Source organism: Arvicanthis niloticus, chromosome 12, assembly GCF_011762505.2.
Source record: "Arvicanthis niloticus isolate mArvNil1 chromosome 12, mArvNil1.pat.X, whole genome shotgun sequence".
Taxonomy (NCBI): domain Eukaryota; kingdom Metazoa; phylum Chordata; class Mammalia; order Rodentia; family Muridae; genus Arvicanthis; species Arvicanthis niloticus.
In genome coordinates, this window is record NC_047669.1 from 72,070,415 (window position 1) to 72,214,261 (window position 143,847).

Here is a 143,847-nt window from a genome sequence, read left to right on the forward strand (position 1 = left end):
AAAAACTGTCAATGTCAACACTCCAACTGGGGCAAGAGGGAAAAGAAATCAATCTGAAAGGTCATTTTTTAAAAAAACTTCACACCCTTCTACTCTGTTTAATAGGTGCAAAGGGTTAGATAATTCCAGTGAATGGGAAACATTTGCCAAAAAGTACTAATATGGGGACAAATAGAAGTATCTAATCCATACAGATTAAAATTAAAAACCTAGCCAGGCAGTGGTGGTGCACACCTTTAATCCCAGCACTTGGGAGGCAGAGGCAGACGGATTTCTGAGTTTGAGGCCAGCCTGGTCTACAGAGTGAGTTCCAGGACAGCCAGGGCTACACAGGAAAAACCTGTCTCGAAAAACAAAAAACAAAACAAAAAAAACAACAAAAAAATTAAAACCTAGCAACAGTATTAATACATACAGAAAGCAAGATAGAAACGCTACAAAAACAGGGGATAAAAAAATAACATGAAAGACTTAACATGTTATTTCTTTTAAAGCCGTTTAAAAAGTTACTTTAAAAGAATTGTCAACCCAATTTAGGCTGTCCTAATTAATGGTGGCAATGCCTGGGTCAAATTAAACCCTATCAAGGGGCTCACCCAGTGAAGAAATCGCCTAATTCTGTGGCCATATATCGTATACGTAATCGTCCCCGTTATCCCATGTATTATCCCTCATTTTGGAGATGAAACTGAGGCACAAGCGGTTGTACAGACTGCCCAGGGCACTAAGCAAAGTCGGGCAGCGGCAATTCGCCCAAATCAGCTGACGGAGTCCATCAAACGTGAAAACACTCCGCTGAGGGAAGCACCTTGTTAAAACGCTTGGATATTTCTTTTCTGGGTAATGTTCAGGATGATGCTCAAAAGCTGCCCTTCTGGGGATGGGAGACCCCAGAAAAAGACCTGTCACTCGTGAGCCCCCCGCAGGAACGCCTCTCCTACGGTTTGCTGGGACAGCTCACGCCCCCACCCCTGTCCCCGGGAGCACCGAGGAAGCCCCCACGCGGGAAAGCGGCACCAGGGGCCCCGGCCCAAACTGACTGCTCAACAGGATGCAGTTGGTGTCCTCCTGGCTGGCCACCCAGGTAAGCGAGTCGCCCAGCGGCCGGCGACAGCCTGCGCACAGGAACACAAGCGGGTTCTCCACCGCGGCCTCCTTCTCCTCACGCCGTTTCGGCTCCAGCTCCGACGCGTCTCCGCTCCACATGCTCGCCCACTTCTGCAGCCGCACACCGCGGCTCGAGTCTTCCGACAGCCGCTTCTCCAGCAGCGAGAACTCGCTCCCCTTGTCCCGGTGTCTACACGCACAAGCGGAAAAGGAGCAAGTCCGTGAACAGGAATCAGCCATAACACGAATCTGCCGCGCCGCGGAGCCTCACGGGACTGGGCACGGCTGCGCGTGCGCAAGGAGCAAGAGGCGGGGCACCGAACGAGGGGTGGGACCTGAAGGAGAGCCAGACTGCACCTAAGGCGCATGCTCGCCGTTTGGCTGGCGCGAGCTGAGCTCTTTGCGCCTGCGTCCTCGTGTCTTCCTGAGCCAAAGCTTGTGAACTGGAGTGTTGGAGTGCAATCTGCGGGTATTTCAGTTCCTTACCCCGCCGTTGAGGAAAACTGGGGGCTTCGAATTAAATGAGCAATCACTCACCTAGTCCTTCCACACTGTTAGTGGACATGCCCGTGCTGCGTAAGCAGACCTGGTAAGCAGGCTCACCTTCACGGAGCCCAAAGTGAATTCCAAGCGGTGTATTGCTAGCCATATTCCTGATTCTAGTCCGTCCGCTCCCGGAGACCCGCTCTTCTATATCTAGGAAAAGTAAGGATCGATGGCGAGCCAAAGACATCCCTTGCCTCAAGGACCCAGCATTACTCAGGCTAGTACTGCAAAGAAGAAAAAAAAATATGATAAGCTGGAGGGGACAGCATCAGTGTGGCTACAAAGTGGGCCTGTGTCACTCACTCGGTCTGAGTCAGTTCGGTTCAACCCAGCCTCCAGGGTAGGAAGGACGGTCAGTCTTCAGAAAGTCAGCCTTTGACTTCAAAAGATCAGAGGCTAGAGGAAAGGCTGGCGGAGAGCCGAAGGACAGATGCCACTACGGACAGCATTCACGCAAAGACCACCATTTTCTCCCAGTCACACTACCCAGTTCGCTTTGTTAAACTACATCACACTTACTACCTATTTCCGTATCTCTGGCCACTAACAAAAAGTTTCGAATCCTAAATCGTTGGCCTGACCGAGGTGGTAATGGGCCGGAAATTGGAAAGGCTATTTTGCCTTCTCTAAGCATGAATTTGACTTTTTGTTTGTCTTTTGAATCTTTTGTCCAAGCTGCCCTGGAATTCATTATGTAGCCCACTCACAGTGATCCTCCTGCTTCAGCCTCCCACATGCTAGGATTACAGGCCAGCCTTGAGTCTTGATTCTTCACGGATTAAATGGTCAGTAACCTCCTGCACTGTTAACCAAGCAACGGCTATGTGTGAGGATACCGTGCCTACATTAATTAGCTTCCACGTAGAAGAAAATGCATCAAATAATTTAGAATTTGTCTACCCATAGAGTCGTTTCCTTTCTCACTGCTTTTGTAAAGTGCTGCCTTGCCGACACTGTCAGTGTCCCATGCACAGTACAACCCACACGAGTTGTGCAAGTTGCATAATACCTTTGGAATTCAGTGGGCAGTTGTTTGGCTCAGACTTTAAGTCAAAACTTAAAATTCTGTAGTGGGATGGCCCCGGCCAGCAGTCCTTTATCCTCAGAGAATAAATCCCGTTTTGTAAGAAACACAGCTCTCACCTCAGAGTGTCTGGAGCCGAACATGAGTGGCCATGGTCCAAGAACAAACAGATTTAGGTTTCCCCAAATTCCAATGTGGCATCAGTTTTAATTGTGAGGGAGCACAATAAAGAAACCACCAAAATGGCCATTCAATGACTAAAGAAGGTTTTTATAGTAGATAAGAAAGAAAATATCCAGAGGCTTCTGGAAGAATCCAGAGCACAGAGAAAAAGCAGACTGGACATGGCCGGGGCTGTCTGCAAAAGAGGGGAGACTAGTGGGAAAGATGGGATAGAGGAGATGGGGGTTGTGGGGGGTGGGGAGGACCTTGCCGTGGTGTAGAGAACCAGCAGTTATTGGGAGGAGGAACAGGCCTGGGGACTTAGGGTAGAAGAGGAGATGAGAGAGGCCAGGCCTGGAGGGCTGGAGGCCAGCATGGGCTTTGATATGCAACCACAGGTATAAGTCAAGGAGAGCTGTATGTCCTTCTGCCAGAGGCAAGGAAATGGCTCCATTGGCACCTCTTTCACAAGTCCCTGAGGAGTGCAGACCTTTATTTAACCACCAGAAGTCCTGTGGTCCTGCCTGAGGTGGGCCAAGACTGAACAGAGCAAAGCATACCATAAACTTTTCAAATACACTGGGAGGTACATCAGTAGACAGATTGCAGCAGAGCGATGGGAGCCCTCTACTGAAGACCTGATGCTACCTGGCCGTTCTCTTAGCATCTGAGTTAGAAGCTGGGAATTTGTTCATACACATCAAAGTATTTACCTAATAGTCTGAAGGATGTGGCCTCATACAGCGGAGGGGAGAAAATGACCACGAAAGGGAACTGAAGGTAACTTCCAGCCTCTCCACATCACTGAAGCTCTGATCCCTCAATCAGCTGGTGTGGTCTCCACTTCCTTCCAGGAATTCCCCTTCAAAGTTGCAAGGATCCTCAGTGGATGCAGGAAATAGCAGACGTTGCCCAATACTCTAGTGTTTTGCTGAACTAGGTGTGGTGGGAGGGGAAGAGAAAGAAAAGACAGAAGAGAGAACGAGTAAAGAAAGTGGGAGGAGAAATGAACAGATGAGACCTTGAGCATTTGCTGAAGGAATTGTAGATTTATTTTTTAAAAGATTTATTTTATGTATATGAGTACAATGTAGCTGCCTCAGACACACCAGAAGAGGGCATCAGATCCCATTACAGATGGTTGTGAGCCACCATGTGGTTGCTGGGAATTGAACTCAGGACCTCTGGAAGAGCAGCCAGTGCTCTTAACCACTGAACCGTCTCTCCAGCCCCACATAGATTCATTTTTATTTCCATATATTTAAGGGGGCACATGAACATGTTGGAGGTCAGAGGACAACTTGAAGCTTGTTTCTTCCTGGGGATGAACTCAGGCTTGTTGCGAAGCGCCTTCAACATGTGAGCCATCACATCAGAACCCCACAGGCAGCTGAGGAGAACAAGAAGCTAATAACCGCTGATTACACTCACAGGCTGATCCTAATTGCATGTGCTGTCTGTCACTTGACACCACAATGATAGTAAGATGTGATTACAGGTCCCTGAGGCCGGTGGCTTGATTCCCTAGCAGGCAAGTCTGATTGCGGCCACACTCAAAGACCATTTAGATGTGTGTGTGTGTGTGTGTGTGTGTGTGTGTGTGTGTGTGTATGTGTGTGTGTGTGTTGGGAGCCGACTTTAGCAGAAAGCAGCTAGATCAACTTTGCAGCCATCTGGAACCATATACCCTGACGAAAGATTTGGTTTTCAATAGCCTACAACAACTGAAGCACACTCTGATATCCCACATATTTTGTGGTGCTGTTTACTGGCCCCAGCTGCAAGGTGCATGTGGTAGTCACGCCTGCAAGACATGCGGTTCACGTGCTATCTACGCCATACATGCCTGTAAGGCGCACGTGCTATCCAAGCCTGCAAGGCATTGCGGTGCACATGCTGTCCACGCTATAGACGCCTGTAAGGCTTACGTCATATCAACACCTGCAAGGCACGTGGTATCCACGCGCCTACAAGGCACGTGGCAAAAGCCTATAAATAGCTCAGAATTCCTTTCAATAAAGAGACTTGATCAGACACCCTGTCTTGTCTCCATTCTTCGAGTCTCCTGCCCCTGCAGCCCCACTCTCTCTCTTGACCAGAGCACTTAGCCCCAAAAGTGTTGAGGCGAAGCGTTGAGGCAGAGTAAAGGCCTCAACATTAGTGGCGCCCCAACAGGGACTCCAGTAAGCGGGATACAGTGGAAGACACCCTGCGCTGGAGAACCAGTGGACTGACAGAGCCTCAACGTTTGAACTCCAGTAAGCGGGATATAGTGGAAGACACCCTGCGCTGGAGAACCAGTCGACTGACGGAGCTGGCTGAATTCGGAAGTGAAACAAAGGTGATTACATAGTAACAAAAACGGGGCAAGAAATAAGTAAATAGAAACAGATGAAAAAAGTTTTAAAGATGCAAGGAGTAAATTGCAGGCTGCTCTGAGTCAAGAGAGCCAAACAGATAAATAAAGGTTATAGTAACAAAAATGGGGCAAGAAATAAGTGAGTAAAAATAGATGAAAAAGGCTTTAAAGACGCAAGGAATAAATAGAAGGCTGCTCTAGACAGAGAGCTAAGCAGAATGATAATGTTAATTGATTTAACTTTCAAAATGGGTGTGATTCTGAGTTATATAGTTATATTTTTCTGGATAAAAACTCAATGTAAAGGTTTTTCTGGTTACTGGCTTAAGGAAAGGCTAATTTGGAAAAGGTTTTTCTATGTGTTTTCTGATGAGGTCATTAAGGTAGTAGTTATGTCTTCCAGAATTATATGGATCAGACATGACAGAGGTAGGCCTCCAGAACACTAGATTTCAGAGAATCAAAATAATTATCTTGATACTAAACCTTGTTTTGAGATTTGTATATTGCAGAATACACAGCTTTGGAGAATGAATCTTCTTATCACCTGCATGTTCACTGATGCCCTAGACTTCCAGCTGGATGCAGTTAAGACAGACTTCAGATGCTTATCAATTTACCCTTCCCCTCATTCCTCTTCTAAAAGTCAACGCCCATGTTCAGCTTGAAGAAGTTAATGAAGAGTCAGCGCCCCAATTCCCTGGACTTGGGGACTGAGGTGGTTAATATTAGGCTGTCTTTATCTGTATAATTGTTACTAAGCTGATGCAAAATTCAAGGATTTCATTGGTATAAATTTGTGGGTACAAGGCTTAGACCTTTCACTTCTCCAACAGGGGAAGTTGTGTGTTGCCTTAAAGAGTGTTGCTTTTATATCAACAGTTTAGATATTAAGTCTTTTGTCTCTCGGGTTCATGCTGTTCAACAAACTGATGGCTTTGGTACGGCAACAGATAAAAGCGGCTAGATCAACTTTGCAGCCATCTGGAACCATATACCCTGATGAAAGACTTGGTTGTCAAAAGCCTATAACAGCTGAAGCACACTCTGATAAATATATTGTTTATCCCACATAGCTTGTTTTGCTGTTTAGTGACCTCAGCTGTATGGTGCACGTGGTAAAGTGTTTTCACCTGTGTTCTCCTGCTTGTGTATATAAATACCTCCATTCAATATGAATTTAAGGAATGGGTGGAGGTAGGGTTATTTGGCTGCATGATCTTTGGGGGAGTGCTGCTTACCCTCTGGTTGCTCTGCAAATTCAAACAACAACATCAAAAGGATAAGGTGGTGATCACGCAAGCATTGCTTGCCGTGGAGCAGGGAACATCCCCTCAAGCCTGGTTGAATCTGCTTAAACAATGAGACACCATCACTTAATAGGATATCCTGAGGGCTCGTGTTCCCATTGCACCAGGTATCCTAGTGGTGGTCCTCCACACTTCCCGGGGCTCAGGTTCCCATTGCACGGGATAAAAGATGTGGAGGGTCTCGTACTGTTTAACTGCCTTGAACGCCTATCGGTAGAACGGTGGGCTAGATCAGCAACCTAACAGCCCTCGATTGTTGTTGCAGTTTAATAAGGAAGGGGGAGATGTGAGGAGCCACATTTGCCATTAAAAGATGGCGCAGGCTTCTGCTTCCTGGTTCTTCACGGAAGCTTTACTTGAGAATGCGCCTGCGCATGGCGCGAAAACCGAGTATGACAATTGGATGAAAGATTTGAGCCAATGAGGGATCTGCATGTCTCCCAAAGCTCTATTTAAGCAGCGGGCTTTCTGAGCTCGGCGTCCTTCCCCTTTTCACCATCATGAGAGCTGTTCAATAAATGCTGTCAGAAGAATCCTGAGTGTGGCGTTCTCCTTATCGGCGAGGTAGTGCGCAACAAACTGTGGCCTTCTACTCTCTAGGACTTCCCTACTCTCCTACACCAGACTTTGACTCCTGACTACTAAAACCAATTACACTTTTGTTTTCTGCTTGCGTTCATACTGGTTTATGCTGTAATGGTAGTGGGATGTCCCCAGGACAGACAAAAATACAAATACAATATATAATACATATGCATATATGTGGGTTCCTGTTCCAGAGGGCTTCCCACAAAGATCTCAGGCCCGGCCGGGTGCGGGAGTCCAGGCCAAGGGGATAGAGTGCGAACAGGGAGGGGGGAATCGCCTCCGCTGCCTCTGATGCCTCCAATGCTGCCTTTTCCCTGGTCTCTGCTGTTGCCACCTAGTTGATCCCAGGTGCTGCACCTGTCTGTCTGAGCTGAGCTGGTCTAGGCTGAGCCAGTGAGAAGCCTGCTAGCCAGCAAGGAGCACTGGAAGGGTCCTGAAAGCACTTCGGGAGAACAGATTTCTTCCCAAGTGTTGCAGCTCTTGTGACAGAAACTCTCTGACAATGGGATGATTCTCGAACACTTACTTCTCCCGAATAGGGCTCTTATATACAGTTTTGGGGTAGGTCAGGGTCTGGCAGCAGATAACACCTACTGGCTTGGTCTGGGAGCTTGGAGATACCTCATCTGCATGTGGGAGAGTCTGAGGCACAGTTCCTATGTGACTGATGGCCGTAGACCTTTTTGTGGGAGGGGCTGTGGAGGGCTGAAGCTAAGTGAAAGGAACCAGGGGCCCAGGACCAAGGCCAAACACCTACTATCTGATTAGGGTCCAGGATTCGAGGCCTGTGCTCAACCAGGCACCCAGCTGCCTCTCACAGCCCACCACCCCATACACACACACACACATACACACACAATTTCCAATCAAGGATTTAGACAATTTTATTTTTTTAACTATGGAATAACAGACTGGACCTAGAGCCTGGACTATTGCTAAGAAAGTATGCATATGTATATGTATGTATATCATTATGATTATGAATATTCATGTGCACATGCATATGTATAAGTATAATACAATAAATACAAATCTCGCCTGTTCTATTCTTCCTCTCGGTGTTGATCTTCCTTTTGTTTCTTGGCTCTCTGTCCCTCTCCAGAGCCTCTGAATCCCTGCTGTACTATATCTTCTCCATATTTTGCAGCTATTACCTGGATACCCATTAGCAGGATATGTGCTGCTCCACAATTATGTGGCCGGGTGGTGGTGGTGCGCACTGTTCGTCCCAGCTTTCGGGAGGCAAAGACAGTCAGAGCTCTCAGTTCCAGGACAGCCTGGTCTACATAGTGAGTTCCAGGAATGCCAGGGCTACACAGAGAAACACTGTCTTTGTGTGTGTGTGTGTGTGTGTGTGTGTGTGTGTGTGTGCAAACAAACAAATAAAACCAAAAACAATAAACAAAACCCACCCTGTTGGGTCTTAGTTTAACACCTTTACAGGTAAACAACTTTGACTGGTTGATGGTTTTTAATTTTCTGGAACACATTTATTTAGTCTGATTGAGATTTTCAATAAGTTCTGACAATAGGTCAATCATGGTCTTTGTCTCACACATTTTGCAAAACACTTGGGGAAGTTAAGACAAGTATAAAGTGAATTAAACATTCAGCAGAAACTTACTAGGACATGTTAAAGTTGAGGGACTAAAGGACTGAGAACATAAAGAACAGGAAGGACAGGAGCATGGCACTCTACTAGCTGTGCAAGAAAACACCCCAAGGTGACTTACAACAGCAGTCATCTGGCCTGGGGAGGCAGCCCCACTGCTAAAGGGTTTGCCTTGAGAGCATGAGGACCCCAGAACCCATTAAAAAAAAGTAACCAGAGGTAACGGATGGTTCATGCTTGTTATCTCTGCCCTGGGGAGATGGTACAGGCACCCCTTAGGCTCACGGGCCAGCCAGACCAGCATACTGGGTGAGTTTCATGTCAGTGAGAGGGAGAGAGAGAGAGAGAGAGAGAGAGAGAGAGAGAGAGAGAGAGAGAGAGAGAGAGAGAGAGAGACTCAGAAAACAAGGTGCATGGCTCTCAAGAAATGATACAAAAGTGATGTTCAAGATTGTCCTCTGGCCTACACACACACACACACACACACTCTCTCTCTCTCTCACACACACACACACACACACTCTCTCACACACACACAGCAGCGGGCATGCCAACACACACATACACACAGCAGGAGGCATGCCACCACACACACACACACCCCAACTTTCACTTAGCACCAGTTCTCACAACTCTGTGGACTGCCAATGTAAAGCAGGCTGGGAGGGGGTGGGGTGACCTCTGGGTTTAAACTGCTTCCTTCCTCATGGATCTCCGGCCATCCACACACCATGGAGGCAGGCAGTGCTGTGAGGGTTTACCTGGCTGCTGACTGTGCAGTTCTCAGGAGGCCAGCCCTGCTGTTAGTGCTGCCATAGAATGTGAGTGTGTCAAACTCTTGAGACCTTGGCCCAGAACTTACACAACGTCTTTGTGGGATTTGTTTGTTGTTTTCTCAATGCTGAGAGCTGAACCAAGCCAAGGCCTTGTAGATGCTCTGCACTTGCTCGGCCACTGAGTCACATCCTGGGTCAATAGGACCTTTTAGTGGTTGTATCAATTACTCAAAGCCAAAGCGAGTCACAAGGACAACTCCTATCCAAGGGCTCCCTGTTGAAAGAATGCAAATGCTCACCACTTTGGGAGAACGAATTACACAGTGTCCCTATAACACTAGGTAGGAACAAAGCGGACTGATCCCTTCACACGTGTACATATTGACAGAGGAAGCTAGAGAGAGGAGGTGTTGTACTGGGCTGTGTTTTGTGATCACATACATAGGTCTCAGATGGAGTTCCTGAGTAACCAACTCTCTAGATCCATACCTGGGCTTATGCTAATGAGGTGATAGGTAGAGCCTTGGGAGCTGTCAGAGGATCCAGCCATGTTTATAGGAGAACTGGAATTCTTAGCCCACACTTTAGTCTCTGGGGAGGGAAGGGTACATCTCACCTGGAGATTGAGACAAGTCACCAGGACCAGATGATTTCATCCTTCACCTCTGTGCACTAGAACCCTGAGGCCCTGGACAAGGAGTTTAGGGTAGCCACCAGGTGCGGGAGGGGCTGTGGGGAGGAGGGGATGTACCCGGAGAAGGCCAGGAAGCCCCCTACCTCCACCTAATACCTCAAAATGGAGGAAAGTGTTAAGTAAACACCTTAGCTTCCCTGTCTCTTAGTCACGGGCTTTTATGGAGAGCTTTAGTGGTCATACAGCTAAGCAACACCCTCCCATGGCTTTGTGACTCCTTTGACATGTGCTAACAGTTGCCTAAGTTGTTCAGAATTTGGAGATCGCTCTTGTCTGTCTTCAGTGAGAGCTGAGACACTGACCCCCGGCTTGTTCCTGTGCACGATGTCAGAGAGCTGAAAATTACCCAGTAAGCATACTAACGTCACTGTGTTCTCTGAAGAGCCACGAAACTTGATGACACGTGCTCAGGCCACCCATAACTCTTATTCCTTTCCCCCCAATCACCTTCCCCAGAGTCTCAGAGCCGCCTGTTTCTCTACAGTTTTAAGTGTCCCTGCCCCCTGCCCTCAGGGTCACAGAGTTGAGGCTTGAGTCTTCCGTTGCCTCACAAAGACTCTGATGTAAAAACCACTTCCAAAGGTTGGCACGCTCTTTGTTGTGCAAATTGGGCCTGGTTTGGTGCAACAGCTTCTGTCTGAGGATACTGGAGTTGTATCCTTTTAAGATACACTAGGAATCAGTAAGGGGCTGTTCTCCTGAGTCCTGGAACTATTCCAACACAAGACCAGAGGGAGGGGCTTGTGGAACTCTCCACATCCAGCCAGTACCTCAGAACTGGGGGTTTAGGATAAGCAGCTGCTGGAGAGAGGTGTGATACTGTGGGACTGTGCCCATAACCCTAGGGCTCTGCCAGCTTTGGGCAGTTTATGTCAGAAGTGAGCTTGGTTATAAACCAGTGTCTGCAGACAACAGGAACTTGCCTGGTGTGAAAACCTATGCTTCTGGTGAGAGGAACAAAGCAGAAGAGGAAAGAGGAGGTTCCCTGCGCTCTCCCAGGGAATGAGCTGTCTCTTTGGAAATTCTCCCCGCTTCTAGTCTACTGGGGGCCTCAAAGAGCTCCCAGCAGAACACTTGCCTTGGCCTAGCAGGCTGGTCAGAACTGGCAGGGCTCAAGTTGTCTGAGGTGTACCCGTTGGTACCCAGCAGTGGGGACCCGAGTCAACACTTAAATCAAAAGTAGGAAGGAAGGAAAGAACCAGGATCAGTGCATAACTCCCAAAGACAAAATCCCACAGTGCCTCACAAATTAGCCGCTCGTTCCAGTAGTCTTCATATTCTAGGTGTAGTATCTAAGGATTGTGTGAAAGACTGAGTGTGTAACTTAGGAGCAGGTCCCTCAGAAGCCAGGGTTTCTCAGTGTCAGCCAAGAGCTGTGTAGACCCTTGTACTTAGTCCTCTGAGCTGCAAACATGATATACCGCTAAGTACCCAGCTTGTTCTTGGATGCTTGGATAAAAGCTGGGGGACACAGCCAGCTAAGTAGTGAGATTGGGGGTTCTAGTTAACTGCTCGTGCGTTACATGGTACAGGACCTGCCTTCGGAATCCAAGCCAGAGGTCTACTGGTTGCTTAATAATACCGAGAACTGCCTCAGAGTAAGTCAAGGACACTGGCAGGCTTTCCTTGCGATTTCATTAACTATTCATTTATCAGAGGCAAAAAAAAAAAAAAAAGCCGGTTCTGTCCAGTGCTGCTAGTCACTTTCTGCTCTGCTGTCGTCTGATTTCTTGCCCAGTTCCCCATCCTTCCACGCAGAGGCAAGCTAGAGTCGAATGGGAAGCTGCTGCGTCTCTAGCAGCCAGCTTTTCTTGCTTTGGAGTTTTTTTCCAGGAGAGACAGGAACCAGAGGCCCTACAGGGGAACAGCCCCCTGACCTTCCAGCTGAGGAATTCTGATAAGTAGGCAGGCGCCAGGCCTGGAGACCCACAGACAAGCCCGGGTGATTCCGATAGAAATTAGTTAAGCAATCTTGTCCCTGGGGCTCACGGCCCAGCTCTGGGTGTGAGCCTCTGAGAGACACTGGGCTCCACAGTCATGGCCAACAGGACCGACGCCTCTGTTCCATTCACCAGCTATGAGTATTACCTGGACTACATAGACCTCATTCCTGTGGACGAGAAGAAGCTGAAAGTCAACAAGCGTAAGTCGGAACCCAGGAAGGTGGCCAGGCAGAGGCTGGGGCTGAGCCCTAGGCGAGGCCCTCTTGGCTTTGACCCTCCCTTATTAACTCCAGCAGACAGGCTCGGCAATGATGGCTGGTACACACAGATACAAACGAACCAGGCATGGACTCAAATTGTATCTGTGACTTTAAGTAGAAAAGCTCTGAGTTAACTTGTCATAAAATTAAGCAAATGTTCCTATTTAAAATACACATATATTTATTTAGGGGGTGGGGGTACATCTGTGAAGGTCAGAAGACAGCTTGGGAAAGTTGTTCTGTTTCTCCAGCCCATGAGCCCCTGGTATCAAAATGTCAGGCTCAGGAGCCTCTTTCACCCGCCGAGCTTCTCTCTCTCTCTCTCTCTCTCTCTCTCTCTCTCTCTCTCTCTCTTGCACACACACACACTTACTTCTTTATTTTTATATTTATTTTATTTCTACTTATTTTTATTTATTAGTGTATATTAATTGAATAAAATAATGGGTTTCATTATAACATTTCCATAATGTGGATAATATAGATAGTGTGACTATCTGTTTTTGTTTCTTTGAAAAGGGGTCTTATTACATAGCTTTGGCTGGGCTGGTACTCACTATATAGCACAGACTTTGTTCAGACTCACAGCAATCCTCCTGCCTCAGTTATTCAGGTTCTGGGACCACAGGTGTGCATCACCATGGCTCACTATGGACTTTGATTCTCTTCAGCCCATATCAACCTCCCTGGTCCCCGACTCCTTTCTCCCTGGTTTCTCTTTTGCCTCCATTTTCATGCTCTTTTTTCTCTCACCCTGAGATGCAGGGGATGGAACCAAGAACCTCCCAGAGCTTCTCTGTTTCGATTTTGAAGGTACAGTTTTTTGTAAAGTTGCCTTTATTCGAGGCTCCAGTAAGCTGGAGGAGTTTCCTCAAACTGCACAGTTCCGTTTTTCTCACTGCCCATATTTAGGTCTGGGAGATAAATTCGGGCCATCTCTAAGGTGTCTGTTGTAAGCTCTGCTAAGTTGCCACCAGATGTTCAGTGTCCGTGGTCTCAGAGGACAAGCAGGACTTAACATCCCTTTGCTCATTTGCTTTTCTTCATCTCATGGACTTAAGGATGATCTTCCCTAATCCGCTGAGCTATTTAGTCAAGGTCAAAGGTCAGCCCAGGAAATGAGCCTAAAGGCCCAGCCCTGCTATAATGCTGTCAGCCAGGGAACCTGCCTGTGCCTACTCCATAAAAAGTCTTGGTTCTTCGGATATTTCCCTCACAATATCCACATAATGTCTTTATCAGAAAGCAAATGGGATTTCTCAAAGGGATGAAATGGTTTCCACATGGAAGGGAGAGAACTGGTTATATATCAGCTCAAAACAAATAAATGTTAGTGCTTCAGAAAGTAGGCAAAGGCCAGGCAGATGCCCTGGGGACAGCCTTCCAGGGTATCCTATGGGGCAAGGTGCCTGTTTTCCAATGTGCAGTGTTCTAAGGCAGGTGCCTGTCCGTGCTTCTTAAGGACCTCAGTGGAGACAGCAGGTTTGCTGTGTGTTGTCTGATGGAAGGTAGAGAAAGGTCCCCTTCAGGGACAGGTTTTTGTACACGTGACTCACAGTGAGGAAGACATGTAGTGGGAGGAACTGACGGAGTAGGTGGGAAATGTACCTACTTGTAAATACTGCAGTAAGTTCTGAACCCGAGGACACCTGTTGGTCTGGACAAAATGTAGGTTTCCCTTTAGAAAACCCTTTGGACAATGAAGACCATTCAGATGCAAAGCTGAGAGATCTACAGATACTGTAATTTTTTTTTTTTTTTTGAGTGTGAAAGATGTCATGCTTGGTCACCACCTGCTCTGTAAAGCCACTCCACTGTTTTGGGTGGAAGGACTCCTGGCCAGTGGGAGGACTCCTGGCCATCTTAGAGTCCATGAGCTCAGTCTTGCCTGATAGCCCAAGTTCAATTCCTGGGACCCAAGTGGTAGGAGACCGACTCTGCAAGTTGTCTTCTGACCTCCACACATACGTGGGGCTGTGCACACACAATAAATAAGCAGCAAAGACTATATTGATTTGCAAGATGAAGAAACAGCTTAGTGTTTAAAGCAAAAGGATAAGGACCAGAAGTCAGATCCCCTGAATCCACACAAAAACTGGGTATGGTAGCCCAGGTCTGTAACCCCAGAACTATGCAAGATGGGAGACATAAATCGGAAAATCTGTGGGCAGTCATGGGCTAGCTAGCCTTGAGTACACAGGAGTGATGAGACCGTGCATCAAATAAGGTAGGAGACAAGGACCAACACACCCATCTGGCCTCCGCACGTGCACCGTGGCATTTGCATGTGTCCACACACACATACATATCACATACACGTACAATTAATTTGCTTCTGAACCTCCTAGTTTCTTAGGAGGTTAGTTCTATCTGTGTTGCAAAGGATAACAGAAAAGCTTCACCCCAAGTCCCCTCCCCTGCCCCAGAAGAAAGGAAATTGGGACTGAGCTGAAGGCTGAAGCTGCCATATACCAGCGGCAGGTCGGCATCTGGTGTGATTGTGTCACAGGCACTTTACAAGGACATTAGACTTGTAGCTTTCTGTATAGCTCGTGTCTGTTTCATGCAGTGTGTTAACACCGTAGAACAGGCAGTCGGCGGGTTTGCTTTCGTGTCTGTCCCCCTCTTGGGGGCCACGCTAAGAAGAGAACCAATCCTACGTTCCAGTCTTCCAGAGACAAAGCAAATTATCCTAATAAGATGGCTCTCCAGTGACTGGTTAGTGCCCCTGTTCAGAGAGCAGCAAGACAGGTTGATTTCCCTTGAGGAGAACTGGCTTTAATGCTTGGTTACCTATCTCTATGGTCCACATGTCTCCTTCCCTTTAATTGTGGGTTAGGAAGAATCTGTCATCATCCATATTGACCTCTGCTGCTGCCCTGCCTCTGGCAGCTTCAATGATGCCATCGACTCACCTGCTGCTCCAAGGGCTGAGGGAGAGAGCCTTTGAATCCATCTCTTCCAAAACCAACAGGGGCGTCAATGAACACAAGACAAAGGTTGCGTACAGATGCTTTCTCCCATGAGAAACAATGTATGTCAGACATTGCGGGTGACTTCAAAAGGTCCACCTCACGCACACGACCTAAATCCTGAAAGTGATAGTTAAAAAAAGATGTCACAGTGTTTGCTTTGGAATGAACTTTCCTTAAACGGCCTCTCAGGGGGCAACACTTGAGTGACTCTGTCACTGGATCCCTGTGATCTGAAGCTGGCTCTGGGTAACCGCAGCACTCTCTGGAACATCTCTGGAGGGGGGTGACATGCAAGAGTTCAGGGTGACTTGTTTTGAGGAACTAGTTAGAGAAGTGCTCTGAATATTTGGTCAGTAGATAAAGGTGAATACTAACGATGTCAGAACAAAAGCCAGCGTCTCTTTCTCTCTCAGCCATGCTGAAGCACCTGTTCTGAGGAAGGGGCACTCTGAGATGGTTTCATTAACTCCACACTAAGATGATATACTGAAAACTCAGTCGGTGCCTGAGGTGCTGTTGACAAGAGAGAGAGAACACAGGAGGTGGGGCCCAGAGGAAGGAGGTTAGGTCATTGGTCTTATCCCTGGAAGAGGATATTGGGGTCTGGGACTCTGCCTTTGTGTCCCCAGGTCACTTCCATTCTGTCACATGCTCCACACCATGGCCCCGGCCTCCCCAAAGCACCAGAGCAACACATTGAGCAGCCATGAACTGGTCTCTAAAACCGTGAGCCAAATACATCATTCCCCACTTTGAAGTTGTGTTGGGGACTTGGTCACAGTGTTGTGTGGCCAGCTGTAAGAGAAGTCCTCTAACATAAAAGCGAAGCCATCCATGCTTGCTACAAGTTTTCTTTTAAGAGGCAGGGTCTTGTTATGTTGGCCTGGCTGGTCCTGACTCCCAAGCTTCAGAGGTCCTCCTGCCTCAGTCCCCTAAGCAGCTGGGACTACAGTACACAATGCTGTAGGTGACTCAGAATCTTTTCTGGTGACTCCTCCATTGGTATTTGGGAACTGGGAGAGGAAGAAAGGGCAGAAGAGAGGAGGAGGAGAGAGGATGGGGGAAGAAGAGAGACAAGGAGAAAAGAGCTAGCAGGAAGGCTGGGAGAGGAAGCTGGGGTTCTCCATCAATACTGGCTTCATTCTCAGCCCAGCTAGGGGCTCTTTGTGAAAACAAACCTGTGGGTGTGAGAACCTTTCAGATGTTGGGGGGGGGAGGTTGGGGGGAGGAGTGTGGGAGGAGGGCCAGTGGGGGGAGGGGAGGGTGGTGGTTGGGGCTGGGGATTGTGGGGATGATTCTTGCCTTTAGAACAAAATGTTCTCTGTGAGCACTCATGAACTTTCCACAGAAGAGGAAGAAACTATTTTTCTTGGCTTTCTTTTTCAAAGGACCACGGCGGGAGTGGATTTAGCATGGAAATTGACTAGCAGCTACTGATCCTCATCCTCGTTTTGAGTCTGACAGAATTTAATTTCAATTATCTGTAGGTCGTGTGCTCCAGGCGAGAGGTCATCTCATTTCCTGCTCCGTATCAGGGATAATGACTAAGGTTGCACAGACAGTTCTGAGTAAGGAGGCTCTCGGCTGCTAAGTGCTTGAAGCTACTTCCCTGGAGCAGCTGGTGGGTCTTACTGAGGAGCCAGGGACCTCAAAGGCTGAATCATTTTGATGAAGAGGAAAAGAAAGCATTAATGTCCACAGAAATCAGCAGTACCCTCCAGAAGAAAAATCCCAAACTAAATTTTGAGAAAGCATACGCTCCTACCTAGAAGTTATGAAATAGTCTGTAACCCTCGAGGCGTGTGGGCACGTGGCAAGGCACACTGAGAAAGCCAGAGGGGTACTTTCAAAAAGATTTTGTAGAAACTGACCATGGTGTGGTTAAGGGGAAGGTTTTAAATTGTAGATATGAGAAAGAACAGTCAGAGGCATCTGAAAGAGTCCAGAGCAGAGTAGAAACTGAACATGATGGGCAGACAGGACATGGCCAGGACAGACAGGACATAGCAGGCAGACAGGACATGGCCAGGACAGGACATGGCCAGGACAGACAGGACATGGCAGGCAGACAGGACATGGCCAGGGCAGACATGACCAGGGCAGACAGGACATGGCCAGGACAGACAGGACATGGCAGGCAGACAGGACATGGCCAGGACAGACAGGACATGGCAGGCAGACAGGACATGGCCAGGGCAGACATGACCAGGCGGATAGGACATGGCAGGCAGACAGGACATGGCAGGCAGACAGGATATGGCCAGGGCAGACAGGACATGGCCAGGGCAGACAGGACATGGTGGACAGACAAGACATGGCAGGCAGACAGAACATGGCAGGCAGACAGGACACGGCAGGGCAGACAGGACATGACCAGGGCAGACAGGACATGACCAGGGCAGACAGGACACGGCCAGGGCAGACAGGACATGACCAGGGCAGACAGGACATGACCAGGGCAGACAGGACATGGCCAGGGCAGACATGACCAGGGCAGACAGGACATGGCCAGGACAGACAGGACATAGCAGGCAGACAGGACATGGCCAGGACAGGACATGGCCAGGACAGACAGGACATGGCAGGCAGACAGGACATGGCCAGGGCAGACATGACCAGGGCAGACAGGACATGGCCAGGACAGACAGGACATGGCAGGCAGACAGGACATGGCCAGGACAGACAGGACATGGCAGGCAGACAGGACATGGCCAGGGCAGACAGGACATGGCAGGCAGACAGGACATGGCAGGCAGACAGGATATGGCCAGGGCAGACAGGACATGTCCAGGACAGACAGGACATGGCAGGCAGACAGAACATGGCCAGGACAGACAGGACATGGCCAGGGCAGACAGGACATGGCCAGGACAGACAGGACATGGCAGGCAGACAGGACATAGCCAGGACAGACAGGACATGGCCAGGGCAGACAAGACATGGCCAGGGCAGACAAGACATGGCAGGCAGAAAGGACATGACCAGGGCAGACAGGACATGGCCAGGACAGACAGGACATGGCCAGGGCAGACAGGACATGGCCAGGACAGACAGGACATGGCAGGCAGACAGGACATGGCCAGGACAGGACATGGCCAGGGCAGACAGGACATGACCAGGGCAGACAGGACATGACCAGGGCAGACAGGACATGGCCAGGGCAGACATGACCAGGGCAGACAGGACATGGCCAGGACAGACAGGACATAGCAGGCAGACAGGACATGGCCAGGACAGGACATGGCCAGGACAGACAGGACATGGCAGGCAGACAGGACATGGCCAGGGCAGACATGACCAGGGCAGACAGGACATGACCAGGGCAGACAGGACATGACCAGGGCAGACAGGACACGGCCAGGGCAGACAGGACACGGCCAGGGCAGACAGGACATGACCAGGGCAGACAGGACACGGCCAGGGCAGACAGGACAAGGCAGGCAGACAGGACACGGCAGGGCAGACAGGACATGACCAGGGCAGACAGGACATGGCAGGCAGACAGGACATGGCCAGGGCAGACAGGACATGGCCAGGGCAGACAGGACACGGCCAGGGCAGACAGGACATGACCAGGGCAGACAGGACATGGCCAGGGCAGACAGGACAAGGCAGGCAGACAGGACACGGCAGGGCAGACAGGACACGGCAGGGCAGACAGGACATGGCCAGGGCAGACAGGACATGGCAGGCAGACAGGACATGGCCAGGGCAGACAGGACATGGCCAGGGCAGACAGGACACGGCCAGGGCAGACAGGACATGACCAGGGCAGACAGGACACGGCCAGGGCAGACAGGACATGACCAGGGCAGACAGGACACGGCCAGGGCAGACAGGACAAGGCAGGCAGACAGGACACGGCCAGGGCAGACAGGACAAGGCAGGCAGACAGGACATGGCAGGACAGACAGGACACGGCAGGGCAGATAGGACATGACCAGGGCAGACAGGACACGGCAGGGCAGACAGGACATGACCAGGGCAGACAGGACACGGCAGGGCAGACAGGACACAGCCAGGGCAGACAGGACATGGCAGGGCAGACAGGACACAGCCAGGGCAGACAGGACACAGCCAGGGCAGTCTTTGAGGGGATAACAAGAGAGAGAGAATAGAGTAAACAGTGAGAACAGAGCAGAATGAGAACACAGCGGGAAGAGCAAGGTTATAAGGAGAAGGAGAGGCTGAGGGTAGAGAAGCTTGTGAGCTGGAGGGACTCTACATAGGGAGGTTACAGAAGGGCAGGTGAGAAGGGTGAAATGGCTAGGACTTGTGATACTGGGTGAGCTTTGATGTGCTAATAGACACCACAGCTAGACAGGAGTCCCTTCCAGAGGTAAGGGAAACTCCTTTTGGCAGATGAGAACCAGTTTCACAGTCCCAAGGGATGCTGGCTTTTATCTGACTGGCAGAGACACTCGGCTTGAGCTCATTTCCGGATTTTTGGACGGCCTTCTGTGGGTTGGAGAATTGGGTTGCCTTAGGACCTGCATCTTTCAGTTTAGGACATCTTTTATTACCTTCCCCTTCCCCAGAGACCCTCTTGAACTGCTTCATGCTTCTTAGCTTGGGGACAGAAAAGGGAGAAGACACAGAGCCAGCAATGGGTCTTTGTTGTCCTTGCCTCCCTGGCATGTAAATACTGTAAAGGACTAATATATCAAAGGCTTGTGTTTTTCTTTCCAAGTACAGCATCCCTGCCACCTCTCTCTCTCTCTCTCTCTCTCTCTCTCTCTCTCTCTCTCTCTCTCTCTCTGTGTGTGTGTGTGTGTGTGTGTGTGTGTGAGTGTGTGTGTAGTGTAGTATGCAGGTGTACATATGTCAGTGTGACTACAGTTCAGTGTTGGACATCTTTCCTCAATCCCTTGCCATTTAATTTTATTAAGACAGAGCGCCTCATTACACGTGAAGCTCAGCAGTTCATCAGGTGCTGACCGGCCAGTGATCTCTGGGGATCCTTTCACCTTCACCCCCCTAGTTCCCAGCAATAAGGCTACAGATGGGTACCTAACTTTTTCATGCATGCCCGGGATCTGACCTCAGGTCCTCATGTTTTCACAGTAGGCTCTTTTTTTTTTTCAGCTGAATCGCCTCATTTCTGCTCTATGCCTAATTTCTGACATTAACTGTTAGGGTCCAAGGTCCACTTTCACAAATCTTGTTTTTCTACCTGTTTGGGTCACAGGAAGCAGAGATGGCAATTTTCTTTTCTTTTTGTAATTGGATATTTTATTTATAATACAGATGTCATCCCCTTTCCCCATTTTCCCTCCCTAGAACCCCCTATTCCTTCCCCCTCCTCCTTTATGCTTTTATACACTTTTGATGTCTGAAGCCTACTTCCTTGTTCTAGCCTAAAATTTAGATTCCTGTCTGAAATTACTTCTTTTTTCTAGCCTAATGTCAGTTTCCTACCTGAAGCCTACTTCCTTGTCCTTGGCCAATGTCAGATTCTTGCCAAGCAGCCCCCAAAAGGCTCTCCACTTCTCCCCCTTTTTTATTTCATTAACAAGACTGAGCCTGTCTTAGGTCATTCTGACAAGAATGCCTTCCTTACCCGTCATGAAATATGCATTATCAAAAGCAATGCATTTTGGTCTTAGGTTGGTAAGACTCTGTGCAGAATCTTACCCGTCCTTGGCTTGCCAGCCTGTTAATTTAATAACTCTGTCTGGGGGTCCATTTTCAGTTTCAAGCCATATACTTGGCTGCCAACATGTTGATGTTGTTGAAGAAAAGTTTTAACACAATGGGCAGAAATAAAAGTATTCCCAGGACAAAAAGGGCTAGCATGATCAAGCTATATATGCCATTTTTGAAGCTTGACCAAAATAGAAATACTGACCTTAGGCCATGTGTCATTGTATCTCCATTATCTACTGCATCAATACTCAGCAGAGCAGCATTCTTGAAATTCATAAGCTCACTATTAAAACATCCAGAGAGGTGTTAGAATTATGCCAAATACACTGCAAGTGTCATTAAACTTCTTCCTGATTATAATGACTACCACTATAAATTTTAGAACTAACATGAATCCAATGGTATTTGGCATGACACTCAAGATGGCTCCTTACCCTTAAATTCTGAACCTCCTTCCAGTAATTTGAATAGGATAAATAGCATCAATTCATTCTTCCAAATGCCTATTTAAATCCTCTGGTATATTTAACACATTAGTAACATTTTTTGCTAGATGATTAACAAAAGTAGCTGTCTTAACTTCTTGTGTCAAAGCAATTGCAGAAGCAGTGGTGCTAGCAATTAATGTAATTAAAGCTGTTATACCAGCAATAACCAAGCCCACTACCCTCTTGCTTCTGCTTAAAGCCTGGCTCATTTCTTCCAGTACTTGCAAGCTATTTTTAGAATACCAAGATTCTGAGATACTCAGGGCACTAAAACAAAAGCTGGTTGATAGACCTCCATAACTGGCATGCTGGATTTCAAAGCACAAACACAATTAGAAGGTGTACAGTCAATGCTACTTACATTAAATACTGTAGAAGAAACAAAAGTATTTTAACTTGACAATTAAAAGAGCCTTAACACATGTGCTAACACCTGTTTGAAATCCAGATCCTGCCCCAACTTTATCCCTTGCTAACATAACATCATAGAGAACTACAGCTAATTTCTGTACATGTCTCCGAACCAGACTTCCAAATGAAGACTGTTATTTCCAATATTGGATTGATTTCTAGACCAGTCCATGATTGAGTCTGAATAGCTGGTCACATTTAAGAACAATACAAGAGGCATTATAACTTCTCTTTTTGATTCTCTGTTCCACAAGGTCTAAGAACTTGAGGCAAGGCAGCTTCTCCTATCAGGGGTATAGGTAAGCAATGGTGGGTCGGAAACTTATGTCCAATACAGCTTCCCAGTCACCATTGTCAGGGCACTCAGCAAGTTCACAGGTCAGCATCATTCTTTGTCCTGGCATCAGCATATCTCACCCATCGCTCTGGCAACCACCATGCTCCTTCAGCATCCTATACTCCTGGGTGTGTTAGAAGTCGTGGGAGTCCAGCCTCCTCTGAGTTTTGGGGGATTGGGTACAGAGCTGAAGCCTTAGGGCTGCTCCAGGTGCAGAAGCAGACAGGAGATGACATTTTCTTTCCAAATATGGCCAGCGCTATATATCCACAGACTGAAATTACTTGGAAAAAAATTAGATATGTGCTAAAAACAGACAGACTCTTCTCTCACCTTTATTCCCTACAGAACACGGCAGCTGTTTGTATGCACCCATGGTAAACTGGGTATCGAGAATCATCTGGAGATGACTGGAAGTTGTGGCAGCATTGTGCAGGCTCTATGGGCATACAATAGGCTTCCATAATGGACTTAAGCATCTGAGGATGCTGGTACCCACTCCCTAGTACTCCCAGCCTGGGAATGGCCAGGGATTCCTAAAAGCAGGGATGCCATTACTTGTGCCCAGAGTCCCATTTTCATGCACTTCAATAACTCACACACCTCTCACACAATAATTTCTTTGGATGGTTGCTCATTGCTTGTGTAGTATTCACAAACAACCTTTTATTTTGATGTAACGTGAGACCCTCTTGTGCTAGCTCTCGACGTCTGGGTAGCGATTTGTACTAACAGAAGGTTGCACTGCAGAGTTCCGTGCTTAGTAACTACTTGCTGGGTCACAGTCCTTCAACAGTCTCTTTCTGTCACACATTGAGGGGTGTCTAGACTCTCACAGCTTGGACATGTTGTCCTGAGGCCACTGTCAGCCACAGGTAACCACTCCCAAACCCCCATAATGTGAAAGTCCCCCAGCTACCTGCCGAATGATCCTGACCTGGAGCCTTCTGACCTGCCCGGTTCTCCACAGGGATGGAAGAGACTAAACATATTTTTTGGTTTCCTCTGGCCCAGAGCCACACATATGGCTATGGTGTTGGGTACAACAGTGCTTGTTGCTTCTCTACCTAAGTCACTAGCCAGTTCCACTCCATGGTACCAGGCGCCAGCCCACTTCTCCACTGGGGTAAGGGCCTTGACCTCTAACAGGCCCTGGGAAGTTCTTCTAGGTTTTGGGAATGGGGCCCCTGACATTGTTCCTCCTTGGGGCCTGTCACTAAAGCTCAGCAAGCATCTTGTTACACAACAAGAAAAGGAAGACATAAGTCACCACTCAGGACTCTTCCTCGCAGTAGCAGTGGCAGTTGGAGAAAGTTTGTGGGGAGCCCCAGATAAAGTTTAGTTTGCCATCAACTGAGGAGAAGCTGCGTGCAGACTTCCCTTTCTTCCCAAGGCTGTTACTGGAAACCTTTCCAGTCATAACAGCTAGCAGAGACACCATCAAGTCGCTGGCCCTGTGATGCACTGTCTGCTGACTTCTGGCTGACTCGGTTGATTCTGTTCGGTCCTACAGATTCCATCGCCATTGCCTTGTGGTTGAGCCTGGCTACTTTCGTGGTGCTCCTCTTCCTCATTCTGCTGTACATGTCCTGGTCAGGCTCCCCACAGATGAGGTGAGTAGGAAGGCAGGCCTTGGGACAAATGAAGATGCTGACCGGTTGTATTGTAGTGCTTCCACACGACCTGCACTCACTCATGCTAACATGAGTGAGCAGGCGATGGTCTCACAACGACATCAGTACATACAGAAGGGGTTCCACAAGTTTGTGTGAGTACAGCCTGTGATGTCTGCACAGAGACCACCTAGTAACCCACTTCTCGGCACATGTCATCAGCCATTCATGACGGTCCCTCGGAAACACCCCGCTGAGTGCAAGAAGCCAAACATAAAACAATATTGTCTCATTCTCTTTATGTGAAATATCTAGGAACAGGCAAAGCCAGAGTCAGAGGGGAGACTGGTAGTCACCTAGGGCTTGGGGGAAGGGAGACGAAAGGAAGGAATTGATAGTGGGGTCTACTTGGGAATGATGTCATTATTTTAAAGTTAGCATGGTGACAGATGTATACTGATACATATATGAAGGAGCCCTGGAGCCCTGGGTAACATCTTCCAGGTATGAACTTTGTAACATAAAACTGTTAAAATAAAGCCCAAACAACCCCAGGTGCCAGTTAAATGCTGTTGATGAGCTGACTAGAAATATGGGGCCCTAGCTTAGGTGTCTCTGGTCACTCCCTGCTGGTTAAATTAGAGGTGAACTTTGGGAGCCCCAAGCAATAAGTAAGGCTAGTTCACTGGAGAGTCTCTGGTGCAGGGTAATTGACCTTCTAGATTATTCTACCCTGTAACTGCTGCCCCGGTTTTTAAAACACAGAAGTGGGGAGATCTTTATAAGCTTGAGGTATACACAGAGCTTTAGTCCAGTTAAGAGTGTGTGTGTGTGTGTGTGTGTGTGTGTGTGTGTGCATTTGAGTGTCTGTATTTGTAGTGAGGGAGTACACACACACACACACACACACACAGAGCTAAAGAGATGGCTCAGCAATTAAGGACACTTGCTGATTCTCCAGAGGACCCAAATTTACAACTGCCTGCTATCCAACTCCAGGGGATCTCATATCCTCTGCTGGACTCTTTGGGTGGTATACAATTACACTGACACACATACGTCCGATTTACTTTAGAAATCTAAAAAGAGAGCAAAGGATTCTGAGGCACTGTGTGAGGACCCCCCCCACACACACCCAGATAAGACAGACTTGTATAGATAGTGGCTTTGGCCCCACAGCTTCCCTTCTGTGGCTTTGTGTTAGCATTGCAATCACATGGAGGATGGTTCTCCAGCTCAGCCTATCTCCGGCCCCTGCTTCCCCTGCCACCACTTATGAGGCAGTATCATCCCATTTTGTGAATAAAATCCAAGGCAGGTGCAGGTGGGAAGTAGTGGCTGAGGAGGTTAATGCCAGGCAGCCATGTTCACTGTCTCTAGCACCTCCAGGGCCAGGAAATCCAGAGAAGACAGATTTCTTAGCTAAAGTCCATTAGTGTAACCATGAAACGAGCTGACTTAGGTGTGTGGCTGGATGCCTGAGGAGAGGTGAACACGGAAGCAAGAGTTGGCACTGAAGGAAGGACTCGGGGCTTTGTTCCCAACAAGATACCCATGTCTCTAGCTCCCTGGCTTCCCCACAGGCTCAGGACAGGAAGGGACAGATAAGCCCTCTAGCTAAGAGCTATTCTCTAGCCAATTCCTTGATGTTTGCCTCTTGTTTGCTCTGTCCACAGGCACAGTCCCCAACCCCACCAAATATGTCCATGGACTCAGGGCTTCAGGCTCCCCCTGTGCCTCCGGAGGGCCTCCCTGCAGACAGCAGAGGAGCCAGGAAGAAGAGCTGGCACTGACCAATGGTCACAGCAGCAGAGTCCTTCTGCCTCACCCCCTGGGTCCCTGGCTCTCCCCTAGGACCAGGTTCAGGATGGGGGTCCCAGGGTATCAGCTGACCTCATGTACAAGCAGTGGCGAGCCTGGAGACATAACTTCTCAACTGTAGAACTGATGATGCCAGAGTGCCTGCTCAAGCAAATGGGTGAACTCAAACCAACCTGGCCAGCTATGTCTTTTTAAGGCCATCTTAAATATAGCGAGAAACTGACCAGGACAAAACCAAGTTTACAACGAGAACCATCACACATATTAATAGTCCGGCTAGGATGGAGACGCTGCCCTAGACACAGCTGAGTCTGTTGAGCATGCTTAACCTGCTTGCTGCTTACACTTGCTTTGGGATGCATAGGAAAATAAAACATGGATTAGAATAAGGAAACCTTTGCTTTCCTCTGTCACTCTTCTGAGCACACATGGCACAGCTGCTTCATGAGAGTACCAGGGAAGCCTGCAGACCTCCCATGTGCCCTCTACTGACAACTGTGTGCACCCTCCGGGGCCAGCTCCCCTGCCACACAGCCTTTCATGACAGAGCCCCTGGAGCTTCTCAGAAGCAGGGCCTGAATCTGAGGCCTTCAGCACTGGCCCAGAATGTTGAGTTCTCAAAGCTAGCAAGCAGCTCCTCATCTCAGCTACTGCTCTGTGGGATTGGCTCTGAGAGCTGAAACAACTAGATCTGTAGCACTGAAGGCCTGGCTGCAGAGACACACAAGGCCCCCCAAAACCTGCAGGTGCGCCTCTGGGCTGAAGTCAGGGAGTTGGTAGGTTTTATTTTTAAATAATGGTTGCCCCTTTTCACCAATATTTACACTAAGGCAGCCTCTTGGTACTGATGGGGTGAGGTAATGCCAAAACCTGGATGAGCAAATCCCTTCTGTAAAATGGCAGGATTTTTACCCACAACCACCTCTCTAGACTGCCCAATCCAGCGCAGTGGTAAGGTGGGGAATGCGGTGACTGCACTGCTTATAGAATGACAAGAGAAGCCTCCACGTCAGTCCAGAGGTGATCCCTTCAGTCTCACAGATGTGGACTGTAGGTCTGGAAGGCCAGCTGTATAACACAATGCCGTGCGCAGGAGAAGTGTGCCACCCACGGGGTGAGGGCCAGGCGTGTCCGCACCAGACTTGGGATGGTGAAGTTAAACAGAGGATGAAAAGCAGCTCCTGAGCTTGCATCTGCATCCGCTCTGCAGTCACTGCCACCCCCTGCCGCGGTGTCCCTGTGATCTTGCCAGACTGCCAGGAAAGGGAAGGGGGGATGGGGGGGACAAGACCTGTGACTTCTGATCATAACCTACACAGACCCAGGGTCAAGACAAGAGACGCTGGTGCCAGCAGACTTCAGGTGAGCTCACCTCACAGGACTGAAGTCCTTGAACTTAGGGGAGGCTGAGGAAACTTGCTGGGGTCTGGTGGCCCACTCCTTTGTTTTCAGAGGCCTGGGCTTTAGGGACACAAGCCTGACTGATCCTGTCTTTTCAGCCAGTGTCCCTTCGTATGCTAGTCAGAAGTACCCATAGAGCAGGGCAGTCTCGATAAACTGCAAACTAAAGGCGCTTTCCACCTTGGTGTCCTCAAGCTCCCTCTGTGTTCTCTGCAGAAAAAGGTAAATGACCCTTGTCTTCACATAAGCTTGTCATGTAACAAGATGACACACAGATGCACATAAAAGTATAAACAAAACCAAGCCATTCTTAGGACTACATATACTCCACACAGACAAACTACATCACATCAAACAAGGGACCAGCATATACAAGTATTTTATCTGTAAAATTTCATATTGATCTTTACCAGGGACAACACCTAGTAGCAGTGAACCGTTAAAGTTAAATTCTGAACTAAAATGCAGGTCTTTGGGATAAAAATAGTTTATAAAATAAAACAAAGAACAAAAGCAACTCACAAAAATAGTTATTTATTATCAAAACATTATAAAACTCAAAAAATTCTCTTTGAAATATAATTTTAAAAAATAGGCTATCTTCCCAAAGTAGAGGTTTATACCTTAGGGACTTTAATACAACATTCTTGAATAAAACAGCAAAGAGAACTTTACACATGTGTTGTGTACAACTGAAGACACAAGAGTTTTCACATTTCAGCTTTAATATCAACCCATAAGCAGCACCTAGCTCCTCTGCCAGGGGCTTCAGGAGAGGGCACGGCAGCCATCTGAGTCCTCCATGGGCCTCATGGCCTGGCAGTGGCCCAGTCACTAGATGTGACTATAAGGCCAACACATGGGCTCACTTGTTGGTATGTTGAATAAAGTCCTCTTAGCTTTTCCTCCTGGAAAATAGTTGCACACATCAGTTTATGTCTCAGAACCAGCTTAAGCTTCCTGGAACCCACTGGGGCTCCATTGAGCAGGAGCGAGTCAAGCATGAGTGGCCGAGGAGCTCACGTTCCTGCAGAGCACAACAATGGCCTCCGGCTCACCAAGTGGCATGTCCTTTGCAGCCTCACAGACCGTTTGGATGTGAGCAAGGAAGGTGTCTGGCTGCTGGGCCCCCAGCCAGATGTCCTTAATATACAGAGAGACCAGGAACACTGTGGGAGCTGGGGAGTTAGACAGAGCCATCAGGATGTGCACTTGCTCAGATGTAAAGCCAACCACCCACCCACAAAGCACCAGGGCTTTGCACAACTACCAGATGCATTATGCCAAAACCCATGAAAGCACAGGTGAGCACATGGGTAAAAAAGAATTTCCACTTTGTGCAAACCTTTCAGATCATTTTTAAGCTTACTTTCTTCTGCTGATTGGGTACACAACTTAAAAAGAAGTTACTCTAAGTCTCATCTTGGTCTGAGGTCTCATGCCTAGGGCCATCCCTGACTTGGCATTAACCACCTCAAAGAGCACATTTTGGAAAAGGTGAGGCTTCCAGGCAGAAGGCCTCTGTTCCTGCTGCAGCTAGCTGAGAAAAACTGATGGGCTCCTTCTGCAATCAGGGGAGATCACAGCCCAGCCTACTAGCCTTTCCTTCCCTGTGACAGAGTCCCTCAGTCTCCCAGACTGAAGACACACTTGCTACTCCATCTCGTGCACCAAAGACAGAGCAGGTCACCCACTCAGTCCTGCTTCCAAGCCTCTGAGGTCAGCTGAAGGCCAAGCCTGTGTGGGTGTGGTCACGTGGGCACCCAGGCATGCTCACTAAGGGCAGCAGTCCTTTGTTTAGGTTACCATCAAAACCCTTTCTGCTCTGTAGGGTGGCGTGTCCCATGAAGGAATGTCTTATTAAGTTAAGGTTTTACAGCTGTGAACAGACACCTTGACCAAGGCAGCTCTTATAAGGACAACGTTTAATTGGGACTGGCTCACAGGTTCAGAGATTCAGTCCATTATCATCAAGGCAGGAACATGGCAGCATCCAGGCAGGCATGGTGCAGGAGGAGCTGAGAGTTCTACATCTTCACCTGAAGGCTGCTAGTGGAAGTCTGGCTTCCAGGCAGCTAGGGTGAGGGTCTTAAAGCCCATGCCCACAGTGACACATCTACTCCATCAGGACCACACCTTCTAACAGTGCCAGTGCCTGGGCTGAGCACATACACACCATCAGAGGGAACCTAAGGGTCTAAGGGTGCTTACCTCACAAACACCATTGTCATTAAGGAGAGACACCTCCTCTTGCTTTACATTCACTCTTTGTCCCTCCCAGCCTTGGTCAGAGTCCTAAGCTGAAGACCTTCCTATCCCACCCTGTCCCACCCCATGTCTCTAGTCATAATTAAAGAGCCCACATTACCTCGTTTGGCTTCATCCTTTTCATTCAGAGAATCAAGGCACAGGGCCTCTGCCACGGAGTGGAAAGGGCTATCCATCCGGCCCTGGGCCACCAACAACTGCAGCATGACCATGCTGAACTTGCAGGCCACATCCTGAGCAGGGCCCATGAGGTTCTGGGCACTGCAGTGACGACTATACAGCCTAAAGATGCCAGTCTTCACAGCACTGTCCCTGAGAAGGTCAGCTACTACCATTGGCTGTGGCAAAATGTAGCTCTTGAGCCAGTCAAGGAGTCTTGTAACCTCTGCCTTGCTGAGGGGCTGATCAGTCAATGACCGAAGCACCCAGTTAGCCACCAAAGAAAGAGCAGCATGTGCAGAGCCCAGTGTTTCACTCTTGGGGATAGCCTGGCCCACAGACGCCTGTGGAGGTCCAGGCAAGGGGACACCGGGCCCCCAGTGGGTCAGTATGACCCTCAGGAGGTCCTTGCATTTCCTCAAAGTAAATGCTTCCAGCTCGGGCTCAGTAGTCTCCTCCAGCTCTCCATGCCTCTTCTTTCGGCCTCGTGGGCCTTTGGCACGGGCAGCTACCACAGGCCTGTTCTTGTCCTTGAGCATTTCTGTTAAACACAGAGAGAAAAGGTGGTAAGGCTAAGGTTGCTGTGTCTACACAGCTCCTCCTGGGTAAGCATTGGGTTGGGCACGCATGCTCGCCCGAGGGCGTATTCTGGCCCTCTGATAGAGCGTTACACTCTTTACTCTGTGCTGTGGGAGGAGACCTGGCTTACTCATCTGGCTAGACCATGAGCCACCACTTACCCAGCACAGGGATCAAAAACATGCCTCCACGTCCAGCGCTGTGAGCTCTGGAGCCCCAACTCAGTGCTCTGCATGTGGGACAACACTGCACACGCTGTGCTTTCTCCTAGGCCTCCCCATTCTGTCCTTCTGACTTCAGAGCAGAGGACTTGGTAAGAACAAGTCCTCTATAGGTGAGACCTCAACACTCTCATGGTTTGGATCTTATACACCCAAAGCCTTTGTGTTTTAGGTTTGCTCCCAATGCAGCAGTGTTGAAGTGAATGGATCAGGAGTGGGGGAAGGGGGGGGAGGGATTAAAATATTTACACACTCATAGCTTAACAGGTGTGGAACCTCTGGAAGTAGGTCACAGGCAGTGTCCCCTTAAAGGCTGTATCTGATCTTGGGCTCCCTTTTTTTTTCCTCCCTTTTTCTACTTGCTAGCCACTGTGAGTGAAGTGTGCAACTCTGTTCTCCCAGAGGCTTCCCACCTTTCACATTCCACATTGACACAGGCCCGGATCACCACAAAAGATAAATGTATCTTCTTAGGTACTTTGTCACAGTGCCAGAAAGCCAACACACTTGGGTACTGACTTATCCAAAGGCAAAAAAGGTCCCTAGGCAGCAGGGCTGGAATCCAAACCTAGGTCCCCATTTCCATGCCTGTGCCCTGTCAGCCCTGGAACTGTAGCTAAGGGAGAGGCATGCTGGCTGCTGCAGGTGGAACCAGGCGGCTGGGGCAGCAAGGAGGTGGAGGGGCAGCAAGGGGTGGACTTACTCATTAGGTCCTTGGCTTGGTGCTGCTCAATGATTGCTTTCAGCTCTCCCTGGAGCTTTGTGTCTCTGTCAATGAGGCTCCACTTGTGTAGGAGGAGCAGGACATCTTTGGTAGAAAGTGCCACCTTGTTCACAGTAAGTCGGCCCATGTCCTTGAAGATCTTTAAGATGGTGGCCCGATAACTCAGCACAGACTCAAGCGTCCAAAAGAAGCTGATCAGTTGGTCGGAAGCCAAGGTGGGCCTGTTTGGAAGTGAATGTTAAGAGACTTAAGCAGAAGCTAATCCTGTCCTGACCAGCCCGGGGCAGTCAGGGGCACACAAACCACACTTCTTCTAACAAACAAGTGAGGGCTCAGCACACAGAAGAGGAAAAGTGAGGTAGGTACTCTGGAGAGACCTGGAGTCTGAACTCTGTGCTGGAAGAAGAGAACCCTCCTTGGAAAGCTAGGCTCAAGGGGAAGATGACAGGTAGGAAGACTGCGTGGGTCGGGGCCATGGCAGTGACAGGTACTCTACCCTAGGATGCCAACTCCTCTCCAGCTCAGGCAGGCCCTGTTCAATACCACCTTACAAGCAAAGCCCTAGATGCTCAGTGGAGGAGAGACAGCTTCAGATCTTTAATATCACGAGCTACATTAAAGGGGAAACACTAAACTGTCATTTCCAAAGGACATAGTTGTTGGACGGCGATGTGCCAGACAACCCCGAAGCAAGAGGTATGGCTGCATAGCAGAATTTTTAACTTGGGACAGCAAGAAACAAATTGCTTTTTCTTATCAAAAATACCTCCATTCTGAGCCTCATTTTTTGAAGTCAAACTTTTGCCCTGTTGACACAAGTCAACTCCTGACACAGGAAATTTAAATACACAGTGTTTTCTCCAACAATGAACCTGAGGAGAATTTAGCTCCCCAGAGGAAACCTAGAGCCTGATTCCAAGATCAGCTGAGAGGACTGAAATGTTTGAGGAACCGATGGGCATGCACATCTCTGGAGGCTGGAGAGGTATGAGGACAGCTTGTAGCACCCTGCCTGAGGCTAAGGTCACAGAAAACATGCTTTTCTGTGTCTTCATTTTGTTCAAGCATAGGGAGGTTGAGGTGGGGTGCAACCCAGATGTTAAAACTGCCCTAGCATGATGCATTGTGGGTTTTAACAGTCTGCTAAGTTTTCAGGGCCTCCATGAGAACCCTGGAGTCTGAAATGACAATCACAATGATGCTATAACAGATGTCCTGAGGCTGACAAGGACCCTCTGGCTCGATCCACACCACACCTTGGCTCAGGTGACAGAAAGGAATAAGCAGTCACAACCCCCCTCAGCCTTGGATTGCACAGTAGGGCATCTCATGGCAGGGGTGGGCTCACCTCAGGTGCTTAGTAAGTACAACGAGGACATACAGAAACTCATTGACCATGTGCAAAGCAAGCATCTTCTCAGACTCATGGGAGCCAGTCTGGCAAGGTGGCTGGCTTCTCTCCTCCGGCGCTTTGTTGCCCAGGTTGGTCACCCACAGAGTGTGCAGCAAGGAGATCACGTTGGAGAGCAGCTGAGTCTCTACAAATCTGAAAGCAAACATGGCAGCACCCTAGATCACTGTGACGGTGAGACAAGGACCACAAAGGAGACAGAACCCTGGTGACAATCCTGCTCATCCCTCACACAGAGCACGCCCAGGAGGTAAAGACATGGTGCCTGATGCAGAAACGCAGCCTCAAGCCAGGATGAGGCTGCCAGACCACTGTCTATCAGAGAACTACCCCAGCCCCCACAGTACAGTAGGCACAGCATTGTGGTTATGGGAGCAGTTGGAGCTATAAACAAAGTCACTACGGGACAGGCAGCTAGCTAATTATTTCTTCTTAAAAAATCTGCAATAGTCTTGAAATAGTTGTCCATGTTGGAAGACAAGGTTTAAGCTGCTATTTTCTCTTAGAAAGAGATCTTACTCTATTTGTTTTTTTTGAAACAAATGCCCAGACTGGCCTTTTTTTTGAAACAATAGCCCAGACTGGCCTCGAACTCCCTGAAATACTCTGGCACAGCCTCCTGAGTGATTATAAGAACCAACCACTAAGTCTGCAAGAGAAATTTTAGAAAAATACCCTTTTAAATGCCAATCTCCAATGGTGTTTATTTCCAGGTATAAACAGCTAGTTTTTGTATTAGGAAAAAAGATCATTTAATTCCTTTGGCTAAAGATAATGAGAAACCATGTTCTGCAACACCAGGTTTATGAAATAGCAGTGTCACAGACTTCTTGAGATGAGGTCCAGGCACCCTTAAGAAGTTATCTAGAGTTGTAGAAAATGTGATTGTTAAATATGCAGAGTTCCTGGGGCTAGGGCTCACACACCTGCATTTGGGTTAGCTTCTCAGAGTTGAAAATGACTTTCGAAAAATGAACAAGAAGACCCAGTGACTCTTGGGCATTCACTTGCCCTGTCACAGGCAGAGCCTTACAGTAGTGCTGCTGACAGGAACCACAGCCTTCTCACAGACCCACAGTGACGGGGACTATCAGGAATGGCAAGGACTCTTCTGCTCTAATCCCTCCACTGCAGCATGCACTTATCCCTGCCCAAGCCCTCCCAGTGCTTGAGAATTCATCTACCGTCACTGGGCATTTCACTAAGCTATCTAGAACTGGAGGCTCGGATGACGGTGCTTGGTTAAAGCCTGTGTGAGGCTGGCCCCACTGGAGGGTGTGACATAACACACAGGAAGGCCGGTGGGATTCTGCCAGTATGGATGCAGTGGTGCTTTGATCTGAGGCAGACAAGACACTGAATATCATGAATTAATCAAAGAAGGCCCTTTGTCCTTTACCAAAAGCTGGACTGCAAGCTCACAAGGGCATCAGGGGCCACGACTGCACACAGTCTATCTAGTCATCCTTAAACTGTTAGAGGTATCATGAGCAGACAGCTCATCGAGAAGGTACTTACCTGCTCTCAAGGATGTGTAAAACCCACGTTAAAAGGCTATAGTCACGTATGACTTCATAGGCGGGTCTGGCGATGTGCGCAACATTCTGCAGGATTTCTAGAATCCAATTCTGAAAAGCCAACAAGTCACTTCTTAGTGGAAAAACAACTTACTTGACCAAACTGATTTTCCCTCCCACTGTATTTTAACTTTAATATCTTTTAGACAGGGACTCCCAATGGTCCTAGACTCTTGAGGTCTGGGAGCATTAGCCACAAACATTAGCCACCAGGCTCAGCTCCAAAAGAGTGATTTCAAAGATGTACCAGCATGCAAATGACATCCAGTAGTCAGGAAGCCTCACTTCTGATAATCCATCATGGAACTGACCCACAGCAGACACACACCATGGAAACCACGCAGCTCAGATACATGATGGTCCGGCTGGGACATGGCACAGAGCCTAGAATTTCCAGCCCTGTTGTGAGCTACTGGTAGCCCATTTTGTCCTATCCACTCAGAAGGGAAACCATCAACACAGAACTATTCTTAACTGCTTCCAGGCATCTCAAAATCCTACTACTATAAAAACAAAAAGCCACATTCAAATTCCACTTACTCCACCAATGTGTTTCTTAATCCAGTTATACCCTGCCACATTTTACATAAACAGCTTGCCAGGCTAAGAATTAATCCAGGCACCTAAGGCACCTAAGCCTCTTCTTCCAATGTCCCACTCTTATTTACTATGATTTACAAAACCAAAGGGAAACTAAGAAGTTCTTAGTAAAACTTCAGAGTGCCTTTGACTTTTAAAGCTTTAGTGAAACTGTAACTGTCATTCACTTAGATGACGCTGACAATAATCAACCAAAAAAGATGGGAATTCAGCCTACAATGCCACGCTGAAGCTTGTAAATCAGTAGATAGTGATAGGGGAAAGGACACAGTACGCCGTGATCTGACAGAAACAAAAGAGTGTGTCCAGTGCTTCTTACTTTAGGGACTACATATAATATAAACCTTTTAAGAGTCAACTGCAAGTCTGGCCATGCCTACAAATGTGAGAGGCAGGAGGAATGTTGCAAGTTCAAAGCCAGCAACATGAAAAGCAGGTTTCAGGCCAGCCAGGGCTACAAAGTGAGATCTTATTTCAAAAACAAAAAGAATAAATTGCAGAAAAATAACAGGTATTAACCAATAAAACTGAACACACAGTGTGACTGTTCATAGGCTGATGTTTATTTAGTCGAAACATGGTTCTTGCTATGCATCCCAAGCTGGCCCTGAACTTGCAATCCTGCTGCCTCAGTCTGAGGGCTAGGATTCTTCTGCAAAGGTCTTACATCTCCAGACACTACATAGAAAGCTAGGGGCTAGAGGGCTCTTGTCATAAATGTGGGGTAATTTGCATCTTGGCTTTTTGGCCATGTCTATAGGTTTGTGACCATTAATTAGCTCCCTTCTCTTGATAAAGATGCAGCGGACTTTCTTCCTATCACCAGGATATGGTAAGAAGGCTGCAAAGAAAACCATCTATCAGGGAACAAGCAAATCAGACATCACCCACTAAGCCTGAGAATGAATCAACTGGAATGACAACAGAGAACACAGTCATCTGTGTGGGGAACCCAGGGCACACGCTCACCTGAGCCACTTCGTCACACAAGGGGCTACTGAAGAAGGACAGGATGGTGTGGAACACTCCTCTTCTAGAGCACAGCTCATAGCAGTGCTTGTCTTTAATCCCCTGCCGCAGAATTTCCAACACCCATTCTTGTTCAGTTTTTTGCTAGGCCAGACAAACAAGAAAGCACTGATAACTAAGGTACATCTTTTTTATGGGACAATCAAACACCATTGATTTCAGGTGATGGTTCAAAGCTCCAGCCTTATATCTTAGCAACCCGGAAATCAAAGCCCGAGTCAAGGAAAACACTAAGCTGTTTCAGTGGGTGGGACTTTTACAGAAGAGTATGTAATACTTAGTTCAAGGGATTCAGCAAGGAAATACAAGAGGGATGCTGTGTGTCTCAGGACTCAGATAGACTTTCTAAAGCAAAGCCCAAGAAGAGCCAGGACACAGGAGTGTGTCTGCCTGAACGGGGCAGCAAGCTGCATTACCAAGAGAGCAGGAGACGTAGAGGCTGAGCACTCCTGCTCGGGCGTCTCTGGGGACATTACCTGGAAGTCAGAGCTGTAGAAGAACTGGTAGAAGCCTGGCAGTTTGTCCATGTTCAAGTTTTCGTGTGACAGCAGGAACTTGCTAATCTTCCAGTACATGTGCTCCTCTGAGAATACAGGCACATAGTCAAGGACAGCCTCATGGGACAGCCTGGCAGTGTATGAACTGGGGGATGGAGTCACTCAGCAAACTGGACATAAATCCCTACCCAGCAGAGGTTCTGCATCCTTCTCCTGATCACTTATTCCTGAGAAGCAGGATTTGACTGGATACCTGAGACCACTCCCGAATGAGGCATTTCCTACATGGGATTTCCTCCCATTCCTGGACTGGGCCACAGAGACAAGAGCACAGGGCTCACATTGCCTACTTCTAGCCTCTCCTAGAAAGGAGCTGACCCAGGAGGAAGGCTTAGACAACTGGCTCTAGAACACTAGGCCTCTTGCTGCTACAGTCTCAAAGTTCAGCTAGGATGCCACCGGTCCCCAATACAGACCTTCCGTGGCATAAGGACTTACGTGGACATCTAAAGCGAGGCATCATAGACTCAATGGTGACTATAGCCACAATCATCTCCTCTCCGTAGCATTTTCTCCTAACAGGCTTTTTAAAGTCAGCAAGGTAAGAATTATTTTGCTTCTTCCACAAATTTCCAAGGCAGGGAAAGTTGTGTTCTACCCCACACAGTAACTGATACACTTTTCACAAGTGAACTTGGAACCACACACACCGCAATCCCTGCTAAGCATGGATCAGTGAGCCAGGGTTAGACAAGCAGCTGCCATCTCAACCGGGCGCATGCAGTGCCAGGCAACATTCAGGGCTTTGAAGTGCATGATTCCTCTGCCTCTCACAGCAGTCTTAGAGGCAGGGGGTACTGTATAGTCAAGAACCCGAGGGACTGACTTCCAGAGTGGACTCACACAGCATTTGTCTGTTCTTTCTCACCCAGAATCTGTCAGGTACCTGGTTTCAGGATCTGCACTGCTGCCTTGGCAATGAAAAGAGCCACGAGAAAAGGGAGCCTCAGGTTTGGAGTTCTAATCCCACTGCGCACAACATCCAGCAGGTATAGAACCTGAGCAGACGGGAAAGAGAAGCATTTTCACAAGGGAGTGCCTGCTCCTTCCACCCTGGGGACAAACAGGAAGCCACAGCAGGAAGGACATGTGTCTTCCTGTCAGAGATCCTTTCTGTCTTTTCTTTTAGGAGCAGGTCAGCACCATGGGCCGAGAGACACCTAACACCATGCCCTGAAAGTTCTGCCCCTCCCCTTCACCACTGTGGGATATGGGTTCCTGGGGTTGGGCAGTGTGGACTGACAGCTTCCTTCACCTCTGAGTTTAGACCAAAGACTTTCAACAGAAGGAAGCCATTCTGTCTAGCCACAAGAAAATAGTGTTCAGGAGAAGCCTTCCCCACACCCCTCTGGGCCTTGGGGTCGGAGGGCAGCCTCCCACTGTGAAGGGCTGTGCCTCAGTAGCACCCCTTCGAAGACTTTGTAGTAAGCCCTCCCACCCAAGGTGAGAGCCGACTCCCCCAAGCCGCACCATCATCTCCACACCCAATTCCTACTCACCTGGGACTGTTCCCGGAAGCGAGCTCCCTCCAGGTGTGAGTAGTAGGCTGCTAGGACATAGTAGGCCGCAGCTCGCATCTGGGGGTCATAGCTGCTGAGGGCTGCCACAGTTAGACCCAGAGCGTTGGAGTCCAAAAACTTGCGACAATCCACCACAAACTCTACAGAAAGTAAGTGATAGCATTAAACACGAGATCCAAGTTTCATGATTCTTGTACACCCTACAGGATTTACTTTCTTTTCCATCTTACCAATGCCAGCTGCCCAGGCTGGACACAAGAAGCAAGTGTCTCCTCAGCTGCTGAGACTGGACAAGAGTATCTTGTCGGGGCTGGTGAGACGGCTCAGCGGTTAAGAGCACTGACTGCTCTTCCAGAGGTTCTGAGTTCAATTCCCAGCAACCACATGGTGGCTCACAACCATCTGTAATGAGATCTGGTGCCCTCTTCTGGTGTGTCTGAAGACAGCTACAGTGTACTCATATACATAAAATAAATCTTTAAAAAAAAAAAAGAGTATCTTCTTTTCTGTGGCAAACATTACCTTGCTTCTAAGATACTGGTCAGTCCTAACCACACAAATGCCCCCAAAACTGAGAGAAGTGAGGGTAACACCAAGGTCCACCAAGGTAGAACTCTCAGAACATAGGCAGAATGGGACAAAGCAAGGGACCTGGTTCTACCTTCTTCAGTCCTGTGCCTCCCATGTACAAGCATTAGAAGGAACAGAAAGTTGAGAAACCCAGTCAGAGCAAACCAGTGGGGCCTGGGCCCATCCTGTTTACAAAGGATTTCCCCAACTCTACTCTGGCAACCCTCCCTCCCTCCCTCCCTCCCTCCCTCCCTCCCTCCCTCCCTTCTTTCTTTCTTTTAAAAAGATTTATTTATTTCATTTATATGAGTACACTCTAGCTGTCTTTAGACACACCAGAAGAGGGCATCAGATCCCATTACAGATGGTTGTGAGCCACCATGTGGTTGCTGGGAATTGAACTCAGGACGTCTGGAAGAGCAAACAGCCAGTGATCTTAACCTCTGAGCCATCTCTCCAGCCCTCTCCTTTATTCTTTAAATATAAACAAACCTCCATCTGTAGAGTGGTTTGCCAAGCTTGAACAAAAGCAGCAGTCGAAAATGTCTGCTGAGGCTGGGGCTGAAACAGAGCTAAGTAGAGGAAAACTTGCCTGCTCCACACAAGGCCATGATGATAATGGACTAAACCTCTGAAACTGTAAACCAGCCCCAAATAAATGTTTGCCTTTGTATGACTTGCCATAGTCATGGTGTCTCTTCCCAGCAATGAAACCCTAACTAAGGCAGCTGTCACACACAGGAAGATCAACCCCAGCCAGCTCACAGGCTTGACTCTCACCAACACACCTGCATCTTGTCAGCTTCACTTTAATGGGAACTCAGGGTTTTCCCCAGGAGTAATTCTATTCAAGAACCTCAGAAGAGAGCTATGTTTCTCTTGCTGAAAAAAATGAGTAACCTGGTGATGATTCCCCATAAAGATGCTTTTCAGATTGAATGGCCAGTGACCCAATCAGGAACTAATAGATGCAAAATGAAATGAGTGCCCTATATGAGCACTCTTGGATATACTGTCAGTGTAATACATTAAAACTGAAGGAAAGATGGTGCATGCTGAGACAAAAATGGAGAGGATGAGGACCCCAGTAGCTTCTGGGGGTGGTAGCTGGGATGCTGGACAGGACTGGGACTAAGATCAGATGCCAAAGGATAGGTCAGTGATTCAGAAGACTTTAAGAGAAAGTATTTGAACTCACATACAGAGGGAGACACCATGGAAAAGCCACGATGACTTGTGAGCAGCAGGGGAACTTGCAGGAGGCCAAGGAGAGACTGAGGCCTAAAAAGAAGCTGCAGAAAAGAGGCCCTGCTTCTCTCAGGCTGACCAGGCTGCTCTCTACACAGCCAAGGAGCCCCAGCAGCACGGGTGCACAAGCAAAGGACACCATGAAAAACTGAGGTAAAAATAACAATCATGAAGTTTATAGGTAATAAACCATCACCACAAAAGCCATGTGTGCTGGATAGTTGTGTCAACTTGACAAGAGCTACAGTCATCTGAGAGGAAGGAGGAAACTTCAGTTAAGAAATGTCTTCATAAGATCAGGCTGTAGGCAAGCCTATACTTTCGGCAGTTTCTTAATTAGTGATCAGTGTGGGAGGGCCCAGCCCATGGTAGGTGGTGCTTCTCTGGACTGGTGGTCCTGGGTTGTAGAAGAAAGCAGGTTGAGCAAGCCAGAGAGCAGCACCCCTCCATGGCCTCTGTCTGCATCAGCTTCTGCCTCCAGGTTCCTGCCCTGTGTGAATTCTTGTCCTGACTTCCTTCCTTTAATAAGACCTGTGACATGGAAGAGTAAGGCAAATCCTTCCTTCCTCAAGTTGTCTTTGGTTGTAGTGTTTCACTGCAGTAACAGATACCTTAAGACACTGAGAAAGGAGAAATGTTCTATAATATGGTTAGCCTTTTATACAAGGCATGAAACAAAATCAGCTAGAAGGTTAGCTGTGACAAACAGTAACTCAGGAACCCTGAAGCACCCGCACCCACCGACACCCCTTAGCAAAGATGGGGCTGAATCACAGCTATGGTCGCATTTAGTAAACATGGCATACACTCCAGCTAAAACCAGAGCTCAAGGTAAGGGCACACCGCTTATCACAACCCGACTGAGGTTAAAGCGAAGACTGGAAGCAAAGTCTGGGAAAAGATCAATCAGGTTATTGTTCCAGTACCTTACGGACTCAACTGCCCAATTTCTAACAATTGATGAATTCTGATGCAGAAAGAGAACTAAAAAACTTTTGAAAACCATCAAACTGCAGATAAAGCTAATATTGCTTTGAAGAACAAATGTGCTTAAGAGATAAAACCTAACAAATATTTACAAATGGAATTGTTGAGAGAACAGTCTCAACATTTAATTTACACTCAATGAGAAGTGCTAGAACTGATGGCTTGGATAATCTTAGTAACTAGTGACGTTCTAAGACAAATGCATTTTCCACATGACCGTGAGGAAAATCAACTTCCTATTCTGTGACTTTCTCTGTTGCTCTATGGTCTTGGCTTTGTACTTATAAAAAAGGGTTGCCCTTGGGTGCTGAAAATATAACAGGCTATTTAAAAGTGGCTATAAAGGCTGTTCTGATTTAAGAACCATTTGAACAGTAATTTGACCTTCTAAAACCAGCTCTAAAATCCTGAGATGGCTTAGCCAGGACAATGACCAAGGATAAAACCAAAGCACACAGGTTTAGTGTAGACACAGATGGTACTGTGGATCTACTCCTGGAGCACCAGGAAGTGCTCCTCAGCCTCTTCTCACACGGCATCCTCAGTCAGGAACTGTAGAAGGCTCTACAGAGAGCCGAGTTCACGGCTGGTACACAGGGCACCTGGCAGTGGCACTCAGATCATGCTGTGCCAGCTGCCTTGGCAGATACGAGTCATGAGCTGCAGACTACAGCCCCATGCTGCCTAACACAAGATCTGCTGTGGAAAAACCATCTGTCACTGCCATTGGAAACAGCCTTGGCTGGCCCTGTTTCTTTCCCAAGGACTCAGAGCAGGGAGGTAGTAGTAAGGTTATGAAAACAGGTTCCTGTCTCCACAAAGGCTGAAAGAGGAGCAGTAAGACAGAAGAATCTGGGCCTGACTTAGGACAAAGCCCGCACTACCTGACTGCGGTGGAACTGCAGAAAGACTGCTGGGCCTTTGCTACACATGCACAGATACACACGCATAAAATAAAAAAGAAGCACAGAAGTTTCTACTGTGTGCCTTAAAGTATTTCTTCTATCACCTGAATTTCAAAATTTGAATGCATTATCCAACACTAAAAATAATTAAATTCTCAATTCTTGGGGGGAAAAAAAAAAACCAAACAATTTCACTTGTTCTTCCAATTAAGTGCAGATAAAGACCTTGAAAAGGACGTTAAATCTATGAGCGGGTAGATGACTTAGAGATGACTTAAAGGTGCTGGTTGCAAAGCCTGACAACTTGAATTTGATGCCTGGGAGTCATAATAAAGTATAAAACCGACTCCTTAAAGTTGTTCTCTGACCTTTACATGTGTGCTGCGACATGAGTGGCAAGCATCCTACACACAGTAATAACAACTAATGAAAAGACTAACAAGCGAACCAAAGTTTACTATAGTGACAGCATGGGAGAGACAGCAGATCAGCTTAGGGCTCTAGACCTAGGAACGGCAAGGTGGACTATGACACTGTGTCCCAGATTTAGTACTAAAGAACCCAGCTAGATATTTAAAACAGACAGACTGACTGACACAAACCCTAGAAGGATGGTTTTTCTGACTCAGGACTAACCTGGAGCCATGACAACAATTAAGAGCAGTCTGACTGTAGAAAGCAACACACTCACCTGGCCTGGTCAGTTCCCCAAAGAGGTGGAGAAGAAAGCAGGGGTCATAGAGGCCGTCGAGGTTCACTCTCGCAGTCTTGTCCTGAAACACCAGGGCCTCTCCTGTGTCCTGAAACAGTGCAAGCCAACAGCATGCAATCCATGCAATCCATCTGATGGATCTCATCATCTGAGTGCTGACTCCATGGTCAGAGCTCAAAAAGCATAAGCAATGCTATAAAAGGTAGAGTTCATACAAGATAATGTGACCTTTGAGAATCGCTTCAAGCTTGTGGGGATAATAACTAAAACAGTGTGACCCAGCTTCAGTGATGGACACTGGGGGTCCAGTCTGAACCTCTGTAAAAGTTGGAATGACAAGGAGGGAGAAAAGCAGCATCACACCTTAGTGGGCAGCAGCCTCCGGTACTGTGGGAAGTGCAGGATGGTCTGCATCATCCGGTCTGGGTCTAGCAGGCGGAGGATGTCCCCAACGCTTGGCTGCTGCCAAAGTGACTTGCCCAGGCTTCGGCATGTCTTGTGATGTTCCACTGCTGCGGGACCCCACAGCAGAACCCTAGAGGCAGATAGGAGAGTAGACTGGTTGCAGGACCCACTGGGAACAGAACTGATGAGAACAACCCCAACATGTAGCATCAATCAAGACTGTACATACAGCTCATACCAAGTGCCCCTCTGGGTAAGCATGCATGCTCTATCACTTAATCCCCAATACAGCTTCTGAAATCCACGTGGTGATGGTGCTGCTGAGGGTGCAGGGACAACTGGTGATGGCAACGTAAGTCAGCACCCACACACTGCTCTTGATGTGTGTGGCCAGACTCTGAGACTAGGTGCATGCATTAATTTACCTAATCTGTGCAATGGTCCTGTAGGTTACATTGCACCTCCTGTGCAATGGGGAGAAGGGACACTGGAAGGACTGGGGAAGTTCATGGCCACTCACTTGCTGGCTGCTGAAGCAGAGCTGGGGTTCTATGTGATGGTGTCTGGCTCCAAGACAGGCTAAAGCAGCTACAGGATCCTGACCTCCTGCTGCCCACAGGAGGGACCAGCCCATTAGGGCTGCCACATGAGTCTTTAGTCAACCCTGCCTGAAATCCCAGCCTGTGCAACCCATAATCCCCTATAGCTCCCCCTCAGAGGCCCATGAGACACGGCAAATGCTATGCTGTAAGTCTGGTTTCTGCTGACATTTACATGGAGGCTGTGTTCTTGAGCCCAAACGTGCACTGTGGCATAGACATGCCACACATATGCCTACATGCCTACAACATAAGAACATATAAATGCTAACAAAACTTTCAAACAACAACAACAAAAGGAATGAAGTCTCGAATTTGAAGCTCGAATCTGCCCTGTGGCGAGTGAGTGAGGGCTGCATGGTGGGCCTGGGGTGCCCAGTGTGCCCTGTCCTCATGCCCACTTGTCAACCTAATACTCACCTAAAACTGATGAGACTGAGGTTGTTCTGTTCATATGCACGAAGGAGAAGTAAAATCTTCTGGTCTAGAGGACAAAGAAAGGCCAGTTTCAAGAAGCTGAGCCCCTCAAATACATAAGAGGGTACACCTCACTAGCTCTGCCCACACAGCCTGGCCATCAGGTTCTCCTCACCCAAGATGCTGAGGGTGGCTCTGTAGGTCCCAAGTAGCACAGCAAAGTGGCTGCTCTCACAGACAGAAGGGCACATCTTCACCACTGTAGACATCAGGTCCAGCAGGCTCTCTGTAAGAAACAACACAGACATAAACACTGTGGACACTGTCTCAGGACAGCAGAGTTGGGTGCCCTGCAGCGTGCCCTGGAAGCTGCAACTGCCCATTCTGAGTACGGCTGGGCTTTGGGCTTCCATCCAGCCTCCTCCCCAGAATCACAGGCACCCTTCGTAATAGACACATTCCCAATCAGCATCTTCCTAGGACTCACAGGGTTTAGTCTCAGGATCTACTTCCCCTACCCCACCAATTTTAAGAAACCTAATATTCAACATCTAAGAACCCCCCCAATTATCCCACCACAATCGCCAGCATGTAAACTCCTGCCTGGACAGAGTGTGGAGCCCACTGTTTAACTATCTGTTACCAATATTTTGCATCTAACAGTTTTCTGTCTTTGACTTAGCAGTTTAAGACTGACCCTGTGCTGATGTGTAATGGTTTGGAAGTGATAGCTTTATCTCTAAACAGTGCTACTTTGAGTGGGCAGGAACTGGGTTCTGGCACTCAGGACTCAAGAGCACAAAGCGTATGCCAACTGAGCTGGAGACAGTGCAAACTTGGCTAGAGAGACCCTTTTAAAAAAAGAGATTTATTTATTTATTTATTTATTTATTTATTTATTTATTTATTTATTTAATGTGAATACACTGCTGTTCTCTTCAGACACACCAGAAGAGGGAATTGGATTCCATTACAGATGGCTGTGAGCTACCAGGTGGTTGCTGGGAATTGAACTCAGAACCTCTGGAAGACCAGTCAGTGCTCTTAATTAACCACTGAGCCATCTCTCCAGTCCCTGGAAAGATTTCTATAGCAATGAGTTATCCCCATAAGTTCAAGCCCTTGCTGCTCAGGTTCACTTTTCCCTACAAAATTAATGTAGTTATCCCACTCCTCTCAGGACAAATGTCCACATTTGTTTCCCCATCCCTTTCAATGTCCCCCAATTCCCAGACTTTCAACACCAGCTCCTGACAGGGCCACATGAGCCCACCACAACCTCCATAAACCAGCAAAGCCTTCAACACAGGTGGCAACTTCTGGGTCACTTTTAAGAAACAGGAGTATGTCTGGTCCTTGGATTTAATAGACAGAGATATCCTAGTATTACCCTCTGAAAACAGATGGGGAAGCACTTTGCTGCATGACCGTGTGGACGAAACTGGAAGATAGCACTGTCACTGAGTGGGGCGGGCAGAGCACGGGGTCACCTTTTATGTGACTGTCTGGTGCTTTCTCTTCTTCAGATGTTAACATGGTTGGCAGAAACAGAGAATGCTGGGTGAGCATCATGTGGACCACTGAAAGCTGGACAAGTTTTGTGTGCTCAGAGCTTTCTGGACTATACAGGAGCTCTATGGCATTGAGCAGAGTCTTCAAAAAGGTGAGGTCATGGTACCGAAATCTATGAGACAAGTCAAAGGGAGTGAGTGTCATGAAGGGAAGTTCATTTTTAAAGAAACAAGCAAAAGTACAAAGTTGCGAGTTTCCCGGGGCTGTGTATTTACTCGTCACCTGGATCTGCCAGGGTCATGCTTTGGACTTGCTTAGTCACAGTCTTAGCTATACACCAGGACAGGATCACTAACCTGCACCCTGATGACATTTTGTCATGCTACAGACATCCCAGAATGGACTGACACAGACTACGACAGCTACATTTCTAGGAACACAACCTCATGTGGGAACACCATCACACAGAGAGCACTGTTGGCCAAACCCACTTACGTGGCACATGGTTCAATCATCTGTGTGGCACAGACACCAAAAGAACGTTCTGTTTAGCTGACTCAGCAGGCAGCAGAACTGGGTTTGAGGACAGTAGTATTCTGCAGTTGACCCTCCCAGGTCAGCCTTGTCATTTAGCCATTCGTACTACACCAAACTATGTCTTAAATCCCTTCCAACCCACTAAAAGACCCACTATAAAAAATCCGTGCAGCTGTCTGTGAGCATCAGGATGTCCTACACCTGTAATCACAGCACTTGGAAAGAAGGGTCAGAGTTGGAGACCGCTACACAGTGAAGCCTGTCTCAAACGGTCAAAAAAAAAAAAAAAAAAAAAAAAAAAAAAAAAAAAAAGAGGAAGAGGAGGAAGAAGAGGAAGATGGGGAGGAAGAGAAGAGAGGGAAACAAAGAGGGGGAAGAGGGGAAGGAGGGAGACAGGAATAACAAGGAGGTTGGAGGAGGAAGAGGAAGGGGAGGAGGGAAGAGGAGGAAAGGGAGAGGGAGAAAGAGGAGGAGGAGGAAGAATGGGAGGAGGGAGGCAGGAGGAAGAGAAGGGGAGGAAAAGGGAAGAGGGAAAAGGGGGAGGAGGAAGGGAAGGAAAAGGGGGAGGAAGAAGAAGAAGAGGGGGAGGAGGAGGGAGAAAGAGAAGGGGAGAAAGAAGAGAAGAGGAGGAGGGGAAAGGAGAAGAGTAGTAGTCGTCGTAGTCCTCGTAGTAGTTGTGGCAGTAGAAGTAGAGATGGAACCCGGAACCATTCTTCACTTCATTCTCTGTTGGATTTTCTCCAAGTGTTAGATATCATGAGTGATCAGGAAATGAAGATTATAGGCACCATACATCATTTCCTGACCCTCTGAACACCCAAACTAAATCACAGCAAGTATGAGTGACATCACATGAACTCTTACACAATCCCTGCTGGGAGCACAAAGTCACTCAACTTTGCTCATCTAGTGACACTCAAAGTGTGCAGATACTAACAGTCAGCAGGTTCCCCACCACCAGGTATGTAAAATGGGTGTCTAAATGCACCCATAGACATGTGGGAGCCACTGCAGGGGCCACAGTAGTGGAGCCGGCTTAGGGAACAGCCTCGGTGCGATGCCCACCAGCAGGGAGCTAAAGATGGACTTCTATTTAGTGGTGAAAACTGATGACCATATATTTTAAATTAGAAACATCTGAGTTTAAAAAAAGACAAAGAATGATATGAATGTTCAAAACGTCAAACACATGCACACAATAATCTACTGTGTTGTGAAACACACTCTGCCACACAACTCAGTGGTATAAAATACTTGCCAAGCATTTGAAATATGAGGTGGGCAGATGAAAATTTATTAGGAATAATATAGACAACCGTGACATTCATCATGTTTGAGGACAGTTATCTCCACACTTTACATGTTTACTTACAATGTATGTTCATGTGTGGGTGTGTACACGTCACAGTATGCATATAAAGGCCAGAAGGTCAAGTGCATCCTGGGCCAGAATCAAACTCAGATGGTCGGACTTGGCAGCAAGCACTTGTATCTACTGAACCAGCTCACCAGCTGCTTTGTTTTCTTGAGATAAAGTCTGACACAGCCCAAGCTGGCCTTGAACCTGCTATATAGCTGGGGATGACCTGAAACTTCCTCCTAGTGCTGCATTACACACAAGCACTAGTATGTCACTTCCATGTTCGTGTTTTTACATGTTTTCCTTCCCACAGACAAGGCTGACGGCTGCTCTGTGACTGGTACTCTAACTAATGACAAGTGAAAGAACTGCATAGTCAGAACACCTGTATGTTTATAGGCGGGACCAAGAAAAAGAAATTCACTTACTTGAGTCCTGTCTTCACAAACTGCTGCCAATCACCAGGGTCAACCTCCTTAACTGCATGCTAGAAAAAAGCAAGCAAAACTGCACATGAAACATGTCAGTAAGCTGTCTTCAGGAGCAGTTGAACTAGCTCCGGTTCCTTTCATAACTAATGTTCTGAATCAGGGTTACAAAGAACCCTGCTGTTCCTCCTGCTAAGTCTGTCAGCCACCTACTGCCATTCCTGCTGAGACTAAGGGGGAGAGACAGGACAATGACCTTAAAATAAGGATTAACACACACAGACTTCACAGTTACAGCAAATAAAAACAAAGTATCCAAACCAGACAGGGCTGTGAGACAGGGTCTCTCTCAGGTAGCCCACCTGGAACTCACTATGTAGCTAGTTACCTTGAATTTCTACTCATCCTGTCCCTCCTTCCTGAGTCATGTTTACAGGTGTGGCTACCAGGCTCTGTTTATTCAGTGCTGCTGATGTTTTGTATGTGTTGAGCAAGAGTTACCCACTGAGCTACAACCCCTTGTATTGGTAGTTTTAAGACAGTAGCACAGATGGTTTATTAGCCCGCCCATGCACACCAAACGTGCAAAGAGACATTTCCTTAGTGGTGCTGTTACATTTCCATGCCTACCTTTCCAGACAGCACTGAAGGGTTTGCAGTTAGCCTTTTATTGAGGAACAGTGGACAGTACTCAGGGGACACTGTAACCCAACCCAGGAAACACTGTACAAAGGGAAGATGAGATGTCTGTAGAACAGGAGGCTCACTGCTGGCCCCGAGGCACCAGCTAAGTACAGTTCACATAGGTGAACTCAGGGTTTTATAATCAACAAATGTATGGTGCCTGCCTAGAAGCTATATGCCACACCTCTGGAGCCAACACTAACTTTTGGAATACTATTTCCATAAAGCAAACACAAACAAACAAACAAACACCACCAACAACAACAAAAAAGGGGGAGGGGTACTTTAATAGAAGGGAACAAACATGGACCATTTCTAAATTTTGTAACAATTATCAAGCTGCAGATTAAATGGCTTACTGAAGGGATGGAAAGCCTAGGGGCCATCATAAGCAAACTGCTCAACCCACATTCTCAAAACACCCTAAAGTCAGCCACAGGGAAAAGGTACCAGGTATTGATGAACGAGGGGGAAAGTGACAGGTTTTTTTTTTTTTTTTTTTTTTTAAAAAAAAAAAAAAAAAAAAAAAAAAACTAGAAATAAAGTAATCCAGAAGACAGGAAAGTAGTACCTATAAAGTAGTTCAGGAAACTAAACCGTCAGCTTTGAATTCAAACCCAGCAAAACTTTTGCCACCTCATCCTATGAGGCCTTACCTAACACAGAAGAATCCATCACAGTAAAGTCAAATTAACACAACTATTCCTTATGCACAATGGGGCAACAACTCCTAACAAAATTTATTAGCAAATTAAATCCACCAATACAGAGCAAGGCTGATGCACTGTGATCAATATACGTCAATAATACATTATGTAGGCTTATCCCAAGATAGCCTGGCTGGCTTATTGTTAACTAACAGAACTCACCCTATTAACAGCCTAATCAAGAAACAGACTATAACATCTCAGTAGATGAAAAAAAGGCTGATAAAATCCAACCTCCGCTCCTGATAAAAGACGGCTTACAGATTCAGTGCCCTCTGACCCCAGCTCTGCCCCTAGACCTGGCTGCTCTCATTTCCTGAGGCCACAGTCACACCACACAGCTAGAAGTGCATCTCTGAAGTTTGGCCTGTCTGGCTCACTGTCCCCTTAGCATGCAGCCAAGATCTCCAAGGAGAGACACTTACCAACAGCTCACTTAATCGGAGTAGCATTGTCTTCTCTTGCTCCTGGGTGTTTTCATCTTCTGGCTCCCTACCACTGAAGGACACAGCCAGCCACTGGATACAGGACCGCAGGAGGGTCTTCCTCCAGCTCAGCAATTCTGCTGACTCTGCCAAGGCTGCTGAGACAGAGTCAGCCACGATCCAACTGCAGCAGGAGAGCAGGGTGGCAGATCACTACACTGCTAAGGGCTGAGTGGCTCACTGTCAGTAACAACAGGTCTCTCCACTCAGTTTTCACTAGGGCCTCCCCACCTCAGTCAGTACTAGTGACATACAGAGCCTGGAGCTTTCTTTGGAAGACTGTTCTACTGACACACTTAGTGCACTCTGTTGTCCCTACCCTCTGCAGACCAGAAACCACATCACCTCACCCCAGCTAGACCCTGCAAAACAACTTGTGGGGAAGGAAGCCACTCTAGGCAAACACTGCTCTCAGGGCATCAGCCCCAGCCATCTATGTGCACAGATGCACTTCTCCAGTCACGATGGCTGCTCTAGTGAGAACTGCTGTTGTATCTACTAATACAACAAGATGACAGATACTTTTCATTAACTTTTACTATACTTGCCAAAGAGACAAGTGACACTAAGAAGGGAAAAAAAACATCCAATGGCCTTGGTTTTCCTACCTCTTGTGATTACTCAGAGTCCGAAGCAAGTTGGGTAAATGGTCCATGAGGACACGCAGATCTTTGGTTCTTGCAAATGGAATGAGCTGGGCCAGGGCCTCCAGATGCAGCACATCTTTGGAAGGCCCAGCAATATGAAAGAACCTGTCTCGCACTTGTCTCCACAGGGCCCTCAAGACAGGAGCGACAGCAGAGGATACTAGGTAGACACAAAGCAGAAGTTACTGTATACAATGCAGAGTACTTATGAACAAGATGTTGCCTGTGGGAGCCTTCCTTTAGGAAGTACCTGTCACCACAGACACAAATACAAAGCAATAGGGAATCACTCTTATGTTCACTATAAATGACAGAGTTGGAGGTAGTTGGTGCCAGACTTGAGGCTCAGCAGGGGAGAGAATTGGGTTCTTGCTGCTCAGACTCAGTGTGAATTCACCAACAACCTTCCTGAGGAAGGGGACAGTGTAACGGGACAAGGGATGGATCAGCCTTCAGTTACTTCAGTTCAGTCAGAAACAGCCAGACCAACCCAATGATGGCCCACCCCACCTTGCTTTTCTAATCAGGTAGGAATGGACAGGCAGGCACCTGGGGCTGCACCTCACTTCCTAAGGTCAAGAGACAGGATGCTGAGATGTCTCAACTTTCTCAGCCTAAAGAGATTCCAGTGAGGATGAGGAGCAGGACTGAACTGTGCCATACATAAGCGACAGGGTTTAAGATGGCAAACCACTCTGTCTTCCCAGGTGGAAACTTCTAAAGTTGCCCCAAGCCAGGTCTTCCCATACCTCCTGTTGGCCGTATGAAGCTTCCTTGCGCCCTGCGCTGGAGGTACACATGGATAAGGGGGAAGAAGTCATCCAGGTGCTCCTGCAGGCTGAGCCCCACACCAGGCTGCCCACACCACAGCTCAAACTTCAGGAGGTGGGTACTGCTGTACTGAAGGAGTAGGCTGGCAATGCCCAGGGCAGCCTTTGTCCGTCGGACCAGGCAGTACTCAAGCAGGTCAGCTGGGACCACGGGGGCTAGCACAGGGTCTTTCTGAAGAGTCTGAAGGAATACAGTGTCCAGCTCATGCTCGGCCAGAGTAGGGAGCAGAGCCCCCAGGCCTCGCACATACTCGGCACACCAGAGTAACTCACTGCTCTGGAGCCGATTCTGGTGGCTGCTTGCCAGCAGTTGTACCAGGGTCTTTCCAAGACTGCTCAGTTGTCTCTCCTTCCCGGGAGACTGTGTGCCTTGCTGGGTCAGCAGGTGGGCCTCTGGCAGGCCCAGCAGGGCCAGGGTGACTTCTCGGATCTGGACACCTTCCATGTATGGGTGCAGCTCTCGCAGGGCCTCCAGCTGAAGCAGGGTTTTGGGTGTTGTGGCTGAGTTCACAGCCCTACTGCGGAGCTCTGTCAACACACTTTGGGTGATGGCTTCTGAGTACTTTGCCAGAAGGCCCAACTGACCCAGTTTATGGAGAACCGGGGAACTTGCCACCAGTAGCTGAAGGACCCCTGCACTGAGGTGCGCTGCTAGGAGCTTCACAAGGATAGGGCTGAGCGTGTGGGGGGGTAAGGCTTTCTGCTCCAGGGCTAGAAACCAAGTCTCCAGTGTAGGATGTTTAAGGATGGCCACCAGCAGCTCCTTTATCGTCTGAAAAACAAAGTCCAAGGCTTCCTTCATGCATCACACTGAGCCTGAGGGAGGCCACAGCTACCTGAAAGCATTCCGTGTTCTCAGTGAAGACAGAGCAAAAAGCACTTTGTCAACCCGCTCTAGCCTTAGCCCCGACTTGTAATGTCACTCTCAAGCACATTTGCCACCTCCTGACATGTGCTGTCAGGACACTATAGCCCTCTGGGGTGTGCTGCACCTCCCACCCGTTCTCTGCACAACAGTGACAACCAATGTGGGGAACAGTTTGTGACCACCTAGTCACCAGCACATCATTTCCCAGCAGAGCAGACACAGTACAGCAAAACTGCCTTTTCCTGTCATTCAACAGAGGGGATGGCCATGCAGAAACAACAGGGGATTAAAAGCAGTCACCTGTGCCTCTCTGGTGGCTTTGCTCTACTGAACGGATGTGGTAGAGGGCCATGGGTATATTCTAACAAATGGGACAGAGTGGTCATAGTTATACAATGTCCTTGGGGAAGTTGGACAGAAACTAAGGGACAATTAGGAACTGAAGTCAAGCCTGTCTGCACTTTCAGGTGCCCCCAAGAAATGAGTTCTGGCCCAGGTGAATTCTAAGTATTGACTTGACCACAGCCCCCAGGCAGGCCAGAGAATGACGAAGTCTGGGCATATGTCTCATAGCCTTACCAAACATGACTCCTGGAAGATGGCCTACTAATTCCCAGGAACACAAACAAGTTTCTTATACCATATTTGTTTTTGAGGGAAGCAAAGGGACCTATCCCCTTTCTAATAAGGCTTTGCCAAACAGAAACCAGAGATACATCTCCCAGAAAGTCAATGTGGAGATCAAGGAAGAAAGCAGCCTATTTCAGTAAGACCGTGAAATGAGAGCAGACTTTTCTCCAAGCCCACTGGGAGTTACCTGGTATACTACAGCAGAACTAGCCATCGGGCCCAGGGAAACAGGACACTGCGGACAGGAGAGTGCTGCTGCTGCATACATGTGCCCCAGTCAGCAGGACACAGTTACTTGACCCTCACTCTGACGCCCTCAAGAGGCTCAGGGTACAGATACGAACAAGAGCTAAGGGCTGACTTGATTATAAAGAACTAACTGGAGAGCAAGAACCCAGATTAAGCTGCTCTCTCTGGGCAGGAGTATAGATGACTTGCAACATCTCAGGTGTAGTTTTCTACATTTCTCTATTTTCCTACAGTGAACATAAAACTCAGAAATAGCCAGTATCTACAACCTTGTGGGAAAAGGATAACAGGGGGCACGTGAGTACCTTGTCAGTAGCCAACTCAAGTGAAGCCACAGACTCCATGTCCAAAAAGAGATCCGACTCGGCACGGGCAGCCTCCAACTTCCGCTGATTCTGGGCATCCAGCTGCTCAGAGTGAATGACCAGGTGCTTGAGGAGCTCCAGGAGGAACTGAAGGACAGTTGGGCCCACACTTCTGCCCAGCTGTAAGAAACATGTGACTCTCAGACAAGGCAGGGCTGACCCGTCACAGAAGGACACTGGAGGGAAGGCCGACAAGGTGGACTTGTATGCAGTTTCCAAGTTTCTCTCACAGAGGAGGAGGTTTAGCTTCCTCCAGACTTTAAGGCAATCTCCCCTTCTCACCATCCTTCCCCGGATTAGCCAACTGTAGACAAGAGAGCACTTGGAGCATGGAATAAAGGAACGGCGTCTTCCTAAACCTCAGTGAAATACAAATGTTAACTCTGGCTGACGTAAGGCAAAGGACAGAGCTAGTCACCAAGCACTGTGAGAGAATCGATTCCTACACGCCAGCCTCTGGCCCCCACATGTGTGCACGTGCACGTGCACATAAATAAACAACAAGTAAGTAAATAAATAAATGTATTAAGGTTGGTTTTTTGGGGGGCTGGGGGATGTTGATTTTTCAAGACAGGGTTTCTCTGTGTAGCCTTGGCTATCCTGAAACTCACAGAGATCAGCCTGCCTCTGCCTCCTGAGTGCTGGGATTAAAGGTTAAAGGTAATATGCTACCACTACCCGGCTTTTTTTGTTTTTGTTTTTTTAACTAAGGGGAATGAGTAACAAGCAAGCTGAAGTAAGGAAGTAGCAGGGCACATGAGCACAAGGTTCAAAGGTGAGCTACTGGACTCACACACTGTGACAGACAAGACTGGCCATGTGGCTATGTCCAGGCCACCACAGGAAGGGCCTTGTCCTGAGTCCATACACTAGGCAGACAGAAGGGCACTGCTGCCTCTGCACGGCTGTTCGAGGAGGGGTCCAGTACAGGAGTGTGGCGCTAAGAGTCAGGTCTTAGAACTTGGCTCTGCCTCGCAGCGTTATCCAGATCCCTGTCCCTCTCTGTGGTGCAGACTCAGAAGAGCACATGCTCTGCATGTGGGGGCTGGGAGGAGAAGGAAGGAAAGGCACTGACCTGGCTGAAGTTCTCCACAGTGCTCCTGAGGTACAGCAGTACCTGCTTGGCTGAGCGCAGCATGTGCTGCAGAGCTAGGCTTGGGACAGCAGCTACAAGCTTTGTCTGAACACTCTTATCCCCAAGTGTCCGGCTTTCATACGCTGTTTGCAGCAAGCTGGAGAAGCAGGAAGGTGATGGGGGTGTGTAGGGTCCTGAGCTACTGGACATCTGCAGTGGCTGAGGGATCAAAAAGGATAGAAACGAGAACAAAATTACCTCAGAAGCAAAGGCTGCACACACTGCTGACAACTGTGGTAATGTGTAACAAAGGGCATGTCACACTAAGCATGCAGGGCAGTATGGCACAAACAGATACTTAAAGGTCAGTACAAATAGACCTTTTAGTGAGTAACTGACTGCCTCAGACATGGGATTTGATCACTGTATTAACAGGATGAATTGCTGCAAACTAGAAAAGCACCCCACTCAAAGCAAAGGCCTGCTGCAAGCTACCTGCCCACCCCAGAATATCTTGTCCAAAGGCCTGGGGGTGGGAGAGAGATAGTTAAAAGAAGGATCCAGAGCAGTCCTGCTCCAAACAGAAGTTATTCACTTGTACCCACCAAGCTGTCATCTAAATCTACACGTGACTCAGAACACATGATTTCCTTCAGCTAAGGAGCTCAGGCACCGTGGTCTGAGGACCAGTGTAGCAGCAGCATTGCCTGAGACAGTAGGACAAAGGCAGCCTCCAGCTGCACGTCCAGCTACATATCCAGCTACACCAATGAAGAAACACTTCAGGGGAGCAGTGAGTGCAGCTCACCAAGGCCTCCTGGGCTTGCTCAGGAATCCAGAGACTGTAGTATCTGTGAAAGTGGGCAAGCTGCTGACCACAGAGGAAGCTAACAGGCTCAAACTTGTCATAAGACTGGAGCAGAAGACACAGAGCTAGGGGGTCCCTCTGGGTATGGAGAAGGTCAGTCAACACCGCAGTCATATATGCCATGATGCTTCCCCCTGCAAAGGAATCGGGGCAGGCAGGGTTAGGGATTAGAGAGATTGCTTCTGAGATACTGCTGTGATGCCCTTCCATATTCACATCAGACCCAGGAGTACCAGCTCCACGAAGGGTCAGATGCCCATGTGGGAAGGCTCTATTTCAATACATACAGAGCACAGGGCCTGAAATCAGGTCCTCAGGTCGGCTAGGAGAGGCCCAAGTGTATACATAGCTAAACCAAAGCTACCTGGGCCAAGGACTTGCAGGTGGCTTTCCTGTCCCTTTCTGTCTTGGCACACAGGCCTCTATGAGTCCCTCTCCAGGCGTAGCACTCCCTGCCTCTAGGACAACGGACTGCCTTGCCCAGCAATCATAGAAACCATGCCTTCAGATGGCCTAGCTCTGAGAGGGGAAGAGCCTATATCCCTGGGCCACATCCTAGAAGACAACCACCAGAAAAGGCCACCTGGCCTGTACTGACCTATGACAAGATCAGGCAGGAAACACACTTTTTACCCTCAAACTAATGCCTTGTGAGCTCATGGTTGTGGTAAAATGTGGGCTCTCCAGACTGCTATGATCTCTCAGGTCTAAGATACTTGGGAAACCCAACATAGCCAAGACTCACCGCTATCCTGACAACAGGATTGAGTGCTGGCAAGAAAACCTCAGCTATAGCTGGTGCCATGGAGCCATGTAAACACATTCTTCCTTCAAGGACTACTTTGCCAGCAGCCTGGTCAGCCTTCATATCCATCCCTGTGCTCTGAGCTACAGGTTGTGTCCATCACTAGGGAATCTGACCGCTGGCCCTTAGCACTTCCAGTCCCCAGCATTCCCAACCCCAACCTCTGCAGACACCCTAACTATGCACAGGTACCTGCTTCACATTCTGTCCCAAGGAGCAGCTTATTCCTGGCTTCCAGAGCTGCAGGGACCAGAGCACTGAAGGGGAAGGTGAGCAGAATCATGTCTTCATTTAACAAGAACCCAATATCCTCGTCCAGGCCCTCGCTGCCTTCCACCAGAACGTCCACCATGTCCAGCACATCTGAGACAGAAGAGGGAAGGCTAGCTTAAGTAGGAGCCATCAGAGGATCCCACTCAAAACAGCCCAAGACAGGGAGAGGCAAGAGAATGTTTACAAAAAGAGAAAAACAAAACAAACAAAATTTTCAAACTTCTCTTGGGGGACAATACTTCCCAGAGTTTGGACCTGACCAGGTGGAGACAAGGTCTACAGTTTTTATGGTGTCTGACAAAGTGCAGGCTACTCTGCTAAGGTGGTAACTAAAGCCCAGGGGTACTACCCCATGTTCAGACAAGCAAGCGGGTACCCGAGAGGGCTCTAGCACAGAGCAGCAATTGGGTACCTAGGTTCAAACCTTTTTTTCCCCTCCTCCTTCCTCTCTTCCCTGTCCTTCCCTCTCACCTACCCTCCTCCCATCCCTCTTTCCTTTCTTCTCAGAGAAAGGGAGGCTTCCCATGGATATCAACCCTCCTTGGCATGTCAAGTTGCAATAAGACTAGGTGCATCTTCACCTGAGTCTAGACAAGGCAGCCTAGTTAGGGAAAGGGATCCAAAGGCAGGGAAGAGAAAAAGACAGACCCTTCCCTAGTTGTTAGGAGTCCCACATGGAGACCAAGCTGCACATCTGTTACACATGTGCAGGAGGTCTAGGTCCATCCTATGCGTGCTTTCTGGTTTATGGTTCAGTCTCAGTGAGCCCCTATGGGCCCAGATTAGTTGACTCTGTAGGTTTTCTTGTGTAGGCCTTGACCCCTTGGCTTCTTCAATTCTTCCTCCCACTCTTCCATAAGATTCCCTGAGCTCTGCCTAATGTTTGGCCGTGGGTCTCTGCGTCTGTTTCCATCAAATGCTTGGTGAACAGGTTCAAATCTTAAAGTTGCAAGGAAGTACCTGTGATAGTCAAAGTGACTTGGTCTCTCTGTTCCCAGCTCTCTGAACTATATATTAAGGAGGAAAGCAATACCTTCCTCACCTTAGAGCTGTTAATGAGGTTTCTGAGATCTGTCCAGAGTTTAACAGTGTCAATACACAGTAGACAACATACACAAACACCCAGCAGCTAAGTTCTTCTTATATGGCCCAGTTTGTAAGTGAGACGGCTTTATCTCAAGAGTGGCCTCATCTTTCTCACAAGGAATTGGGCTATCTGTACTCTGAGCAAAGCCTTAGCACAAGTCTTGTTCTATCTAACTGTGGCCTGAAAGTCAGAGCACAGGCAGGTCTGGGCATGAAACCTACCATCGATGTGGGAAATGGGGATGCTGACGTCATCTGCATCCTGCCTCCCCACAGTGGCCTGCAGGGCGCTGGCTTCCTGGACAAACTCAGAAGCTTTGTCCGTGTATGGGTAAGGATTTACCACCAGGGTCAGTAAAATCTGCACAGAAAAGAGGCAGGTAAAGACAGTTAGATGGCAACAAGAAAAAAAAAAAAAAAAAAAAAAAAAAAACAAACTCAAATGCCCTTGGTCTAAATTGAAGGAAGTAAGAAAATATTAAGTGCCTTTATTAACAACAACAACAATAATAATTTTACTGAAAAGATTTTAAAAGCTTTTTTGTTGTTGTTAAACAATTTTAAAAGTATCTTTCTACTGGTTTGTAACTTGGCTTTTTGGGTAAATTTATTCTTTCATGAAAAAACAAGCTTCGCAAATGAAATCAAGAAGCATGCAGTAAAGTATTGCTATTTCAGAGGCTAACATGGAGTGAGTCTCAGTGTCAGCGAGATTAGGCATGGCACGAGGTCCTCGGGCCTAAGTGCATCAAGACAGCCTCAGTGCGGCCACATCAGCTGCCCGCACACTGTTCCACGGGCTCCACACTTACCCGCTCCAGGAACTGAATGACGGTTTCCTTGTGCTCCTCTGCAGTGCTGTCCAGGTGCTCCAGCCAGAGCTCCAGCTCTCTCCATGTGTGTTCGAACACACCCGTGTCACGGAGAATCTGTTGGCAGTGGAGCCATGTGAAGTCAGAACAGAACTACTTTCTGTGCAGCTGCACAAGTGTCAAACCAATGTGCTAGAGCACAGGTGCACCAGTTAGTCTCCCAGGATGGAACCCCACTGCTGAGGACACAGGGCCAAGATCACTCCATTCCCCACTGGGGACAACATGGTTCCTTTCTCTCTTCTGTGTACTCTTTCCTTTCCTTAGCTCCTAGCAAGGAGAACAATCCAGGTGGATCTTAGGGAACTGGTTTTTATCTGGATTCCACAGAGATAAGCATGTGTGACTTAACCTTTAGCCTGAGGGAACGCCAAATCTATGTAAGAAGCACACCATTCCTACCAGGGTAGAGCTTGGGATGAGACAAGGTCTGTTTGCCAAGTAAATGATCCGTAATGGTCCACTGTGTAGGAGGCTCAGGGGCTGAGTGCTCTTACGGCACAGAGGCCTGCAACAGGGCGCATCAAACTCCCCGCAACTGTAATGTGCACCTCTGCAGTTATTAGTCGTGAGGTCAGTAAAGGAAATGCTGTGCCGGCAGGGACTGAAACAGGGTGGGCCTCAAAGCTGCTCAGGGAAGACACGCAGAATGCAGCCCTTCAGTGAAAACCACTACGTCTCATCTTGGCACTGTCTGCCACCATTAGTGTTTCTGCGACAGGGTGTGGAAATGTGGCCTCAGAACTACTGAGTGTAGACTGCAGGCATTTATTAGTGTATCACAGTGCCAGGCTGGTCAAGTGACCTTAGAGGAGTGAGTGCCACATGCAAAAGAGAAGACAAGGGGACCAAGTCCTCACTCCTGCACCTAACTCTGGGGACATCTGAGATGTGGGTGATGGACGAGGTCAAAAAGTGAGAAGCCCAGGGAAGGGTGGGAAGGAGGGACCAGGCACAGCTCTGAAACAGTTTCTCATGGGGACAGAGTGTGTGTAGAGTACTAGTCCTGACTGATTCACAGTTCACCTTTCTAGTCCCCACACATACACACAGAGACACAAAATAAACAAAACATTATAAAAATTTTAAATTTACTATACTTCAAATAAAAATTCACAAAACTCTACAGTAGTCCTAACACATTTGAAGTCACCACCATAAGGAAAGCCATGCAAGTACTTAGCAGATGGGAAGCTGCTACAAGGTACTGACCTTTATGATCAGAAGCTTAGTGGATGACTTGAGCTGTAAATGGCTACTATTCAGAAACATCTTCATCAATAGGTAAAACACCGAGCGTTCTCCTCCAAGGATTTCTGCCTCGGGGCCTTCCTAGAGTTTGGACATCATCTCAAACTGTTAGTATGTACAGTGAACAAGGGGCACTACTTGCTGAGCAAACACGTGACTGACTGCATGCTCAGCGCATTGCCAGGCTCCTCATGTATCTCATTTTAACTTCCAAACAGAGAAGAGTACCAGGCTGCTACACATAGAAAACCTTAGAAGCCAGGTCACCCACTCACTCAACTCCTCCAGCAGCACAGGGTACCAAGCCATAGCAGCAACACATAAGCATCTCTAGGGCCACGGCTCAAGGCCTTCATGTAGACGGCTCACGTAATCCTCCCCAACCTAGACGTGGCACAGCTGTTAACCTAGCTGATGTACGCAGAAACCGAAGTCCCAGAAGGTAACAGTCTGTGTCCTGACAACCAAGCTCTGGTGTAGACACTGCACACAAGTGGGCAGTGAAGAGCTGTCCACCTCAGTTGCACAGGCTGCATTTCATCAGGACGCCGTGTGAACACACCAGCCACTCAGTGACACATAACAGGGTCTTTAGAATGGCTTCCAGACTTTGCACACATGCCTTAGACCAGTGGTTCTCACCCTTTCTGATGCTGCAATCCTTTAATGTAGTCCCTCGTGTTGTGCTACTTTCAATCACAAAATTACTTTGTTGCTACTTCATAACTTTAAGTTTGCTACTGATATGAAGTGTAACATAAATACCTGTCATTTCTTATGGTCTTAGGTGACCCTTGTGGTCATTTGACCCACACACTGAGAAACCTCTGTCTTAGAGAGGTGCACAGAGCCTCAGAGCCCAGACCCACACTCTGTAAAGTCTGTGTGATGTGTCACGTCCCTTAGTGAAGAGGCTGGCCCTGAATATGACAAAGTTCTGGGGATGACTTAGTCCAGTACACAATGCCAGTACAAAGATGCACTCTAGAAGCATGGAGTGGGTAGAGCACAGAATGTCAACTAATGTTGTGTGTGTGTAGTGGTGCGCGCATGCACACACACAGAGCTGTGTAGTCCTGGCTATGCTAGAACTTCCTCTGTAAATCAGACTGACCTTGAACTCCTCAAGATCTGCCTGCCTCTGCCTCCCAGGTCCTGGGATTAAAGGTGTGTGCCACCACCTCCAGGCTGTCAATCAATGTCTTAGAGTTGTCATTTCTTTCACATTAAGTGTCCCTTTTTGGGCAAATTTTCATGGACAAAGATTGCATGGAAACATGTCTTAGTGTGACACTTCAGTGACACTCAGGATCCACGACCACTCATAGCGTCATGCTACAAAGTGCCGAAGGAAGAACTGCACAGCACTGTGTGTCATCTGTTGTCCCTTTTACTTGATAACTGCTCTCTGCCTCCACTGTTTCCGTCGCTCTTTAAAGACTCTCCGGAACACACCTGGACAAGTGACCCATCCACAGGAACTTCCTAGTGCTGACTTGATATGCAGGTGAGATGGTGCAGTAATTGCTTTAGTGACTGGTAATTGTGGGAGGATATGTTCACCCTTTCACTTGTATTTATTAAGATTTGCCTTTGTCCTGGGAAACAGAAGTTCAGGGACTAAGTGTCTGTCTGTCTGTCTGTCTGTCTCTCTCTCTCTCTTTTGGTTTTTGGAGACAGGGTTTCTCTGTGTAGTCCTGGCTGTCCTGGAACTCACTCTGTAGACCAGGCTGGCCTTGAACTCAGAAATTCGCCTGCCTCTGCCTCCCAAGTGCTGGGATTAAAGGCATGCATCACTACTGCCCGGCCTAAGTCTCTCTTCGTCACCCTCCACTTCTAGAGAGAGCAAATGTCCTAGTTTCCACCATGTCTTCCTAGTAATGGTCTGCACACATACAAGTGTGAATAGTTTTGAGTGTGCAAGCACATGTGCACACACCCATGTTTGTATTCCCTCCTTTTGAATAACTATTATTATATTTTTCTTTTACTGTCTTAATGATACATTTGCAGTGATTTACATGTAAATTCTTATATTCCTTTGACTCACTGCCTGCTACTCCACAACATATTATGATCTGGATTGTTTTGTTTTTAAGGTGAGACCCAAGTTTCTTGTATTTAAAAAAGTGTGAAGGAGAGGTAGCTCAGTGGTAGAATGCTTAACTAGCATACACAGGCTTTAGGTTCTATCCTGAGCTCCAGTGTGAAAAAGAACAATTTTTCTAGCTTTCCACGTATATCAAGATCTACTGGCCCAACTCAGCTATGAAACTCTATAACATACAGCATGTCACTTCAGGATGGAGATAGCTGGAGGCTGAGAGGAGGGCTCTGGACAGTACTCCCTGAGCCCACCATGGAGCTGTAGCATTGCAGAAGTATCCTGAGCTCCCTCTGACCCCAGCAGCCTGCAGACATGGTATGGGTGGAGTGGTGACAGCACCCTCTGTGCAGCCTTGTAAGTCCTTATGCAAATACACACTCCTTTCTGAAAACGCTGTGTATAAATGTCAACGTGCCTCGCCAAGCTACTGGTTTCCAAGGTACGTAAGAACCAAGCCACCGTATGATCTGAGGTACTCAGCACATGGAATCGTGCTGGTCACCCCTCAGTGCACAAGGGGACAACATCTAGGGTGAGAAGGCACAGGTGAATATCTGGGACCTGATGGCCTTCCTTCCCTACATGAGTGAACATTCTGTTCCTAGAAGATGCTGCTGAAGACATGCAAATACTGTGCCCAATATCTGCCAGCCTCAGCTCTCTGCTGGCATGGTGGTGTTCCCAGCCTGAAAGTTCTTTCAGGGTGAGAACGAAGGGAAAGTGATGTGCTTTATTACCAAATGTGTTCACTGACAAGAACTGTGTAGGGATGGAGAGAAAGCCAGCCAAGCACACTGGCAGCAGAAGACAAGAGATGTCCAATTCCTACCTGTGCCTTTAGCCACAAAAACTTGTTAGCAGGCAGTTCCAGGGCCACCTTCAGCATGTGGTGCTGCAGGATGGGAGGGACCTCCTCAGGAGGGCCCTGCTCAGAGATGATGCCTGCAGCCAGAGATCAGGAAAACATGATTACCCAGAGTTGAGACTCTGACCCAGAGAAGAAAAAGGATGTAGTCTGTCCCCTGTGTTCCATGTTTCCTCACTCAGGCTGTGAGAAGCATACCTCTCTTGACACCCCCACCTGATGTCTATCGGGATGTGTCAACAAAAGTCCAAATTCTACATGCCCAAAATACTCGTTTGTCCCGTAGCCAATTTTAACCTGTCCTGTAACTGAAGTCACTATACTATACCACGCCACACTGCCTCCAAGTGTGGTCCCAAACTCATAAATTTTATAACACCCCATTATACTACACAGAAAACAGGCCCTATTATTCAAGCCATAAGTATTTTGTGGAGCGAGACTATGACCACCAAGGCTGACCATTGACCCTGTTCCCTAACCTGGTCTCTAGAGTCCTCCCCTGCTTGGGAAGAATATCGCTCCTAAGACCTACATGGCCATATGTCTATGAATTTCATATTCACATGAAAAAGACAACTTTTCACCATTGATGATTAAAATGTTAATTATAAGTCTTGAAAATAATATTTCAATAATTTATATAAATTCCTAGAATGGTATTTTTCCGATAGACATCAGGTGGGGGTGTCAAGAGAGGTATGCTTCTCACAGCCTAAGTGAGGGAACATGGAACACAGGGGACAGACTACATCCTTTTTCTGCAAGTCATCTGCAGGCCCAATTATAAAGTCAACTTTATTAGGAAACTTGACTATCAAGGAACCGGGTCCAGACCAGCATGATGATATTTTATACAAGATGGCTTGAGCCTGACTCGCTGAGGGTAAACATAATGTAACCATGCACACTGCACCTCTGTACAAACAGGATGGCATGTCCCTTCTACAGCACTTTCTTCTGTCCCCAAGCACCCTTGCGTTGGAATAAGTACAGAATGACCTGGTTTGGGGACAATCCTGAACAGCTTGCCCAGGCTAGTAGGCTTTTCTCCACTCTCACTGCTATCCTGTGTTCAATCAGTATGTAATATGGGAGCCCAGCTAGCAGAGAAAATGATGGTACGAATAAATTATGGTGGCGGATCCCATGTGCTGATAAATTGCCCACACTACCCCTTCCTGGCCCTCAGCTCCTAGACTCTGCTGTAGTTCACTGGAGTGTCCTTTATCCCCACTGGCAGAAACAGCAGCTTGCCCACAGTCCCTTAAGACTCACCTTTTAGGAGCTTGCTGAAGTCAAAGTTGTACTGTGTGACAATGTGGGGAACAACTTGTTGGTAGAGGCATATGACCTGGAGCAGAACGGACTTCAGAAGAATCGTTTCTGCATCGTCTGCACCAAAGGGAGACAACATGCATTAGGACAAGTATTTACCCTTTGTCCCTGACCAGGTGAGCACCCACACTATAGCCCTAGCCAATGCATCCTACGAAAACACAGTAGCTACATTTAAAGGCCAATGTGGTAACAGGGTTGACACTGTTCCATGGACCTGCTCTTAAGCCTTCTCTACTGCTGAAGCCTGGTTAGGCCAATCTCTGGGCTTCCTGTCCTCATCTAAGCAGTAGAGATACACAGTAAGGACTGCCCTTACTGTGGTGTCTAAGTATAGAAAACCACACCTGGCCAACACCAAATTGTAACACCAGAGGTGTGTGCAGCCCACATCCATCTGCACAGCCACCAAGAGTGCTCACCCATTCACTCAGCATGGGTGTGATCAAGTCTTCAGACATGGTGCTGGCATACAAAGACTGAAAGTATTTCTGATACTAAAATTTACTAAAATGTACAATTCCACCTAATGCTTCTCCCTAAGCAAAGAAGGACACAAGGTCTTCATGGCCAGAGGGGCCGTGACACAAAACTGCTTGAGGATGCTGAGGAGCATCCCGGCTGCCTAACATCTGTTCCAGGTCAAGAGCAGAGGTAGCTGAGGTTCTCACCATGCTGGACAGCTTTAGAGGCAGCAGGAGTCTTGCTGCTGCTCTGCTTCACCTTCTCATGGTCCTCTTGCTTTTTAAATGATTGCCAGACCCAAATAACAGTGTTCAGATCTGGCAAAATCTAAGTGCCAAAGAGAAGCAAAATTTTAAAAGTCACTCATTTGAAACATGGAAAGACATCAATGAATTGATGCATGAACAGGGAAAGGCAAAAGCAAACCCAGAAAGGAGAAACAAAGGGAGGATGAGAACAGCTCAGCCCTGTAAGCTTCCTTCTGCAGTATATCCCAGAACTGCAGTGAGCCTTTCACTCAAACCAGACAGTGGAACAGGAAGGACTCTTCTTGGAAACACTGCCAGTAATCTTCCAGGTACCAGCAGGGTGCTCCACACTGCTGGCCGGTGTATAGAAGCTATACCTTACTAGCAGAATTAACCATGGAGAAAACAGATGTTCTCCAGCCACTTACTCTCATTCCTTTCTAACTTGAGCCACAGTACCATCAGTGTGTGTGTGTGTGTGTGTGTGTGTGTGTGTGTGTGTGTGTGTGTGCATTCACATACACAGGCATTTACAGGTAAGGAAAGAAGCATAGTACAGCCACAATTGAGCCACAGGTCCCACTCGGATGGGGAACCACTGTTTCTGTTCAAAAGCAAGTCATAGCCTGACTCCTGGCTCACTCGAGAATCTGCTCTAAGTGAGATCCATAAGCAAACACTTTATTAGCTGCTCCTGAGTACTGTGCCAGGACACTGACCGCTAGCTTCTCTATCCAGCAGCTAAGAGGACACACCCCTCGGCTCCCACCCCACATCCCAGGATAACTTTCTCTCTTCTGTGTTTGGTGAAGGGGTCTGCAGTGGGAACTCAAACCTGGACCTGTACTCACCTTGCCCAAGGCTTCTCTGAAGAGCTGAACGAATTCTCCCATCATCTCAGCTGTGTACACATCTGAATCTTGCCATGCCTCTTTGTCCAGACAGTGGTCAACTGTTTTTAATGCTCTCTTCAAAATGACTGAGATAAGGGATAACGCTGACTGTTTTACAGGTATGCTGTCCAGCTGGGAAGAAAAGAGAATTAAAGACACATGTGTCTCTTGGGGACAACTGTGCTTGACAGGCTCTTGCTCTTCGGGTTACTATTAGGGAAAAGTAAAAAGATGACAGGACTCTACACTGAAAAGAGGTGACCTGGGGACCTTCCCCCTAGGGTCTATCTGAAGACAGCAGTTGGAGCTGCTCCTACAGGTGGCATCCCACGGGAGACTGCTCTGCATGGACTTCTCCATCAGCTTTCCCTGACAACAACTATTACATGTTATCTGAAGTGACAGCACAGGATCTCTCACCAGCAGCCACTTGAGGTCCATAAGAAGCACTCACTTGAAGTAAGGAGAAAGAAGTCAAGAAAACGTGGCCGGCTGCTCATGATGAAACCCACTGTTATGAAGACTAAGCAACTTTGTCGACTTAAGATGAAATCTGCCCCACAAAAGTTTATATGCTAGAAGCCTATTTCCAATATGGTGGCAGTGAGAGGTGACAGAACCTTTAGGAGGCAGGATCACTGAGTAGGCTGAAGTTGTGAGTTAACACAGTTCTCATGGGATGACTTGATTTCTAGAAGCAACTGTTGTTACAAAACAAAACAAAACAAAACAGAAAACCTGGGCTGGGGCTGGTGGTACATGCCTATAATCCTAGCACCCAGAAGACTGAAGCAGGAGGAATACCATGAGTTGAAGGCCAACCTGGCCACCATGAAACCAAAGAAAAATAAACCAGCCCCTCACTAGTCACCGGCTTCCTTTCTCACTGTGTGTTCCTGCCCACTCTGCAAACACCCTGCCTCTTTTTGTTCATCCACTGTTGCTCATGACACAGTAAGTGGGGCCTAACAAAAGCCTAAACACATAAGGTCACTCAACCTTGAACTTTTAGGCCTCTAAAGTTAAGCACAACTATACAACTTAAGGTACTGGAATAGTGGTGAAAGATGGAGTAACACAAAAAGTAACCCATACCACAGACTTCTGATACCCAGAGTTCTCTAGTTAGATAACAACCAAGAAGGGTGTCAAGGACCTCAGTGACCTTGGAGACTGAGTAATGTTCAAGGACCCATAGTTCCTATTATTAAAAAGAGGATGGTGCCAGGACACTGTGGTAAAAACTGGAACCAGCAGAATAATGTTTCTGATGGGATATGGGGAACTCTACCAGAAATAAGATGTCAATTCTTTTTTGAAGTTTATTTTGTGTGTGTGTAGTATCTGTGTGTGTGTATGCCTGTGTGCATGTGTGTGTCTGAGTTTGAGAATATGCACATGAATGTAGGTGTTTGTAGAGGTCAGGAGACAGTCTCAGATCCCCTGGAGTTGGAGTCGAAGGCAGTTGTGTGCTGCTCAACATGGGTGCTGGAAACTAAAGTTGGGTCCTCCGGAAGAAGAACAAGTACTCTTAGCCACTAAATGAGACAAAATTGAAGTATCACTTTTTCCTCCGGCACTGCCTGAAAATATCTGTTCCTCAATGTAAATGTCCCCAGAAATCTTAACACCTGGTCCACAAGGCCCTTGAAGGAATTAAGGGATTGGCTGGAAGTTCTGACACTATTTCCAGATATCCTGAACAAGTGAAGTTTTACTGCAGAACCTTCTCTTCCGCTAACATTTTCCCACACCCCCACACCCTACAGAAGTGTAGAGAACGGGGTCCTCACAGTGTGCTGAAGCACAGCTGAAGACACCATGCTAGTTACTACCAGAAGAAATGGCTAACCCCAGGTGCACGGTTGCCTTCGTCAGTTACTTCAAGCCAAAGCTCTGTCTGACAAAACAGTCAAATGCTATCAGCAGGTGTTTTCAGGGACCACATGCTTCAGACAGCTCTACAAGAGAAAGGTGTGTGTGTGTCTATTTGTTTTCACATTTTAAATTTTTTATGTGTGTGTTTTGCCTGAATGCATGCATGACTATGCACCACACGCATGCACTCGCACACACAGAGACAGCAGAGGCCACAAGATCCCCTGAAACTCAAGTCACAGATGGTTGTAAGCCAACACTTGCTGGGAACTGAACTTGGGTTCTCTGGAAGAGAGCCAGTACTCTTAACCACTGACTGAGTCACCTCTCTCTGCCTGTGACTTACATTTAAGGCCTGAGTGAACATGATCTTATTGCACACCAGAGGCACTGTGGTCACCATCACCATCGCCAGGAGCCTCGGCAAGGGGATAAACTCTCTGGTCCAAAAGGCCGGGGAAATCTCTGGCTGGGCGTCATAGATCTACAAAGGGAAGAAAGACACTGAGTTATGGATGGAAGAAGTACTAAGTGTAAGTCCCCAATCCACTATATATCACTCCATAAACTGCTAGGCCCAGTCCTGCTGCCCTGACAGGTACCTGACAAGCCACTCAATCCCTTTGAAGCTTCAGGAAAATCCTTTAGACAGACACTAACACACAAATGTGCTCAGATACCAAGGCTGGACCTCAATGAGATTACTAGCCACCACATGGTAAACAAGCTACACCATAAGAAGTCAAGCTCGACTATAAAACCACACAAGTACCCTTTTAGCAGCATGGGCCTGGACAGCAGTAGAAGCAGCTCCCAGTACAGATGCCAGCTCAGGGCAGCTTTTCTAGCATGACCGAGGCGAGTGAGCTCACGGGACATAGGAGGCCTGGATACATAGGTGCTCTAAGAAAACCATGTATGAGTCAAAAGAGCTGGCTTTGCAGATAACACCCAGGACCAATCTGAGGCATAAGCCAACATTCATGGAAATGTCCTCCACTGAAGACTGTCAATCAGAAGAAAGCTAAGCCACATAGGTGTCACTACCACAGTCCTATTTATTTTATTTATAGTTAATTATCATCTACAAATCCAAGCTCTTTGAACACCAATATCATGTTCAAGTTTTCTATCTTAAAGCATTTCAAATTTCAGATTTCTAGAGCTGCTTTAGTAAGAGCAATTGATACATAAATCTACGGACCTTCATTCAACATCCCAGAACCTATATAAAATACCACGCATGACTGTGCATGCTCTGCAGTCCCAGTGGTGTGTGTGGGAAGACACAGGAGGGTCACCATGCCTGCAAAAACTTTGGAGAGGTTATACAGAATTACAAAATCCACCCCACCTCCTCCATGCAAACAAATCCTCCTGGACACAAGCATTCAAGAATGGGATATCTATCTGATCTAGCACGCAGCACTCAAACACTTCCTCACTTCCCGCAAGCTTGACTGTTCTGTTCAGACGTCACTGATACCAGCCTAAGCTGTGACTCCCAAGGATCAGAAATGAGCTCACTGGAATCAGAAGGGAAAATTCCAAATCCAGCTCAGTGAGAAACCAATGCTACTCTAGGGTAAGGCCACCAAATCCCATGGTCTCCAGCGCCCTCTCCCAAGACAGGCTCACTGCACATCCCAGCGGACTGGCGTGCCCACGACTCCCACTCTTCAGACGGTGCCCTGCCCAGCCCACAGCTCCACTGAGCTCTGTACCTTGTTGAGCAGCTTCACATTGTTTAGCCATGTGGACTTCACTCTTGGGAGAAAGGAAAGTGTGACTTCCTTGAAGTATTTGGTCAGCAGGTCTGGGCACACCTTCAGAATGTTCACCACGAGTGAGGCCACCAGCTCATCCACAGCCGCAGTTTTCAAGCTCAACAGGAAGTGCAGGAGTGTCAGGTTGCCTCCTCTGTTAGGGACACAGACAAAACAGAAAGGTCAGCAAGACACGTTCTAATACACTGAGCACTGGAGTCACTCTCAGGGACACACAGTCACATGCAAGTGAGTACACTTTCTCCAGGTGACCCACCCAACAGGGTATGCCTTGGCTGGAGGGACACACAGGGCTTTAATCCCCCTCCTCTACTTCTGATGGCTGAGTCTCCATTTCACCTAACTTGGGACTGGAGCCCTAGGGAAGGAATCCTATGGGAAAAGTCATGGTGTCCGCAAACAGACAAAGCATCTTCAAGCATAAGATGAAGATGAGAGTAAAGCCGGGCATGATAGTACATTCCTGAAACTCAAGCTGTTCAACAGGCTTAAGTGGGAAGATAGTTTTAAGCATGCAAGCTCTAGACCAGCCTGGGCAACAAACAAAAGCAAGCAGAAAAAAACCTGCTGACATTAAACCTCAAAGGGAAACACTGACGCAGGATCTCTACAGCTGAAGCTCCAGGGCTCTGTGCTTCATCTGCCCAATGCCTTAAGACTTCTTTCCACATCTGCTTGACCCTGGGTAGTCAGAGCATCCAGATGTAGCCAGGCTTTGCCATCTTGTCTTAACTGGCTTACTAGGTTGCCATACTATGAGCTACCACCTACCTTTCAAGTCATACTTGACAGTTATAGCCATTTGTCTTCATCTACAGTCACTTCAGTGTCACAACAGCAGTGCTGAGCAGTCACAGAGACTGGCTCATCAAGCTTAATCTACTATTGGGCCCTCACAGAAAACCTTTGCTACTCACAGGGTTAAGTGCCTCTCTCTCTATGGCTTACCTTTCTCTTAATGCAAAACTGAGCTAACAGAGCTCAGGGTGCTGTAAAACCTGTGTCAGCAGGAGCTTCCCTCCCTGGGAAGATCCACTCTAGGGGCCCTTTCTCAGATACAGGGACACTGTTGTCTTTAAATGTACACATGCACTATCTCCCCCTTGGTAAATGAACCTTTATCTGTGTGCCTGAATTGCAATTGTGAGCCCTCTGTCTCCAAGGGCACTGATAAACACACACTCTCCAATTCTCCTTTAAATGAGTTTAATCATGTCCATAATTCTGACTTGACACCACAATTCAACTGGATAGTCAGAATGTGCTACCCTTTACAAAACACACACAGGGTTCACAGACCAATGTACTTTACCTGCCGGAAGTTCCCAAAGAGGCATCATAAAAACTAATCCCATGCTTTCGAGAACAGCAGAGATCTATCAGGAAGTTATGAACCAGGTCTCTCACCATGGCTTTCCCCGCCTCTTCAGCAGACATCTAGAAGGGTTTAATAAACTATCAATTCCAAGGTCCTTAGTGACAGCTACAGAATAAAAACTGGGCAATATCACTTGATGATGACAACTAGGGATGTACTTTAAATCAAATATTTGAGATCAATTCAAAATACAAACAAGCAAACCCCAGGCAATAGATACACACTGATCAAGATGAAAGAACACTCTTAAGAAGGGTGAGATTAATAAGCTTGTAAGTTTAAACTTTAAAAGGTTAAAAATGACTTAATTCATCTTGTGCTCTTGAATACAGGTCCACATTTCTGAGTGCTGTTGTCAGCCTGTGGGACTTCCTGGTGAGGAACATACAACGATAAGTTTAAAGCAGAAGGACAAGGGCAAGTTACCAAGGTGGAAGGAAGCAAACGTAGACTCGCAGGAGGCAAATGGCCATCAAGTTAACAGTGAAACTGAGCCCTTACCAGGCCAGCCAAGCCCATATTCAGGAGCATCCAGAGAGCCAGAATGAATGCTAGGCCTGGGACAATGTGAGGGGACAGCTTTAATTTAGCTCATGACTTAACATCACAGAAGCAAACCGTGAGGTCTTCTGGACAGGATCCTGAAATAACAAGTTATACTGCAAAGGCTGGATATCAGAAAAGGAAAGGAGCCTAGCAAGAGGAGGAAGCAGCAGCCCAGGAGTCCTACAAACCTATCATCAGGTACTGCAGGGCCAGCCAGGGTGCCGCTCCACCAGGGGCAATTGTTTTCTCATTAAAAACAAAAGTAGTGGGGGCTGGAGAGATGGCTCAGCGGCTAAGAGCACTGGTTGTTCTTCCAGAGGTCCTGAGTTCAATTCCCAGCAACCACATGGTGGCTTACAACCATCTGTAATGAGATCTGGTGCCCTCTTCTGGTGTGTCTGAAGACAGCTACAGTGTACTCATCATATATATAAAATAAATAAATAAAATATTTTTAAAAAAGTAGTATTACTCACTGTTCTAAGAGTAGAATAAAAATCTTACAGGAATTGGATTATACCTTGCAAAGAATTAATTTAACTATCTAACCATAAGTCAGAAGAAACAGACCAAGTGGTATTCCCTTAAGAGGTCTGAGGTCAAGCTCAGAAGTTTTTTTATCCTGACTGTGAGGGTCACACAAGGACAAAGCTAAGTGGGACCCGAGACTCACCTCAGCACTCTCTGGGCTTTCTGGAACGACATCTGTGACCCCGTTCCAGCTGTAGAGAGCAGCTATGTGGCTCAGGAACTGCGCAGTGAAGAAACGCACCTTCTGGGTCTTTGTGATATTTTTATTGTGAGTCACCTGGACTCAGTAAGAGAAAGAAAAAGGAAAGTCAGTAACTTCTATATTCTACTATTATAAAAGTATACATGCCTAGAGAAGATAATTTACCAAAGAAAAGGAAAAACAGAAAGAGAAAGAGAGAATCTGCTAAATTCCCAAGTATCATTTAGCACTTTGGTGTGTTTCCTTTTTAGCCCCTCCTACCTGCACCCACAATGCACACTGATTATGTTCATTTATGGTTTGGATGTTTCTTTGATGGTTTAGCTTTTCTCAGAGCATCATTTTGAAGAGCTCCTGTGCTCTGAGTGGACCATAACTGATGTCACAGCTCCTGTGGTGTGTGTATTAGGTGATCGCACACTCTGGCTGTTCCCTGCAAAGCCGCAATCAGCATCCAGCTACACAGGGTTTTGTTTTGTTTTAATCATCACATTTCTGTCTAGGGAGCAGGCATTGGTTCTTACATATAGGACCCACATCAAGATCTCAGCCCCACCTAGGGCTACTCCCAAATCCCTGTTACTGTGCTTCAGGAAATTGTATTCCAAATGCATCCTTGGGTGGTTCGAATACATAATGCAACGAACCAACTGTAAGTTCAGGTATAAACATGTAAACATACACAAGACTGTGACACATCATGCCTCGAGGCTCAGCACTTTCTCCAAGAAAGCATTCACTTTTGCTGCATCTTTGCTAGCACTGAGTACCACTGTGGGACGTTCAAATTACTTTAGGTTGTTAAGGGTTTCTCCACCTCTACTCTGGGAGCTGTCCTGGAGGATGTGTTCCAATATCACTGGTCTCATCCACAAGGGACTAGTGGTCCCATCCCACTGTGACAATCAAAACTCTCTCCAGATGTCTTCAAGTGCTCCCCCTAGTGGAGAATGGACCAGTTGCCCTGATGTGTCACTCATGCTTCTTAGGTTTTTCTAAAGCAGTGGATCCTAACTTTTCATGTCAGAGGGTCAATTTGTTCACTGATGACTGACAGTATCTCTATCTACAACCCATGATCCTTTTACCAAGTTGTAAAATGTCTCTTCAGATATCTGAAAAAGGGACACTATGCAACATGGCTCAAATGAATACTTGGGCAGGTTTGTAAAGAAAGTAGCATTTGCAATGTACAGTCCAAAGCACTGCAGCTGAGTTCGTATGAATTACAGACTGGCAGTTTTTCTCGTACACTAGCAAAACAGGCCAGGCTGCCTGAGCTCTTCTGTAACCCTCCAGCACCAAAACTAACGCCCCACCAATCCCAAGCTGAAGCCTAAACAGCTCTTGTCCACACTCTCTCTGTTAGTTCAGCCCTGAGCCACACTGGACCTTTCTGTCTTCATTCTCTAAGACACACAAGACGCACAAGACAGCAGACACGTACCTTTGTTTTCAGCGTGGACAACAAAATGTTGATAGTGGAAATCTTATCCTCCTTTATGCCTGAGCTAAAAATGCAGGGAATAAATTCTGAAAACAAATGTTGCAGAGAATTAAACTCAACAGTACTTTGAAATGGAGAGCAAATAATGCTGTGTCTGACTCAGGTTCTGTACCAATTGCACACGTTTTCAACAGTAAACTTGCTCCGTGGCACAGGGAATCAAGGACATCTCAAGGTAAAATAACCACAGAAATTTCAAGAAGTTTGGTACTTAGGAGGAAACGGAGATGGCAACAGCCGGTGAAATCTCTTCTACTTGAAGGAGCTCAGGGATGCTTAGGATGGTCATGGGCTCTGAGCTTCATAGTGCAGAGTAGTCTGTTTGCCTTTCACTTTGACTTACCTTACCCCTTTCCTCTACCAAGAAGACAGCTATAGGCCTAGATGTGACACGTCAAAACATAAATTTCAAGTCAACCATAATCCTCTACTCAGTGGCAAACACCACACCATCCGACTTGACTGTTGGTTTCTGCCAGTCCACATGCTCTGTCTGATGTTTATGATGCTATTCTATACTCACCCACCTGTCACTCAAACACATCGGTGAGGACAGTGACACTTAGTACTCCATCTGCTCCCCTCATCCCTTGCTAATGGTTAGTTGGAGAAAGATGAATGCTGGTACACGCAGCTTGCTTTCTCATCAGTATTAGTCAGGGAGCCAGCCCATGGGATGATATGTTTACATTCATCTCTCTCTGCTTCCTGATTCAATGTCACCAGCTACCTCACACGCTTTCCATCAAAGACTGTTCCCTAAAATAATGCAAACCCAAATAAACCCCTCTTTCCTTAAGTTGCTTCTGTCAGGTACCCTGTTACAGCAAAAAGAAATGTCACTAATGTAGACCTTATGCAAATGCAGTCTATTTCCTCCCATCATGCTCTGCTCAATAGCAACAGAGCTACCACACAGCCCAGGCTGACCACATGGTCTCATGTCTCCTCAGACCCTCACCTGCAGCATGAAGCTCAGTCCCCCTGTCCTGGTTGAGGCAGAAGGCTTAGTCAACAACCACTTAGACTATAGCACATGGGGACTCCCCCAAGGACTCAACCCGGTGCTCGTCTAGGACATAGGGGTATGATTCTGGAACTTTGAGCAACTGCCATGTGCTACCACAGGGTAGTCATTTACTATCCTTCTGAAGCTCTTGATAAAGCGCTAATATTCCTAATGCTCTGACACGCCTTGTTCTAAGGAGGCAGGCACCAAAACATGGTCAAAGTGAAGCTCCCTTATATTCTGACTAACATGGAGTACAGCCATTATGGCAATCAATTTATCTGTCTATGTTACTTATTATGATGCAGGAATCAAACTCTTGGTATATGTTAAGTAAGTGCTATACAGCTGAGCTATAGCCCGATCCCTTATACTTTTTTTTTTTTAATGCAATTACTGGGGCTGGAGAGATGGCTCAGTGGTTAAGAGCACAAGCTGCTCTTCCAGAGGACCCAGGTTTGAGTCCCAGCACCCACATTAACAGATCAAAATTGTTTATAACTCCAGTCCCAGGAGATCTGATGCCCTCTTCTGTCCTCTATAGGTGCCATCACACAGCCTGTGGCATATAGACATACACACAGAGAAATACGCGTACACATAAACATAAATAATTAAAAATTTAAAAAAAACACAAATGCTAAGGAAAATCAGGGCTACGAATGAATCTGTGTCCTTTGGAACAAAAGCCATAGGGCTTCGTGTCTGCGTCTCATGGCTGTCCTCAGCAACATTCCAGACAGCCTCAAAGGAGTACCAACCAGTGCTGTCAACACACAACTGCTCAACACCAGGAATACCAACCAGTGCATACATCTTCTGAGCACTGTAACACACCCTGCAGCTACAGAGGCTGCAGGTTCTTTCGGAAGAAACATTTGTGGTAGGTTTCTCTGAATGTCACACTTCCCATCCCAAGGGACAAGGCGATCTCACCTTTGATCTCCAGCACTTGCCCTATGGTGTTGTCATCACCCGCAATTAGGAAGGAGAGGGCGAACTGGATGTAGGCCAACCGGACGTCATGCACTCCCTGTAGGACAAAGGAGACTCACATGTCACATGCAGCCATTACAGACAAGAACATAGAAGGCATGTACGCCTCTCAGCTCCGTGTCACCAGCTGTCTGGCCTAATCTCAGACCCTGGCATGTGGATCCTTCCCTCTTTATGAAAAGCAAATTCTCTTTGCATCCCCAACTCTGTAAGTCTTCTCTGCTTTCCTTCTATCCAAGCCCATTCTCAATATAAACGCATGCTGAGAACAGCTGTGCCCTCCCCTGACTTACGACGTATGTTTTTTTAGTTCACTCTAGAATAGGGACAGAGACCCTTAGCCCTGCTGGAGTCAATCCCCTGCTGCTTGCTAATGAAAACAATCTATTGTGTTTTACAAAATGGAGACATGGTGCTGCTTTTGATGAGAGGCCAACATGGTGGTATCTGGTTTTTATTAGAAAACGTAAATAAGTCATTAAATCAGACTGAAAACCAAAGCCCAGACGATGCTTCATGTCACGAGCGCGTGGACACCCCAGGACACAGCCTACAGGCATCAGCACCACCCAGGGAGGCGGGCACAAAGGCCATGACTACCAGCCAACACTTCTGAACAAGTCATGAGCCATCACATCAGCTTCCCCTCCCGTGTTAAGATGCATTCATGTCTCAACACAAGGAAGTGAAGGCACAGGTCGCCACAGCTGCTCCAGCACTGGAACATGTATGTAGAGCCTCCGCCACTCAGACTGAAAACCTTCCCAATTCCCAGTTACTCCAAGAACTGGAATGCATTGCAAGAGTTAAGTTAATATGACAGAAAGTATAATCTTGAACACCTGGCAAGACCAAGGAGTCAGCATCCCTGCTTTCCAAGAGGTGGCAGCCGTCATTGTGACTGTGAGGACAATGGCGATGTTTACTGAACACCGCTTCTTGCATGCCAGACACCATGGCAAACATGGAGTCACTGTCATTTCCTCCAGCTCTCAACAGCCACATGGGAGCACTCACACTTTGTATATGAGTTAGAAAAAGACTCCTCCTCTTCCTCCTCCTCCTCCTCCTCCTCCTCCTCCTCCTCCTCCTCCTCCTCCTCCTCTTCATGCTCCTCTATTGAAGCATTCCCAGGCAGTCTGGGGCCTGGAACCCCTAGTCGCCATTTCTATCACTTTAGATTTGTCTAGACTATGAGTACACAATAGACTTGGACAAGATCTTCCAACAAAGAATTTCTAAATGAAAAGGAATCTGGTTACCACCTACTGGTTCCCATCCTAGATCCCAACCAACCTCAAATCTCAGGTCCTGTACTGTAGAGAAACTAGACTGACCAATCTTAGAGACAAGGGCACCCATGTTCCTTAGGCTAGCCACCACCTCAGGCTTCCATCTCCAGCCTACCCTTCAGAAGCATCCCACTCCCACTGCAGACAGCCTGTGCCTACTCCTCGTTTCCACCCTATGACCTCACAGGGATGTCATCTCAGAAAGGAAACGTCCTGAACTTCTCTAGACTTGTTCTGAAAAATACTAAAATAGACTGAAACATTTGGCAAAGCTGCTCTTTGGCACAAAATTTTAACAATGCTTTCTTTGGCTGGTTGAACAGAGACACGATTTACTTTCTTCAAAAACATTAAAATATACCTTATAAAACAGAAGTGACTCTCCATCTCCAACAACTTCAGGGTATAAAATAAACAAAGGGAAATTCAAATGCATTAAATACTTAAAGACACCTGACAAACCTATAAACCAAATACAACATATGAACCCTGTTTAGATCCAGATTTGAACCAAGAAGTATAAAAATGTTTTTGAGACTAGAAAATTCAAAAATCAAACTGGCTGTTCATGGTGAGAAATTATTAATGGTGATAATGCCATAATGCCATTGTGGTTTCATTTTTAAAGACATTATTCTGCTAAGAGTACATGCTGAAATATTTATCCTGAAATATAATTCTCTTCTGAGATTTGCTATAAAAGTCAACTGGAAAGGTGGGGTGTAAAGTGGGTGAAGGCGACCGACACTAGCTAAAGCTAGTACTTGGGGTTCCTTGAGCTGCTCTATTTTTAATGCTTCTGACTTTTGAAAAACATTAATGTCTGGCTGTCCCTGACCACAACATACCTAAGGGAGCTTATGCAGATCACACAAGGAAAGTACAAGCACTTGCCATGGGACAAAGCCTTCCACTTTACAGATCCCAGGGATTAAATAGCACCCACAGGATCCTGGGTGGAGCAGCTGCTATAGCCAGGGTCTGGGAGCCCTAGCTGGGCTTTTCCACAGTGCCCTGGCTGTCTGGGTGGCCTGGACACATCATTCTACTTTACCCACAGAACTTGGACAACTCTTTTGATTATAATTGCATTTCATGTCCAAAGCCTTACCCACTGATGGGAATCTGTTGACGTGTTAATAAAATGTAGCATCTAAGGGACACTGAGACCTGGACTTCCTTCCCTGAGACACTGCCTTATTTGTAATTCTATAAACCCCTAATACCAGGCTAGTCTCAAAGAGCCATAAAAGTTATGGCATTATTAGGAAACCATCAGACTACTTCCTAACAATTAAGAGATGTAATCAGCAGGAGCCAGCACCCTGTCCGTTTCTACAGGAGATGCACAGCAGCCCCGTCGTGCACCTCTGTCAGAGGGCTATGTGCTCTTTCACTATGCTCTTCCTCAGGAGGAACGCACAGGCCTTGGCTGTGCACAGCACTGAGCTCCATTAGGAGGCAACCTGGCAAGCGGGATGGGGGCTACCGAGACCCGCAGCTGGCCCCGTGCTGGGAGCTTACACATCTTGGTTGTGTTCTCTCCTCCAGAGCTCTGGCGAACCCAAGTGTCAGCTCCAGAGCTACCAGTGAGCTCATGCACACTCCCGACATTCAGGCACTCCTGCTCCCATTTTCTCTGGTACCTTCAGCTTCTACCCATTGAAGATTATAACTGAGGGGCAAAGGCGTTTACCACAGAGCCCCAGGAGCCCTCTCTGCCTTAGAGGTGCAAGGGATTTCTCTAAAAGGGACAGAAGGGGAAGAGGACTGGGATGCTGTATAAACGCCCGCACAGCTGTGAGGCAGAGAGGGGCTCTCCTATTCACTCAGAAGAGACCTTATATCTATCCTCTTAGGACAGAGAACAAAGCCACCAAGACGACCTCATCCTTTCTTGGAAGGCCCAGATCTTCCTCCGATGTCTCAGTCGTTCAAGCTGTCGAGCCATTGTCCCATCAAAGCCAGATTGGAGGGGTGGTGGTGAGGAAAAGGCCACTGCCCTACTCAAAAGCATGGACTTCTGCAGCTGTGTGAGGACCAAGGGAAGGGAGGAGGAAAAACCACCACCAAAGCCTTTCAAAGGGAAGGGAACTGTGGACAACCATGACACTGGGGGTTCTCACCTTTGAATCCCTCTTGGTCACCAGGGCATACAAGGCTTTTTTATTCAAATCAAAACAGCTGCACACATCTCTGGCAGCTTCAGGACCCTGGGTCACCACAGCAGCCATCAGGTCCAGGCAGGCTCGAGCCATCCTGCATAGGGACAGGAAACCAAGTGTCAGGAACAGGAGCAGCACTATGAGGGAGCCCAGAGCACACCTGCTGTAGGATTTGCTACCCAAAACCAGAAAAAAGAAAGCCTGAATGCTCTTCTCTTTCATTTTTTAAAAGAATGACCAAAACTTTAAAAGAAACTAAAAAGCCAAGGAAAGATTATAATACAAAAAAAATTATTAATATTTGATACAGAGATTCACTATGTATGTGGCTTTGGCTGAAATGGAACTCACTATGTAGAGACCAGGCTGGCCCTGAACTCACAGATATCTGCTTGCCTCTGTCTCTTGAATTCTGGGATTAAGGTGTGAGCCACCATGCCCAGTAATAAAGACAAAAATTTTATCTCTCAAGTAACCATCAGTGACTGAGCAGACACATCCCAGTCACTGTGGTTTTGGGACATAAAGGACAACTTTAAAGAGGTGTCTCCAAAAGTGCCCTCTAGGCAGCCTTCTCTGAGCTTGCCAGAATCGGTGGCTCCATGCAAGGCGCTGTTCTAGACCCTGGAAAATAAGGCGCTATGATCCTCTGCACACATTTAAGGAAGAAGACAGTTGATAGATATAGACCATTGTGTCAAGTGCGCAGGTATTTGTCTGCATGCAGAAAACCAAAGTGGGACATGGAGACAGACAAGGACAAGGAGACCAGACAAGCTACTGGTCTAAGATGGTCAACGAAGACCATACAGGCCTTTCCTCTGCAAAGTACTGAGAAAGACATAGACCATAACTACTTGAGAAAAGAACCATCTAGGCAGAACAGGCTATGTAGGGCATGGTTGAGTCCCGGGACAGTGAAGACAGCAGGCTACAGCAGAAGGGATACTTGGTGTGAGAAGTCAGCAGTGGTCCCTGCTGGTCACTGATAAAGAATGGGCTGAGTCACAGTCCAAAAAACCTCAGTAAAAGCCAATCCAAAGGCTGGTCCCTGGCCACCCAACAGACGGCTCACCTGTAACCAGATGCATACAGGGATTCACAGAGGAGCTTCATGTGGTTGTGCAGTAGCTTCTTCACAATGTTAGTACCCACCACGTGGAAATGCGTAAGATCACTGGCTGTCCTCAGTAATATAGCCTCAAACGCTTGAAATATTAACAGCATCTGCAAAGGCAGAATTGAACACTGTCAATCATTTCATTCTTGCCTTAGCTGGGGTTATGACATTAGCCCTTCCCCAGATCCTGAGTCAAAATAACAAGAGGGAAGCAGGCAAGAGTCTACCAGCCTTACCTAGCAAGACCCAGGCTCTGAACTATAAACACAAAAGAGGCTGCTTAGTTTCACAAGACAAAAAACAAAGGACAAAACTTTATTGAGAAGAAATTCAGTGCTCTGAAGACATTCAGTTCTACAGTCTTACAACATGAGTCCAGTTCCATAAGTGTTCTGACTCTGTAACACACAGCATTTCCCTGGTGTTAAAGCAAACCTAGTGTGCTGTAAGAAGCTATAGTCCTGGGGCAGAACTGGCTGCTCTTGCAGAAGCCTGGGTTCAGTTCCCAGCACCCACATGGCAGCTCACAATTGTCTGTACCCAAGTTTCAGGGGATTCAATGCCTTCTTCTAGCCTCTGTAGCAACAAGCATGTGTATGGTGTACATGCATGCATACATACATACACACACACATGCATACATACACACAGACATACATACATACACACACAGAGACAGACAAAACACTCACACACATAAAAAATAAATGAATACATGCTTTAAAAAATCTAATCTTGACTAATGACATTATTTATAAACTATTAGCAGGAAGTTGCTGTTTCCCACAAAGGCCACAGAAACAAAGCACTGGATTAAGAGATCACTTTCTGAAGGAAGCTGGTACTGACCAAGACATGGATAGATAGCATACTTTGCCAAGCTCACTGCTACACAACAGTGACTTCTCTTCATCATGCAAGTAAAAAACCACCTACTTCACTCTCCGGCCGCTTCTCTCCACTCAGGAGCTGGAAGATTTCTGCACATTCCATGGAAATCTTAATGTATCCCTCAACAACGTCACACACATCTTCCCGGGGTAGCTGTTTGGCAGCAGAGATGAAGGCTTCCAAAGCTGAAATAAGAGTTAAGAGATCAACAGGACAGTCTCCTCAGAGACCACTGCAGCCACACTGCACCCTATTTTCCTTGTTCAGTGACTCCCACACACCTCTAACGTACCCAAAGAGGTAAAGAACCCACTGACTGAGGGTTCATGGTAAGGCTTTAACTCCTAAAAGGAGTGTAGGATTTCCCCTGCAACCATTCTCGCTCCTTAAACCTTCTCAAGCAGTGCCACTGCCCTAAGCACCTGCAGGACAGCCAAGTGAGACAGTGAGCAAGGGCCATGACATCTGACAGAGGGGGTTCAGTGTCACAGTGGCTCTATCCCTCAGGTCTCTGAGAGTCACTCACAATACCTACTCCTCTTCTTCAAGACTGCAAGCATAGAATAAGGGCTGCCACTGCAGAGAGAGTGGTGCTAATACTTTCTTAAACACTTTCCAAACTAAAACTCCAGGTAGTACAGGGTAGTCTAAGGTGGGAACTACTGATTATTATTACACTTGGCAGCTTTACAGCCAACTTTCCATTCACTATTGACTGAGCTCTTACCACAGACCACAGACCTGGGATGTGCTGGTGAATGAAGTGGAAGTGGTTTCCATCAACATGGTACAACCAATGGTATACAAAGGTACACAGACATGTATTATGGACCTACCAGTTACTTAGACACATACCACAAAGTAGTGAGTACTCTGAAGCGAAGACGGGGAAGAAAAGGTTGTTAAGAGGTTTTAACTGTAGAATGTGACTTTGACCTGATACTAAAAGAATGAGCTGGGGGACAGGGCTAAGACAGTGCTTCGAGTCAATGATGTGAAAATCCCCAGAGTGTGGGTAGGTTCACTGGGGCTGGTATTTGGGTTGAAGTGGGAAGGAGGTCTGAGATGGAGGCAAACAAGTGGTAAGGCTGGGTGGACTAGTGGTGATGACTCTGCTATTAAAAGTGCAGTAGTATCGCACTAAAGGATGCTATGAGAGGAGTGACATGAGCAGATTGGCAGTTTAAATGATCACCTCACATTCCATGTATGATGGGGTACAAGGAAACAAATGTAAAAAAGAGAACAAGCCTGGGCAGCTCTAGCCATTATCACAGAAAGACTAATGGCGCCTGGACCAGAGTGACCATGAAGGAACAGAGTGGAACTACAGACTCCAGAGACACACAGGAGACCACTGAGCCAGGGGATGACGGAGGCACAAGGAGGGCTCTGGGAGGAACACCTAGGTGACTGGACCTGCCTGGAACTGCAATGAGGAACAGGGATGACATTTAACCATTAGCATGCTCACAGTCACAATACGGCATTTTCCATCACTCGTGAAGGATGGACATTTTTAAGAACCAGACTTAAGCAGATCCTTCTTGATCTAGAATCCCGACTCACCAATCAACTTTAATCCTGACACTGGTCAACTGAGCACCCTCTCAACTGAACCCCAAAGCTCCTCTCCATTACACAAAGGGAACAGCAACAGCAACCTAAAAATCCCTAACATACAACCACCAATCCAATCCTTACTAGCATTTCTGTGACAGGACCTCAGCGTGTACCAAGGAGGGAAAGGGAAGAAAGATCCTGACATTATATTCAAATAAAAGTCTCCAAATTCCCACATTCCCCCACTGACTTCGGCTTCGCAACATCTTTCTATCACGTCACTAATCATATACCTGTCAACCTAGCTGTCCCCTGAAATGTAGACAGAAGCTTTTCAGGAACCAAGCTAGATCTTTTCTTCTGCCAGAAAGCCTCCTATTCCCACACCATTCTACAACTCTTGAAAATCCGCTGACTTAGGGAAGCCTTCTTTGATTTCACAGATCAAGGTCCCAGGCCATGAGGGACACTGGACTTCCTTTGAAAAACCCATGACTATGTGACTTTGCTGACCACCTGCTCTCCCAAACTATCAGATTCACAATGGCAAGACCTGTGCCAGGGTTTTATTCGCCCATTATAGCTCTACCTAACAAATAGCATCTGTGATTAAATACTGAATAAATGTTCTGGGGCACTAAATTCTGTGCAAGCAAAGGTCTCACCTTCCACGCAAACTCCCAAGACTAGGCACCAAACGTTTAAAAATAAAAATTGTAAGAAAAAAATTAGTTGAGAATACTTTTTGAGTCAGGGTCTCACTATATGTGTTTACTGAGTCCCCTGGCTGTGCGTTAGCCCGGGGTAGTCCAGGGAGACAGACAGCTTACTTTGGACTGTCAGCAGCAGCAGTCAGACGTGCTCTGCCAACACTAATATTGTCGGGATGGGACCAATTCTATCCTCCATCTTCTAGTATTTTTAAAGTTGGAAGTCAAGGCGTACTTGGTCTGGACCTTGTTAAGTAGATAAGGCTGGCCTCCAACTCACAGAGATCCCCCTGCCTCTTCCTCCCTCTCAAGTGCTGAATTAAAGGCTCGTACCATCAAGCCCTGCGACAGTTTATTAACTTCGTAATTTTGTTAACCTGACAGAAATATTCACTGTCTTGCTTTCACCACAGTGTTGATGTCTGAACACGGCAACACGTTCAACTGTGGTTCTCCTCACAACCAATGTACTCCTTCTGCCATTATAAGTCGTTGTGAAGTGTAGTCACACTCTGCAGCGAGTGAAATTAAATTACAGAATCTGGTCCATCTCAGACACCGGTCCGGACAATCCTAGTCACTTGACAAGGAGTTGTAGGTTCTTAGGGAACCCGTTACAGGTGACATCCCGCCATTATCAGGGCTGACAGTTGGTTACCTATGGGAACGGCTGCTGACAGCCCAAGCAAGCTGTCTCACTGAACTATTCTAGACTAACTCAGAGCCAGGGCTCGGTAAACGCTTGCAGTGTGAACGGGGATCCTTTACTTTCCTGACAGCCGACAGGTTTTGGAGGTGTCTAGGGGTCGCTGCCCCGAAGAGACACGTGTGGTTGCAAAAGCACGGACACGCAGTGCGTCCGTTTTCCCGCAAGCCGGAGGCGTGGCTGTGACGGTTACTGCCCCGAAGCTGGGGAGAGGAGTCTGGTCCTGTCTCCTCTCGGCCGCCGCTCTCACTCACCCGGTCCTGGGCCCTGCGCATCCTTCAGCTGCGTCTTGAACCGCACGCCCGTGAACTCCTCCGCTCGAGTTCGCTTGGCTGTGCCAACGGGGGACGCCGCGCCGCTAGGGCCCCCTGAGGCCTTCCTCTTGGGGACCCCCATGGCCCAAACCACCGGGCCAGAAAAAAAACGGCGGCACCCTCAGAAAAACCCACGCGACCGGAAACAGTAGCGGCAAGGAAGGGGCGGGACTGGAAGAAAAGGCGGAACCTGAGAGGGAAGCCCGTAAAAGAGCCAGTCTTCGAGTGAGAAAGCGCGGAAGGGGCGGGGCCAGTTAAAGGGGCGTGGAGAAGGTAGAACACCTGGGGGCGGGGCCTTCTGGGCGGGTCGCTGTGAGCGTGTGGGCGTGGCTTGGTGCTAGGGCGGAGCCTGGAGGACCTGGCTTTTCCCACCGGCTCGGGCTGTGCTCTGCCTGTGGAGAAAACCGTAGGAAAGACAAACACGCCTTTAGCTGCGACAATCTGGAGCGGATCAATCAAAGCGCTTCTCCTGTGCCCGCGGCGCTGTTGGGCTTCCCTGAGCGGGAAGAACTCCCGGACCCTTCCCGAAGGCCACTTCCCAAAGACCACAAAGAGCAGCACAAAAAGTTCAGATTTTTTTTTAAATCTCCGGGCACCTTATTGGTGTCCCTTGAAAAACTCCATGGAATTGATACTTCCTCAGTTTAAGACCCCTGCGTATAGGCTGGGTGGTTTCGCGAGGGTCTGACATCAGGTGGACTTACCGCTGAGAAATCCTTGCTTGGGAATGTGGGTCCCGGGCTGAGCCGGTGCCCCTAACCTGAATCCCAGCCTTTGTCACAACCAGAAGGCCTGGGCTGGTTGGGTGTCACTTCAAGAAACCTCCATCCAAGCTTCCCCCAAACCTAGATACACTCCTTGCTGTGGTGTTGAAGGCCAGGGGAGATAAAGAAAGTAAACATTTAAGAAAACCTCCTTGCGCCTGGCAGTGGTGGCAGTGCACGCCTTTAATCCCAGCACTTGGGGGGCAGAGGCAGGCGGATTTCTGAGTTTGAGGCCAGCCTGTTCTACAGAGTGAGTTCCAGGACAGCCAGGGCTACACAGAGAACCCTGTCTCGAAAACAAAACAAACAAACAACAACAACAAAAAAAACAAGCAGAAAGAAAGAGAGACAGACAGAGAGACAGAGAGACAGAGAGACAGAGACAGAGAGAGAGAGAGAAAAAACCTCCGTGGACAGTGTCCCTGTCTCAGCACCCTCGTTAAAAAGGAGACAACAAAGCCTGTTTCCCCCAATCCAGGGCTAGAGACCAGCAAGTAATGTAATGTTTAAAGAACTGCTTTAAGGAGACAGAGAGTGCGATAAGGTTTTTTTTATTTGTTGTAAGCTGTGGAGTAACAGGCTGCATTAAATGCTCTGGCAAAATGTGGGAAAGTAAAAACAGGCAGTTGCATTAAAAACACACACACACACAAACCAGATCTTATCAATGCCTGGGTATGTATTTAAAATTCCAAACTAGCCTGTTGGGTAACTGAAAGTTTCTGAAATTCTCTGTCACATTCTTCTAGTCTAGTTTTTTTGGAAGCAAATTATCTTTTAAGCATCTAAGAATGTAGTCCCTGTTGCTCCTATGATTTTAGAGTCCCTAATAGAAAAAACAACACAACACAAAACAAAACAAACAAACAAAAAAAAACCCACTTGCCTTTGACTCTGAGCCTATAGCCTACAGAGACAACTGCATCTGTGGGAATCCATAGGTCATAGGCCTGTCAGAAAAATAAGGATGACTAAAGTCATGTAATATATTGAGAAGAGAATAAAGACAGACTTGTGACCAATCATCCACATCGACACTCACCAGGACCCACACAAAAAAGCAGCGGGAAGAAGGAAGAAACAGACAAAAGCCTTGGCTTATGTGACATTGGGGGCAATTATCATCTCTCTGTACTGGTGTACATTATAAACAGTTAGAGAGAGGGGGGCTTGCAGGTCTCAGTTCAATCCCCAGAACCGACATGGTGGAAGAAGAGACATTCTCCCACAAATTGTATTCTGGCCTCTACATGCATGCTGTAGCAAGTGTAACACACAACTATCTCATAAAATATTTTTTCAACCCACAAGAATTAGTGAGACTGGGGAACTTACCAGAGTACTCAGGATCCTAGCCACAATTATATAGAAGCTGCTCCGTCCATCCTAGCCTTAGATAAAGGGGTACCCAATGACAAGTATTTACTCAGAATTACAGATGGATGTTTGAGACTGGCTCAGAGCAGTTCTCTAAATCAGTAAGGCCCGGTCTTTGATACCTTGTCCAGTGCCAAGCCAAGCTCACCAGCCGATAGTGAGTTAGCTTTCCACGAGAAGCCTGGGTTATGTGTCTCTGTGGCAATTACTTTTGTTGTGACAATGACTGAAAACCTGGCAGAAACAAGGGAAGAATTTACTTTGGCTACGAGCATCAAAAACTGTCAATCTGTAATTGTAGGGAGGACTCAGTGTCTGGGGCGGCTCACCCATGGAGGTGGGGGCTTGCTGCACTTTTTTATACATTGGAAAAAACAAAGCTTTGACCACACTCACTATATGTCACCATCAAGGCCTGTTCCCAGCCTTACTTCTGCTACCCAGGCCACTCTCTCAAAGGTTCTACCTCCCCAGATAGGGCCAGCGTCTGGAGACCAAACCCTCAAATACATAGATAGGGTGTATTTCATAGTCAAAGCATAACAGTTCTCAAGTTTCCTCTGTTCTGTTGAAGGCTGAACATCACTATTCTAGAACATTCTATCTGTTTCAGAGCCTTTGAAAGTTCTGCCTGACCTTCTTTCAGTGGCTCAGACGTTCACTTCACCCGACTTCCTGTCCATTCTTCACTCTGGCTTTGTACCATCCTCTATTTTGTTTTGTTTTTGCCTTTCTTACCTATGGGTGATACAGAATAGTCTTTGTTAATGTGCACCAAACACGATAATGCCAAGCTAGATGCTCCATTTCCATTGCCTGGAACACATACAGGGCCAGCAATCGTTTGTTTAATAAGTACCTGTATGGATATGAATATGAATGAATGCATAGACCTGTGTTTTCACCTTGGTTTAAATTCAAGTTCTGGTAAAAGGAGCTGTTCAGTCAGAACCATATCAAGTTCATATTAAACTGTTTATCATGGGTGTAGGTTAAGAGAATTATAGCATCATTGTCCATGGGAGAATGCTTTCCATAGTATTATCATTGTTACTGTTTTGAAGTGCAGGAACTCAAACCCAGAGAGTCAGGCATGTTAGCAAAGACCTCCACCAATGACCCACATCCACGGCCCTGAGCTGAACTCCTCTTGATGGTCTGAACTTTCACCTTGACAAGCGCTCATTGGCACAGTCAGGTTGTAGAAACCAGAGGCGTAATGCCTTTCTGTGTTTTGATTCCAGTTCTGATCTTGTCAGTTGATATGTGTCTCAGTGCAATATCTACTGAGATCGGGACAGTTGAATTTCCTGCACGATGAGCAACCAGAACGCTGTGTTATTCCAAAGGCAGTAACCTCGAGCTGCAGTGCAGAACACAGTACACCTCGGCCAGGAACGGGAAGCAAGCATCTGGACACTCAGTTCAAGTCCACAAAAGGCCAACATCCACCAATAGCGGCCATGGGTGTCGCTTTTTATAATTAATGATAATAGATTCAAGAAAGCGTAACACAGCTCACTTACCCCACTCAAGGGTCACTGAGGATGTAACACATCTGACAAGTTCAATGAAGACAAACAGTTTCAAGAATCCAAGGTGAGATGTTAAAAGGTCACATGGTAATTAAATGAAATATTTGAGCAGCGAGTACACCATGGTCATAAACTCCAAGTTCTTTCATCATTGGTATCTTACTGAAGGGTAATAAAAAAGAGAAAAAGCAGAAACAATGAGTTTGTCGATTTTTTTCCTTCTCTGAGGAAGAAAATTGAGGAAGAATAGAAAATATTCCTATCACTCAATGTAGAATAAAATAGATATGTCTTGGTTTTAAAATACTGGTAGTGCCAGGCAGTGGTGGTGCCCGCCTTTAATCCCAGCACTTGGGAGGCAGAGGCAGGCGGATTTCTGAGTTCGAGGCCAGCCTGGTCTACAGAGTGAGTTCCAGGACAGCCAGGGCTACACAGAGAAACCCTGTCTCAAAAAACAAACAAAAAAACAAAACAAAATAAAATACTTGTAGTGTAGGTGAAGTTTGTCTTTTTAGATTCCTGTCCAGTCTGCTGTCTGCTTGTTCTTGTTGCTGTGATAAAATATTCTGAACAAAAGCAGCTTAGGGGAAGAAAGGGTTTATTTGCCTTACACTTCCAGGTTGCAGCCCATCACTGAGGAGAGCAAAGGCAAAAACTCAAACTAGAACTTGAAGCCCAAGCCATGGAGGAAGGTTTCCTGGTAGCTCCATCATAGGCTCACCCAGGGCCACCTTCCTAGAGGTGGTACCACTCACAGTAGGCTGGGGCATCCTATGTCAATTCACACTAAGACAATTCCCCACAAACCTGCCTACAGGTCAACCTTAACCTAGGCAAGTTCTCAACTGAGGTTGTCTTCTCAGGTGACTCTAGGCTGTGTCAACCTGACAGTGAAAGCTAACTAAGCCTCTGCCCACCCACCCGTCTCTGCCCAGATACAGCATCTTTCAGTTGCTCTGATAATCTGAGTTGAGCTGACACAGCTTTCCTAGAACTGATTCTCCTGGGGAGCGTCTGTGCCTGGACCGATTCCTGCTTCCACCTCCTTTCTAGTGCTGAGCCTGCATTGTTTCTCCCTCCACCCCATCCAAAACCTCTTGCCTTATAAAAGTTCTCTCAGAAAATAAGGACATTTGGTATGTTCGCCATCGGCTATAGGCACACAATAACCGTTTGAAGCCTATCCACGATTATTTTTATACTTTAAAAGAACATTTGGAGTGCACTACCCCGGTGAATTTTGAGTGAGCGTGTTTCAGTCACTGCATCATTAGGGAAGTTGTAGGTGAGAATGAGGAGGCAGGTCATGGGCAAAGAAGAAAAAAAAACTTCAGAACATTGACATCAATCTACCCGAGTTCTGTTCACATGTGACATTTTTACCATCTTGAGGCTTTTCAAAGATGGACTTTAAAATCCATTCAGAGACTACACAAGTATCCCGCTACATTGATGTTTCTGAAGGCTACATTTTCAGTCAGCTCATAACCTGTTGATGGCCTTTGTCTTAGACCGGGATGTTCAGAACTGCTAGGTCATTGAGTTCATGGCCAGAATCTTTGAATGCCAAAGCAGAAGAAAAGCTATAGTGGACGTCGAGGTTAAAACAGTGGATACATTTGAAAGCTGTTATATAAACTGTGCTGACATCTTAATTATTAGATAGAAATCTTTAAAAACACGAGGAACATATAAATAACAGTTTTAAAATTAATAGACTGTAAAAGATTTTTTTTTTTTTTTTTACCCACAGAGAATACATGTTGTTTTTAAGTGAAGAAGGAATGGTCATAAAAGCTGACCATTTTAGGCCACAGAAGAGGCTTCATAAATTCCAGGATACCCACATCATAACAGGCCATGTTCTCGGACCATCACCCAATAAAATTAGACCTTGATAATACGAGTTTTTTTTTTCTTTTTAAATCCCATTAGTCTTCGGTGAGGGATACAATTTTTACTGCGTCATCTTTGGAAAGCATAATGAAACCCACGTGAGTTGGAATGCAGCGAGTGAACCTTAGAGAGTGCCATCCGTGGAGCACAAGTGTGCACAGGAACGCTTTCTGCCTTAAAACACACCATCAAAAGGCAGGGAAGACTGCAAAGGTGTGCACTGTGACAAAGGGTCCAACCATAAGACTGTAGAACGGATAAATGAAAATAAGAAGGACAAAGTGGGGGGCAGACAAACATCTTAAAAATATTCACAAGCCGTCAAGAAGGCCAGTTGCTTCCTGTTTTTATAACAAATAAACAAACCTGTGCCGAGGTTAATTAGGAGAATGAAATGAGAGAATACAAAACTGCATAACTAAATGAGGACATCATCACACAGACAATGTAGGTATTTAAATATTATTATTTTATTTTATGTGTATGGCTGTTATACCTGTACATGTGTCTGTACAACATGAACAAGCCTGGTGCCTGCAGGAGCTACAAGAAGACATCAGATTCCCTGGAACTGGGGTTATAGACAGCTGTGAAGTGTCATATGGCCTCTGGGAACTGAACTCTGGTCCTCTGAAAGAGCAGTCAGTCAGTCCTTAAGAATGGTTAAAACCCTCCAGGCAGTGGTGGCGCACGCCTTTAGTCCCAGCACTTGGGAGGCAGAGGCAGGCGGATTTCTGAGTTTGAGGTCAGCCTGGTCTACAGAGTGAGTTCTAGGACAGCCAGAGCTACACAGAGAAACCCTGTCATGAAAAACCAAACCAAACCAAACCAAAACAAAACAAAACAAAAAAATGAATGGTTAAAACCACGAGCCACCTCTCCAAACCCAATACTGGCCTTAAAATGGCAAATAATTACACAAAAATATTAAAGCTAAAAGAAACAAGCACACTAATAGAAGTGATAAAAAGCCCAAAGTGGGCATAAAAAGAAACCAGAACAATCAGAAACATACGCAGACATTAAAATGACAAAATAAACCATCCCCAAGATGCTGATGACTTTCCAAAGCTCTGACCATCTTTAATGAAACCCACAATCTCTAGTTTGTGGGTTATTCCACGAAAGCAGACAAAAAAGAAAGCGCCTCAACATTTTATGAGGCTATCATAACCCTAAATACTAAACCAAATGATCAGGGATGTAGCTCAGTTGTAGAGTTGTATTCATCACCTTAGGACCTGAATTTAATCACAGCACTGAGGAAAAAAAAAAAAAAAAAAAAAAAAAGCCCTACAAAGCTGGCTGAGGCAGATTGCTTGAGAGAAAAGCCACCAATAGTTTTTCCCATCTGTGAATCCCATAAACTGCAGCAATGACCAGCATTGCCCATGGGTGTAATAATGGCACACGTGTTATGAGGATAACCAATCGCTTTGGAGCCCATTTAAGGTCTGCCCTGCCAAAGGAAACTCATGCTAGAACTTGACTAAAATCGAGTTAAGACCCCAAAGCTGGAGAGCTGTTAGACCCCTGGGGTGAACATACCATCTTGCTAAATGGATGCAGTATCAAAACTCCCTCAAAATTTCTATCTCTCTATAGATGTATAGCACAGATCTCAGAGCTGATCAGAAAAGCTTCGCTGTGCCATTGGTGACAGTTAATGTGGGGAGGTCACATTATTTAGAGTGCAGAGGATAAGTGTCTGTGGGGTGCTCCGCTGTGAATGGGATAACTGCACTCACTATCTTCCCCTAAGATCATCAAGGAAGACGGGCTGGAAAGATTGTAAGAGCCAGAGGTTGGGAGGATCCAAGTGAGACAGAATCTCCTGGGCCTGAGGACGTCTGCACTGATGAACTCTCAGCAGCTGTGGTTAGCTGCCCAAGATCATCCCAACATGGAATGGGGATTCGTGACACACACACACACACACACACACCTGAGAAACTATTGACATTTGATGGCTGCTTGGGAGAAAAACGAGTTAGTTTTTGTTAAGGGTGTGGTTTTTGGTAGGTCAACCATGCTCTAGTGACTAGCCACCATCTACTACACACTCTAGTGACAGCCATGCTCTAGTGACTAGCCCATCCTCCATCCATACACACATGCTCATCTAAGCAGGACAGATTGGACTTGGTAAGTTAAAGAGATGAGAATAAGGGAGAGAGGGGGAGAGAGACGGGGGAAAGATGAAAGATGGAGAGAGGAGGAAGAGAGAGAGAGAGAGAAAGAGAGAGAGAGAGAGAGAGAGAGAGAGAAAGAGAGAGAGAGAGAGAGAGCAGTCAGGGTAATGAATGGCATATGCTTCAATTCCAGTACATGTGATGCAGATGCAAGCAGGTATCTGTGAGTTCAAGGCCATCCTGGTCTACATAGTGAGTTCTAGGCTAGCTGGGGTTACATAATATTTAAATATAAATATCTATATTTATTTAAATATAAATATCTATTTATAAATAAATAAATAAATAAATAAATAAATAAAATAAGAACATGAAGTCAGGAGGTCAGGGGTAGGTCTCAGGAGTTGGGGGAGGAGTGGGTGGTAAATGGTAAAAATACAATGTATGCATTTATGAAATTCTCAAAGAACTAATCAAAACGTTGTATACATTTTTTTAAAAAAACCATCTAAAGGAAATTCAAAGTAGAAAAATGATGTTCTTACTTCAATTATGGACATAGATTTGTATAAATAAAACATTAGCTAACAGAGTCCAAGACTGCACTTTAGAAGCAAAAGAATGATTTAATATCTTGTTTATATGATTTGTCACATTAATGGACTGAAGAAAAACCACTGTATTGGGAGGCAACAGAGATGAGCATTTGAAAAGCTATGATTGTTTTAAGAACTCACACAGGACTGTGATTTAGAGGGGCTTCCTATTCTTGAATGTGATTCTCTATCCCCCAAACATAAAACAACCGTCATGAGTAGTGGAAACCCTTGAGAAGCACTTGAGTTATGATCCAGGATGTTAGAAATGACACTGCTGTGTATGGCCCATGCTATTGCCTGTCACCAGCAGTCCTAGCTAACAAGATAACCCAAGAGAGACACGTGAGAGAACTAAGACACAAAACCATCATCTGCCCCCCCCTCCCGAATTTCAAGAGAGCTACAAGCTTAGGTTTCATCAAAATTGTCACATATTAGGTCAAGTTCCCAAAATTAGTAGCAATGCCTCTATACTGGTAGTTCTCAACCTGTGGGTCACGACCCTTTTGAGGGTTAAATGACTCTTTCTTAGGGATCTCATATCAGATATCCTGCATATCGGATATTTACATTACAATTAATAACAGTAGCACAATTACAGTTATGAAGTAGCAACCAAAATAATTTTATGGTTGGGGGTGAGCACAACACAAGGAACTGTATTAAAGGGTCCGGGCATTAGGAGGGTTGAGAACCATTGCTCTGTACTACAGTCCAGAGGACCCAAGTTCAGTTCCCAGCACCCATATCAGGTGTATCTCAACCTCCTGTAACTCCAGCTCCAGGGATCTGATGCCCTCTTCTGTGCTCCAAAGACAATGCACCCATGTGCCCAGATAAACATGCGCACATAATTTTAAAAACAATACAGATGAAGGCTGGAGAGACGGCTCAGTGGCTCAGAGCATGGCTGTTCTTCCAAAGGAGCTGAGAATCCACATAGTGGCTCACAACTACCTGTAACTCGTCTCAGATAAAAATAAATAAAGTCTTAAAAAATAAAACGTTTTTAAAGTATATTAGAAGCCATGATTACATTTACAAAAGATGAAAGCTACAACTTATAAATTAACTCTGAACTTAAGAACACTACACGTCAGCTTTGCGCAGTGGCAGGATCATAGCCAATGAGGTTCTTGTACAATGAGAAAATTGTACAAGAAGCTCTGATCAGATAGACATACTACATTTGTGGGAAATGTCTCCTCTTGTAAATTCTTTCTAAATACAGCCATAATTTTCTCTATCAAAATTAAGAAACAAAACACATTGATTTAACTTATATGAAAAAATAAAGGCTTATCAATGGCCCAAGTCAACTTCAGAAGAGTAAAAGACATCTTGCCTTTTCTTGCAAGAGGACGTACAAGCCTTAGAACCATCAAGCTAGAATGTGATGGATAAAAGAATGGAGAAATTGTTCAAAAGAACAGAATATAGGCATGATGTCATGGAAATGTGGGTTCATGACTTGGAAACATACCATGTATCCTGGAACTGAAAAACTAAGTCAACAGCTAGAAAGTGCAGAGAGCCATCTTCCTCACTGTGGGTAGACATACCTGAGCCAGAGAGCAAGGTTAGAATTAACCCTTTATACTGAGTTGCAGGAGAGATTCAGCATGGTGACCACGTGTTCACCTTAACATACCTAGAGCTGTATAGACAGGAATAAATATAGCTATGTCTTCTGCCTAGGTCTGCCTATGTGCATCTTCTCTTTTGGTCTGGTAGACCTAGGAGCAGTGACACCTCAGTAGCAGACCACGGTCTCTGTTTGTAAAACTTTACAGTTATTTATCTATTGTATGTATATGTAGGGGGACACACATGTCATGGCTTGTCTGTGGGAGCCAGAGGACAACTCATAGGAATCATAAAGTATAATTGATATGTAGTAAATTGCACATAGTGACCACATGCAAATTAATGAGTTTGAGCACTAAACCATTGGTCCCACCAAGGTAAGACATGTCCATTATCTCTCAGTTTCCCTGTGTCTCTGGAACATGGTGAGGGCTGTGTGAGCTTTAAACTAACTTTCATAACCTCGACTTTATAGCAATCACATAACAAACTCCCATTTTTCCTTCTGCCTATGAGACACTCTCTCTAAGCAGCTAATCCTCACCCGAAACCCAGTGTGCATCATAGGCTGGCCTCAGAGTCACCGCAAGTCTCCAGCTCCAGCTCCAGCTCCAGAGTGCTGGGACTGCTAGTGTGTATCTCTATATCAGGTACGAACTTACCGTTGGTTTTGTGAGCTTTACTATTTTAAATACTGCACTTAAGTATAATAGTAATATAGGACCTGTCCTTTTGTGACTGGCTTGTTACTGAAGAACGAAAATGATGATTGTGAAGTCATATTTATACTCCTGGGTTCGTGATAATAACATCATTTACAATGTAGCCTTCAGAAGCCAATGGCTGCATGATTGTATAAAGACAGTATGATTGGCACATTCAATGGGATTTTATTCAGCCTTTTAAAGAAGGAAACTTATTTGAGAACAGAGAAGACCCTGGAGGTCATTCCAGGTGTTTAATAAAGATGATAAGGACAGCGCTCAAACCCCAAAGATATTGTGGGCAGCTACAAAATGCAGTCATAAATCCCTCCTGCCAGGTCGCATACCTCTTTGCATTTTAACCTCAGAGTTCTTCCTTTTAGGGTGCGGCAAAATGTCTTCACTTGTAGGGAAGCAGCCTGGGCTTGTGGATCTCCTGGAGTAGCTCAGCACCAGTCCCAACACCGCCACCATCTCTCTTTTGGCTTCTTTCAACACTCCTGGCTTGTTTATTTAAATCACTATGTTCCCGTGTAGTTACATCATCTTTTGTGTTTACTTTGGTCTTTACTGTTCTGCTTCCCTTTAGTACACTGATATTTTAATAGCATCAAGTTTGCCTTGTTATTCTGAAGAAATCCCGGACTTCTAAGTCCAACTGTAACGGTGCTCTTGGGCGGGGTTGGGCAAGGCGCAGGAAGATTGATAGAACCTGTGGGTGAGCCACTATGAGTACTTATAGATAGAGAACGTAGTCAGGGTGACTAGGATGAGCAGTCATCAGACAACACAAGTAGGTTAGGGAGAAGAGCCATAGCAACCCAGAGAGTGAGACATCGGGATGGAACATGACCAGAGTGGGGTAGCATACAAAAGTGTGTTTCAATGTTGCTGTAACAAAATCCTTGGGGCTGAATAACCTATAAAGAGGTTTCTTTAGCCAACTGTTTTGGAGACTGAAAGTCCAAGAACCATGACACAGATTCTGGCAGGGGCCCCTAGACTGAGGTCCACCATGCAAGTTGCCCATATCAAGAGCGCATGTAAGCTGAGAGCTCACATGTTGACACAGGTTGGTGAGAAGGCTCACACGGCATCTTTGGGAGAAGATAAGGCCTTGGTAACATCTGAGTCATTCAATTTCTACTTCCCAATCTGAGCACCAAAGGGGAAACCCCACATAGACTGTCTTAAGATATTTGCACATGTCAAAAGAGACACAGCAGCTCTTGATATCTCCCTGTCCTGCACACACTGCTAGTCCAAGCTGGCTGTTTCAGCACCTTGAACTACTTCCCTGTCAGCAACTCACCAATCTGGGATTCCGTGGTGATTGTGATTCAAAAGGAAGCGGGAGGCAGACAGAAGTCAACATGGAACAGGAAATAGGAGAGTAGTATTGCCTCACAGGACCATGGCGAACCCAGCAGGCATACACCCCGTTAGTAAATAACTGTGGTTACTTAAGAATAAAATAAAGATATCCCTCCTTTCAATTTACTTCATGGCAACTTTTTTCAGATTGCTACATAATTATTATAACACAAATACTAACTAAGCTCTTTGGATCTGTTTCCTAATCATAAAAAGGTCAGTTTGTCATTGGGTGTCTGTGTGTTTGATTAGGGGCCCGTGAAGAATTATCAAAACACAAAGAGCACTGGGACCTGGGAAGATGTGAGACCTCCTGTTCTGTGCCCTTTACCCGACCAGAGATCATGTGTTTGCTTCTGAATTGCCTTTGTTGGGCTTTGACTGACTTTGTTCTACATAGTTTAAAGTCTTCTGTTGAGAGTAACCACTTATAATTTAATTTTTTCTGATACACCCAGCTTCGTAGCAGGATTAGTGACAGTGATCAAAATGTAGAAACAGCCCAGTTTGCCGATGAGGGATGGACGGGAGGCCCAGTGGGGTAACAGATCCGTGGGATGTTCCTCAGACTGTGCATGGAACGACTGTTGTCCACCTTGCAAAGGAATGAAGTCCTCACATGTTCACGTGTGCCACTGGATGGATAGCTCCTGAAGACATTGTGATCGTTGGGAGAGGGGCTACTGACAAAAGAACAACCATTTAAATGAGGTTCATAAAGTATTATCTCAAATTTATAGACTTAAAAAGTGTTGACCAGGGACTGGGGATAGAGGGATGTTATTAATTAATGCTTGTTATGGTTTGAATGTAAATGTCCCCCACAGGCTCATGTGTTCGGATGCTCAGTCTCCAGCTTGGTGGTGCTGTTTTGGGATGTGATAAAAACCTTTCAGATATGGGGTCTTCCCAGCAGGAATTTGACGAGGACTTGAGAGTCATAGGCAGGCTCAGATTCCCGCCAAACTCTCTGTTTACTAACTCCCGAAGATGTGAGTGAGCTGCCAGCCCATGCCCTCATCTGGACAGACTGCAGTATGAAGAGAGGGCCATGCACTCTCTTCCGTGACACTGGAAGAGAAAGGTAGCAGATGCAATAGCCACAGATCTAGGGAAATGAGGAGCTGTGGAGGCAGACCATACATAGCTCTGGGTGCTCAGTGTGCATGGACTGAATGCATGTCAAAGAGTTTAGACGGATAATTTTATGTTGTGGATAATTTTATGTTGTATGTATGTTGCCACAATGCATGTTTTAAAATTCATGGCCATTGTAAACATCTGTGAGACAGAGATTAAGATTCCCACCCATGGAGAGCCCCACAGGTGGTTCATTACAGCACTCACATCCCTGCTGAACGTGCAGGACTGGCCCGAAAGTCATCTCCATCTGCTGCATCCTACCTGAATCAGCCACTGCACTGTTAATGCCTTCCTACACTGTGTGGCTATCGTCAGTAACTACACTGTGTGGCTATAGTCAGTAACTACACTGTGTGGCTATCGTCAGTAACACTATGCATGTTGTTCATCCCTTAGGAAGGAAAAAAAACCCAACATGCATTGTAACAGGCGTGAGCTGAGAAACAACACAGTCAAGGGTAGGCAAACCCTGAATGAATTCTGTTTACAGGAGTCTTTCTAGAGTAGTTATGCATAGGGAGACAGAGAGGGGTGGTGATTGCCTCAGGCTAGAAGGGAGAACAAAGTTACCTTTCCGTGGGCTAGAGTTCATCCTGCACGCTGAGTAGAGCTCTACAGAGGGGTAATGATGTTGGTTGCATGGTGATATAATTAATGCCATTAACCCTACATGGGAAATACTCATGGGGGCCAGAGAGTGGTTCTGCAATTGAGGGTACACATAGCTCTTGGTGATGGCCAGGGTGCAATTCCCATCACCCATATCAGTTGGCTTACAACCCACCTGTAACCCCATTTCTAGGGAGGTCTGATACCTCTACCCTCTGTAGCCCCGCCCTCGTGGGTACATAGCTGTACATAAATATACACAAGTTTAAGAAAAACTTAATGTGTGTTTTTGTTAATTTCTGCATATGCTGTCCATTGGATCATATGTGAATTGTATTTTCTTCTTGGTAAGAGAATGCCCGAGGAAGCCTTTGAGGGTTCACGGAGTGTGGCGAACAGTTTGATTCTAATTCATAGGGCTCTCCAGGTGTGGTAATTCACAGGTACTGTATTAGTCAGGGTTCTCTAGAGTCACAGAACTTATGGGCAGTCTCTATATAGTATGGAGTTTGTTGATGACTTACAGTCTGTAGTCCAACTCCCCAACAATGGTCAGCAGCAGCTGTGAATGGAAGTCCAAGGATCTAGCGGTTGCTCAGTCCCACAAGACAAGCAGGCGAAGGAGAGCCTTCCTTTTTCCAGTGTCCTCGTGTAGGCCTCCAGCAGAAGGTGTGGCCCAGATTAAAGGTGTGTACCAACACTCCTGGATCTGGATTAAAGGCGTGTACTACCTTGCCTGGGCCTAAGCTTTTCATAGTCACTGTGCCTCAAGATCAGGATCATAAGTGAAATCTAATTCAGGGGGAGAGCAGGATTTGGTCGTGAGGGGGCAGACACCCACCCCCTTCTCAGCCGAAAGGCGGAAAGTATCAGGATCCAAGGGACGCCCCGAGGCTGCTCCGAGAGACTCTTGGTAAAGTGAAGTGTGCCATCTGAGAACGGCCCCCACAGGCTCAAACATTTAAACGTTAGGTTTGCAGTTGGTTGCTCGTGTGGGAAGAATTAGGAGGTGGGGTTTGAGGTTTGTCTTATTTGTTTGTTTGTTGATTCTGAGACAGGTTTTCTCTGTATAGCCCTGGCTGTTCTAGAACTCAGTAAGCCAGGCTTGCCTCTGCCTCCTGAGTGTTGGGATTAAAAACAAGTAACAGTCTTGCTGTCTCTCCTCCTCAAACTTGTGGATCAGACGTCAGCTCTCAGATATTGTTCAAGCATCATAGCTGTCCGCCTGCTGTCCACCATGGTGATCATGAACTGACTAACCCTCTGAAACTGTAAGCAAACCCTCAATCAAAAGCTTTCTCCTCCTCCCTTTTTTATTAAATATTTTCTTTATTTACATTTCAAATGTTATCCCCTTTCCCGGTTTCCATCCCCCCCCAAACACAGAATCCCCCCCCCGTCCCATTCCCTCCATCCCCTGCTTCTATGAGGTTGTTCACCCACCTACCCACCCACTCCCGCCTCCCCACCCTGGCATTCCCCTACAGTGGGTCATCGAGCCTTCACAGGACCAAGAGCCTATCTTCTCACTGATGCCCGACAAGGCTATCCTCTGCTACATATGTGGCTGGAGCCATGAGTCCCTCCATGTGTACTCTTTGGTAGGTGGTTTAGTCCCTGGGAGCTCTGGGGGAGGGGGTCTGGTTGGTTGATATTGTTGTTCTTCCTATGGGGTTGCAAACCCCTTCAGCTCCTTCAGTCCTTTCTCTAACTCCTCCATTGGGGACCCCATGCTCAGTCCAATGGTTGGCTGCGAGCATCCGCCTCTGTATTTGTCAGGCTCTGGCAGAACATCTCAGGAGACAGCTGTATCAGGCTCCTGTCATAAGTTGCCTTGGGCACGCTTCACAGTAATGAAACAGTAATTAAGACACTGGGCCAACACAAGCCCTCTATAGGCCTTCAGGGACTTCCATGCCTCTGGTTACACCTTTCTTCTAGCTTCTGATCGGAGACCAGGGACTCTTCCTGTCAAGTTCTCTGAGGTCAGAAAGCAAAGCAGATGGGAGTAAGCTCCCTCCACAGCAGAAGCTGCAGCTCTGATTCTTGGCACCCAGGCCCCTCCCCTGCATGCCAGCTTAGAGGACAGTAGTGGTTGATGGTATGGGCTCTGTGGTCAATGAACAAAGTTTCAAATCTGAGCTCTGCCAAGACCAGTCCTTGTGCTGTGGGTTGGGGAAGAGTTCATAGCTAAAGGAGCCAGCCAGGGTTAGGGCTTTGTATGTGGGGAACCACGAGGATGAAGAAAATCGTTTCATAGAATTATTGTTTATTGAGCATGTGGTGATATTTAGCTTTATTTTAAACCTTTGGGGTTACTTTTCTCTTTAAGACAGGGTCTTGGATATCCAAGGCAGGCCTCAAACTTGCTGAGCAGCCCGAGGGTGACCTTGAACCCCTGATCCTCCTGCCTCTACCTCCCAACAATTAAGAGTATAGGCATGCATACTTAAACTCTGTTTCTGTGGCGCCATGAACTGAACCCAGAGCTTAGGAGTGCTAGACAAGCCAAACAGAGCCGCATCCCAAATGTTCATGATCAAATAAAGATTTCTCTTCTTAGGCAGTTATGGAAACAGCTTCTAGATGGCTCTTCTGTGCACCAACAGCCCTGATTTCTCTGCTGGACACGGGGTTTTGTTGTTTTTCTGGTTCACTATCTGGGAACCCTGCCTGACCCTGTTTCTCAATTCCCAGTTCTGAATTCTTCCTTCCCAACTCTCCTGTTGTCTTTCTCAGGCCAGGCATACTTCTCAATCTCCCCCTTTCCCCAACAGGGTCTCTGTCACCGAGACTTCTGGGACATGCCTGAGTTTTAAGACCCTAGCCTTTCTTTGAAATGCCAGTTGAATGCAATGTCAGTTTTCAAGTCCCACAAAACCTGAAAAAAAATTGCGCCCTAATTTTTTTTTAAAGATGCATTTATTTTTATTTCATGTGTTTCTCTGAATGTGTGGGTGTATATTCCGTGTGTGCCTGGTGTACTCAGAGGCCCTGAAACTAGAGTTTCAGGATGCTGAAACTCTAAGACACCAAGTGGATGCTGGCAAACCAACTGGGATCTAAGAGTGGCAAGGGTTTCGAACCACTGAGCCATCTGTCCAGCCCCTAAACCTTTAAAGCAATGTTTTCATTATCTGTATGTGCATGTATCTATATGTTCAGGGGCCTGACCTCACATCTCCAGGAAAGGGTGTTGGCTCCCTTGGAGCTAGAGTTACGGGCAGTTATGAACCACGTGATGTGGTTGTTAAGGATTGAACCTGGATTCTCTGTAAGAACAGTGTATGTTCTTAATTGCTGACCCACTGCCTCAGCTCTACAAAATGGAGTTTTATAACTCAAAAAAAAAAATTGACTCTGGTGTAGTCCATGCTGGCCTTAAACTCACTTTGTTGCTGAGGGTGACCTTTAACTTCTGTTGTTCCTAAATTCATCTCCTAGCTGCTGGGATTATAGACACACACACACACACACACACACACACACACACACACACACAGTTTTTAAAGCAGTGCCAGGTAGTAAACTCTAGGCACAAACTCTACCAACTGAACTACAACCTTGACCCAAAATAGACCTTTCATTTTGCACATTTAAAAATACAAGGTGTGATGGGAGTAGATGCCACTGGTGGTGATTGTCTTTCAGTGACACAGCTGGGATTGCACTGAAGGTCTCTAGAAGGGCTATCTGAGTATCAGAAGATGCTATACTTTTGGACCCTATGCATTTGGCTCTAGATAGTCTATAGGTCCAAATCCCAGTTAGCCACTACATACATATGTTCTTCCTTTCTTTTCTCTCATTTTACACGTATGGGGCGTTTGTCTGCAGGTACATTTGTGCACCAGGTGCATCCTAATGCCTGAGGAGGTGGGAACAGGGCTCTGAGTCCCTTGGAATTGGAATTAGAAGAGACATTTGTGAGCTGTTATGTGGGTGCTGGAAATTGAACTCAGGACCTCTGGAAGAGCATACAGTGCTCTTAACCACCGAGCCATCTCTCCAGCCCCAATTTGTAACTTCTTTAAGACCTTCTTCATTAGACTTTGGGGCTGAACACTGTCTCAACATACTTTCTAGTACTTTCTAGCTTCCATAGTCCCCACTACTCAGGCTGTCCGCTATTGATGTGGTTCAGCTCTAAAAACAACCACCATTTGTTGTTTTCTAAAAATAAGCCCTTTTAGGCCTGGAGGATATGTGGCCTTTCCCTCCTGAGCTGAAAGGTTGGTTTCTTCAAGGCTGACAAACAGCTGCTTATATCTTCTCAGAAGAGCCACAGCCCTTCTTGATTGGAAACCGGAAACCTTAACTTGATAACCCAGGCGAAAAGACTCCATTAGACCTGAAGTTTAAGTTCAAAGCCCTCGACCTTTTCTGATGCAGACTTAGATGTGTGTGGAGCTAAGTAGCCAAGATCTCCAAGTCAGTGCTGCAACTTAGAGCTAGGAAAAAGCACAGAGAAAGTGAAACACCCAACTTTCAAGGTCCCTTAGAAGTGCCTCGCCCATGAAGGTCTTGGATACAAAGTAGCTGCCGAAACTCATTCAGGCAGAGATGAGTTTGCCCAATGGCACGCATACAGAGGGGGCGCTGTTGCTACGTTGGCATCTATCCCTAAAGGCTGTGCCTTTCGGAGCAGGGGGCTCACCTTCTGGGTGAGCTAGTATCCTCAGTGTCTCTATCTATCATTTTATAATGGGCTGATAAATGATGTCTTTTATTAGTAACTATGTATCTCAAAGGGTCAGGAACAGTTTATCCTTTAGCTGGCTCTTCATCAGATTGCCTTCACTCTTTTTTTTCTTCTCTCCAAGCCTAGGGTAGATCTCAGGTCCCTGTGCACAGTAGGCAAGTACTGGAGCATTGAGATACAGCCCCTGCCTTTCACACTGAAGTAGTGTGGATTCCAGTGCCTGTAACCTGGCTGGATCATCAAATGGTTATAGCCACTTCTTAGCTTCCAAATTCCATCATAGAAGAAAGAGCATGGGGGAGTGGTGTCTCGGCTATTTCATTTATTTGTTTACGTGTTCCTTTGTTATCTATTTATTTATTTATCTGTAAGTAAATAAGTGGCTTACTGAAGAGTTTGTTTGGCTTGTTGTTCCACGGGAATAACTGAAAATAGCCAGGAGCTATGACAGCAGGCAGCCAGAGCAAGGAGCTGAAGGGTCGCATCTTCAACCACATGCAGAAAGCAGAGTGAGAAAACTAGAGGCTGAGTCAGAGAATGGATGGAGTTTAATTTTCTTGCAAGGGCTATCCTAGTAATCTAGGGAGCCCAAGAGTAGGGAGTCTCCTGTGCTGGCCCAGGCTGTGGTCCCTTCTTCTAAGGCAGTCACTCACAAGTCCCTCTTAGGGGATGACCAGAGAGTGGCACCATTAATAGACAATCTGGACAGACCTTCACACGTGCCTTTTGGCCCACTTGGGAATCACACAGGTGACACAGAAGACTGGCTTCCTATCTAGAAAAGAGCAGCTGAGTGCTGGTGCCTTTGGGACCAGTCAGGGCTAGCCTGTGACAGATGTCCACCATTGTCAAGAGAAAAGCCCATGGGACCGTGGGATGTACCAGCTCTCCCAAGTTGTCCTCTGATTTCCACACTCACACGCGCGCACACACACACACATTTAATTTTTCTGCAAGTTAAATTTTTTCTATAAAGATTTATTTATGGTTAAAACCAATTCAGTGTGTGTCTGTTCCTGCGTTAGGTGCAGTTGGTCACAGAACCCAGAAGAGGGCGTTGGATGCCTTGGAGTTGAAGGGATAACAGTTGTTAGCCGCAGGATGTGAATGCTGAGAACCAACCTCTGGCCCTCTGCAAGAGCAGTACTTGCTGTTAACTGCTAAGCCATGTCTCCAGCCTATTGAAAAGGAAATGAAATATTCCATCTTCACAAAAAAGGCCAAGGAGCAAAGCAAAAGAAGCCAGAAAATCACCTTCAGCCCCTCCCTCTTCCTCCTCACAACTGCCTACTCCCATGTGTAATTGTCCATTCTCATACAAATCTTCCCTGGGCTGGGAAGACAGTTCAGTTGATGAAGTGCTTGCTGTGTAGGTATGAAAATGTAAGCTCCATCCCAGAAATGTGTGTGGGAGTGTGTGTGTATGTGTGTGTGGGGTGTATGTGAGTCTGTATGTGTGTGAGTGTATGTGTGTGTGTGTGTGTATGTGTCTGTGTGTATGCACGTGTGTGGGGGGTATGTGGGTGTGTGTGTATGTATGTGTGTATGTGTGGGGGGGTATGTGGGTGTGTGTGCACATGTGTGTATGTGTGTGGGTGTATGTGTGTGGGTGTGGCTGTGTGTATGTGGCTGTGTGTGTGCATGTGTATGTGTGTGGGTGTGTGTGGGGGGGTATGTGGGTGTGTGTGTATGTATGTGTGTATGTGTGGGGTGTGTATGTGAGTGTGTATGTATGTGTGTATGTGTGTGTGCGCACATGAGTGTGTGTGTGTAGTGTATGTGTGAGTGAAGACAGGAGAGGCTCACTGGGCAGCAAGCCTAGATGAATCATGAGCTCCAGGGTAATGAGAGGCCTTGTCAAAAAAAAAAAAAAAAAAAATCGTGGATAGTTCCTGAGAAACAACACTCAAGGATGAGCTCTGGCCGCCTCATGTATACACATACATCTGCCCATATGAACACACTCTCACCAAATACACACGATCTGTTCAATTCTTCTACAGCCCTTCTTCCTTCTGGACTCTCTCATGCCAGCCTGAAGTACAGCTCTGTGATTTCCTTGTGACCATCTCCCTAGACACACTGTCTCTATATGATTTTAAAAACATCTCCTTTGAGAGCTATTTTATGTACTATATGCTCACTTGTTTAAAATGTATAATCCACTGGCTCAGGGCATATTACATTATTATGTTATTAAAGTTACGATGTACTTATATAATTTTCCCCATTTTAACTGTTCTCCATTGTACAACTCAGTGCCTCTAATGTGCTGTTACCACATATTCCAGAATTTAAAAAAAAAAAAAAACACCCCCAAAGAAGTTCAAATAGTCATTAAGCAATAACTCCTGACCTATCTCTGTCCAACTCCTGGTCTCTAGTCAACATTCTGCCCTGTGACCCTGCTGACTAGACACCTCCTGTAAGTGGACTCATATTTCATTTGTCCTTCTGCATCTGGTTAATTTCTCTTAGCATACCGTCTTCAAGGTTCATCCATGTCGAAGCATGGATGTGTATTTGGTGAGAGTGTGTTCATATGGGCATGGATGTCCCAGAGCAACTCTCCATTTTATTGCCAAATTCAATTCTATATTGTTATCCCTTCATCCGTCAATGGACGCATGGATGGCTTCCGTCATCTGGCTACAAATCCTGGTGTCAAGTATCTACTCCAGTCACTAATCCTGGTTCTCTGGGGTGCATTCTCTACGAAGATCCCCCTTTCATCTGAGGTATGATACCACTTATGCTGACTCACACTTGCAATCCTCCTGCCTCAGCTCCTGAGTGCTGGGATTACAGGCATGCACCATCTCTTCCAGCTGGACAAACCATTGATACCACCAGTTCCTTCGTGCTCATCTGCCACAGGACCCCCTCCCTACCTTCCCCAGTGTTGGGGAATCAAACTCAGGGACTTGAACGGTCTAAGCAAATGCCATAGAGTTAATCTCTAGGCCTTATCAATAATGACATCTCTACCAATAGATAGGTGTCAGACTACCTCGCTTCTCTAGTCACAAACCTTCGACAGTTTGACATCACTAAGGTCTGAGAAGATGATTCGGCCCCTAAAGCATGAACACGTGCGTTTGATCCCCAGAATGCATTTGATAAAAGGCACAAGGTAAGTAGCTTGTACTCCTCACACAGAGAGGTAAAGACATGTAGGCCCTGGGGCTCACTGGCCAGCAAGCCTAGCCTTCTCGATGAGTTCCAGGCCAGTGAGAGACCCTGTTTCAAAAAGAAAAACAAGTGGATGGTACCTGGAGAATGACCCTCCGTGTGCATGCACACATGTGTGCCTCACATACAAACCCATCAGATAGACATGCTTAGCCAAGCCTTTAGAACTTGAGTTGGGGCCTGTCAGAGTCTCCAAGGTGGGAGACTTCCATCTTCTCTGCCTACTTCTCTGCTCCAGACACCCCAGACTTTCCATCCTTCTGTGGAGACAGGCCCCTCTCAGATTTTAACCTTTCTTCACTCTTTCAGCTCCCTCTTTCTTCATTATTATTATTATTAATTATTAATGTGTACACGTATATGTATGCATATGAGTGAGGAGACAGAGATGTCAGATTCCCTGGAGTTATTTATAAGCACTTGTGAGCTGCCAGATGTGGGTGTTGGGAATTGAACTCAGGTCCCCTGTAAAAATAGTATGTGCCCTTCACCACTGATCATATCTCCAGCTCAGGTTCCTCTTTCTAAGATGGTCACACACCTCCCGACACCCCCCGACCGCTGGTCTTGCTGGTTCAAATGTTGTAGTCAAGGCTTCCTGTCTTTTCTGTCTGTCTAATGATAAACATTTCCCTAATGTCTTCACTCCCTGCCCCCAGCCCGTCTCTCAGTTCCCTGTGCTCTTTGAGTCTCTTGTCTTCTGTGATGATTCACTTGGTGTGAGTGGTCCAAGGTCTAGTCTTCCCGGCTGTAACCGTGACACCTATGGACGAAACACCTGTGTCTCAGCTTCACACACACCTCCTGTATTACCTGATCACAACCAAGGATGCACTCACAGTGTCAGTGGCATCTGGAAGCCTCTACAGTCCCAACAGCACAATGCTGCCTGCCTCCATCTCTCAGGGAGCATGGTTCCCTTCCTGTGTCAGCATCTTCATGCCCTGCCAAAGAACCTGGCACACACTGGTAGCTAATCTAGATCTAGATGAGCGGATAAGATAGAAGGCACAGGAGAGACCCCAGGTTTGCGCACTCTTTCTCCAGTGGTCTTTGTGAGTTGACAACCTTACCTACTATCCTAGCCTCAGTTTACCCAATGTAAGATGTTCGTATTAAACTTATACCCCATGATTATTGAGGCTGTGTTTTTAAAAAAGATCTCTCTCTCTCTCTCTCTCTCTCTCTCTCTCTCTCTCTCTCTCTGTGTGTGTGTGTGTGTGTGTGCGCGCGCGCACACATGTGCCTGTGCCAGTGCCTGTGCCCAAGGAGGCCAGATTAGAGTTCAGGTGTCCCCTGAGAGATTCAGGATGGTTGCAAGCTGCCAGCGCTGTGTGCTGGAATCTGAACTAGTGTCCTCTAGAAAAGCAGCAAACTATCTTAACCTCTGAGCCATCTTTCCAGCCTAAGGCTGTGCAAACTTGATGTCTCCATACAAACATCGATATTTAGCATTTTCTTCCCATCCTCAGGGCCTCAATTTGGCCGATCTAGCCCCTGCAGGATGTGTGGCTGTCAACCTCCTTGAATCTAGTGGTCCAGCTCTGAGACAGTGCCACAGGGAGGCAGAGCGTCCTCGTACTCTGCTGGCCCGGCCTCTGCTCCCAGAGTCGGGCGGGGCTGGAAGCCTGGACCCGCCCTTGGGCCTCGTTATCTACGTTTCCGCGTCAGGCGCTGGGTGAACTTGGCAAGCCCTCCCGGCGGTGGATGGGGAACACTTTGTGCCGAGCGCGCCTGCCCGCCCAGCCCTCCTCCTTCCCGCCGGCGCCTCGGGGCCTGGACGCCAGCGTTTTTTCTTAGGTCTGGGATCTCGAAGCCGAGTACTTAGCACCTGGCCCGCAGCTCCGGACTCCCACTTTTTGTCCCCAGTGTCGTCACCATCTATTGGTCTACGGGTGTCCAAATGCATGGACACCGCGCGTAGTCGACAGGGTCATATAGATGCCTTGGCCCATTTTAAAACAAAGCTCAATTATAAGCGCTCGGCGGCTGTTTATTCCAGCTCAGTTTCAGATCCCCGAGGGCTGCTGTCAACTAGTACCCACAGGAAGCTCCATCTGGGGGAAAAAAGAACCTGGCTCGGAGCCTCGCAACTGGTTTGAGACTATCAGCTCGTTCAGGTCCGGACTGCTAGATCCTAGGCAGGTCACTGTGTGGTGGGCAGAAAGTTAAGGACCTAGTCTCTGCGGTAGAACGTACTGCGTGCTTGCTGGCTGCACATTCAGCGCGGAAGGTGGCAGGGACGGTTTAATGTCTCTGTCTCCCGGACCCCCCATCTTCCCACGACCTCCGCTCCGCTCTGGCCAGGGCAATACGCAGTTGCGTTAGTTTTAAAGTGCGTCACGGACGGGCACCGGTCGCGCAGCTCCACCGACCTGGGTGAGGCTGGCGCCCGGCCAGCGCAGGCTGGCCCAGCAGCTCTTGGCCATCACCCCGCCTAGAGACCCGGGCGTGGAAATCGCTCAAGTTGCGCAGCCTCGAGATCGCTGCTGGAGACGCTCTCCGCTAGGGCCTCGGCGCCCCCGATCGGCCTCGGCAATGCTCCGGGGCACGAGGTGACATCCCCTAGACTCCCTAGGCTCCCTAGGCTCGCGGAGCCAGGGAGATTTCTTCCGAAGAAACTAAGCTGCGGCCTCCCTGAGATCCTCGCCCCGCCCCGGGTCTCCGCCCCCTCCCCTTGGCTGGGGATCCTGGACCCGGCGGCGACCGCCTAAGAAGCTCCAGCAGCCTGGACCAGGAGGCGGCGGGGGGCCGGGAGCCGGTGGCTACGGACTCGCCCCGCCATGTGACGCGGTCCTCCTGCCTGCGATCTCTGAGCCAGCTCCCGCGCCCAGCCGCGCCGCGCATCATGCTCCTGCCGGGACACCCGCGCCCGCCGCCTGCGCCCCAATCAGCGCAGAATCCCGGCCTCCGTAGGCAGGTAGAGCCTCCGGGGCAGCTTCTGCGCCTCTTCTACTGCACCGTCCTAGTGTGTTCCAAAGAAACCTCGGCACTCACCGATTTCTCTGGTAAGAGCTCCCTTGCTTGCCTTGAGCCCGCGTTCCCTTAGCTGTTGCCCAGGTGAGCGGCCTCTGCATGGGGCACGACCTGGTTGGATTAAAGTTGAAGTGTTCTCCCTAACCAGTTCTGTTGCCTAGTGGGAGACCTTAGCATCTAGGTGGTGGTAGCAGGAGAGCCACCCCTTATTAAGGCCGGACCTATTTCGGGTTTCCCGAGGTTCTCTTGACTTTTGTTAGTTTCCTGGGCATCCGCAACTCAGCCCTGACCTTTTTATGTTCACTAGAGGACCCCTAAACTGACCCCCGTACCACCCCCAACTCTGGAAGATTATGGTGTTCTGCACGAAGAGTTGCACTTGGCTGTCCACCCACATGATAAGGGTGCGTCCCAACCAGACTCCAGGGTACCCATGTAAGGAGACTAGTCCAGGGCGCGTTGGACCTAAAGTCCAAGCCAGCCTCAAGGGAGGGAGCCTGGGAAGACTGGAGGCCTGGCGGTGATGCCTTGAGACTGCTAACGCTGACAGAACAGAGACTTACACTCGGAGGCGTGACTCTTCAGCAAAAGGTAAAGGTGGCAGCACTCTCCCCCCAACACACACACACACACACACACACACGCACGCACACACACACACACACGCACACATACACACACACACACAGAGAGAGAGAGAGAGAGAGAGAGAGAGAGAGAGAGAGAGAGAGAGAGAGAGAGAGAGAGAGAGAGAGAGAGAGTCCTTGCTAACTTAAAGATCAGTGCTTTCCTACCTGACCTCCAGGCAAAATATCTTAGCAAGGTGTGAGGCAAGCCTACAGATGGCAGTTGTGGTGATGGTTTTTAGAACCCACACTCAAAGTGACAAAGGTCTTTACAAGTGTAACCGCCCTGGATATCCATCTGCTCGACATCTTTCTCCATCAACCCCAGGAAGCATCTCTGCCTACATCCTCTCTCTCAGGGACCGGCTGCCTCATTCGGGCTGGGCACAGACTCTAGCAACCCCCTTGCTACAGTTTTTCTTTTCTTTTTCAGCATAATTGTGGTAAACAGAGTCACCTGTCTGCTCTGCTCTGTTCTGCCCGTGTGACAGGCAAAGAAACTGGAAACGCAGACTTGAGCTGGGCTTCTGGTTTGCTTACAGAGAATGTCATTCATTGTTAGCTGAGAGCCCTTGGGTCAGAGGTTCTTTGCTTAGAATATTTAATATCAAGGCAGTGTTCTTGCCTGGCCAAGATATGCCTGTTTGGCAAGCAAACCACAGTTTTTAAAAACAAGCTGCAGAGAATCAAAACTTTGGTAAATGTGCTGTGGAAATTCATCAGTTTTTTTTTTTTTTTTTTCCCAAGCACTGTTGACTTTTTTCTTTTTCTGTAATAGAACTTTCTTGGCTTCCAGAAACTCTCTGTGTTTGCTGATTTAAGTTATAGCTAGCGGCTCTGCGTTCAGCCACTTCCTTGTCCTGATTATTATAAGGGAAGAATTAAAGGCTGACAACCCTCCCCACCCTCCCTCCCCTCCCCCACCCCCCACCCCCACCCCCACCTCCATCCCGTGACATCATTGCAACTGAACAAATATTGCTTTGGACAAATTGCAATGAAACTCTCCCAGGGGCAGATTATAGACTCGTGGAGTTTGTTTCTTGGGGGAAGCAGTTGTGGTACTAACAATGTGTAGCTTAGCACAGGAGTCTGGAAATTAACTGTGCTTAGCACCTTGACATAGAGCAGAACTAGCCTACAAACCCGGGAGGTGGCATCCTGGGAGAGGCAGGTGCTTTGGTTCTAAAGTAGTGAGACTGATAGATGGCGTTTCCTGCTGTTTCCTGTGGTTTCTAAGTCTTAAAGTCAACAGCAGGTGGTGGCATTGCCAGGCCATTTCAGCTTCCCTCTTTCTTTCCTGTCTAGGGACCAAAAGAAGCATGTGGTCCTGTCTTCCCAAAACTGTAGGCCCGTTCAGGTTTAGACCCAAGTTCTATATAATGTGAGACAAGGAAAACCTCTGAAGTCCCAGTGAGAAAAGTTGGCCCCTTTAACTTTAAATTGCAGCTGCAGGAGCAGACTGCGCAATAAATAAAGTGGCAGCATGGAGGGACAACTCCTACATGAGTGTCCAGTTTAGAGTTTTAGCCTCTTCTTGTGATTGATTTCCTGTGGCCTCAAAGGGTACTGCCTGATTTCCTGGGGACAGGCAGGCCTGTTCCCTTTCATGAGTTTGGCAAGTGTGTAGCCTGGAATGGACAGAGCGGCTCTCCCCTGCAGAGCCTTACCACAATAGCCCAGGGCTAGGAGCTTGTTTGACAATACAAATACTTGTTTTCTAAATAAGAAACATCAAGAAGGTGTGCAGGAAAGAGGGAATTCAGGACCCTTGGGCTTGTGAAGAAGGACAGGGGAAGTGTCCATGTGAAAGAAAGTCCCAGAATGTAGTTGGCCCCCACCAGAGGGCCCCTGTCAGAGTCATCCTCGCAAAGACTTGTTCATCCCTGCAGTTTGAGAACATTACTTAATGTCTCCTCCCCTTTGCAGCTTTCCCAGGCTAATGCCTTAGGCTGTCAGCTGGTGTCATTTTTCCTGGGTCATTGATTCCCTACCCGCCGCCCCTTTGGAGATTCTACCATCAGATCTCTTCATAATCCAGAGGCTGCATGGTGGCCCGCCCTTCCCCTCTGTGCTTGTAACTTGGGCTAATCACCCCCAAGACTGCTGAGGCCCAGGCTCTCTGATACCCTTTTCTCTCTGAAGATTATGGGCTTCCCAGCTGTGGTGGCTACTGAAAGGCTGCCATCCTTGCATTAAAAATGTATTCCATGGTAGGCATGGTGGCTCAGTGGGTAAAGGCACTTGTCACCAAGGTTGAAGACCTGAGTTTGATATCTGGACCCACATGTTGAAGGAGAGTTGTTCTTTTAATATCCACAGACATGCTGTGGAATGTGTGTATGTGCACAAACATACCAAATAAATAAATAAATAAATAAATAAATTTCTCTCTATATAAAAATATACATTTATCTTTATAAATTTATATTTATAAATATGAAATATTTTATAAATTATATACACACATATAATATATATATAATATATATATAATATGTAATATATATTATATATATATAATATATATATATCTGACATTCTCTTACTTTGGAGAACAAAGCAAAGGGCTGGGGTGTAGGGTGGTAAGGTGCTTTTTGGAGTCTCAACCATAAAACAAACGAGGCATTTGCCTACAGATGAGCGCCATCTAGTTCCTGGGGCTTTCTTAGAGCTAGCTCACAAGGCCCTTCTGCATTTATTGAGTTGTTTTCTTTTAAGTTTCATTGATCATTGTTTGTTTGTATACATGTGTGTATATGTGTGTATATGTGTGAGTGTGTGTGTGTGTGTGTGTGTGTGTGTGAGGGCACACAGAGACCAACAAAACACACCTGTGGAGGTCAGAGGGCAACCTTCAGGAGTACTTTTCTCCTCCCACTCCAGGTTCTGGGGATCAATCCCAGGTCACAGCAGACACTTGAACCTTGAAGACAATTCTTGGGGCAATTAGAGGAACTGTAACTGTCAGTCACCGTGAGACAAGTATGTTCCTTAAGATGACCAGTCAGGAGGAATATGTACCACCTGTCTGGGCCACTTGTTGAGCTGTTTGCATGACCTTTCTCTGTTGCTTCTCCACTGAGGACAGATAGGGGTTTCTTTTCATCTTGCTTTCTTTCCTTTCCCTCCCATTTCTTTCCCCCTCTCTCCTTAAAGAAGTTCAGGGGCTTGGGCTGGTGGGTGGAGTGGGAAGGAGAGAAAGAGAAGCCAGAGTCTTGTTTGATATGTATATGTTTGTTTCCCCTGAGCTTTGGAAAGATGCTGAAAGCTAGAAGCAGGAGGGATGGAGACAGGATGGAAGCGACTTCATTGGTCCCCACACTAGTACTCTGCTTTTTCCTACTGGTGGTAAATTATACTTGGAACTAGACCCTGTTCATCTGCTCAGATGACCACAACAAACCACTGCAGAATGGGTTTCATGAACACAGACATACGCTCTATCACAGTTTGGAAGGTTGGGGTCCTGGGATAAGATTCATGGGGTAAAGGCAGTTGTTACCAAGCCTGCCGACCTAAGTTCAACCACCTGGACCTATGATGGAAAGAGAAAGAACTCTACCAGCTTGTCTTCTGACCTCTACATTCTCAGACACAGTTGCATGTTCTTCCCCCATAAAATGTATCAAAACCTGTAAAAACAAATTAGGGGCTAGCGAGATCGATGAGCAGTTAATAGCTTTGGCTGCTGAAGTTGGGTATGGTGGCGCACGCCTTTGATCCCAGCACTTGGGAGGCAGAGGCAGGCGGATCTCTGAGTTCAAGGCCAGCCTGGTCTACAGAGTGAGTTCCAGGACAGCCAGGACTACACAGAGAAACCCTGTCTCAAAAATCGAAAACAAACAAACAAAAACAACAAAACAAAAACAAAACAAACAAAGCAAGGCAAAACAAAAAAGAGCACTTGCCTTTCTAGAGGACCTGGGTTCAGTTTCCAGCACCTACATATTATAACTGCAGTTCCAGGGTATCCAATGTACTCTGTTAGCCTCTTCAAGAGTCAGACATGCATGTGGTACACATACATACATGAGGCAAACACATATATACATAGCATTTTTCAAAATCCCTTTTAAAGCTCTTAAAACAAAAATTAAAATAAATAAAGAAGCAGCGTGAGAGGCTGGGCCTCTAATACAAACATCTGGCTCTGTCCTTGGTTTACAGGCAGCTGACTTCTCACCGTTGTGTTCATCCTTCTGTGTGTCTGTCTGTGTGTTCATTTCCTCTCCTAAAGCCACCAATCACATGGATCAGGGCCCACATAATGCCCTTGTCTTAACCTAATCACACATTTAAAAACCATGCCTCCAAGTTTACTTTCATTCTAATGGGAATCCAGGTGGCACACAAATCAGTCTGTACCAGGGGTCATCTGGAATCCAACAGAAAGACCTGCCTGGGTGCTTCATGTTCCACTGGCCAGAATTTCAGGATGTGATATGGTGGGTCTTAGAGGCCAAGTCCTAAGAGGGAGATAGGACACACATAGTTGTCCATTTTTAGGAAGCTAAATTTTCCTGTTTTGTTCCCAGACAATGTGTAACCTAAGTGTATAGAATAGCCTGCATATCCAGGTATATAGTTCTAGGGGAACTGATTGTCTGGCCTTTATCTACATTCTAGGGTTTCTGATTGAACTGACCTGTAGAGAGCCAGGCACTGGGTTCTTTTAAGGTTCCCTAGGCGATTTTAAGGTGCAGCCAGTTGAGAGGCACTATGCCAATAGTCATAGACCAGGGCTACTTCCTGTTCATCTATCAGTCAACCCAGAACATGGCTGAATGGAGTCCCCTTCCTCATTGGCCCAAGGTGACCCACCAAGGATATCAGGTCTGCGTTTCCCTGGCACAGCACCACCTCATAATACATGTATATTCTCTGACCTCCACCTCTGTCTCTGTCTCGTCTCTCTCTCTCTCTTTCACACACACACACACACACACACACACACACACACACACACACACGTGTACTCATACACACACATGTGCACACACACAGGCGTACACACACACGTACTCATACACACACATGCGTGCACACGCACGCACACACGTACCCACACACATGCATGCACACACACGTACACACACACACGCCCCATCTGCATTTTATCACGCCTCGGTCACTTTACCCTTTTACCTAGGAGTTATTGTCACTTAAAAAAAAAAAAAGAAAAAAAAATTGTTACTGCATGAGACACCAGCCCATGCCAGAAGGAAACCAAACTGAATGTCTGAAGTTGTCTGGCTCTGACAGAAAGAGAGAGGAGGAACGAGGGTCTCAAACTGCCTGTCTGTTTCTGTGGAAAGCAGCTGCACTTGAAAAATGTCCTGCCAGCCCCTTCTGCGGTAAAGAGATGTCTCAGCTCACAAGTGGGCCCCTTATTGATGGCTGTGGTCTCCCCGGTGCTGCATTGAAAGGGGCAGCCTAGCAGCAGTCCCAGGGAAGAGACAGCAAGAACGGAGTGAAATTAATTGAGCTTAGTGTTATTTGATTTCAGCCCTGTAGCAGCCCCCATGGCGAGTATTAGTCTCACGTACAGACAAGAGCTTGTATAGGGAAACTAACTCACCCTAGATGCCTCACTGGCCGAACATGAGCTACCTCTAACACTGGACTTCAGCTAGCCTAGGGGACACAGCCTTTGATGGTGTCAAGGGAACAAGGCCAACAGAAATGTGTTTACAATTTGCCCAACCTTTCTAGATAGCTCCTGGAGTGACACTCTCCTTTGCAGCTTCTCATTACACTATTGGAAAGGGGCCGCACATACACGTGATCATGCTAGTCATCTCTCAGTATCTCCTGAGGAGTGACCCCAGGACCTCCATGGACATCAAATGCTCCCTTCTGAAGAAATGGCATATTGTCTGAGTGTTAACTACACAGCTCCTGTTGTGGGCTTTCAGTCACTGCTTATTATACCTAAAACAGCCAGAGCTCTATGCAGATAGTTGTTATATTGTTTAGCAAATGGGCCCCAGGAAAAGGAACCTGTACCCACCCAGAACGGGTACAAATTGCACGTGTGTGTGTGTGTGTGTGTGTGTGTGTGTGTGTGAGAGAGAGAGAGAGAGAGAGAGAGCATGTGTGTGTGCATATGTGTGTATACATGTATGAATGAATGTGTGTTCGTGCATGTGTGCGCACATGCATGTGTGCGTGTGTGCCCGTGCATGCATGCATGTTTGTGTGCATGAGTGCATGTGTGCATAAGTGCATGTGTATGCGTGTGTGTGCATATGTGCATGTATGAATGTGTGTGTGCTTGTGTGTATGTGTGTGCGTGTGCATGCGTGCGTGTATATAAGAGCCTTATGTAGCTTAACTTGCCTCAAACTCACTATGGAGCTAGCTGAGGATGTCAATGGACTCCTGCTGTCCTTATCTCTGCCTCCTGAGTGCTGGAATGATACAAGCTTGCACCACCGTAGTGAATTTCAGGTGTGCACAGGTGTAATTGAAGGCCAGGTATGGGGAACACCTTTAATCTCAGCACTCAGGAGCAGAGGCAGGCAGACTTCTTTGAGTTTGAGGCTAGCCTGGTCTATATAGTAAGATCTGGGCCAACCAGAGCTCCATAACAAAGAAACAAATAAAAATTAAGTACTTTTGATCTGTAGGATGTTGAGTGTCCATATGCACTGATTTCCGTGGACAGGGAGGGCAGATTGTATTTGCTGTTCTGTCCTGGGGGCGGGGGGAAGACATTTTATTTATAATTGTTTATAATATGTATAATTTATAAATAAATATACACATATTGGAGGTGTTTTCTCTAGATATTTTGATTGATGGGTCATTATTATAAAATGTGGGGACCACTGATCTTTCCTCTCATCAGTTTAGGACTTAGCATTCCTTAAAAGGCACCAGTTGAAGGTTAATGAGACAGCATTTCCCCCTGGACCATCACCCATCCCCTACTGCTTGCTTTGCCTACTTCTCCCCTCCTGTCAATAAAATGTAGGGTCAGGATTTGAGCCCAGTACTCATCTGGTTTCAGAAACCCACAGTTATCATTTGAACTAAGGAATGGCTGAAGAAAGCATGGCAAAGGTTTTTGAACTTCTATGAGTGGCTGTTACTGTTTAAATGAAGTTGGTATGTATGTGTCTCTCAGTAAGGAACTAGCTTGTGTAGGAGCATAGATCATGGAGTCACTTAAATTGTTAAGACTGTAGGAGATGCCCAGATTGACCTAGCTACCTATCAGTTTTGCCTTCCCTCAGAAGGGAAGCCTGTTGCTGGTCCCTAGGTATGGCTGTCTCCAGTTAAAACTCTGGCCTAGCACAGGCAGTAGTCTCCTCACGTGGCCTCCTTCCCACGGCCTCCATCACGTGGCCTCTCTCGGGACACGTGAGAAACATGGATGAGTTGGAAACGCCTCTGGTTTATCAGATGAGAAGCAAATCAGAGACCTCTATCTCAGATGCTATCCCACGAGTTTCCTGTTCATGTCTCATTTACTCCTTATAATTCCATTTTAAAATGAAGATGTAATGCCAAGAGGTTTTAATCTAGACAGAGTTCTAATATCAGGGGAAGAAAAATAACATAAATTCCAAGTAGCTTAAAGCAATACCGCTTTTGTAACGTTCATTGCTGATTTTACCAGAGCCAGCATTTACCCGTGTTTATTCCATGTCCTACTTGAAAAAAAAAATAATGTTTCCTACATGGAAGCATTAGCAACACAAGTCACTCAAGATTCCTATGAACACCCCTTCAACACACATGCAGTTTAATTTAAAGACTCATAGAGGTGAGATTCTGAGGATCATGAGCACACAATTGAAAACAGCATCATATGGGTGATACTCGGCAGAAGCAACAGAGCTCCAAGAAGTGAAAGACTGAATTCCCTGAGTCAGAAAGGAACAGAGTCCATCAAGAAAAAGAAGAAACAGCTGAAGGAAAGCTAAATGTAGCTCCGGACGTGAAGAATACACTGACTGAAGTGAACACCTTCATAGACAGGTGGATGAGCAGATGAGATGCAGCTGAAGAGAGAGCCAGCGATACGGAAACACTCGAGAACTTATTCAAGATGAAGCAGGAAAGACAAGGGCCTAAGAAACTATAGGAAATGATAAGAAAACGGATAGGCACACAGGATGGGAGAGCTAACGAACTGGAAAATTCTCCAGGAAGGAGCAACTGGAGAGGTGCACAGTCAGCATCGCAGAACCGAATGACGAGCATTCAGGAAATTCTGAAAGATTTCACTTTAAGCATCTCAGGCAAGGAAGTGCACAGACATATCAAACCTGTAAAATACTAAAAACAAGCAAACTGAGGAGGAAAATGTTATCTATAAAGTCTCTCTGCCCATCAGCAGCACTGGGAGACAGAGACAGGGAGATGAATCGTCGTGCTTCTGAGAAAATGAAAAGCAACCGTCAGCCTAGAGCTGTAGATACGTCAAGGTATTTACAAAGACGAGTATGAAACGAACCCTTCACCATTGATAACGCTTCGCTGAGAGGGCTTCTACAGGGCGCCCTTCACGTAGGACGTTAAGTCCAGGGAGAGTACCTGAGAAAGAGCAGTGCCACACAACACAGAAGCCGTCCGTACGGCATTCGATCCATTCCCATGTGCCTTGCGCTATCTTCACACTCTGTGTTGGTGTCGGAGTTACTGTTCTGGAGCTGTGTGGAGACACCACAACTAAGACAACTTGTAGAAGAAAGCATTTAATTGGGGGGCTGGCTTACAGTTTCAGAGAGTTAGTTCATCATCATCATGGTGGGAAATATGGCGGCACCCAGGCAGGCATGGCAAGGTGCCGGAGAAGCTGCTGGGAGAGCTTTACATCCTGATACAGAAGCAATAGGGGTGGGAGGAGAGAGGAAGGAAGAGGGGGACAGAGGGAGAGATTGAGAGACTGGCATGGGCTTTGGAAACCTCAAAGCTCATCCTACAGTAACACACCAACAAGGCCATATCTCCTAATCCTTCTCAAATAGTTTATCAGCTGGGATGAAACATGCAGATATATGAGCCTATGGGGGCCATTTTTATTCAAGCCGAAAGTTTGAATAAAACTTCAAACTTCAAACCTCCTACTCCTCCTCCTCCTTGTCCTCCTCCTCATCGTCGTTCTCCCCCTCCTCTTCCTCCTCCTCCTCTTCAACAAAGTCTCACTAAATAGATTTATTGGCCTGGAACTCATTGTGTAGGTCAGTCTTGCCTCACAGAAATCTGTGCCTGCAACTGTCTCCCAAGAACTGGGATTAAAATTGTGCACAACCATGCCTGGCTTGCATATCTTAAGAGTGATGTCCTTTTTGGCATTTTTTTTTTATTCTCCAAGTACCAGGTATATTACATGACTTCATGCATGCCAGGCGGGTACTCTGCCCCCGAGGTGCAGCCTTTGCCCAGATATCTTCTTCTTTTGTCTAAATTCACTAGACCTTTTCTTGACCAACCTGAGCTCTCCCCCTGACTACCAGTCCAGGACACTCACATATCCTCCCCAGGGGAGCCTCAGTCCCAGGGGGACGACCCAAGGGCAATTCTGTGGGAAAAGAAAAGTCTCTCAGGTACCAGCGATGACACATGACTTCCATGTACAGCCAGCCACTCTTGTTCTGTTCTTGGTTTCAGTGGATTCACGGACATGAACATCATAAGAGAGGAGTATGAGAATACATAATGGAATTGCCAGGCCTCTGAAGTAATAACCAAACCGCAGAGCTAGAACTCAGCTCTTCATTCTGTGCCACAGATAGATAATAGACTTTCCATAGCCTCTGAAGTAATAACCAAACCACAGAGCTACACACGAGTGTTTCATTCTGTGCCACAGACCTGGCAGACAACTCCGCCTGTGTAAAGATTTTACATGTACATAACATCTGACTCACACTTTCTCCAACACCTGTACCCCTAGAGTACTCAGGCCCCAACATTGCACCTTCTCTGCATTAACAAGTCAGAGGCTGACGTGGTGCTTGAAGCCAGCAGTTTCAGCCCAGCAGCCGCTTATCAAACAGAGCAATGCCCGTCCAGGCAACCAGGCAACATTGAAATTCACAACTCGGGCCGCTGAATCTGAACCATGTTTGCGAATGGTCTGATTTCATGTGTGCCTCTGATGCCCCATGAATACAAATAGCCTCATTTGGGCTCAGATGAACAGGGAGGAAGAAATCGAAGAATGATCTTCAAAACAAATCTTGAATTCGCATGAGCATAATAGAGTGTATTCTGTCAGCATTCCTTTGATGACTACAGACGAGTCCCTTTTCCCGGGCCATGCGGGGGAATAATCTGGATAAAATAACCCTTTTTGTCTGCAAAGGACCCTGTGGCGCTTACGTGTGACAGCTGTCACAGTAGTGCTTCAGAGTCTAAGGGCACTCGCCGGGCCACTGAGCCGTTTCCTTTCTTTCTCATGACTCAGAAAACTTCTCATGTTTGGCCACTTCTAAAATTCTCAGGCTTGAAATCATAAATCATTAATTATACTGTCCTAAGGAGCAAGAGACCTGTCGCTGACCCAGCCCCTCCCTCCCCCGCCTGTTGGATGGACGACAGGTGGAAATGAGAGAGAATGATCTTATCTGGAAAGCCGATTCATACAGCCGCCAGGGGATCTGCTCTAAGAAATGCAGACAGCGCTCAGGTTTGTCTCTTTGGTCTCTTTGGTTGTAAAACATAAGGGACATTCATGTGTAACCCTGCTTTCAGTTTTCTGAGACTCAATGACTAAACACTTGTTCCAAAGCAGGTGACCAAAATGACCCGTGGGCAGGTCAGAGTGGAGGCAGAAGTTCTCCCCAGCATTGGAAGGAGGAGGGATACTTCAGGCCCCTCTCTGTGGAACTACACATCTCATGAGCAGAGCAGATCTTGTGGTCTCTTGGGCCCGATTTACCTCTTCCACTTCCAGGGTCAAGTTCAGAGCTCCTTCTGTTCTGAATTCCCTGTTTACTTAGAGACCACGACTGTTTGTCTGTTCGTCTTTTCGGCTCTTTGAGATGAGAAAATGTATCCCCTGACCCATGGATTTAAGCACCTGGTCTCCAGCTGGTGGCGCTGTTTGGGAGGTTTAGGAGGTGTGGCCTTGCCAGAACAAGCATGTCATTTTGCAGTCTCCCGCTCTGCCTCACATCCGTGGTTGAAGACGTGAGCCCTCAGCTTCATGTTCCTGCTCCTATGCCTGCAAACTGCTGGCTTGTGTCCCCTCAAGGTGGACTCAACTCTCTGGAACCATAAGTCAAAATAAACTGTCTCTTCCGGAAGTTGCTTATGGTCATAGTGTTTTACCACAACAGCAGAAAAGTCACTACCACACCCCTCAAAAGCACGTGCTGATCCGAAGGCTCCCCTTGCGGGGTGTGTGTGTGTGTGTGTGGGGGGTGTCTCAGTGGTGCTGTGTGATTCACAACAGGTTGTTTTAAGACCATTTGTACTCACCAAGGTGCCTCATGGTGGGGGGGGGTTAGGGAGGGGGAAGTGTGCCTCCCTAGAAGGTTGAATGTTTCCATTTTGTGTCTAAGTAACGTTTGGCAGTGTCTGGAAGGGTGCTAGTAGAACTGAGCCAAGACACCTGAGGATGCTGTTAAGCACCTTCCAATGCACAGGGCAGCTGTGGGGATGAAGAATCAGTGTTCATCTCTCCCCACATCCCCATGTCTATCCATCCATCTATCTGTCCATCCATCTCCTTCCCCTTCCCTAGTACCCGCCCCCTTCCCCACAGCTGGAGAGGCACTGTAAACTTGTCCCTGTCTCATTTCTGTTGGAACTTGAAGAAATTAAAGTTTTTTCTTACATCACTTACTTATTACTGCATATGAACAAGTGTGTGCTATGGGTGCAAAGGTTAGAGGACAATGTATAGGAATTGGGATTTGTCCATCCTATGGGTTCCTGGGATTGAACTCAGGTCATCACACTTGGTTGCAGGTGCCTTTATCTGCTAAGCCATTTTGCTGGCCCTTAAAACAGTTCCAATACACTGTCATGGCTCACGTCCTGAAGCCTAGCTTGCCTTTTTAGACCAGGGGACCCTTCAGGTCCTCCACAGGGGGAACAGAGATCCTTCAGTTAGGGTGCTTCTCCACTCTGTCTAGGGGGATTTTATTCAGCCCCCCCCAACCCCCTTTCCTTCCCTCTGAGGGACTGGCTTTTTCAGGCTTATTCTCTCCTCATTTCAAACGCAACTATGCCACCAGCAGGAGTTAACTACAGTCCAGCGCTGCAGAGATGTCCAGGCTTGAAGCCTTTGCTTGCTCAGAGCAAGGATGAGTTTGCAGCATACTTCAGCTATCTTGAAATCTCAGTGATCAATGGCATGCAGGGATCAGTTCCATCTGAATCTTAAAAGGGAAGAAGGAAAGGAAGCCATAGAGACTGGGTGGAGGTCTGCTTTCCCCTGGAGTCTCCTTGTGGGCTTCCTTTCTCGTTCCCCTACAGCCATCCCTCCTGTCTCTCTGCCCACAACCCCACCCCCCTCCGCACACCCACGTGCAGTCAGCCTCTGGCACTCACACAAATACACTGCTTTTAGACAGCACCGTCTTTGCTGTCGTGTGGCCTGGCACTAAGCAACATCGTAGGGCCCACCTTGAGTAGAGGGGAGCCCACCACCTCCCCCTATCCAGAGGGATGGCTCCCGATTTCAGGCCATGCTCAGCTGTCACCTCTTTTATAGACAAGTTACAACGTTACCCAAAATATTTCCTTCTGCCAGACACAGAAAATCTACTATTGTTTCCAAGAGAGTGAGCAGAGAGAGAGAGCCACTGGCAGGAACGGGTGTGTAGTATTTGCACAGTTCCGTGACTCAGTCCATCTGAATTTCCAAGTATTTTAAGAGCTTTGTCCAAAGGGGGGGGAAAAAGGTCTATTGTATGGTTCTTGGCACCAAAGAAAATAGCAAGCCTGTCAGAGCTCGGTTTCAGATTTGATTTTCAAGTGGGTGATGTAAGAATGCTGTCCGACAGCGAGGGCTCTGCTCGTTTTCTCGTTCCTGTTCTTTTAGGGCCTGGCAACTTAAGTTTTCAGAATCAATTCATGTTGGCATTGGAACATCTTCTCTTGTGATTCCTTCTTAAGATGAGGGTGTTTTAAAATGCACGCAACTTACAGAATAAAAGGAAACGCACATTTGAGTATGTATCCGAGAGATATTTATGTAATGGAACTCCCTCTCAGCAGCTTTCCTCAGACACCAGACTCTGAGGATACTCACATGTCCTCTGTAATGTACCACAGGTTCTCCATGTAACCTGCACACACTCTCCCATCTATTTACAGATTATTCAACAACACGTAGTGCAACGGGATGTTATGCAAATAGCTGCCATACTGTATTATTTGGAAAACCAGTCTGTAATATTCAGTACAGACACTACTCCCCCCGACCCCTGAGTATTTGCACACTTGGTTGAGCCCATGAGTGTGGGATCCATGGTTACAGAAGACCGGCTGCATATATTTTCAGAGTTGGGTCTTGAACAACTTTATACTTTGTTCCCCTCGATGCATTTGAAATCGCAGGCTCTGAGCTTCCCTGATGCCTCAGTGTTCACTTCTGGATACAGACATCATAAACATAAACAGGACAAAGCCAGTGTTAAACCACGCTCTTTATTTTCTTCCTTGGATTTCAATAGTGACTAGTGATTGTTTTCAACACGTGTACATTTGTGAGTACATACGTAGCCTCTCTCAGCTCTGTCTTTTATTGCCGTTAACTATTCTGTATGAAGAAATGGCACATCACACTCAGCCCTGGGTCGCTCTGAGCCATGAGGAACTGGTGACATGCTTGCTGGGGAATCTTGTCACAGCAGGGCCAGGAACCCATCCTTGTGATGGATACGACTCTTTGCCCACTTCAGACTTCTGTCTAGAGATGCCTATTCCTAGCAAAACAACTTGGACATCCTTCTTCCTGGTTTCCAGAGAGTTCCTTATAGCTCTGAAGAAGATTTTTTATTTTGTTTCTACAATAGGAAATGTAATGTGGTGTAGTATGGAGAACCCACGATACATCAAGTATTGCTCCAGACTGATTCTCAGATAGAATAAGACCTTGGACAAGATGAGTGTCTGGAAGCAGACACACAGTCCTCCTGGCTGAGGGCACTTGCTGCCAGACAGGCCTGACCACACGAAGTGCCTCAGGCCACTACTCTTATGTGAGCAGATAAACAAGATGAAACCTGTATCTTTAGAAGACATTCAGTGATGATCTGCTGATACCACAGCCTTCTCTGGAACCCTGTGGAACTTTCTGGAATGTGACTTATTACTGATGAAAGCCTAGTCTGTACCATTTACCTCCACGGCCCACGCATCTTCTTTTCAGTGAGGAGGTAAATTATTAGGCAGGGCTTAGGCAGACTGATGCACTAATTGAGAGCTTTACTTTAAAGAATGTTAAGTGTTTGTGATTCAGCCTCACAGACTGGGATGAAATTGCAGTGTTCGAAGGCAGGTTGTACATTAGTGTAATTATTATCATTATTACTACTCAAGCAGGCAGAGAGAAAGGAGCACTAGCTGACCCTGTCTGAACTTCAGCGGACTGTCAGCAAGGGTTAACTTGCTATCGTTATGGAGGGCCAAGGACCACAGGGGCATTCCACAGAACAGTCGCAGCCTTTGTGTATTTTGTCACCCACTAAATCCTTTATCAAAGCTAGATTTTAATAAAAGCATCACCAAGGCAATCATATGTTAGAAATGGAGCTGGCCAGCAGAGACACAGTACAATGTGTATATGGAAAATTAGATATTATAATGACCACTATAGGCAAAGTAAAAGAAGAATAAACATCCATAGTAAATGCTGTGTAACTCAGTACACATAAAATACAGTCACCTCGACATGTATTGTGGACCTGCTCATGTAGGGTGCCTGCTCGTGTGGCACACATGTGAGGGTCAGAGGGTGGCCTCCATGGTAGGCTTTGCCTTCACAAGGGTTTTTCCAGTTATCTGTGGCCCTGTACACCAGGCTACTTGGACCATGAGCTTCCCGGGAATTCTTCTGTCTCTATGTTATAGGACCACTGGGATTTCCAACATGTGCCACTACTCTTGGCTTTGACATGGCTTCTGGGAGTCCAAACTCTGGTCTGCCTGCCTCCCCAGTACTTAACCTATTGAGCTATCTCTCTGTACAGGTTCTGGTGTCTTTTTAGGCTTTTTTAAAACTAAGAATAGTCTTTACCTTCTGTAACACTACCATTTGCTACTATCCCCTAGAGTTCCCTGTGCTGACAGCTGACGACTCCCCTGTCACCCTGAAGAGAACACTGTTTGGTTAGGGTTGGGAACCATGTCTTAAAGGTCCAAGGTCCAGTCAGCCATTTTCACTCCAATGAGCTGACCCTTCCCCTCAGACTGGGCCAGTTTGGTTTAGGCAAACATTAAAGAAGGAGGGGAAGGAAGTTGGTTGCGGAAGTTGAAGAACTGGGTTTGGTAAGATCGAGTGAGTAGTCAGCCTTTGATTCTCCATGCCTCTGCCGAGGGCTGAGCTGTACCCACAGAGTTCACTGTCTTCTTTAATTAAAATACTTCTTACTAATTTACTTACTATCCACATGTGCACATGTGTCTCGTGTGGAGGCCAGAGGTCAACCTTTAGCACTGTTCCTCAGAAAATATCACTTTAGTTTTCTTGTTTTGCTTTTACTTTGTGTGTGTGTGTGTGTGTGTGTGTGTGTGTGTGTGTGTGTGTTTTGTTTGTTTGTGTTTGTTTTTGAGACAGTTTCCTTCAATGGGAGCCGGGGCTTTCCAGTTTGGGTTTTAGGGTGTCTGGCCACGGAGCCTTCTGCATCTGCTTCCCTAGTGTTGGGATTGCAAGTGCGTGCCACCTGCCTGGCTTTCCCCCAGTGTTTCCTGTGGGTGCGGGAGAACACGCTCAGGTCCTCAAGCTTGAGTGGCAAGCTCTTCCCGTGAACCAGCCTCTCCCTGCTCTCTTCAGTGTCTTCCGTCCTCCCATCAAGACAGAGCAGCTCCCTCTCCTGAAGTCTTGTCTCACCTCCCAGCTCCATCCATCTTTTCCTCTGGGAATAAAGGCTTCCCGGTCCAAGGAAGACTTCTGTTAAGGTGATGTCTGACTGGGCGCATTTGATAAGCCACAACTTGTTATCTCCTATTGCTCAGCCCCAGGTCAAATGCACGTTCATACTTTCCAAGCGCCCTTGAGCTTGTCAACTGGAGGCAAAGATGATCACCCCTATACACAGACTTCGATTAGTAACTGATCCAACTTGGCTTTCCTTCTGTGCGTGTGGAGCTGTGTGTCGGTGTAGTGCTGTTCAGGTTTGCACACTTGGCATCCTAGACCTCCTGCTGGCCCTTGAGAGGCTGCAGAGGAGGACTGGCCGGGAGCAGTTTCCCTCTCTGCACATAGCTCTTGGCATGCCTGTCTGTTGTCTTTAGCAGCTTATCGGAATGTGTTGTTCCCCTTTCCGTGTTCCCTCTTCTTACTACACTTGTTTATCCTCACCCGGGCCCTGGGTGCTGCTGGGAAAACACTGGTTGGCTGTGGAGATTGTGGCCCCAACAGATTCAGGCTCCTGGCCTCGGCTGTCCTAGCTGGGCTCTCCCACAACCTTGAACAAACACAATCGGGGGGAACAAACAATGAGTCCCTCTACAGACCTAGGTAAGCAGGGCGGCTGCTAGGCATTGGATGGTTGTCTCTCTAAAGGAGTCACGGTCTCCTTAGCCCCCCCCACCCCCCCCCCCACCCCCCGTACTGCAGTGGTCTTATTTGGAGATGGAGCCTTGGCAAAGGTGATCAAGTTAGAATGAGGTCATTGGGGTGGGCCTTCCTCCACCACGACTGATGCCCTCATACAAGGGAAACTTGGAGACACACATGCGCATGGGAAGACTGGACTTGTACTACCGTGGACCAAGGACCTTCCAGAAGGTGGAAGAAAGGCTCCTAACTGACCCTTCCTTAGGGTCTTCAAAAGAAGCATGGCCCAAACCACACACATTCTCAGACTGCTAATCTTTAGAAGTGTGGACAGAATAGGGCTCCTATTGTTGTAAGCCACGCCCACTCACCAACCACGTTGTAAGCCACGCCCACGCCCCCTCCTTTTCTAGTACCTTGTTACAGCAATGGAGAAATGCCATACTGCAGATTTCTGGGCACCTCCTGTATCGTTGCTCGTTTGCTCTCCACGATCGACTGAGAGACATGCTGTTGTCTTTCTTTGATAACTTACACCTGTTCTGAAAACGTTGAGCAGTTTGTCGAGGTCAACGTGAACTAATGGTCACAAAACGCCCCGTGGTTCCTTCCCATTTCTCTTATCACCTGCGCCCCCTACAGTCCTGTCTGCTGAAGTCGTTATTGTCCTCTCTCTCACACATTTGCCTTCCCAAGTGTCCCACCCAAGTCCTCACAGTAGGTAGCTATCTCCTGAGCCATCACTAACATCCTCCGTCATCTGTCTCAGAACTTGTGACTTTGGACCCCATGGAACATCCTACTGGCTCAGCCTGGGCAGGACAGAGTCGCAAAGTTTAGTCCCCGTGTACAGGCTTTCATAAGCAGATACCACTAAGTTAAACCAGCAGCCTTCCTGCCTGAAGCCTCGCTCCCTTGTGCCCAGGTTCCCACTATTCCCCTCCTGAGGTTGAAGACTAAGTTGCCATCTTTACGGTCAGGATCAGCTGTGTAATTTGTAGGACACTGTGCAAAATTAAAGTGTAAACTCCACATTCCTAGAGAAAAGAGACGTTTTTTCTTTCTTTTTGTCTTGTATATAATATATATAAAGTATATATAAATATATTAGAAAATATATAAACATACATACATAAACACACACACACACACACACACACACACACACACACACGGTTTCACTATGTAAACCAGGTCGGCCTTGAACCCACAGAAATCTGCCTGCCTCTTCCTGGAGCTCACCAAGTAGGCTAGGTTGTCTGGCCAGAAAGCTCCAGGGATGCCACCGTCTGTGACTCTCCATCTCTGGGTTTACAAGTGTGTACCTGCCATGCCTGGGGCTCGCAGTCAAGTACCCAAGTTTGTGAGACAAGCATTTTACTTACCAAACTATCTCTCCAGGCCTTAGTATGTAGTTTCCCCTTCGTTTTGATTCATTTGTGCATGGCTCCCAATCCCTTCCCCTTCTCCGCTGAGCACTGGCAGATGCTCCAAGGCATGCCCATTGAAACAATCTGTAGAGGCAGTAAGAGGTAGCTCGGTGACTCCTATTTGGAAATCCTGCCCTGGACCTACATGAGGAGCGCTGTTCACCCTGGGAGAGGCTAGACCAGAAGTCAGAATTCGTTAGAACCCTTGCCTAAATGAGGCTGCCTGAACCTGTAGTCTCTGCCAGTCACACCATTGTTGTTTGTCTGCCATGCAGGCAGGGTTGCCTTCTTGACATCACTTGGGATGTGTGCATCAGAAGGTTCCCAGTTGTCATCTCTCTTCCCATGACCAGGAAATCCCTGGAAATAATTCAGTGAGTGCTAGCATTTGCAAAAGACAAATCCATGAACAGTGAGTGAGGCTCACCTGAATGTTTATTGGCAGACGGGATCTGGTGTTCAATGTATCCAGCCTGAAGGTGGCCAAGAACCAAGACTTGAAAACAAACTCCTTGGATGTGGTGTTGGATAGAGCTGCGGAAGCAGGGTCTCAGAGGGGAGGGGTGTTGGTCACTCAGCTGTCACAAATGAGGCAACGGGTGGAGAACAGTAAGCATAGATGAGGGCAGCCAGGGGAGCTGGGCTCTGAGCAAGGGTGAAGGAAGTGTAGGCTCCCAGGTCCAGCTCTCGTGTGTGTGCCAGGGAATCAATTAAGGATGAATACAGAGCTCCAGGCCAGCCCCGCCTAATTACTGTGCAGGCGCCCGTATTTCTTTTCATTTGGTGACTACCAATCCAGCCGCCCGGTGTCTATGAAATGCCGGGTGGAGGGTGAGGGGTGGGGTGGAGGATGGGAGGGTGGGAATGCAGTGGGTTACCCAGGTTCTAAGATGAAACCAAAAAACTGAAGGCTGGATGGTCTGCCCAGAGCATCCATGGAGCCCAGGTGACAGCTGTGCCAAATGCAGCTGGTCGTCTAACTCGTACTGAGGCACCCTTTTCCGATGACACCACTTAGGTCAGAATCAAGCCTTAGGAGCCACGGGATGTTGGGTTTGCATCTGCTTAGGAACAACATGGTGTGCCTGGTCAGGAGAAGAGGAAACTTGCCCTGCATTCCTCACTCAATAACCTTTTGTTTTGTTTTGTTTTTCGAGACAGGGTTTCTCTGTATAGCCCAGGCTGTCCTGGAACTCACTCTGTAGACCAGGCTGGCCTCGAACTCAGAAATCCGCTTGCCTCTGCCTCCCAAGTGCTGGGATTAAAGGCGTGTGCCACCACTGCCCGGCTTCAATAACCTTTTGAGGTTTAGAATGCTACTGTCTAAGTGTCATCATCCCTAACATGAAAAAAACAAAACAAAAAACTACTGTCATTAACTTAAGAAGTGAGACAATTTTCCAGTTAACTGAATGAAGCACAAAATCCATGCCAGTAAGTCTGACTTCCTCCCTTGATTGTCTTACCCATCCTGAGAGTGGGCAGAGGAAGAAGAGCCATCAGAACAGAGAGCAGTTAGGAGGTCGGGGTGAGCGGGGAGACTGCACTTCCCAGCCACGATGTCTACCTATTAGGTTCTGCCAGGCTTGCTGGTTGGCCAGTGACCCAGAGCGTTGTTTCTGAGAGCCTTTTGTTGAACACAGAGAGAGGGCTGCAAATTCGGCCAACTCCAAGCAGAAAAGGATCAAGGGTAGATTTCATATCTGGGTTTTAAGTGCTGGTAAAAGTTGCATTAAGTTATCAAGTGCACTGCGAACCGGGCTTCCTGGCAAAATGGCTCTGGAGTTGGGGGGATTACTCTGCGTCCTGAAGAAAAGAAAAAGTGTTTTGTTTAGATGCTGGGGGGGGGGGAAGTGGGGGTTGATCCAGTTTCTCTTAAACTAATCTAACCCAGATGGTGCTTGCTGAATAACTTTCTGAGGTTGGTACCTGGTAGAAAACAAGGTGTTCATTTTATAGGGACCAAAACCTTCCACTGGAGAGGCACAGAGGGGCTCCTACCAGACCTGCAGGGATCAAGTAGTAAGTGTAATCTAAAGATGGTAATTTCAGACTAACAGCACGATGAGAGTAATTGTTTAGGGTAATAATTTAATTGATTGATTCATATCCTCTCCCCTGCCTCTGTATTCATAGTTTCTGTATCTGTGGCTTCCACTAACACTAGATTGAAGGTTCAAAATAAAACAAAACAAAACACCAACCCAAAAACCTGCATATATACTGAGCATGTACAGGCTTTTTGTTCAGTACCTCCTAGATGACACAGTATAAAAACTAGATACAAAGCATCTTATTATGTGCTGTAGTCAGCATCCTAAGTGATTCAAGGCCTTTAACATATACGGGAAGACTGCAAGGGTTATCCGAAGATACATGTTTTTGTTGGTTTGGTTTTGGAGATGGGGTCTTGCTACATAGTTGTAACTCCTTGGCTTTAAACTCCCTCTGTGGCCCTGGCTGAAGAACTTATGGCCAGTTTCCTTTTCTTTCTGTGGTTTCAAATAAAGAACCTGAGTTCTGAGGACTTTCAGATCTGCAGACCTTTCTGGAACTGTTATCCTGTGCTACCCAGGCATGGCTGTTTCCACGTACATGTAACAAACTGTAAAGAGAACCCTGCAAGTCCTGACAGCTCATGAGGACTCGGCCTGCTGCTCATTCAGCTCTGGCTTGGCGAGTCTTCCTCAGTGGCTCTATTACTCTCATTCAAAGATAATTCACTGGGGGTGGAGAGATGGCTCAGCAGGTAAGAGCACTGACTATTCTTCCAGAGGTCCCAGGTTCAATTCCCAGCACCCACATTGCAGCTCACAACTGTGTGTAACTCCAGTTCCAGGAGATCTAATGCCCTCATCCAGGAATACATGTAGGCCAAACACCCAATGTACATACAAATAATAAAGAAAGAAATAGAAAAAATAATTCACGCACATGCACATGTACATGTACATTTCTAGGTACATGGCCATTGATAAAGTATTCCAATGGGGAAAACTGACTATGTCCTCAGTAGTAATTGCAGCAGATTTGGGGTTGTGGCTAACACTGACCATATGCAGAATAATTACGGCAGAGCCCGCATCGCGGCTAACAAACAAGCATAAGGATCTGCAGTCCACACAGATGAACACACTAACATTTCACCTAAGGACATCAGTCAACAGTGGCCTGCAGCTATGACAGTAGTTCTGTACCATTATAACATAGCCTAGGTTGTCATCGCTCTGCACGTTGTGTATAGGTGTATGCTATGATATTTGTAAAACTCCGAACTTGCCAAATGACAGGATTCTCTGGATCTATACCTGCATTTACAGAGGCTTTATTTTAAATTTAAATAATGTATATTTGTGGACGGTAGGGTGGGTATGTGCACATCTGGTGCGGGTGGCCGAGGAGTCCAAAAGAAGGCATCAGATCCCGGAGCTGGAGTCACAGGCAGTTTCCAGGCACCCTTCTCCACAAGTGCTGAGGACTGAGCTCAAATTCTTTGTATGAGCAGCACATGCTTGTGACCAGTGAGCCATCTCTTTAGCCTGCGTCTCTGTTTTAGAGTGATACGTAATTCCATATATGTGGATGTCCATGCAGAAAACATCCGTTTAAGACATATGTGAGTATATAGGGGAAGCATGTCCATAAAACAGTGGGTCAGTGCACAGAGACACAGAAGAACTCAAAGTCCAGGGGAAATGTCGAAAAGCCTCTGGGTGGGAGACAGTGCGGCTGGCTGTGACATGCTGCCCACTCATCAACGAGAAGCTTCTCATAGCTTAAGGCAGAAAAGCCACAGAACCAAGCATTCCCACCACGGGGAAGCCGGTAATTGTTAGGATTATTTTTTCCACTGAGACATTTGGGAGTACTCGAATTTTGAGTGTTATTGAACAGCATATGGGGAAAGTTCATGCCTTTGGCAATAGGATTGTTTGGTTTTAAGACAACCAAGCAGTTTTATTGTTAAAGGAAATAGTTGTTGTGTTGAGAAAGGGTGCCTGAGAGCTGACATCAGGCATCTGAAAACCTTATATCTTCCCCTCCCTCCATCCCTTCCTTCCTCCCTCCTACCCTCCCTCCCTCCCTCCCTCCCCGTCCCCCTCCCCTCCCCCCAGTGTGTGTGTGTGTGTGTGTGTGTGTGTGAGAGAGAGAGAGAGAGAGAGAGAGAAAGAGAGAGAGAGAGAGAGAGAAAGAGAGAGAGAGAGAGAGAGAGAGAGAGAGAATATGCATGTCTTCTCAGCATCCCCAAACTGGAGGCAAATGATGCATGACATCATTCCCTTGGGAAGTTGAGCATCTCCTCTCCAAGACGCTGTATTCCTGAATTCATACTAAGCCTGAAAGCCGTACATTTGGGGTATTGGATGCTCTTCCCCTCTTAGGGTTTTGATTTTCAACAAACCTTGGAGGGCTAATCTCTTTGTTTCTTTCTGTCTTTATCTTACTAGTTCATTTTAAAAATAATGTGACCAAAATACCTCAAGCTGGGTAAACTTATACAGAAAAAAATAAATTAGATTGCTCATAGTTTCAGTTCAAGGTCAAAGGCCAACGTCTGGCATGGCTCTCTTACTGGAGGAACTTTGAGTTACCACAGGGCGTCACATGTGCAGGTGTGTCTGCTTCCTCAGCTCTCATTCCCTTATATAGCCGCCGGCTACTCTGACATTACCTAAGCGTAGTCACCTGCCTTTGAACTGTAGTCTGATTCAATTCTAACCTCCTAATTCCTACAAATACTAATTAAGGTTTCACTTGAATCCATGAAGGCACATACAAACCCCACATTGCCCTCATGTCCTGGGTCCCTGTCGATCACCTTTCTCATCACCTGTGGGCAGCTCTAGAGGAAGCATACCCTCTAGAACCTTCCCCAGTCAGCTTTGATGAGAAGATTCATTACTGCTGCTGAGACTTTCTGCTCTCTCCTCTGCATTCCATCAAAGGCAAGGCCAGTTTCCCAGTGTGGCTCACATCGGGGTTAACTCAGATGCATGGTGAATATCGTGATTGGAGGCTAACACACGAGACCTCGGTCCCTTTTCTGTCTGCTGTAATTTAACTCCTATCATCCGTCCGTGGCTCCCCAGCGGTAGGATCTTTGTGGCTGTTGTCTGTTCTTTTTGGGTTTTATTTTCAGAAGGGATCTTGCTGGGTGGCCCCTGATGGCCTGGCACTCACTGTGTATACCTGGCTTACCTCAGGCTTGCCAAGCCCTTCTTATTCGTGCACCTTGCATGCAGGGCCTTATGGGCATAAGCCACATTATTGAGAAGCAAGTCATTTTTAAAGATTCATTTTTGTTTTTCATAGATGTCTATGTGGTTGTCTCTGTGTACATGTGTGGGCATCTGAGGAGGCCAGAAGAGGTAGTTGGGTCTCCTGAAACTGCAGTTACAGAAGGTTGTGGACTGACCAATGTGTGTACTGGGAACCAAGCTTACGTCCTCAACAGGACCAGGGTGTGCGCCTTAACCAGTGAGCTACCTCTCCAGTCCCCTGTTGCAAGTCCTTAATTCAAAGAAATGGTTTCCCTAATGAGGTTTGGAAAGTGTTAATCCTGACATTTGCCAGAGAAGAACCAGTTCCACAATTTGGAGTCAATTTTGAAAGCAAGCTTTAATTAAATACTGACCAGGATGGAGTTTCTTAAGGACCACTCCCTGGAATTTCCAGCTGAGTGGCCCCGAGACATGTTACAGAGACTTTTAAGGACAAATCAACATGGCCACCATATTTTCCCATGTGGCTTTGTTATTTCCTAAGAACTACAACTTCCAGCATTTCAGGAAGTTACCAGTCCTTAGGCAGGTGAAATTTACAACTCCTAGCATTCCAGGAAGTTATCTGGTCTTTGAAAGGGTTACTGGTTAAAGTTTTGGTTTTACAGGAGTTAGCAGAATGGGATGTAGAACACCATCACAAAACAGAGTGGTTTTGTTACTTTTCAAAATCGGACCAACTGCTTACTTAAAGTAAGCAACAGCTATAAGGATTCCAGATTATGATACAAAGTAAGGTAGTGGTTGCAACCAAGAACCCCTGATTCTTTGTGGCAGAACAGAACAGAGGGTTAGTTCCTGCTCAGGCCACTGTTCTGTGAGACTGGAAAATCAAGGAAAGTTTACTCTGTGTAATCACTTAAGGATCCAGGCTTCTTCCTTCTTGGGACAACCCCATCCTTTGGGGTCTTAGCTCTTTGTCCATGTAGGACAGCAAGTGGGAAAGCAAGAACAGGGGTGTCCCATAGAGACAGGTTTCCTGGCCCAGTTTTCCATTGGCAGACATCTCTTTTGCCCTCTTCCCATTGCCCCAACGTTTGCTGGCCAGTTTGATGGCAGATATCCTGCCCCCTAGAAGCTACTAGAAATAAGGTGGGCTTCCACCCATGCAGAAAGTGTCTCTGCTCCATGCTTCAGTTGTTCCCTTCTTCCTCTTCCTTCTCTTATTCTTTTTTTTCTGGTCAACTTCCTTATTTTTTTTAATTGGGTATTGTATTTATTTACATTTCAGATGTCATTCCTTTCCCCCATTTCCCCCCCCCCCCGCCCAAGAAACCCCCTATCCCATCCCCCCTCCTCCTTTCTGCTTTTATACCATTTTAATTACAAGCGAGTATTAAGGTCAGTTCTAGGTTGAGGAACTAGCAATACAATAGCTGCAAATAGTCAAGGAACAAAGCAAGACAAGAAACACAAATAGCCAAAGAACAAGCAAGGCAATAAACAAAGTTCCATGACCAGGCTTCCTCTTCTTATCTGCTGTTTGGCCCGGTCTGAGTTTAAGAATTGTAATCGCCACCGATATCTTGCCACCTATGTCCTCATGTGACTTCCCCCTTAGGTATCTAAGAAACAAGCAGCTGGATCTTGTTTTCTTTATCTTCAGACCTTCTTTCTAAAGGGTTCAGAGACGGCTCTCAAATGGCTTCAGGCATGCCGGGCAAGTCCTCCGCCACCTAGCCATGGTGGGTCCTCATGTCACTGATTTTGTTTGTTTGGGGTGATGCCGGGACTTGAACCCAGGGCTGTATGTGTGCAGCAAACACTCTACCTCTAAGTAGACATTCCTAGTTCACCCTTCCCCCCAAGTTCACTTTTTGGTCTTACTGCTCTTGGCATGTAGGGCCTAATGGTGGTCTCTTTACCTGTGGAGGGGCCTTCCAACACCCAAAAGACCCTAACTCATGGCTCTAAACACACTCAACAAACATGAAAGAAAAACCATGTTTTTCTGGAAATGAACTTCAAACATGCAGAGACACCTCTGGATGTGTCTCTTGACATTCATTGCATGAATAGAAAGAAGGGTGTGGTCTCTTATCAGGGGAGGAGGGTACCACTTCAATTGTTTTTTTAAAGACATGAGAGGATAGAACAATTGAATTCCTCTCTGTTTCCAGAACAGTTGTGAAATTGTGAAATTGTCCTCTGGTGACTCAGGGACTTTAGCACCTGGATGTGGAACCAATGACTTTGCCCACAGAGTGACTCAGGCAGCCTTAGCTCCCAGAAAACTTGGAGAATCTCTGACTTCAAAAGAGAAAGAGGGAAAAAGACTTGACAGCCCATTTGGCCTCTTCTGCATAAGTGCGTGATGCTTCCTTTTGATTCCAAATCGACACAATCTAGAATTACCCCTGGTGTCTAACTCACAGTTTGTATTGCTGTGATTAAATACCATGACCAAAAACAAGTTGGGGAGGAAAGGGTTTATTCAGCTTACACTTCCACATTATAGTCCATCACTGAAGAAAGTCAGGACGGGAACTAAAGCAGGACAAGAACCTGGAGTCAGGAACTGATGCAAAAAGCCACAGGGGAGTGCTGCTTACTGACTTGTGTGCCTCATGGCTTGCTCAGCCTACCTTCTTATAGAACCCAGGACCACCAGCCCAGGGATGGCACCACCCACAATGGCCTGGGCCCTTCCCCATCAATCACTAATCAAGAAAATGCCCTACAGCTGTTATCTTATGGAGGCATTTTCTTAATTGAGTCTCCTATCTTTCAGATGACTCTGTCTGTCAAGACAATAGTGTCTGTCAAGGTGACATAACACTATTCAGCCTGTGAGCATGTCTGTGAGGTTTGTCTTGATGGTGTTAACTGGTGTGGAAATACCCAGCGTGAAAGTGTGTGTGTGTTGGGGGGGTGGGGTACCATTCTCTGGTTTTAGGCCCTGGACTACAGAGAGTAGAGAAAAGCCACTGAAAACTTGAGCATACTTTACTCTTTCTCTTTGCTGGTGACTATGGGTTGTTGCTGGGGTCCTGATTTCTCTGCAGTGATGGACTGGAACCTGGAACTGCGAGCTAAAAAGAAACCCTTCTTCTGAAGTTACTTTTGGTCAGTTTTTGTTCTCTTTAGCCACAGCAACAGAAAAGAAACTATATAACAATCAGGAAAGTTTACACAAGACTTAAAGGCTGGAGCAGTCCGACATCTCTATAGCTCAGCAGCTGTGGCTCTGACCCACAAGGCAACCTCTGGGCTGAGTGCTTATCTCTGAGCTGTCTGAGACCAGAGGGATGGAGAGTGGCTGCTCTGGATTCCACCAATGGGAACTCTGCATTAATTGTTCTTCAAGATGGATTCGAACAGTGACACGCAGAGTTGCACAGCAGCTTATGATAGGTAAAGGATGCTTATGCCCAAGATATCGTTTGATTCCCACAATAAATCCTGGGCACCAGGACTGAGGGCTGAGCATCACACTGTTTAAACCTTTGACTTGACCTCTAATCCTCTGTTCCCTCCCACCTTCACTGGCCAGCTCACAAGGATTCCAAAGCTTTATGGGACTCTGCAGTCATCCCAGTTAGATGCAGGTCTTGGCCCAGACTGTATTTTATGTCGTGCAAGTGAAGATCATTTAAGAATGATGTGTTCACTCTTGCTCTCCTGCTTTCTCCTGCTCTTGCTTTCCCTTCCCCCCTTCCCCATACCTTCCCCTCCCCTCTCCCCATTCCCTTCCCCTCCCCATTCCCTTTCCCTCCTCATTCCCTTCCCCTCCCTCTCTCCATTCCTTCCCCCCTCCCCATTCCCTTCCCCCTCTCTTCCCATTCCCTTCCCCTCCCCTCTCCCATTCCCTCCCCCCTTTCCCCACTCCCTCCCCACTTCCCACTTGCTCATGCCTGGCCTCTACTTCTCTTCATCTTCCCTTCCCTCCTCCTCCTCCTCCTCCTCCTCCTCCTCCTCCTCCTCCTCCTCCTCTTTTTCTTCTTCTTCCTCTCTCTCTCTCTCTCTCTCTCTCTCTCTCTCTCTCTCTCTCTCCCTTCCTTTCTCTTTCTCTCCCCTTCTCTGCCTCTACTACCCTCTTAACTCCCCTCCTCATGAGCTTAATAAAAGAAAGAAAAAAGAATGATGTGTTCAGCACACCACAAGAGTGGTGCATTTTACTCACGCACATACCCATGTTTGCATACATACATACACACGCACGCACGTGCTCGCGCACACACACACACACACAAACTGATGATGTATTTGATGTACCATTTAACTCACACATACCCATGTTTGCACACATACATACACATTCACACACACAGACTGATGATGTATTTGATGTCCCATTTAACTCACACACACCCATGTTTGCACGCACACACACATACACACACAAGTGATGTATTTGATGTACACACACACACACACACACACACACATCCATGTACACACACAAGAATAATGTATGTAATCGAGTCCTTACATGCCTCCTGCAGCTGGTGGGGTTGTGTGCCTGCTCTGGTCAGGAGTCTCAGTGCATGTAGCATACCTGGCTCTGAGGAGTTCTGTAAAGGAGCACTGTTTTGACCCCATTTTTGCCCATGATGCCCAAGCTTTTGCTGTGAAATGCCCCTCCTGCCCCACAAAACAACCTTAGAAATCAGCCATTCCTAGGATTCTGTTCTCTGTCACTGCGTTCTTTATATAGAAGCGAGTTTTCACTGTCAGCGTGATGAGAATGCTCTCAAGAGTGACTTTCAATAATTAAGACCTGACTTCTTCATATCTTTACTTAATATTTTTATTACATTTATTTCTTAATGTGTGAGAGGCATGTGAGTGCCGTGGTGCGTGTGTGAGCATCAGAGGACAGCCTGAAGGAGCTAGCTCACCCTTTCCACCACATGGGTTCCAGGTATGGAACTCGGGTCCTCAGGTTTTGGGGCGGCATCTTCGCCAGCTGAATCTTATGTCTTCATTCCCTACTTCTTCCCAAAGATGGAGGGCAACTCTCAGCTCCCACGGCTCCTTAGCAAACTCTCCATCTTTATTTATAGAACAAGAGCATAGAAACCTTTTTATCTAGTCTCCTCTTAGGTCTCCTCAAGACTAGCCTTTCAGTTGTTCCTTTGAGGAAGATTCTGGCTGGAGAAGCTGTCAGAGTTCTCATAATATAGGGTAGCCCTTTGCCAGGAAAGAGAGTCTGAGCCATAATCACAAGCTGTGGCCAGGCTCCTGAGCTGCACCCACTTTACAGTAAGCTCTCACCCACCAGTTTAACCAGCAAAGTCTCACAGGTAACACTGGACTTTAAAGACAGACTTTTAAAAAGAATACACACTTCTACTTATGCTGGACATTGTTACTCATACTGTTTAATTCAAATTTTGGGTAGCTGAGGCAGAAGGATTGCCATGAGTTCTAGGCCAGCCTGGGCAACATGGTAGGTTGTGGGCTAGGCTGCTGGGATACAGTGTAAGAGACCCATCTCAACAGGAAATAAAATATTAAAAATGAGCATGGGGTGGTGGCCTCCCCTGTGATCTCAGCACTAAGATCGGGAGTCCAACATCACCCTCAAGTAAACAGCAAGGTGTAGCCCAGGCTGGGTTGCCTGAAGCATTGTCTCAAGAAACAGGACAAAATAGTTCACTTCAGTCTTATCCTAAGATGGTAAGCAGAGTTAGGTTGTAAAACCCCTGGCAGGGACTATGACAATATAAAGCATTAGACTCATCCAGTATGATCCAGAGAGAAGTCGTAACCAGAGGTAGCACTGGTAACTGTTTCTTGACAAGTTTTATCTTTTGAAGCATCGGAGAAAGCAAGGTGTGGGGAAGGCAAGTGTGTTCACTGAACAGCACACTGGTAAGAATGGACTCTTCCTCACCTCAGAGAACTAGATGCACTCTGACAATCCCACCAACCGGCTGCCCCACTCCTCTCTCTTTTGAGGTGCATGTGACCCTGAGAGGGTCCCCATTTATTGTACAGAAACTAATCCACTTTTAGTGGCTATTCCAAACTGCTCAGTGTTATCTCTTTTTCTATTATTATTACATTTATTTAGTGTGTGTGTGTCTGTGTGGTCTGTGTGTAGGTATGTGTTGTGTGTGGTGTATATATGTGATGTGTGTGTGGTATATGTGTGTGTGTGTGGTGTATGTATGTGTGGTTGTGTATGGTATATGTGTGTCTATGTGTGTGTGTGTGTGTGATGTGTATGGTGTGTATATGGTTTTGTGTGTATGTGTGTACACCCACATGTGTGCATTCTTGCTATGGTATTTGTTGTGGAGGTCAGAGGTCAAGTTGTCGGATTAGTTCTCTCCATGGGTCCCACGGATTGAACTCAGGTTGTCAGGCTTGGTGGCCTGACACTGAGCCACCTTCTTGTTCCCTCTGGGCATTCTATTGCTCTGCCCTCAAAGGATTTTTGGCTCACAGTTGTGCTTGCCCTTTGAGCTTGTGACCCCTCTGGGCAGGACCTCAGTTCCCCTAGGCTTCCTTCCTCCCACACTCATCTGCTTTGCTATACTCACACTGGGACCCATGAGCTCTCATTCCAAGCAGTTTCTTGTCAGTACCCACTTTCAAACTTACCAGCCACAGCTCACAGTGAGAAGCATAATTTGCACATGATCTAGAACTCACTTGATGTCTATTGACATATACAAATGTATACACCCATAGGTCTTCCTCACTTTAATTCAAACACACTTATTTTAAAAATTGTCCCCTTAAAACTGTTCTTAAATCTACAACTCTGGGTCTCTCATGCGCACCAGGTCATTTTAACAGTCACAGAAGAAACCAAACTGCCACAAATTTAGTCTCAAAACAGCTCAGAGGGGCTGCTGGGAACCTCAGCTGTAAAGTGCTGGCTTTGATTCCTAGGCAGGCATGAAAGAACAGAGGGATGGTAGAACGCTTTGTACTCTCATGACGGAGAGGTGGAGGCGGGCAGATTGGCTGTCCGTCTAACTAGTGGCCTACTTGGAAAGCTCTGGGCAATGAGGGACCTGTTCTCAGTGAGAAAGGTGGACAACACCCAAGAGGAGACGTAAGAAGTTACTCTCTGGCCTCTATGAACATGTGAGCAGACATGAATGCACCCACACAGACCAGATTTGTAGTTCTAGAGGATCAAAGTCCGAAGTGGAAATGGCTCTATTCTGAAGCCTTTGGGATCTTTTTCTCTGGTTTTTCCAATTTCTTAAGGCCACCAACACCCTTGGGCCAATGACTATTTGTCTTTATTCCTGTCTTAGCATCTGTTCCTGGTGTTGCCCACCCCTGTGCTTCCTTCCTGATAACAACTCTTGTGGGTCAATAATAACTATGTTGGGCCGTCATAGATACTATGTAGCGCAGGCTGGCCTTGAATTCTTGATGCTCCTTCTTCTGCCTCCATGGGATCACCCAGTATCCATAGCGTCTGTTGGATTCACTCTCAGTGGTGTATGTAAGAGTTTGGGCCAGTGTGAGTGACGTTCATCTACCATCATAATCCCAGACGTCAGACAGTAGTTTTATGGCCCTGTGTGTTCACTGTGCCCTGCCTGTTCCTTCCTCCCTTCCTGTAACTCCTGTCAATGGTGATCTTTCTCTTGTAGCCACACTTTAGTCATTCCTAGGACATCATATGATTATAGTTGTATGGTATATAGTATGTTGCTTTTCAGACTAGTTTTTTTTCCCAGTGATGTAGATTTAAGGTAAGGTACCCCTGTGTCTTTGTGTGTGTGTGTGTGTGTGTGTGTGTGTGTGTGTGTGTTGATAACTCATTTTCAAAGACTAGAGCTCCTATGTCTCTAGTCCTTGGTTTTAAAACCAAGTCCTAGTTTTGGGCCCAGTTTCGAAACAGGGACTGGGCTAAATATAATGCAGGTTTTACTGCCCAAGTGTCCTCTTTTAGCTCAGAGTAAGAGGGCCTGGATGATCTTGCATTCATCCGTTCTGAGCAGTCCCAGGATGAAAATGTGGGGTAGAGCAAGTGGTTTGGGCGCAGCATATACACGTGTGTTTTGATGGAAATGGTCCCACAGAGGTCAAGCTCCATCTCATGGGAAGAGAACGTGGTTCATAGAGTGAGGAGAGGTGCTAACCTGACATGGTCAGAATTCCCCTGTTGCTCCCGTGGCGATCTGTGCAGCAAGCAGTTAGTATTTGTGACTTTCCTCATTGCTGTGGCCAATGACCCGGGGAGGAGCAATGCCAGGAGAAAGGGTTTATCTTGGCTCATGTTTTGAGGCTAGAGTCCACTATGTCAGGAGTGTGACACAGATGATCACAGTGTGTCTGGTCAAGTGGCAAAGAGATGTACTGAAGCCCATCTCGCTTTCTCTCTCTCTTTTTTTTCTCAGTTTAAAATTTCTTTCTCTGTTGTTTTTTTATTGTTGTTGTTTTGTTTCCTTCTCTGATTCTGTCTTTTTTTTGGGGTGGGGGGGTCTGGTTCTGTGTGAGTTTATGTGCTTGTGTGCATTGGTGCATAAATCTGTGTGTGTACCTGGAGCCCCTCGGAAGAGGGCATCAGGTGCCCCCTCCCCCTCTACCACTCTCTACTTGCTTCTCTGAGGTGGGGGACACAGGGCTCACATTTTCTCAGCTACACTGGAAGTCAGCAACACCAGGGATCCTCTGAGATGAGGTTACAAGCATGCACGGAACTCCTGGCTCCATACATGGGTGCTGGAATCTGTGCTCTGATCCTCAGGATGGCATAGCCAGGGCTCAAATCACTGACCCATCTCCCCAGCCCCTCTTTTTCCACTTTCAGTCTGGGACCCAGGCCATGGGATGGTGCCATCTGCATTTAGAGTGGGTCTTCTCTCTCCTCAGCTAAACCTTTCTGGAAACCTCACAGACAGCCCTTCAGATGATCTCAATTGGTATCAAGATCAACCATCACAGAGCACTTCTGTATAGGCATCCAGGACCCAGAGCTCTTCTGTCTCAAGACCCCACCATCCTTACACCCTTGTCCTGCCCTGTAACTATCAGAGTAGCAAACCATCTTTTGTATAAACAATGAGCCTTAAGCCAATGTCACCCTCTGAGAATTACTTTGAAGTTGCAACCAGCTCTGAGGGTGGGGGCTGATGGACAGGAAGTTTTAAGGAGATGCCCAATGGGATCAAGTGGCGGGGCCCCTGCCTAGCACATTTCAGAATAAAAAATGCTGGGCCTTCCAAAGTAACCACCCTGATTTCCTGCAGGCAGTGTGCCCCGCAGGGAGTTGAAACCTATAAAGAAATCCTGAACTACTGGAGTTTGTCACTAGGTCAGAGGCTCCCTCCCTAAATGCTCTGCAAGGAGACTGTGACCCACAGCCTATTAAGTTGAGGGCTGGTGGTAGAGAAGCAAGAATCGGATTCAAACTGATGCCTGACTTCCTTTTGCTGTTCCTATTAGATGTTGCTTCTCTGAGCAAGGTAGTCTCCCACAGGGGAAGAAGGAGGAGGAGGAGGAGGAGGAGGAGGAGGAGGAGGAGGAGAAGGAGGAGAAGGAGGAGGAGAAGGAGGAGAAGGAGGAGAAGGAGGAGGAAGGGGACACTATGGCTAGGGTAAGCCTTCCAGTGGAGACTCACAGTCTTCCTCAGAACACTTGCATATGAATCAAATGACCCAGGCCAGACTTCGTGTGAGCGTCCAGAAAGCCTGAGTACCTTTAGTCAGGAACTATATTTCTGAGAGATTATAAAACCTGAATGGGACTCCCATAGGCGTGGGTCGGCTGTGTGAGAATCAGAGACTTCAGGAACAGCCCCTCCTCCCATAAAACCTCCCTGTCAGTCTGCCCAGCAGATCCCACACACACCTCAGCAGAAAGTCCCTGGCTCTGCTCCCAGGAGCCTCACTGTTGACCTCATGAGGTGTGAGGAGGAGGAAGGGAGAGCTACACTCTGGCTAGAACTTACTTCCTCATTTCTGAGAACCAGCCCGAGTTTCAGACATGCCAGGTTGTTGGTCCCCAGAGCTTCTCAGAGCTCAGGCCCAGCCTGACTCCTCTTCCCATGGCTTGAGAAGTCACTGGGGAGACTGGCACCAGGGAGAGTGTACTTCTGTTTCCATGGCTGATGGAACAGTTTCGGGAATGGGTGGCTGTCTACCTCAGAATCCCCACTCCTATAGTCCCAGAGGACTGAGATCAAGGTGTGGGCAGAGCCGTGAACCTCAGTCTCTGCCGATGGCTGGCCACTCGGCTGCCCTTGGCTTATATACTTCCATCGTTTGGCTCTTCACATCCTTGTCTTCTGCCTCTTTTCTTTCTCTCTTGTCTCCTGATGGGGACACTCGCCATATGGCATTAAGGTTTCCCTTGAGCTCAGCATCCCTCGTTTTAGCTACTTGTAACTGTATTCCTGTTTTCAAATAAAGTCACATTCTGAGCTACAGTAGGAATACAGGAGACATTATTCAGTCCACAGCAAAGCTCCACTGTATTTCCCATCACCTCCTTCCCCCGCCCCCCTGAACTTCTTCCCAGCAGGTCTTACCCTATGCAGGCAGCCCTCTCCAGCTTTCCTCTCTGGGGTGAGGCAGGCCCAGGAGTGGTTTCCTGAATTTAATGGCATCCCCTTACTCCAGGAAGGCCTGGAGATTAGAGAACTCAAGTCTTCCTTGGGACGGGTGTCCACATGCCCAGGGACACCCACTCAGCGTACTTATTGCTTTGTCGGCTCTTCCAGATTCCCTGGGCTCACGCCCAGTCCCTCAGTGTGCTTCCTGAAGGGAATGGAGCCCTCCAAGCCTTGCACCAGGCCATCACAGACCAAGGTACCTGGTCCATGCAAGAAAGCCAACATGTGACCCCACAGCCCCTGTTAGCCTCCTTGGTCACTATCCCTCATCTTCTGCAGAAGCTATATATGCCCACACCTCCTTAGCCCAGCAGCCCCTGCCTCAGGGACATTAGCATCTCCTTGCTCTGAAATTTCTGTAGGAATGGGAAAGGGGGCTTCCTGGGGGCTCCTGTAACCCAGTTGAATATTTTCCAGGTTACTTAACCAAACTCCTGCAAAACCACACCGCCTATGCCTGTGATGGGGACTATTTGAATCTACAGTGCCCTCGGCATTCAACAATAAGTGTCCAGTCGGCATTTTATGGGCAAGATTACCAAATGTGTAGTTCCCAGGAGCCCACCTCCCAGAGGGAAGACAACCTGACCTGTGTGGCAACCACCACTTTGCAGGTATTGTGTTTCGTGGATGTTCTAAGATAATGAAATAGTTTTTTTCCCTCTCTTTCCTCTATCTCTGTCCCTCTTTCTCCTCCCTCTTCCCTACATTCATGTGTGTGTGTGTGTGTATGTGTGTGTATGATTTTACAGTTCATTCAAAGCAAAAGTCCATGAAAACCCAATTACTATACATCATTAATTTTTACAAGTGAGCTACTACTTGCTTCTTAAAATGGGTCTTCGTCATAGAGTACAAATGAAATCCCTATGAGATAAAGCATTCCCTCGGCACACCTTCAATATGAAGTTGGTCACAGGCATACTCTTTACTGTACTGAAGCAGAACATAGCCAAGCTGGACTTCATTCTCCAGGCCCACATCACTGATAAATGCCCCAGTGGGAAAGGTGTAAGCCCCAAGTGTCTTTCTGATACCAGAATTGGAAGTCACAGACTTCCTAACAAATGACCCAAGACACATACACACACACA

General features: G+C 47.0%; 4 protein-coding genes across 7 annotated transcripts in view; 2 read left to right on the forward strand and 2 right to left on the reverse strand.

Annotated features, from left to right (window-relative positions):
- Mis18a (MIS18 kinetochore protein A) overlaps positions 1 to 1,381 on the reverse strand; it is a 15,800-nt gene extending 14,419 nt beyond the window's left edge. Inside the window, exon 1 of the mRNA XM_076942493.1 lies at positions 1,041 to 1,381. Within this exon, the coding sequence (XP_076798608.1) occupies positions 1,041 to 1,347 (307 nt within the window). The 5' untranslated portion in view covers positions 1,348 to 1,381. The remainder of the gene's footprint in view (positions 1 to 1,040) is intronic.
- Positions 1,382 to 12,072: 10,691 nt separating this feature from the next.
- On the forward strand, positions 12,073 to 25,946 carry Mrap (melanocortin 2 receptor accessory protein). Its single transcript, XM_034515387.2, has 3 exons — positions 12,073 to 12,321; positions 23,752 to 23,851; positions 25,528 to 25,946. The coding sequence occupies exons 1-3, from the start codon at positions 12,216 to 12,218 to the stop codon at positions 25,703 to 25,705; spliced, it is 384 nt and encodes a 127-aa protein (XP_034371278.1). The 5' UTR covers positions 12,073 to 12,215; the 3' UTR covers positions 25,706 to 25,946.
- Positions 25,947 to 27,591: 1,645 nt separating this feature from the next.
- Urb1 (URB1 ribosome biogenesis factor) lies at positions 27,592 to 83,820 on the reverse strand. Its single transcript, XM_034515453.1, has 39 exons — positions 83,545 to 83,820; positions 80,357 to 80,496; positions 79,376 to 79,527; positions 78,262 to 78,394; positions 74,784 to 74,880; positions 72,779 to 72,864; positions 71,272 to 71,406; positions 69,987 to 70,111; positions 68,612 to 68,807; positions 67,234 to 67,371; positions 64,968 to 65,141; positions 64,075 to 64,195; positions 63,344 to 63,460; positions 62,030 to 62,142; positions 59,055 to 59,174; positions 57,783 to 57,899; positions 57,193 to 57,331; positions 55,804 to 55,974; positions 54,747 to 54,940; positions 53,939 to 54,157; positions 52,804 to 52,983; positions 50,671 to 51,523; positions 49,883 to 50,081; positions 49,215 to 49,398; positions 47,399 to 47,457; positions 45,052 to 45,245; positions 43,737 to 43,847; positions 43,565 to 43,628; positions 42,504 to 42,675; positions 42,120 to 42,228; positions 37,698 to 37,858; positions 37,085 to 37,196; positions 36,118 to 36,224; positions 35,582 to 35,725; positions 33,954 to 34,063; positions 32,373 to 32,570; positions 31,004 to 31,245; positions 29,442 to 30,041; positions 27,592 to 28,251 (listed from the first exon to the last, which is right to left on the reverse strand). Exons 1-39 carry the CDS (start codon positions 83,684 to 83,686, stop codon positions 28,070 to 28,072), a joined length of 6,810 nt encoding a protein of 2,269 aa, XP_034371344.1. The 5' UTR covers positions 83,687 to 83,820; the 3' UTR covers positions 27,592 to 28,069.
- Positions 83,821 to 106,898: 23,078 nt separating this feature from the next.
- Eva1c (eva-1 homolog C) overlaps positions 106,899 to 143,847 on the forward strand; it is a 74,838-nt gene continuing 37,889 nt past the window's right edge. Inside the window, exons 1-2 of one of the 4 annotated variants that reach the window (XM_034515280.2) lie at positions 106,899 to 108,226; positions 143,171 to 143,367. In XM_034515280.2, the coding sequence (XP_034371171.1) occupies positions 108,067 to 108,226; positions 143,171 to 143,367 (357 nt within the window). In that variant the 5' untranslated portion in view covers positions 106,899 to 108,066. The remainder of the gene's footprint in view (positions 108,227 to 143,170; positions 143,368 to 143,847) is intronic. The other 3 variants (XM_034515279.2, XM_034515278.2, XM_034515281.2) reach the window with 3 other exon arrangements.

Coding starts and splice junctions, on each gene's coding strand:
- Mrap (XM_034515387.2), top strand. CDS start 12,216: ATGGCCAACAGGACCGACGCCTCTGTTCCATTCACCAGCTATGAGTAT. Junction 12,322..23,751: donor GAAGCTGAAAGTCAACAAGC/GTAAGTCGGAAC, acceptor TCGGTCCTACAG/ATTCCATCGCCATTGCCTTG. Junction 23,852..25,527: donor TCAGGCTCCCCACAGATGAG/GTGAGTAGGAAG, acceptor CTCTGTCCACAG/GCACAGTCCCCAACCCCACC.
- Urb1 (XM_034515453.1), bottom strand. CDS start 83,686: ATGGGGGTCCCCAAGAGGAAGGCCTCAGGGGGCCCTAGCGGCGCGGCG. Junction 80,497..83,544: donor TGCGCAGGGCCCAGGACCGG/GTGAGTGAGAGC, acceptor CTCTTATTTCAG/CTTTGGAAGCCTTCATCTCT. Junction 54,941..55,803: donor TGGGACAGAATGTGAAGCAG/GTACCTGTGCAT, acceptor ATTCCTTTGCAG/GGGGAAGCATCATGGCATAT.